The sequence below is a fragment of the Lissotriton helveticus genome, chromosome 7 (assembly GCF_964261635.1).
Source record: "Lissotriton helveticus chromosome 7, aLisHel1.1, whole genome shotgun sequence".
NCBI lineage: Eukaryota > Metazoa > Chordata > Amphibia > Caudata > Salamandridae > Lissotriton > Lissotriton helveticus.
This window is the reverse complement of record NC_136068.1, coordinates 480,633,819-480,777,997: the sequence shown is the minus strand read 5'-3', so window position 1 is coordinate 480,777,997 and position 144,179 is coordinate 480,633,819.

The following is a 144,179-nucleotide window of genomic DNA, read 5'->3' as shown; positions in this document are numbered from 1 at the left end:
CTCTTCGTTGTCCTTGAAAGTTACCAAGTTATATGGTAAACAGAGGACAGCAGTGTGCATTTGTGTGTGTGACTTAGTCTATGCCAGTTCTCTAACAGAAGAACCTGACCCCTGGGAGTCCAATGCTTTGGCCCAGAGACCATGCAGGAAACCGTTCATATAGTGCTTGTGTTAAAGGGGGCAAAGATGATTGCTAGTCATTGGGGGGCATCGGGCGGTGAGAGCTACTGACTGGATGTGTAAGCACCTGGTTTCATGTGAGCGCTCCCACCATTATATCTGAGCAGGTTCACATGCTGTTATGTTGCATACATTTATATGGCTTTGTATTGCCATTAGTATGGCCTCACAGTGCTGCCCTGGTCTTGGGTATTTCGGCGCTTTTCTTATTGTTTGAATTGGATCATGGATAGTTCAGTGTTTTAAAATGTATGCGTGGTTGTCTGGTGTACTATTTATTTTAATGTGTTTATGAGTGTACAGGTGTAGCTGGCTATTCAGTACTTGGCATTTAGGAAAACTGGTCTGTCAACTGGCCAGCTTGAAACATCCGTCTGGGGGGAACCAAGAAAATAACCACTTGTTAGGATCCACTGCATCCTTTACAACCACAGTAGCTGTGGCAGTATGGGTTGGTGAAGTGTGTAAATTGTTGTCTGGAAGTGGCATATTGTCTTTTGAAGTGGGAGAGCTGTTGGGAGCTCTTTGGCGATGTCTCTCGAATGTATTGCATTTGTGTGTATTTTTCAGACTAATATGTTTATTATATTTACCAAAGCAGCTGCATACTCTAGAAACAGTAAAGACTGTATGTTCTTTGTAGGTCCTTTATTAGATAAAGAAGTGACACTTTAAGTAGTACATATTCAAGTAGAAAGGAATATATAGCCGTACAGGGATCAGAAGCACACACACAATGCTTGACCAGGTCTTTCACTTGCTCTGCCAACTGTCCTGGTCGTGCTCACGTTGGCAAGAGTACTTTCCAGATGACACTATTCTCAAACATGTGTGAATGCAAGGGGATGAGTCCTTGCTCTGACTCCGCCCCAATGCCAAGTACATACAGCAGTATTTGGGACTCGCCTTCCAGGGGGGAGGGTGTGTGTGTGTGTGTGTGCACGTGTGTGTAGGTAGAGACAGCAACTTCCTGCTTGTTTGATGAATGCTATCTCTGTGTTAACCAACAATTCATTAATATTCCTAACAAAGCCAGATGTAAAATCAGCTATTTCATTGGCTTATATTTTTAGTGATAGTGTGAGGTAGGGATGCAGCCTCCACTACAAATAGGCTAATAATGCTATGTTAGGTTTTTTCTACCCTATAGGCTCCAATGGGACACGTGTTGTACAGACCACACAACCACAGCCAACACCAGGACTGTGCAAGTCAGATACAAACTCATAACTACTCAAGTGAGTGATGCGCCGGTCTGAGACATGCATATCACAGGAGGCACAGAAAGATGCACATTCTATATATTTTCTGGTTTGATGTACTGTTATTGATCTGACCCGATATGGAAAGCAAGAAGCCAGGCTCTGGTGTATGGAGACCAGGAAATAAATAATCAGTTCCAGAAGAGTTTACGGACCACATCTGTCAAAGAGCACCCCGGTCTCTGCCTATAAATCGCTCACAGGCTCTGGAGTCATTTGCTTGCTTTCCTGGCATTCTCTCCTGGGACTAACCTAAATTCATAGGGATATGTGCTATGAATCTTGGCCCCGTAACAAGATGCCTCCTTCTCACCAGGCCCACACAACCAGGTTCTGCGGCAAAACCGGTGATATTTCTCGGAATGTCCCACGAGGAGTAAAAGCGATTCAGGTTCTAAAGATGACACGATTGGAGAATCCATCATAAATAAATCATGACAGCAAAGAGATTGTACCTGCTGTGCGCCATCAATGTGCCTAAGACCTTCTCCAAGGAGCCTAGCGGTGCAGTGCAAGCAGAGGATGCTGATGGACACAACAAGAGCACACAGGCTGAGAATGCTGCACCTAGGTCTTTCCTGGGCCCTGTGATCTAGGTTGGGTGCCATCAAAGACCCAAATCTGATAGCAATACTCCCAAACCCTTGTGAAAGTCTGGAAAATATTTCTAAAGCGAGACTCCTTTGTGCTGCAAGTATTCTTTCGCGCAATTCAAATTAACACCTTAATTTTTGGGCACCTTTTCACTTGACCCTTGCCTAGCACATGTGTGGCAGAGGGGAACCAATTCAGATGCCCTTGGTCACTCTGAAGCAAATACACCATGTTTGTAGGAGGCAGATCCTACAGTGGTGGTTCTGATTGTTTGAGGTCAGCAGCCTTTCATTTATGATGTCACTGGCCTTGCCGTCTCTTCGTTACCTGGTCCTTCACTTTACCATTGATGAGTCCAGGTATCATTGCTTCAATGAAGAGGAACCGGCTCTCATTTTTTTCCTCAGTGTGGAGTTGTTTGGTTGAGGAAAAGCTATAAGTAGAGAGATGGAGCATCATCTCTCTTGGATTCTAGTCCTGTTGCCTGGTGAGAGCTCAAGGAACCAATATATATCAATTAACCTCTTGGTTTTGTTGTGTGTAAGACTCTGATTGATACCATAGCACAACATTCATTTACTTAACTGTCATTATTAAGGTTATATCACTCTGTTTTATGTCCCCATCGTTAATGCAGATGTATGGACCAAATTGAACTATATGGGTAAATGAAAAATTGGAAAAAAGGAGAATGAAGAAATTTAGCCCATACTCCCTTGAATATTATTTTAGGTGCTTTAATAATTAATTTAGAATATATATTGTAACTGCAGTCTCTTTGAACTAGGACAAGTAGTTGTGACTTCTTGATAAAGATTTAAATTATTTGTAAGGTTTACTTGATTTACGTTTTGGCTTGCTTTCAGAATACTGTATACTGGTGTGTTGCAAAGTGGGTTTTTTTAAGTATCAAAAGCTTTTTGGTATGTTAAATTAACTATTATCTTGTGTTATTTTCTGTATATTTTATAGTCAGAATAAAAGTATTTACCACTATTAGATACATCTTTACAAGTCAAATCACCAGCCACAGCATCAACACACCCAGGGATCTACAAACCTACTGGGATCTAACTTCAACATCCCCACACAATCATAGAAAATAGTTCAGATGGTCTCCATAGTCAAAAGACCTCTGGGAATCACTCCAACAGCTCCTACACCACCATTTTAATCAACGATATATAAGGCACACACATCTGGCAGTGCTTAATTTGAGCTGCCAGCTGCAGGTGAGGGCCATATCACTCCTTTTTGGTGACCATCGCTTATTTATCCTAATCAAACTCTGACCCACAACAAGAGAGAGAAAAAACGTACAAGGGGAAAGAACGAGTAAGAGAAAGACAGAAACCTGTGACAAAGGAAACAAGCATTGGCATAGCCAATAGGTCTCGCTTTTGGGACCATATAAGTATTTAGATATGCAGCATAATATTCTTGGGGCAACAACATCAACTGTTGCATGGCTAAACACTTATAAGGTCCCAAAGGCGAGACCTATTGGCTATGCCAATGCTTGTTTTAATAATAACTTTTTATTTTTTATTTTGGTCCCTATGTGAAAATAATATACATTACAAAATAATCATATACTTGATAGGTAATATGTCTTCTGTCCCTCCGGACAGGATTTATTTAGCAATAAGTGCAGAGATAAGGTATTTTTAGAAAGAATGTCAAGTGGGCACAGCCGTGACCCTCAACATACAAGACAAAACAACAAGAAAGCAATGTAAACAAGGCAAAAGAATAAGTCTGCGTACTTGTACTTCAGTAAGGCAGGCAAAATTGTAGAAAAAACACTCCATTGCATTTTGTGAATTTGACTTAAATAATTCGCATATGGGGTTTAAAAGTCGACGACGTTTCGATGCCTATAAGGGTGGAGGCATCATCATCAGGACAAGAGTTGACACTATTGTTGTCTTGAACAAGAGCAATATATAATGCCTTTCAATTACATTTACTTTTACATACATAATTACAGTGGAAACAAGCATTTACAATGCAACGGTTTCGCCTTTGTAAAAGTTAGAGCTATTGGCATTGTAAATGACAATTTTTTTATTTATGTGTTGGTTTTGAAAACAGATAAATAAATGGCATTGCCATTTACAATGCCAATAGCTTAATCTCTCGCAAACAGTAAAAATTATTAATAATAACTAACCTCCTTCTTGTCAAAGGACCAAAAACCCTGCCTTAGGTTGCAGTCATTAAAGAGCTTGCTGACAATTAGGAGCTCCCTGAGTGATGGTGTGTGTTTTGTAGGTGTGTGTGTGTGTGTGTGCACATGTGTATTGCTGACATGCAATGCTCACATTCAATTAGAGCTCCCTGAGTGATGGTGTGTGTGTTTGTAGGTGTGTGTGCGCGGAGCGGCACAGCTGAGGCGATGACGCAAGCAGCACATCTGCTTGGGGGTGGACCCGCATCCACCCAGTACAGTAGTGTCGCGGCGGGACACGCCACTGAGCAGCACATCTGGGGCAGGCGGGACTTCACTCACAGGCATATGGGGAGCCCGCTAGTAATGCAGGCAGGAGGGCGTGAAGCAGACAGGGGTGTAAAGCACAGCTGTGGGAGCACTAGTAATGCGCACAGCGGGGCGTCCATCACTCTTGTGGGAATCACACAGAGGAGTGCACTAGTAATGTACCAGTGAGTGCTCTCTTGTGAGAAGCGCATCTCGGGAGGGGAAAGATCAAGAACGACAGCTGGGGTCGGGGTGGAGGGGCCGAAGCACAGCTGGGGATGGGTGGAGGGGCTCCTGCGGGAACACAGCTGGAAGGGGCGGTGCTGGTGATAGGCAAAGCTGGATATGGGTGGAGGTAACTCCAATGAGCAGTACATCAGAGGGTGGAGGAGGGCGAGAATCATGCTGGGGTTGATGGGGGCATAGCGGTTGAGACGTGGTGATGCTGCAGCGAGGCGCTCACTACACAAATCACTTCATGTGCTGCGACGCCATAAATATGGTAGTAAGCGCTACAAGTGCCAATAACTAACTCTAGAAAGCAGAAAGGGGTGTGTGAGACAATGTGGTTGGGGCGGGTAGAGTAGAGAGGGCAGTGCACTGTTAGGGTGGGCGGGCTAGGAGCCAGGCCCACGATTGGACACAGCGGCAGAGCCCTGGGTGCGAGGGAAGGAAGAGGCTGGAACTAGAGTCGAGGGAGTAAGGGGTTCACACTATGGGCAGTAAGGTTTAGGACTGCAGAACGCAGAGTCGATTATGCACAGTGGATAAGGGGGTTCAGGGCTACAGGCAGCAGAGCAGGGTGTGCACAGGCAGAGGAGAGGCCAAAGCTACAGAGTGCAGTGTCGAGTGTGCAAGGGCAGGAGAGGGGGGTCAAAGGCTACAGAGTGCAGAGCCGAGAATGCACAGACAGGAGAGGGGTCAAAGGCTATAGACTGTGGAGCCGGGAGTACGCAGGCGGGAGGGGGGCAAGGGCTACAGGCTGCAGAGGAGTGCACCGGCAGGGGGGGGGGGTCAAAGGCTACATACAGAGTGTGCAGCCAAGTGTCCACAGTCAGGGAAGGGGTGAAGGCTACAGAGTGCGGAGCCGGGTGAGGGGCAGGAGAGGGGTTAAAACTAGAGATTGCAGAGTCGGGTGTGCACAGGGCGGTAAATGTTAGGCGTTCACACGGAGGCAAGGGGACTGCAGGCAGCAGGGCCTAGTGTCCACTAGGAGTAGGGGGATTAGAGCTTCAGGCATCAGAGCGCAGGAACGATTTAGGGACATCTCAGCGACTGGCAGTGAACGAAGGGTGGCACAGCGGGCGCTAAGGGGCACAGCGGGCGCTAAGGGGCACAGCAGGCGCTAAGGGGCACAGCGGGCGCTAAAGGGCACAACTCAGGGGGCATAGTTGCGTGTGCCCAGGGTTGTAAGGGGGTACAACCAAAGGTGGCAGAGCCGAGGAGTGTGCGCAGGGCGGTAAAGAGGGCTCAACTAAACGTGGTAAAGCCGGGTGCCCGCAGGGCGGTCAGGGGGTCCTGGCAGTGCTTCGGGGGTGGTTAGGTATGCAATATATGAGGAGCCCGTACCTGTTTTCCGCAGCCCCTCCGGTCGGTCCCCGCCGGGCGGCCCGTCCAGCCCCACAGAAGCTCCCCGGCAGCTCTCTCGCATGCTTCCCGGGGCCGCGGCGGTGCCGTGCCTGCAGAGGTACCTCCCCGGTCCTGCGGGCCTCAGAGCCTCTCCCTCGGTGCGACACTTGGCCTCTTTGTGCCGGAGGCTCCGTCGTCCCCCTCTCCTCGTGGTCACTGGTCGCTCCAGCCTCTTCCAGCACCGGCTCCGTCCTCGTTCCAGCGCTGCTTTCCAAGCAGACGGGCGGGCTCGCTCCCTCCCACACACCGCCCTCCCCTCCCGGCTCGGAATGCTCATGCAGGCCCCTCCTCCCAGGGAGCGTCTCCAAAGAGCCTGCATATGCACAGCTCGCCCGGACACTGCCCCAGCCTTCTCACACGCAGGCACCTGGGGCAAGCACATGGACTGACCCTCGGGGTCAAATAAAGGGGTGGAAGCAAAATCACCCATTACACTGTGAAGCATGATCTGTCCCTAGCGGGAGGGGGGCGGGAAACGGACAGGGGGAGACATAGACAGCGAAAATACACGGAGAGCGGGAGGGGGGCGGGAAACGGACAGGGGGAGACACGGACAGCGAAAATACACGGAGAGCGGGAGGGGGGCGGGAAACAGACAGGGGGAGACACGGACAGCGAAAATACACGGAGAGCGGGAGGGGGGTGGGAAACGGACAGGGGGAGACACGGACAGCGAAAATACACGGAGAGCGGGAGGGGGGCGGGAAACAGACAGGGGGAGACACAGCGCACGGAGGGAAACAAAATACACGGAGAGCGGGAGGGGGGCGGGAAACGGACAGGGGGAAGAAGGCACGGAGGGAAACAAACACGGGCTTACCTTCACTGCAAGGAGAGAAAATGGCGGACACAAGCTTCCGGATTTTGAGGATTTGTGGGCGTGGAGGGGGGCGGGAGAGGACACGAACGGCGGGAGGGGGGCGGGAGAGGACAGGGGGGGCGGGAGAGGACACGGACGGCGGGAGGGAGGCGGGAAACGTGCACAGGACAGCGAGGGGGGGGCGGGGCGAGGAGGCACACGGAGGGGGGCGGGAATGGACAGCGCATCTGAAATCACTTTCAGTGAAAGGGGAGGGAACGGGAAAAAACGAAACTCCGCCCAGGGAAAAAATCTCGGGAACGCCCCCGAATCTGGTCCGGCCTTGACGGACAGATCTCTGTTCCAATGGCTAGCCTCCATTTATGGAGCTAGCCAATGGGACAGGGGGGCGTATTCCATTTTCCTTACTGGAAATCAAGAGATTTCTCTGGAGGCGGAGCTAAGAGCTCCGCCCTCCAGCGAAACCTAAAAAGGGGGGAAAAAACAGAGAAACCGAAAGTTAGGGTAAATACAATGAATAAGGGCATGTCTCAATGATCCTTTAGTTGTGATAAGTGAAAGTGCTTATTGGTGAAGCATTCGATCAGTGGCACGTGGAATAAAGACAGGTTACCGACGCAGTGACTTTTTTTCGGCGCAGTGACCCTGAAGATTTTATAATAGAATAAAAATTTCTACCTATTCGTGGTATTCCTTAAAATCAGGCAGATGCAACCAAGTGATCGTGAAATTGCAATTGTGGCTGTGACCAGGCACTACTCTCAGTGATGCCGGACGGTTCAGGGTGCGGTGAAAAGTGGAATTGCGGTAGTCATGCATGGTAGTACTCTCGGGAATTACGGTATTTATGCATGACAGTACATTATGGAATTAAGGGCAGTAGAAGTGCGCGATAACGCCAAGGTGGACGGATGCATATTAACATGCTAACAAAGGTGATCAAATGGTGAACCTGAGTAATATTGCACATACTTCATAAAAATGAATTGCTGGCCGTGAGGAGTTCACTTCTAGGATTGCTAGATCGATAGATCTGAAAATTGCACGGTTGCTAGATCGGTAGATCTGTGAATAGCAAGTATGGCATTATAAAACCATTCAGATGCGCGTGCTTGGCATCTACTGAACAGAAATCGATTGCTGTTTACCTGGTATGCCGGGTGATTCAAACAATGTTGAAAATTAAGAAAATTATGCCGGGACTCTGATGCTGCAATGGCGGAGGAGCGCAATGGCTACCTAGCAAATGCAAAACGAAGGTGTGGATTACGCAATGGCATATCTATTTATATTCAAACCAGTAGCGAGAAGCGGCTGCTTACTTACTCTAAGAGTGCGACGGCACCGTTGCGAGTGTGGCAATCCGGTAGTCAGTGAGCTCAGATTCCCGGGCTTTGACTAGAACTGGAAAGAGGTAAACAGCGTGGAAGGACTTTCCAAAGCCGCGATGGCGATGGTGGTGAAATCGGCGGCCATTTTAAAGTGGTGATAATAAAGTGTAGTGAGCATGCAGAATATTAAAATCATGGCAAGGAAATTTTTAGCATCAGTGTATTCCAGTAATACATAAAACATGAAAGGATTTTTACAATTTACAACAGGGACGTCCAGTCCTCAATCCGATTTAACCCATTACGGATGCTGTTGGAGCGCAAGATCCATTGCAGTTCTTCTTTATTTAGCAATTGAGTCATGTCTGCTTCCCGGGGGGGCGGTTTAATAACTGTAATCACTGTCCATTGTAGGTCATTTTCGCTGTGTCCTTTGGCAGAGTAATGTTCCACGAGGGGTGCATTTGCTGTCTTGCATTTGATCCTGCTCCGGTGTTGGCCAATGCGGAGTTTGACTTTTTGGCTGGTTTGTCCAATGTAAATAAGCCCACACGGGCAAAAGATGGCATAAACTAGATTTGCAGAATTACAATTAGAAAAAGATTTACGTTCAAATTTGATGTTACCATGTGTAAACGTTTTACCTTCAATCGTGGTATCACAGTAAATACACCCTCCACATTTATTGTGACCTGTAACTGGCGGGAGCCCCCAAACATCATTTATGGTAGTTTTCAATGTTGGTGATGGAAGTGCTGCCCTTACTAGGTGATCTTTGATATTTTTCGCACGTTTAAAGGCAAACATGGGCTTATCTAATGTTAGTTGTCCTGCATTCAATACTGGCCAATGCTTCAAAACACTTTTTCTTATGGCATTGGAAACAGGTGAGAACGTGGTGACACATATGAGTCTGTCCTGTTCAATCTTTTGCTTGGGCTCTAAAAGGGTTTCTCTTGGGCAGTACCAAGCTCTTTTGAGGGATCTGCGCACCAGTTTCCGTGGGTACCCTCTGTTTCTCAGCTTTTTGCTAAGAGTCTTTGCTTCAGAGAAATAGTCATCCCTAAAGTAACAGTTATGCCTAATGCGGAGGAACTGGGAGAAGGGTAGGGAATCCCGTAGGTGGTGATCCCGATGGTGGGAATCCCGATGGTAGGGAATCCCGATGGTGGTGAAATCGGCGGCCATTTTAAAGTGGTGATAATAAAGTGTAGTGAGCATGCAGAATATTAAAATCATGGCAAGGAAATTTTTAGCATCAGTGTATTCCAGTAATACATAAAGTAATACATGAGAAAAAAGCAATTTCATCCTTGAAAAATAACCAGGCCCTGGTAATAAAACCTGCTGATAAAGGGGGAGGCATAGTTATTCAAGACAACGAATCCTACAAAACTGAAGTGCTACGACAACTTAACAACACCGAGCACTATTGCAAACTTCCCCGGAATCCCACCAGTGAAATTCAAGACCTTATTACAACTGCACTTGACTCGGGATTCCTGACCAAAAAAGAATATGACTTTTTGAATACCAAATCCCCCCGTATCCCTGTGATATATTGTTTGCCTAAGATTCACAAAAACCCTCAATCACCACCTGGCCGCCCAATTGTTTCAGGCTGTGGATCGATCCTCGAGCCCCTAGGTCATTACATAGATTATTTCATCAAGCCCTTCGTTCCTGAAACCATTTGCTACATCAGAGATAGCATGGCCATGATAAATTTCATTGAAGAATACCCCTTTGATCCCACATCCAGTACTATGTGCACGCTGGATGTGGAATCATTGTATACCAATATCCCACAATTTGAATCCTTGAGAGTGATTGAGCAGGTTCTCGAATCAAGAGCACGCCCACACAATGTACCCTCGTTATTTATCCTTGAACTACTCGAAATTTGTCTTACCAGAAACTTTTTCTTGTTTGAGGGACAATTCTATGGTCAAGTCAAGGGGACCTCCATGGGAGCCATTTTTGTTCCGAACCTAGCCATTTTGTACATGGACCATCTGGAAACTAGTACCATCCTTCACACGTCTAATCCTTTCCACGAAGGAATTTCCTTGTGGAAAAGATATATTGACGATGATGAAAACTTCCTAGCATTCCAACATTGGCTTGACAATAATAGTGGAGTCCTCCGTTTCACTACAGCTACCAGTAAGGACTCAATTCCATTTCTGGACTTGCAAATAAAACATACTGAAGGCCGTCTAACCACCACACTACATCGTAAGCCTACTGAGCGGAACACTTTGCTCCAGTATACCAGTCATCATCCCAGGGCCCTACGGGATTCCCTACCCTTCTCCCAGTTCCTCCGCATTAGGCGTAACTGTTACTTTAGGGATGACTATTTCTCTGAAGCAAAGACTCTTAGCAAAAAGCTGAGAAACAGAGGGTACCCACGGAAACTGGTGCGCAGATCCCTCAAAAGAGCTTGGTACTGCCCAAGAGAAACCCTTTTAGAGCCCAAGCAAAAGACTGAACAGGACACACTCATATGTGTCACCATGTTCTCACCTGTTTCCAATGCCATAAGAAAAAGTGTTTTGAAGCATTGGCCAGTATTGAATGCAGGACAACTAACATTAGATAAGCCCATGTTTGCCTTTAAACGTGCGAAAAATATCAAAGATCACCTAGTAAGGGCAGCACTTCCATCACCAACATTGAAAACTACCATAAATGATGTTTGGGGGCTCCCGCCAGTTACAGGTCACAATAAATGTGGAGGGTGTATTTACTGTGATACCACGATTGAAGGTAAAACGTTTACACATGGTAACATCAAATTTGAACGTAAATCTTTTTCTAATTGTAATTCTGCAAATCTAGTTTATGCCATCTTTTGCCCATGTGGGCTTATTTACATTGGACAAACCAGCCAAAAAGTCAAACTCCGCATTGGCCAACACCGGAGCAGGATCAAATGCAAGACAGCAAATGCACCCCTCGTGGAACATTACTCTGCCAAAGGACACAGCGAAAATGACCTACAATGGACAGTGATTACAGTTATTAAACCGCCCCCCAGGGGAGCAGACATGACTCAATTGCTAAATAAAGAAGAACTGCAATGGATCTTGCGCTCCAACAGCATCCGTAATGGGTTAAATCGGATTGAGGACTGGACGTCCCTGTTGTAAATTGTAAAAATTCTTTCATGTTTTATGTATTACTGGAATACACTGATGCTAAAAATTTCCTTGCCATGATTTTAATATTCTGCATGCTCACTACACTTTATTATCACCACTTTAAAATGGCCGCCGATTTCACCACCATCGCCATCGCGGCTTTGGAAAGTCCTTCCACGCTGTTTACCTGTTTCCAGTTCTATTCAAAGCCCGGGAATCTGAGCTCACTGACTACCGGATTGCCACACTCGCAACGGTGCCGTCGCACTCTTAGAGTAAGTAAGCAGCCGCTTCTCGCTACTGGTTTGAATATAAATAGATATGCCATTGCGTAATCCACACCTTCGTTTTGCATTTGCTAGGTAGCCATCGCGCTCCTCCGCCATTGCAGCATCAGAGTCCCGGCATAATTTTCTTAATTTTCAACATTGTTTGAATCACCCGGCATACCAGGTAAACAGCAATCGATTTCTGTTCAGTAGATGCCAAGCACGCGCATCTGAATGGTTTTATAATGCCATACTTGCTATTCACAGATCTACCGATCTAGCAACCGTGCAATTTTCAGATCTATCGATCTAGCAATCCTAGAAGTGAACTCCTCACGGCCAGCAATTCATTTTTATGAAGTATGTGCAATATTACTCAGGTTCACCATTTGATCACCTTTGTTAGCATGTTAATATGCATCCGTCCACCTTGGCGTTATCGCGCACTTCTACTGCCCTGAATTCCATAATGTACTGTCATGCATAAATACCGTAATTCCCGAGAGTACTACCATGCATGACTACCGCAATTCCACTTTTCACCGCACCCTGAACCGTCCGGCATCACTGAGAGTAGTGCCTGGTCACAGCCGCAATTGCAATTTCACGATCACTTGGTTGCATCTGCCTGATTTTAAGGAATACCACGAATAGGTAGAAATTTTTATTCTATTATAAAATCTTCAGGGTCTCTGCGCCGAAAAAAAGTCACTGCGTCGGTAACCTGTCTTTATTCCACGTGCCACTGATCGAATGCTTCACCAATAAGCACTTTCACTTATCACAACTAAAGGATTATTGAGACATGCCCTTATTCATTGTATTTACCCTAACTTTCGGTTTCTCTGTTTTTTCCCCCCTTTTTTCCACTGTAATTATGTATGTAAAAGTAAATGTAATTGAAAGGCATTATATATTGCTCTTGTTCAAGACAACAATAGTGTCAACTCTTTTCCTGATGATGATGCCTCCACCCTTATAGGCATCGAAACGTCGTCGACTTTTAAACCCCATATGCGAATTATTTATGTCAAATTCACAAAATGCAATGGAGTGTTTTTTCTACAATTTATGCCTGCCTTACTGAAGTACAAGTACGCAGACTTATTCTTTTGCCTTTTTTACATTGCTTTCTTGTTGTTTTGTCTTGTATGTTGAGGGTCACGGCTGTGCCCACTTGACATTCTTTCTAAAAATACCTTATCTCTGCACTTATTGCTAAATAAATCCTGTCCGGAGGGACAGAAGACATATTACCTATCAAGTATATGATTATTTTGTAATGTATATTATTTTCACATAGGGACCACTGTTCTTTATAATATGTAATGCCCAAGGTCCCTACACTATACCTTAAGGGTTCCCTTGTTCTGTTGAAACATGTTTTAATAATAACGTCATGCCATTTGCATAAATTTTGCCCAGCTATCTCCTTTCATTAAGATTATTTAGATTCAACTACCTGCTACAAATGGCGGGGCTCTCTTGGGGGACAGGAGGGCCCGTCAGTGGTTTTGTCTCCACCCCCCCCACACACACACACAACACGGCGGCCGGCGAGGGGCAAAACGTTTAGGTAAGAATCTCGATTCTGGGTGCGTGGGGGGGGTCGTGACTATTTATTCGATTAACTGTGCATAATGGCTGACCTGCAAATACCACATTTGAGTACAGGGAAAAAAGTTGATTCACGCAGCGGCCATGAACTCAAAGGTGGAAATTTTACAACTTTTACTTCCGATTTTGCCCTTGATTTGGTTCTGTAAAATAGTGCGGGTGTGTCATTTAAATATAAAAAGTATTAACGCATTTATGGATCATATCCAAAGGAAGATGCTGATGACCCTGTATTTGGTTTGTTGTCATTTTAACACAAACCTGAAAGAAAAACAAAGGGCAGATTATTGGTCTGTGGATGGATATGGTTTGAAAATATAGTTTATATTCTCGCGGCCACTGGCTGTCGCATGCGTGCGCTCACTGCCACCACACCCCCCCCTTCCTTTCTCTCTCTCACACACACACAGACCCACCTTTTGGCTAAAGAGGCAGAATTTGCTAAATGTACTTTGGCATTGGGTCATCACTTGTCAGCTATTTTTACCCAGCGGACAAACAACATAACTTTCGGTTGACCCGCCAACTTAAATGACCAATTAAAAGGAGCTAACACAGTTAGACAACATGCAGATTCCAAAATTCCAATATAATGTGTTCCTTGATAATGCGGTACAGACCTTGTGCAACCGGCATTTCTGCCAAGGCACAGCAGATGTGTGCCAGCCTGCCTGCACACATTTGCTTACTTCCAGTCCAGAGGCCCCTCACCGCCCCCACCAGAGTTAATCAGATTGGATTTAGGGGTCCTACCATTATGGGATGCGGGCACTTTCTTTTCAGATCAGACTTGGCCACAATTCAAGAGTTTTCGTGTGCGGAGCGCTTTTCAATGCGAATGTGAAAGATGCGAAGCGGCGAAAACAATTAAAAGTGCCTCCTTGAAATCTAGCGCGCCCGTTGTACAGTACTTTTTTTGTCTTTAGTCACAATTCAGCGAACTTTTAACCCTCTCTGCAAACACTGTCATCTGTGCGCTCAAACTCCACAACACCGATTCTGGGTTCACATAGTGGCAAACATAATAATCTGCACCTCTATCAGATCAAAATATTCAAACTACGAGGTAGGCCTTGCGGATTAGCCCCCAAAATATGAATTACACAGATTGTAAGGACCATGCTTTTTTCGTTCCGAAAACTTATTCTGAAATAAAAATGAAAATGCAGCCGCCCTACGCAGCCAGTCATTAAAATGCCTTTTTATCTATGTGCTCAAACATAGCTCTGTGGCTAGTTCTACGGCTGGCAATATTTGAGTGCGGCGCCAGCGAGCAAATCTTGAATGTCGGATCTGGGGAGTGCTAATTTAGCCCTTTAGTCTACAGATATTGATTAAAAAAAGAGCTGTAGTAAATGATGGGGAGGAGAGAGGACATGTTTTCTTTCCAGGGCCTTTCTTTTAGAATTCATTGTCAAATTGCTTCAATCCAAACACACTAGGACAGCAAATCACACAATGCCCCGCGTAGCATTCATTTTAATAGAGACATGCTCTGCTGTGGCACAGGGTCATCTAGTAAACTGGGTAAAAGTAACAGCTGCTGGTGGTCAATATTATGTACGTTGTTGCTATAGTCTTAAAATGCGCATAACCCATGCCGGGGCTACGTGAACCGTGATCTTTCCTTTTAACAAGTTGGAATGCGTGAACAGTCGCTATGACGAATGCGAGTAAACACAAGCTGTTTGTAGACGCCTTGGAAATGCAAATTGCGTAAACAATCCTAGCGTGTTTTTTTACAGTGGTTGGCAGTGGAGGAAGGGTGCGGGTGGCTCCCAACTCCGTGTTTTGTTGTAAATGCCGTAGTCTAGCACACAGTACATGATTGACACCCCCCTCCCTCGTCGTGGCATTTCTCATTTCTGGCCCAGCAGCACTCCGGTGCTCAAATTAAATCAGCAGGTACAAGTCTTAGCAAACAGAGCAACAACCTTGAAAAGGGATATCCTTTACAAGTAGAACAAGTGCGCTCCTCACGCGGCAGCTGGGGAGGGGGCCTGCGCGATTCCCTTGAGGGAGCGTGCGACCATATGGCGCCACCACTCCCGCAAGGAAATCGCAAAAATGTGCACGCGTTGCATTGGAAGCAATGCAACGCGTGCACTTCTTTGCCCCCAAAGCTGTGACGCTGGTTACAGGTCTCTCTCCTATGCAGCGCATGCGAGCTGCATAGGCGAGTCCTAAAAAGCAGGAACCTGCAAGAGTAAGCTAAAGGAGCAGGGCATGTCTGATTCTAGATTAAAGAGGCATGAGGTGAAATCAAGGAAAGAGGCATGAGGTGAAATAAAGGCTGGACAGCCTTGGGATTTGGTCCAGTGACATCCAGTAGTGCCAGCCGCGGGCTACTGTGGAAAGCATTGGAGCCCCACTTATTGTTCTACAAATTAAGTATTTACCTCCTGACTGCAGATCGACAACCCTTCAGCACCTAAAAAAAAAGGCTTTGAATTTACATCAGGGACATATTCCTTGGAGCCACTTAACCACCCCCTGAAATCTTCATAATACTTTTAGCATTGTACCACACACAACGTGCTATGATGAGGAAAAGCAGGATATGAAATACATAGGAGTGAATACTCTATCTGCTAGATCTAATGCTCGTATATCTGAACCATGTCTGCAGGATAATAGACATAACAACAGTGTAAGTTTCGCTGGCAATTGTTAGTAAGATAATCCGTCATTTGCTGGCCAATTCCTGAGGAATCGCAGTACCACGTCAACATCCCACAGTCTGGAATATCTGTGTTTTGGAGGATTCACCAATCTGACACCCCTCACAATTTTACATACCAGGGGATTTTTCCCACCTGTTTACCATTCACATTGAGATGTCCTGCTGAAATTGCAGATCGGAAATTATTAACCGTCCGATAGGCCCTACCTGACCTCGCCATCTCTAAAACGATCATATGAATTTCGGATCCCACCGGATCCCCCTGCCGTTCAGAACACCAACTAACCCATCTAGGCCAAGCTGATTCATATCGTTTGTGCGTAGGGGGTGCCCAAGACTGTGACAGGAAGAACATTGCTTCCTGCGTAACTCCTGCCATCTGCCAGCGTCAACTGAAATTCTCCATGCCATGAGGGACAACTGTTCCTGTACTGCTAGTGGATGAGGTTGACCCAGAGGGTCCAAAAGTATATCTGGGAACGAGATTAGACATACTGGTGGAGAAGACCCATGAAAAGCTGTTGAGTGGGTAGGCACGTAGTGCCTGCCGGGGTTGGTGGCTGCCCAAATGAGTCTGCACCGCACGTATATTCATCTCCGATGTCAAGCAATGACATCTCCAGTCACGTTCTTGGGACAGCTATTATTCCTGTGCTCCACCTCAGCTTGCGGGGTCAGGTCCCAGCCTTCGAGGGCAGGTAGCCTTCCCAAGCACAAGCCAGTATGTCTGCTGGGTCATGCAGGTGCGCTGCCTCAATTCAGTGAGTTAGCCTAGTGTCAAGCGTTAGGCCGCCCGCCACTCCTAGTATCCTCCGTGGGCTACGACCCCAATGGAATGGAAGAACAGGAGAGACGCAGTTTTTGTAAAACCCAGGTACCAGGCAGGGGCACGCATCTCTCCTCACCTCGGCTCAGTGCATTCATCAGCCTCCTCAAGGCCCACACATATGTGGCTGCCACATTCCCAGTGTCTCACTGTTCAGGGCGGGCCGCAGCCATAAAATGACCACTGCCACAGCCAGTCCCACGGGGACACTGACCGCCATAATGTTGGTGGGGTTGACACACCGCACCTGATTACAGCCGCCTGAATTCTTGTGTGGTTCCAGTCGGTGCGTCCGCCCACCCCCTCCGCTTGTGTTCCCAACAGACCTAGGTTCAGTCTGACCTCTGGATGCCGTCAGGGCCTCAGCACAAGCTGGATCAGGGAGCCAGGCAGGGTTGCAGAGCTGCCCTGCAACCAGTGCTCAATGATTTGGTCCAGCCACACCACGATGCTGGCCGCCTCCATCACAGGCTGCAGCAGTTGGGCACCGACCGCAGCCCTCTTCGCTTTTGACCTTGCTGAAATCTCGGCAGCGCCTGCCTCCCCTCGATCTCTGCCACAGCTCATCTCTGCGAGGAGAGCAGGAACAATTCCCTGATATATTTGTAGCAGTTGTCACAATATAATCAAGGGAAACATCATAAGATATCCGATGCGAGGCACGCCAATCAAATTAAAAGTCACAGCCAACTGTGACACAGCTAATGTCATATACTTAATAAAATGCCCATGTGGGTTGGCATACGTCGGCAAAACCATCAGGAAGATAAAAACTCGGATACTCGAGCACAAGAGTAACATCAGGACAACAAGCCTAAAGTCAACCCTAGCAGTTCACTTCAATGAACGACAACACAACATAGCTCAATTTAAATTCATGGTCCTGGAGACTGTAGAAAATAAAGCTGGAAGAGACAACAATAAGATACTGTTACAAAGAGAGAACAGTTGGATTTATCTATTAAATTCCATGAAACCAAACGGACTCAACGACCGGCTGGAATTCGCCTGTTATCTATGATTCACGCATAATACCATTATGATACCTTCATTTTCATGATTTTCCCATGTTGTTTTTAAATTCTCATCACTTTCATTTTTAACGCTAATTTAAAATGTATATGCATGGTGTTACTTTTTAGTAAGTTATTTTGCACTTCCCGTGACCATATTATTGAGATCTAGCTCTTATCCACACACTTATTATCGTTTGAACATTAATTCACTATTTTTCGAACACGGCACAGCCCATTCAGGACACTACAACCTTTTTCTTGGTAGAGATATATATACTGAATACCCATTAAAAGATGGCCGCCAAAGGCACATGCCTGTAAATAGTCCAACCAAGAGCACAATTCAAATCGATTCACAGCATTTTTTAACTTAACTTTCCGACATAATTTGCACGAAAACGTCTTTTTAAATTCGAGCACCTCATGGAGAATCTTTGAGCACGTTGGGAATAAACCATAGATATGGCAACTTGGATTTTATTTACCACACCCAGCGACTAATACACAACGAGCATCACTCGTTCCGGCAACTAAAAACACTTTGTGATACAATGCTATGTATGATACGCACATCTGAAGGGTGGCCCCTCATTTCATTTAATGTTTACTTCTAGATATCCCCTGACGAAGTGCACGATGTTGCACGAAATACATTGGGAATAATCTCTCTGTAAGAAGTCGCTTTTATTACAGCAAAACAAATGTGAAAAGCTTGACAAATTTTGACATGCTAAAGAATATTCATGAATTGAATGAATAAATTAACATACGATTCTTTCACCTTGGATAACCTGCAATTTATTTTTGGATAATTTTGAAAAACATTTAATCGCATTACTGCATTCTCACGCTGCGCCCAGAGGGTCATCCTTTGAGTCCAAGGGATGCTTCTTTACAAGTGATAGTCTAACACTGCATGGTCTAGTGAGTGAAACCTCTGTGGCACGCTACAAACCTTATTCTTTTTCTTCAACTTAACTGCTTGTGCACAACCATCATAGTACCTATATACTTTCTTACCAGACCACATAAGGTTTGTTGCATGGCAATCACCAACATCATACAAGATGTCTTCCTATGACGAAATAACCAGACTAACAGAAACACGAGCAGAAACTTTCGCATTTGCAGAAGAAGATGTTTCTAAAATCTACGCTCTAATTGATGAGGTAACCACCCCGATTCAGAACAAATGTAACAAAGAAAATAATATCAGACAACTATTATATCTTACAAAATGGGAAATCAACCAACGGCTACATGCCAGCACCCTCATAAGATATCACCGAGCTCAGCGAATCCCAAGAGGCCTAAGAGTCCCTTTAAAACCTCTACTTTGCAAAAACAATGCCAAATTTGTGGAACGTTGGTACAACATCTTGAACAAGTGTTCACTAGACTTAATTCTGTTAATTATTGAGGAACTTTCGAAAGTACTAGATGACCTTCAAAAGGACATAATCTAAACCAAGACAGAATTACAAGACATGATGGATAAAGAAGATTGGCAAAAAGCCCGAGACGATATTCAAATCCAATTAGATAAATACACTGAAGAAATCAATGAGCGGAAAATCCGCAAATACAAAAGAGATACTATTGATTACAAAATGGGGGAAGTATACTCATGGGCTGAAGTGTACGACCGGAAACGTCAAAATAGACCTCAAACCAATACCACAGAGACAGACACATCATCCTCAGAAGGAGAAGCTAGAAGAACAACACCTACTAACATCATAGCACAACCCTCTACATCTCTTGCATCCGCACCAGCTACAGAGATTCCTTTTTTAGGGATCGGCCAAAGAGAAAGCGAAGACCTAGGAGGGGTAAAAGACACAGATCAACAAGTAGCCAAATCAACCACATCAGTGAGCAAACGCAACAGGGGGAAAAAACAATAAACAAACAACAACTGGTCATTAACATATCCAAATACAATTTATCTCAATTGGAAATCAATACTTTACAAAAAGGGACCTCATTTCTCCCCACACATCACACCAACAAATTGGAAATTGACATTAGTTTTTCAAACTGATGCGCAACTTGAGATTGCGACACTTCTTTACCAACATTGTTCAAACACAAGAATCAGATAAAGATGAACAACTCAAAAACTTAAGACCAACAAGCACTTACCAAACACCAATTAGCCACAAAATTCTTGATTCCTTTGAAAACTTGGTTAAAAACGACATCATGAAGTTGGATTTTAAAAAACGTTCGAAATTTCAAAATCTTTCCAAGAAAGAAATTAATGCATTGAAAAACCTGGCAAACAACGAAGAAATCATTTGCCAGCGAGCAGATAAAGGGGGTGCCTTGATCATTATGGACGCCAGCTTTTATACAACCCAATTGAATGAACATGTAAAGGATAGAGAAATGTATTTACCATTGGGATATGATCCCACAGAAAAATTTCAAGCAATTCTGCATCAAACTTTTAAGGAAAGCGCTTGAAGCAGGAATCATCACAGAAAAAAACAAAAGATATTTAACATCGGAACACCCCAGAACACCTACCTTATACATGCTTCCGAAGATTCATAAAGACCTGACAAACCCACCACTGAGACCCATTGTTACAACCAAGGGCAGCATCAATGAATCAATTGGAAAAATGTTAGACATACATTTACAAAATCTAGTAGTCAAGATGAACACTTATGTCAAGGACACAACCGATTTTCTCAAGAAAATTGAACAAATACAATTACCGGATGATGAAGATATATGGCTTTGTACAATTGACATCAAATCCCTCTACACCTCTATCCCCCATAACCTGGGAATTGAAGCAGTGGAAGAGATTTTGTTAACATCAGAACTGGATTTCAATTTTCAAGTCTTCCTCATGGAATTGTTGACGTTCACACTATACCAGAGCTATTTTCTCTGGGACAGCGAGCATTATCTTCAACTAACGGGCACATCGATGGGCAATTGTGCCGCCCCAGTATATGCCAATACCTTTATGAATGCCTTTGAAACAAAATACATCTTAAACCAAGAATCCTGGAAACAACATGCATTATTATTCTTACGGTATATAGATGACATCTTTGTCCGATGGAAAGAAACCCACCAAGAACTCTTAATGGCCCTGGATGATCTTAACACCATAAATGATTGAATTCAGTTCACTTTTCCTACAGACAACACCTCAATAGCTTATTTAGATGTTTGGGTGACACGTAAAGACAACCACATTGAAACCACATTGTACAAGAAAAACACAGACCGAACAACTTGCTTCACTATAAGAGTTTTCACCAAATGTCATTAAAGAACAATTTACCTCTGTCACAATTGTATCGCGTGAGAAGGATCGTATCAAATCCAGAAGAATCACAGATTCAAATATCTAACATGATTAGTCATTTCAATGCACAAGGATACCCTCGAACAATATTGACACAAGCTCAAGAGAAAAGCCTACTCAAAAGTAGAGCAGAATTACTAAGACCCACATGCAGAACTCAAGAATCCAAAATAGTGGTTTTATCCAAATTTTCAACAATGAGCCAACAATACAAAAAGATTATCCGATCAAACTGGCCACTATTACAGGGTGAGCCTGATTTCAATGGCATCTTCTCATCTGAACCAACTTTCGGGTATACCAGGAGCAAAAACATTCAAGACTTACTGAAACCCCCTAACACAACAGAAGTGATACAGCATAAAGGAACAATTCCCTCCTATAATTGTAGCAGTTGTCACAATATAATCAAGAGAAACATCATAAGACATCCGATGGGTCAGTGCATTCATCAGCCTCCTCAAGGCCCACACATATGTGGCTGCCACATTCCCAGTGTCTCACTGTTCAGGGCGGGCCGCAGCCATAAAATGTCCACTGCGCAGCCAGTCCCCCGGGGACACTGACTGGCATGTTGGTGGGGTTGACACACCGCACCTGATTACAGCCTCCTGAATTCTTGTGTGGGTCCAGTCGGTGCGGTCGCCCACCCCCTCCGCTTGTGTTCCCAACAAACCTAGGTTCAGTCTGACCTCTGGATTCCGTCAGGGCCTCAGCACAAGCTGGATCAGGGAGCCAGGCAGGGTTGCACAGCTGCCCTGCAACCAGTGCTCAATGATTTGGTCCAGCCACACCACGATGCTGGCCGCCTCCATCACAGGCCGCAGCAGTTGGGCACCGACCGCAGCCCTCTTCGCTTTTGACCTTGCTGAAATCCCGGCAGCGCCTGCCTCCCCTCGATCTCTGCCACAGCTCATCTCTGCGAGGAGAGCAGGAACAATTCCCTGCTATAATTTTAGCAGTTGTCACAATATAATCAAGGGAAACATCATAAGACATCCGATGCGAGGCACGCCGATCAAATTGAAAGTCACAGCCACCTGTGACACAGCTAATGTCATATACTTAATAAAATGCCCATGTGGGTTAGCATACGTCGGCAAAACCATCAGGAAGATAAAAACTTGGATACTCGAGCACAAGAGTAACATCAGGACAACAAACCTAAAGTCAACCCTAGCAGTTCACTTCAACGAACGACAACACAACATAGCTCAATTGAGATTCATGGTCCTGGAGACTGTAGAAAATAAAGCTGGAAGAGACAACAATAAGATACTGTTACAAAGAGAGAACAGTTGGATTTATCTATTAAATTCCATGAAGCCAAACGGACTCAACGACTGGCTGGAATTCTCCTGTTATCTATGATTCACGCATAATACCATTATGATACCTTCATTTTCATGATTTTCCCATGTTGTTTTTAAATTCTCATCACTTTCATTTTTAACGCCAATTTAAAATGTATATGCATGGTGTTACTTTTTAGTAAGTTATTTTGCACTTCCCGTGACCATATTATTGAGATCTAGCTCTTATCCACACACTTATTATCATTTGAACATTAATTCACTATTTTTCGAACATGGCACTGCCCATTCAGGACACTACAACCATTTTCTTGGTAGAGATATATATACTGAATACCCATTCAAAGATGGCCGCCAAAGGCACACGTCTGTAAATAGTCCTCTTTTAATCTCCAAACTGATAGTCACTAGCTGGCCGTTCACTCGTGAACCAACCGAGCATGCACAGAGATTGAATCTCGAGCACAGCACAACGTTAGAGGTAAGAGCACTTTGACACACAGACTTATAATATTTTAAAGATTACACCAACACGATAGCCCTGTAACATCATCACAATCATATCACATGGTTAAATGCACAGCCCCGCAACCAAGAGCACAATTCAAATCGACTCACAGCATTTTTTAACTTAACTTTCCGGCATAATTTGCACGAAAACGTCTTTTTAAATTCTAGCACCTCCTGGAGAATCTTTGAGCACATTGGGAATAAACCATAGATGTGGCAACTCGGATTTTATTTACCACACCCAGCGACTAATACACAAGAGCATCACTCGTTCCGGCAACTAAAAACACTTTGTGATACAATGCTATGTATGATACGGAAATCTGAAGGGTGGCCCCTCATTTCATTTAATGTTTACTTCTAGATATCCCCTGACGAAGTGCACGATGTTGCACGAAATGCATTGGGAATAATCGCTCAGTAAGAAGTCGCCTTTATTACAGCAAAACAAATGTGAAAAGCTTGACCAATTTTGACATGCTAAAGAATATTCATGAATTGAATGAATAAATTAACATACAATTCTTTACCTTGGATAACCTGCAATTTATTTTTGGATAATTTTGAAAAGCAATTAATTGCATTACTGCATTCTCACGCTGCGCCCAGAGGGTCATCCTTTGGGTCCAAGGGATGCTTGTTTACAAGAAATCCCGGCAGCGCCTCCCTCCCCTTGATCTCTTCCACAGCTCATCTCTGCGAGGAGAGCAGTGCGACTGTCCTCCGCTCACCACAGCCTCCCGGTTTCTCAGCGCAAGCCCTGGCCGTTATATCCGGCTTCTCCTCTGGTGCCCGCATTACCAGCACACAATCGTTGTATCGCTGGGTACTAGTGCTCGGGAGTCCCCTCACTTATGGTGGTATAGCTCCCAAAAGTTGACTCCTTTAGCCGATTAAATCTTGTGTGCTAAATAACTTATCCTGTGGACAGATAATGTCCATTCAGTTTTTGTTGGCGGAGTATGCAATACCCAATTTATACATTTCTCCCTTCTTGCCAGTAATAATAACACATACTATTAAAAACATTGTTTCTTGACTAACTTCACAGGTTTATGGCTCCCCTCAACAAACCCAAATATTACCATTGCTAGGCTTACCTTAATGTCTTTGTCTATAACCTTGTTGATCATCTTGCCTACAGCTTGCCAGAAGGTCTCTATCATAGGGCACTGCCACAACATGGGGATATCATCCGCCTTCTCTTCTCCACATGTTGGGCATTTTCTCACCTCCTGTCTCCCCAACTTGGACAACTTCTTCCGTATCCAGTATGTCCTGTGTACTGTGAATAGATGATTTTTTGGAGGGGTGCAGACTTTGTAGAATCCAACCATCTGGAAAGTTTAATTTTAAAGAGGCTGTACAGCGGCTAGTTATGATTCCCTGATTGACTCACATAATGCAGCGAAAGAACTAATAATCTCAACTGGACTACCGCCCCTTGTCCAGACATCTAGAGAGTTTAGTCTTGTTTTTAGACATCAACTTTGATAGTAATCTTTCCTTATCGACTCTGTCTTATCTCTTCAAAAAACCCTTATTATTAGCCACACTAAGTGGAAGATGATTTAGTGAACACTTTGCAGCCACCACATTTCAACAATAAGAGATTGATAAAATGTTATGTCACTGTGTAAATTTCAGTGGACAGAGTAGTCAGACAAAAAATCCTAGCAGATTCATCTAGAGCATGATCCAGTCAATTTGACTGCACTTGTTCCTCCCAGTAAACGTGGGTTTTAGAACCACGGTACTAAAAAGCGAATCAAAAGCAAAGTGCAAAGAAAACTTGATAATAAACAAATTAAAAGCCTCGCCACAAGATGTATGCAAGAAGTGTGTTAGAACCCCACCATTTGGATCAGCAAACCCACAGAACACAGGGCAAGACAGATCACAGTTTAAAAACAGACACAGAACTCCTGTGTCTGCTTGCAAAGCCCTCACCTTCTGTTGTTGGTCTGCAATCACATCACAAAACTTTAAAGTTAGGAAAGCCCAGTAAGACCAAATAACTGTACCAGGTAACAGAACAAAAACCAGGGTCCGAAGCCCTCTCTTGCCTCAAGCTGGGCAGGCTTGGACTGCAGATGCAAAGCAAAAAACAAACCCATCAATATGCTCTTGATCGAGGGACCATGTTTTCAGGCAGCTGACAATATCAAAGCCTCTAATGAAAGCCAACCATTCTCAGAGATTTAATTTTGTGCTCAGACCCACAATTTTCCATGAAGCAAAAGTATAGAAAAATGTGTTGGTTAAAGTGTTTCTATCTGTTGATGTCAAAGGACAGTTAACATTGTCAGAAATGGCAGCTAAAATAGAGCAAAGCTCATTAGAGTGTAAAGGACCATTATTGACACAGGAGATGTTGTGATTCAAGCCCAGTCTCCACAAAGTGGCTCATATGTTGGACGTAGTTGTCATTCTACAGACCCATGCTGTCCTAATGCTGAAAATCTATTAGCTGCTATGATTGGGAAGCGTGGTAACAGATTTTCACCACCCCAAGTATCCGCTGCATTAATAGGCCTCCTATCTTTGAAACTAGGTAGATGAAAATACCTGTGTGGAAGTGCCTCAATCATGCTTAAGCCAAGGATGGGGAGTTGAGTCTAGGAATCAGATTTGGCACAACAAACTAATTCTTGAAATTGATCAAAATATAGTCATTAGGATCAGTTTTTTGTGTATTCCCTATCCAAGAAATTCTCTGCACCATATTTATCCCGCTGGGTAATGGGTATATGTCCCATGATCTCCCGTTTAGCCAATGGGCAACCTTATTAACTAATTGCTCATAGCCCTCAGGCTGATGGGACCCAAGTATGGGAACCTCTTTTAAGACATCAGTATGCTGAGTAGCTTCTGGTGGGAATTGTAGAACTGGGAGTAACTCATCTGCTGTTAGTTTAGTGTTTGCAGGTGCATAGTTTCCCTCTAATGCTCTGGCTGCTGTTAATGCAGCATGGCAATTGACACCCGACACAGGCTAGAATGATTGTGAGGCCTGTGGAAAGAAGAGACGCCAGTGCCAGGGCGATGATCTAGAATGTCCAAGTCTGGGGGTCGAAGTACATGTTTCCGCCTTATGGGTGATAACTTGACAAGTGGAATTGGCTTTTAAGCCAGGCATGTGTCTTGTCTATTGATCCCAGTAGGCTATTGACGCGATCCATGAAAGCAATAATTTGATCCTCTTTACTCTGTGGTTGACAGGAGATAAAAGATTCTTCGTAATCCCCCCACCACCTTCTTCCTTTCAAGCATTGGTGAAGAGATTGTGCTTATAACAATGCGGGATTGAATGAATGTGTCCCTTACCCAAGTGGGCCCTCCTGACATCCTTCTTGGCTGAAGGTAGAGAGTAGGTAGAGAGCAGACAAAATATGCAAAAATTCCTGTTCTGGGGGCCTTTTGACGATAATCTCTGTGATAATAATTGTATGCCTTATTGAGATTGGTTGTTCTAATTCAGTTAACCAGGATATATTAATATCTGCTAAAATGAATTACTCTTCAAAAAAATCAATGTGACACCTTAGTACCAACACTTTAGGTACATAGACAGTCAAGCAGTCTGCTCAGGGATGAAGCACATGCATTTCTTGCACTTAATAACAGAACAGCTACAGGGAGCTACTTAAACATTTAAGCCTTGAAAATGTCTGTTTAATACCAACACAATAGGGCAAAACATGTCACATGTGTTAATCTGTTGTACATGATTCTATATATGAATCTATGCCTTCATTGTTAAAGCCCAGGGAAGAAAGAGTTAGAGAAAGAACGAGTGACAAAGGGAGAAAGCAGGGATGGAAAAGAACCTGCAAAACTAAGTTAAAGAGCAAGGGTTTGCAGGTCTTGTATTGTATTGTAATTGCATTTATATAGCTGAGTTAAAGTGCAAGGGTCTGTGGGTATTGTATTGTATTGTATTGCATTGTATTGTTTTGTATTGCATTTATATAGCTCTTAATACCCCCGGCAAGGTGTTGAAGTGCTTTGAAAGAGGCAAGAGGTGGAATCAAGGAAACTGAGCAAAACGGTGTGCCCCAGCACTTGTCCTTTTATGAATTAAGCACTGGAATGGGAAGATTTGGAACTGGGAGAGCTGCATGTTGCTCTCAGCTCCACCGCTCGAACAAATTGTGTAACCCTGACCAAATTTCTTTGTCTCCCAATTCCCCTTTGTGATTGTATGTTCCTCGAATTTCTACCATTTGCAGTGTGCACTACCTAAGAACATTGGTTAAGAAGGATCAACCTTTTTGCCAAGCAGCTGGCAGAAAAACATGTGTAATAAGTACACCATACATTAGCCAATGGTTTGTTTTGCCTTGCAGCAATAATGATACAGTTTTGACAGTTATACTTCGTTATGTGTATTAATAATTTTCCATTTAAGTGAGAGTAACAATGAGCCTGACATAACTATGTCTTACATTTTTTTGTGAAGAACAAAGAATTGTGTAGATTGCTGAATTAATCTCAGTTACTGGTTATCATGTGGGCCACATTCCAGTCCATAGGCAAATCAGCCTATCTCTGGCCCCAATAGGAACACTCCTTTGAATGAGAACAGAATAGACTCCAGACTAGTTGTGGCCTATTAGAACATCTTCAGTATGGTGCAGCTTCTGTCCTGTGACGCAGTGGTCATGGCACCCACATCTTGATATATCTGTCGCATTTTGGGCATAACACTGAGAACATATGTACGGGATGGGTGAATTACTTGAATTAATCTCAGACATTGGTAATTAGTTTCTATGAGAAGCATGGACAGCACTAATTTGCATAAATTGGGCTTCTGTCTAGAGTAGACTCTTAAGTGAAAAATTATAGGCTGGAATGCAACCCAGAGTGATTGCCAGTGGTTTAAATTATTTGCAACCATGTCTTCCATCACCTTTTGCGGGATTTCTTTCTGCATTTTTGTAATATTTAAACTTTGCTTAGAATGTCATTTGCCAATATCATGGTTGCATTGGTTGATTTCTGGGGAAGGAATTTGTATTTTCCTTCCTATTTTGAAGTTTAAATAAAATTATTCACTTCATTCTATTCCTGTCTATAGACAGCTTCAGCAGATACTTATCATAGGGTTTGGGTTGGCCATTGTGTATCATTTGTTGGCTTTCTTATCAATCTCATTTACTTGTGTCTATTCTTGTGTTTGTCCCTCCTCTGGAGTCAGCTTATTTACCATCCTTTTGACTGGATTGCTTGTACCCTTCCACTGCTGTTATTCAGTGAAATACTTTTAAGGTCTTGCCTACCAGACAATGCACACTGTTTGTTTGCAAAAATACCTATTGTCAGCGTACAGTGGGCTTACGGTCCACCCACTGGGAACTTTTGGTCAGCTTGATTGCCACTCTTATTTGCTTGCTTCTTACTCATTAGCTTGTGTGATCCTTCCTATCTCTTTTTGAGAGTGTGCTTCCCATGAGCATGACCTCTTTACATGTGTCCTTCGCTGCTTAAGTTTCAGGCACTACCTTTTTCTTTTTGGTTATGCACTTCTTGAGATTGCATGTGTTTTTCAGGGTTCTATGATGTTACAACACATGCTTTTACCCCGCATGCAGTTACAGCGCAAGTTTTTACGACGACTTGCTGTCGGGTGCACTGGAGTTTGGAATAGCATAATTTACTATTCCAACTTCAGTCTGTGCACAAGTAGGGAAGGTGTTGGAGTTAAATCCAACACCTTATACCCCCTACAGCAAGCCATTTCGTTGTAATCGCATGTGGGGTAAAAACATGTGTTGTAACAGTTGTTTCCCGTTGTTCAGCTGTCTGTCTCTCTCGTGCACTTTGCTTTCCTTGTTTCGTGTTGCTCTCGCTCACGAGTGTGTTTCTCACCATGCTCCACTTTGCCCTGCCCCGCCATCTCTGTTGCCTCATCCACCTGCACCCTCCAAGTTGCTTCCCCAATCGTGCCCTCCATATTGCTCCCCATGCCCTCTCTGTTTTTCTCCTGTGTTGCTTCCCCCTACCCACACTCTCCATGTTAATTCCCCATCTGCATAAAGTATTTTGTGCTACTCCTTTTTAGAATTTTCCGATCCAATTTGTATTGGTAAATAAAATGAAAAAAAGTACCTGTGTGACTTTGTAGGGGCGTGCATGCATAATATACATGCCTATAAAATAACACAGGATGCCACATCATAGGCTTCTTTCACTTACTGTTTTTAGCCATGTCTCACAGCATGGTTAAAACCACTGGCAAAACCTGTAAATACCAAAAAGCGAGACCTGTTGGTTTTGCCAATACTTGTTTCTTTTGCTTTTAGCACTTCATGGAAACGCATATGTTTTCTAGTTGTCCCATTTTGCCATTGTGCTGCTTCCCCTTTGACAACTCTAACCCTCACTCAACTTTATAGGTGGTCTGGCAGGTACACTTTGCTCTTGAAGACGCTGCTTTTTTAAAATATAATGCTTTGCACAAATTAAAATGCGAACTCTGCCTAACTTAGATAATTAAGGCCTCAGACGCCATCTTGGTGTGACGTTTCAGTGCAACACATGGATAAACTCGAATTTCTTTCTCTTTAGAATAAATCTTGAACGTGCTTAAAATAATGTTTGTACTGATTGAAGGTTGCATGTAATTGTCTTGGTAGAAAGACACACAGTGTAACAATATTTATTCCAGGTCAGGTTGTTGTATATTATGAGAGACTTTCCAAATGTATTAGTCTGCAACTGTTTCTCTTTGCTTAATTCTGATTGGTTTAGGCTCTGAGAACCAGACAAAACTGTGGTAGATGTATGAAATCCTGTGTTTAGAACCGTTTATAAGTGTGCAGTATTGCACGTGTAGTAGAGCCCCCTTTTACTGACACTAGGAGACAAATCCATACTGCATTGCTCTCCCATTTTATACTCTATATTTTGAAGACCTGAACTTTATTGAATTCCTAATTGATTTCTGTTTTTTAACTGAGCTATTGATATCGTTTTTCTCCAGTGTTTATTCCCCCTACCCACACTCTCCATGTTAATTCCTCATCTGCATAAAGTATTTTGTGCTACTCCTTTTTAACATTTTCAAACCCAACTTGTATTGGTAAATAAAATGAAAAGAAGTACCTGTGTCACTTTGTAGGCGCGTGCATGCATGGTATACATGCCTATAAAATAACACAGGATGCCACATCATAGGCTTACTGTTTTTAGGCAGAGTGCTTGTTTTTTGTAAGAGGGTGCCCAAGCATGAGCTGAGCCCCTCTGCAGCTTTCGGAATCCCTTCCTTATAACTGTTCTATGATACAGCCATACCATATACTCTTAAGTGCATTATAACCTTGTGGTTAATGCCAACTTTGGAATGGCTGCATCAAAACATGTTGTGTTTGGTGTCAAACACTTTGGAATACTACCCCCCTCCTGCCAGTTCTGGTGGCGGGGTAGCATTCCACCTTTCTAGAGGGAGAAGACATGTACAGACAGGTATATCCGGTAGAAGTTAAATAGAGCCCAAGAATCACAAAATGGATGCTGCTGCCACAGACACGAGTCTGACCTCCTGCTGCTGGACAAAACTCCAGCAGGGGAGGCTTGGACAATAGGTTTCCTGTCCAGGGAGATGCCAGCACCTCCCCAGACAGACTTTAATGTATTGGGGCAGGGTGGGTGCATTCAGTGAATGCTTTTCAGACAGTGCCTGGGGCACACAAGGTGTTCCCGTGCATTTCCCAGTTCAAAAAGGTTGCCGAGGCACTCAGCCCCAGCTCTGGCGGGAAACTGGACAAAGGTGGGACCTTATAGTTAGTCCAACCCTTAAACTTAGTATAAGTATGGGGACCCAGTCCCTAGGACTTTAGATTACCCTGGACGAAACTCTGAAACATATATCTTGGGCCATCAACATTCCATTTCGACTGGAAGACAGAAGAAATCTCCCTTGGGGTCAAGGAGTGACTCCGCTGTATAAACAGGCACCAAAGAAGCATCTTGCCGGTCTGCATTTTCGAGGCTCCTGCCGGATCCCGAAGAATCTGCAACACAGACATGTACTTCCAGACATCTCCGAGGCCGACGCGAGTCCCTAGCAAATCTGCGACTTGTAGCCATCACAAGAGATGTGGGACCGCAACTCCTGGATATCCAGCACATTTGCTAGTGCATCAATTTCTCAAGCTTTCCCGAAGTTGTGCATTTGGTCTACTTGTAGTCCAATCCCTGAGCACCTTTTGCACCAAAGCTTAGAGGCCTAAACTCCTTGAGTGTTCCGTGGGCCCGCTTCCTGCATTTCTGCTCTAGGCCCCTTTGTGATCCCTGGCCCGTTGACTGTTGGGTCCCCACGAAGGAATCTACTTTGTTTCTTGGGCTTCCCGGTTTGCTCCAGATGTGCCCTGACTCCCCTCCAAAGGGTGAGTCCCTCCGACCTTACCGGTCTGCTCCGAAGCCAATCTTGTAATCTTGCATGCGTTGCTGTTGCCAAGGCTTGTTGGGTCCAATCCGGATACAGACACTGCAGCACTTGATATCTGACATAGAACAGCTCGAATCCAGCTCCTAGTTGTCATCAACGCCTCTTGGACCTCATGGCTGAAGAGTCAAGCTTCACCTACATCACATGAAATCACCCAACATCGGCTGGCAACTTCTTGTCGCCTTCCTGGTCACTGGCTAGTGACCCAGACTCTGTCCCCTCTGGTTTCAGGTTCTTCAGATCTCTGATCCACCCTTGGATCCATCCGGACACTCTTCTTCTGTTCGCCTGCAGCACTTCTTTGCAGCTCTCCATTGGAAACGACGACGAAATCCGACACAAAAAGACACCTATGCACCCTGCTTCTCTGGGTGAGGTAACACGAGTACTTCGGTGCTCCTGTGGGTCTTGACTCTCAAAGTATCCAGTACTGAAAGGGTTTTACCGTAGTCCACTCCTACGTGTCCTTATTCTTTAAAATTCTAACTTAAACTTCCTCTGTAGAAGTCAATGGTGATTCGCGGCTGTGTTTAGACACTGCACGCGTCCCCCGTGGGTCTTCTGCGTCCCTACCTTGGGTGGTTCGTGGTTGCCCCAGCGGTTCTACAGGCCCTAGGCCTTGTCTCTATGATGAGAACGGTACTTATACCACTTTCTTAGTATATGGTTTGCGAGGCCCTTAGGGAAAAACGTATAGTGTGCTAATTTACTGAGTGCTACTTAAATTCTTGTATTGTACTTTTGCCTCTAGCCTCGTAAAGAGTCTAGAGGGGTGTGTTTAGAATAAATACATATATTTTATATATATATATATATGTATTACTTTGTGCTTGATTATTCCTGCTTGCTAAAGTTATCGTATTTTGAATGTAGTACCTCTTCTATGTTCACGATGTGAGGGGTTTTTAAACAGTTGGTAATTATGTTAATTTACTGATTGAGGAAGGCTGAGTGCAGCCGAAACGCGTCTCAGTGAACTTTTACCTGGACTAGAGACAGCACGCTTGAATAAAACAGCCAATGTGCGAATCTTCGTGTGCGTGCCCCTTTTTCGAGTGTGAATTTGGGATTGGAGATGATTAATCAGTGGCAGCGGCGCCACTTTGCACGTGACACCAGCGTACTTTGGGCTTGCTTAGTTGACCGCATCTCAGGAGTTTAACGAGGTATCGTATTCAAGCAAGTCCCCAGAGTTTTACCAGACAGAGTAAGATGAGATGGAGGCCCATGTGGAAGGCGGGACGGAGCGCGAGGAAATCCTGGAGATTTTCAGCGTGGTATTCCGCTTTTCTCTACGAGCTTGCTGTCTCCCTCGGAAGTTCCGCAGTAAACCCTGGTGCTGGGCACCGTGCAACGTTGTTTGCTATACGGTGAGGATTCGTGGCTACATTTCACGGTGTGGAAGTTTCCATTCCTGGTTAATGACTAACTTTGAACGATTTCCCTTTGGGCAAACTACACTCCTAGTAAAACCATCTAGTTTTTATTTCATGATGAACGTGCAAGTGTTCCTCGTTACTCCGACAAATTCCATGTGGAGTAATTAAGACAATGGGACTCTTGCAATGACGCTTTTGTTATATCATGTGTGGTGATGCTACATGTAAATTTAACGTGCATGATTGTCGCACGTCATTGTCATGGATATTTGGGAAAGTACTATTTCGTTCCAAGTATAACGTTTAAATAAGGTTTTAAATGCCCCGACTTGACACACTTTCTAAAGTAAAGGTTTTTCTAAAAATTACACAATTATTTCGATAGCATAACCAATGTTTAGCAGGTTTAATGTTCAACGTGCAGCGCTAGCAGTGCAAGTGTTGTAACATATATCATTTTGGTCATGACAATTCCACGAAATGTTTGCACAGTGCCACAACAGGTTTAGCGCGCCCAGTTGCATTACTTTGTGCTTGATTACTCCTGCTTGCTAAAGTTATCGTATTTTGAATGTAGTACCTTTTCTATGTTCACGATGTGAGGGGTTTTTAAACAGTTGGTAATTATGTTAATTTACTGATTGAGGAAGGCTGAGTGCAGCCGAAACGCGTCTCAGTGAACTTTTACCTGGACTAGAGACAGCACGCTTGAATAAAACAGCCAATGTGCGAATCTTCGTGTGCGTGCCCCTTTTTCGAGTGTGAATTTGGGATTGGAGATGATATATATATATATATATATACCTGGTGTGGTTCTGCTTTCTCTGCACACCCTTGCCACAACTCAAGAAGAGAGGTGTAGTAGGAAACAAATAGTGTAGCTAGGTAAACACACCACACCTCAGTAGTCATGTCTTTAAAAGCAGGACCTAGTGTGTCTCTGCCAGATGTCTGTCAAGTACAGACATCTAAGTATGACACAATCCCTTTCCAAGAGTTAAGGGCTCTGTGTGCCATGAGAAAATTAAAGACAGGACAGAACCCCAATACCAGACGCCTCATAGAGGCATTATTGCTTGATGACTTTAGGTAAGCTACAGAGCGTGCAAGGGTTGGCAATGGGGTTGACAGATCTGAGAAGGAGAATCCTGGTGGGTTGCCCCACCAGGATTCTGACTCTGATGCTGACCAGGCAGGTAAAAATGACCTAGACCTGGAGAACCCAGCTCCAACTGGAGATGTAGAAGGCCAAGGTGGCCCTATCTTTGTCCTCCCAGGAAGAGTTGGTGGTGTACCCAAAGGGAAAGATCTCCTTCACAGGAGTCTGTCCATTCTGACACATATGTATGGTCCTCTGTCTCTGCTCATAGGAGGGGTACCTCCCTGGAGCAGAGAGAGCATCAGGTGAGGATGAAAGAAGCCCAGCTGAGAATAAGGAGACAAAAAGTAGCCTTAGAGAAGGAGACCCTAGAGCTTGAAAGAGCAAGAACAAAGATGGGACTAGAGCCCCATGGTGGCAGCAATATCCCTAGTGGTAGGGATAGGTCTTATGACCATAGAAACCTTAACAAGATTGTCCCTCCCTATCAGAATGGGGATGACATCCACAAATGGATTACTGCACTGGAGAGGGCCTGCAAAGTACAGAAGGTACCCCATGAGCAGTGGGCAGCAATCTTGTGGCTCTCCTTTGAAGACAAAGGTAGAGACAAGCTTCTCACTGTCAGAGAAGAGGATGCTGATGGTTACAAGGTCCTGAAGAGTGCTCTAATAGATGGGGTTGGCTTAACCACTGAGCAGTATAGAATACAGTTCAGAGACAGCCAGAAGACACAGACTCAGGACTGGGTTGACTTTGTAGAATGTGCTACTAAGGCTCTGGAGGGCTGGGTATTGGGCAGTAAAATGTGTGACTATACAGGATTGTATAATCTGATCATGCGGGAGCAGATCGTTAATAACTGTCAAAATCAGCTGTTGCATCAGCACCTGGTAGACTCTGATCTGACCTCTCTCCAAGAAAAGGGAAAGAAGGCAGACAAATGGGTCAGAACCAGGGTGAAGCAGAAGGTACAGAACCAAGGTGGCGACCAAAAGAAGCAAGATCAAAAAGGTGGGGAGAAGGGTAAAGACCAGAAGTCTTCACAAGGTCCCCAAAAAGCTTCTAATGGTGGGAATTCCCAATCTTCCAAAAAAAAAAGAAGGTCAAAGAAAACCATGGTGCGAAGCCTGTAAGAAGAATAGTCATTGGACCAGTGACTGCACCAAAAAGGAGACAACTCCAGCCACCATTGCCCCTAAGGCAACTGTTCCCCCTAGTTCAGTTACAAGGGGTGGTTCTCAGCATAAGGGTGTAGTAGGGTTAACCCTGGGAACTGAGATAGACAGTGGCCTAGTCAGAGTACCAACTAAGGCTGTGTTAGTCTGTGATGGAGGATTGGATTTGACCTCCTCTGTGAGTCCCAATAACTTGGGCAAGTACAGACAACAGCCTTTGATAAATGAGAAAAAGGCAGCGGCCTACATGGACACAGGGGAAAGTTTATAATGGTGACACCAGACTTTGTGAACCCTGAACAAGTCATACTTGGCGAGACTTACCAAGTGATCAATGCTAGCAATGTCAGGACCATTCATGCCCTGGCAGTTGTTAATTTCTCCTGGGGAGGGGTAACTGGCCGTAAGAAGGTTGTGATAAGTGCAGACTTCCCTGTAGAATGCTTGCTTGGAAATGACTTAGAGACTTCAGCCTCGTCTGAAGTGGAGTTAAGGACCCATGCAGCAATGCTGGGCATCCCTGCACATGTGTTCGCTGTGACTAGGTCACAGGTCGGAAAGTCTAACACTGGACAGGCCCTGTATTCTGGAATAATGGACCAGGTGCCTTCCCAGAAAAGGAGCACTAGGGTTAAGGCAGTGCCTTCCCCCCCTGACTCAGAGTGAGGATCAGTCTTTTGGGGAAGATGATTGTGAGCCTGAAGAAGGAACTGTCCCAGATGAGCTTGAGCCTGATCAGGTTGAGTTCTTGGGGGCAGAGGGCCCTTCCAGGGCAGATCTGAGTCAGGAGCAGCTGAGCTGCCCTTCTCTTGCACCCGTCAGCCAGCAGGCTGCTGCTGGGGCTGCTGAGAATGCTAGTGTCATCCATATGACTTATTGGGATGATGGACTCCTGTATTCAGAGAGTAGAGACCCCAAGCCTGATGCAGCCAGGAGGTTGGTAATACCTCTGAAATTCAGGGGCTTCCTATTGACACTAGCCCATGATATTCCCCTAGCAGGACACCTAGGCCAGAACAAAACTTAGGACAGAATTGTCCCTCACTTTCACTGGCCCCACATGTCTGAAGACACAAAGGAGTTTTGTCGCTCCTGCGTAACCTGTCAAGCCAGTGGTAAGGCAGGTGGCACTACAAAGGCCCTCTGATACCACTACCTGTGGTGGGGGTTCCCTTTGAAAGAGTGGGAATTGACATTGTTGGACCAATGGATCCTCAGACAGCATCTGGGCACAGGTTTATCCTAGTGGTAGTGGATCACGCCACTAGGTACCCAGAAGCTATTCCACTTAAGACCACAACAGCACTTGTTGTGGCAAGAGCCCTCTCGGGAGTGTTCTCAAGAGTGGGGTTTCCTAAGGAGGTAGTATCTGACAGAGGTGCAAACTGTATGTCCAGCTAGTTGACTGCAATGTGGAAGGAGTGTGGAGTGAAGTATAGGTTCACCACACCCTATAATCCACAGTGCAATGGTTTGGTTGAAAGGTTCAACAAAACCTTAAAGGGTATGATCAAGGGTCTCCTAGAAATGCTCAGGCGGAGATGGGATATCCTGCTACCCTGCCTTTTGTTTGCATACAGGGAGGTTCCTCAGAAGGGGGTTGGAATACATGAAAAAGGCAACCAAAAACCTCAAGGCTAGTCAGGAATTACAAAAAGCCTGGCATGACCAAAAGGCAGTACTGACTGTTTACCAGCCAGGACAGAAAGTGTGGGTGTTGGAGCCTGTGGCCCCAGCAGCTCTCTAAGACAAGTGGAGTGGACCCCATGCTATTGTTGAGCAAAAGGGAGAGTTCACCTATTTGGTAGATCTTGGAACTCCCAGGAACCCCTATAGGGTGCTTCATGTCAACAGATTGAAACCATATGTTGACAGGGCAGACATGGGCTTGCTCATGGCTACTGATGAAGGACAGGAGAGGAGGAATAGAATGACCCTCTCCCAGACCTGCTCTCTCAGAACCCAAGTGATGGATCAGTTGATGGAGTAGCCTTGGCAGGCAGCCTCACTGATCAGCAACGAACTGATTGCGGACAAGTTCTACGCAGTTTAGACATATGTTTTCACTGACTTCAAGTCACACTAACTGGTGCACTCACGAAGTGGACCCTGGGGACAGTCTGCCAGTGAAAAATAAGATTTACAGGCAACCTGATCATGTCAGAGACTGTATCAGGACAGAAGTCCAGAAAATGTTGGATCTCGGAGTGATTGAACCCTCAGATAGCCCTTGGGCTAGTCCAGTAGTCCTGGTACCCAAACCTCACACCCAGGATGGTAACACAGAGATGAGGTTTTGTATAGACTACAGGGCTCTCAATGCAGTCACTAGGACTGATGCCCATCCAATACTCAGAGCAGATGAGCTCATAGATATGTTGGCCTCTGCCAAATTTCTGAGCACATTTGATCTAACATCTGGCTACTCGCAGATCAGACTAGCTGACTAGCTGATGATGCAAAGCCCAAAACAGAATTTTCAACCCCTAGTGGACATTATCAATTTATGGTAATGCCCTTTGGTCTGGAAAATGCACCTGCCACATTTCAAAGGTTGGTGAACAAAGTCTTAACAGGCCTGGAAGACTATAGTGCAGCTTATCCAGATGATATTGCTGTCTTTAGCTCCACCTGAGAAGATCACCTGATCCACCTGAAACATGTTTTGGAGGCCCTGCAAAAGGTAGGCCTAACTATCAAGGCTAATAAGTGCCAGATAGGGCAGAGTCAGGTTGTGTACCTGGGCCACCTTGTAGGTGGAGGCCAGGTTCAACCACTGCAGAGCAAAAGGGTATGGATCCATTGTGACACCCCTGAATGACCTAACTTCTAAAAGAATGCCCAAGAAAGTTCAGTGTACAGTCACCTGTCAAAAGGCTTTGGTGACATGAAGCAGGTCATGTGCACTGCACCAGTTCTGCAAAGTCCTAACTACTCCAAAGAATTCATTGTCCAAACAGATGCATCTGAGTTGGGGGTAGGGGCTGTGCTGTCACAATTGAATGATGAAGGTCAGGACCATCCAGTATCTTTTATTAGCAGAAGGCTGACCCCTAGAGAGAAACGTTGGTCAGCTATTGAGAGGGAGGCCTTTGCTGTGGTTTGGGCTCTGAAGAAGCTGAGGCCATACTTGTTTGGCACTCACTTCACTGTTCAGACAGTCCATAAGCCCCTCTTATGGCTAAAACGGATAAAGGGTGAAAACCCCAAACTTTTGAGGTGGTCCATTTCCCTACAGGGATTGGACTATACAGTGGAACATAGACCTGGGAGTAACCATGCCAATGCAGATGGACTCTCCAGATATTTCCACTTAGAACATGAAGACTCAACTGGTCAATGTTAGTTTAATGTCCCTGCGTTTGGGGGGGAGGTTGTGTAGGAGAGTAGGATCTGCTTACTATGGTTATCCCCACTTTAGGCTGTGTTTCACTGATTTATCGACTTTATTCTGACAGTGGCCCTGCTAACCTATCTAAATTGATTGCATGTACATTAGGTACACTCCAGATTGGTTACTGGGTTACCCTTGTGAGTCCCTAGTATATGGTACCTTAGGTACCAAGGGCATAGGTACCCCAGAGGCCTACCAGGGACTGAAACATGTATTATGCCACCCCTGGGAAGCCTTCCAAAATGGCACCACAGGTCTGCTACTGAAGCCTGGGTAAGGTGGTACTTGTACCCTTTACTTAGATATAGTATACCTATTTCTACCTATATATATTGACACATATAAACCTATAAGTTACTCCTATGGCAGGCCTTGACAATCCTGAAGGCAGAGTGCTTGGTTTTGAGTGAGAGGGTGCCAAAGCATGAGCTGAGCCCCTCTGCAGCTTTCAGAAGCCCTTCCTTATAGCTGTTCTATGATACAGTCATACCATATACTCTTAAGTGCATTATAACCTCGCGGTTAATGCCAACATTGAAATGGCTGCATCAAAACATGCCGTGTTTGGTGTCAAACACTTTGGAATACTACCCCCCTCTCGCCAGTTCTGGTGGCGGGGGTAGCATTCCACCTTTCTAGAGGGAGAAGACATGTACACACTGGTATACCTGGCAGAAGTTAAATAGAGCCCCAGAATCACAAAATGGATGCTGCTGCCACAGACACGAGTCTGACCTCCTGCTGCTGGACAAAACTCCGGCAGGGGAGTCTTAGACAATAGGTTTCCTGTCCAGGGAGGTGCCAGCACCTCCCCAGACAGACTTTAATGTATTGGGGCAGGGTGGGTGCATTCAGTGAATGCTTTTCAGACAGTGCCTGGGCACACAAGGCGTCCCCGTGCATTTCCCAGTTCAAACCGATTGCCGGGGCACTCAGCCCCAGCTCTGGCGGGAAACAGGACAAAGGTGGGACCTTATAGTTAGTCCAACCCCTAAACCTAGTATAAGTATAGGAACCCAGTTCCTAGGACTTTAGATTACCCTAGACGAAACTCTGAAACATATATCTTGGACCATCAACATTCCATTTCGACTGGAAGACAGAAGAAATCTCCCTTGGGGTCAAGGAGTGACTCCGCTGTATAAACAGGCACCAAAGAAGCATCTTGCCGGTCTGCATTTTCGAGGCGCCTGCCGGATCCCGAAGAATCTGCGACACAGACATGGACTTCCAGACATTTCCGAGGCCGACACGAGTCCCTAGCAAATTTGCGACTTGTAACTATCACAAGAGATGTGGGACCGGAACTCCTGGATATCCAGCACATTTGCTACTGCATCAACTTCTCAAGCTTTCCCGAAGTTGTGCATTCGGTCTACTTGTAGTCTTGAGCACCTTTTTCACCAAAGCTTAGAGGCCTACACTCCATGAGTGTTCTGTGGGCCCGCTTCCTGCATTGCTGCTCGAGGCCCCTTTGTGATCCCTGGTCGGTTGACCGGTGGCTCCCCACGAAGGAATCTACTTTGTTTCTTGTGCTTCCCTGTTTGCTCCAGATGTGCCCTGACTCCCCTCCAAAGGGTGAGTCCCACCAACCTTGCTGGTCTGCTCCGAAGCCAATCTTGTAATTTTGCGTGGTTAGCTATTTCCAAGGATTGTTGGGTCCAATCCGGATACAGACACTGCAGCACTTGATATCCGACATGGAACAGCTCGAATCCAGCTCCTGGTTGTCATCAACGCCTCTTGGACCTCGTGGCTGAAGAGTCAAGCTTCACCTACATCACATGAAATCACCCAACATCGGCTGGCAACTTCTTGTCGCCTTCCTTGTCACTGGCTAGTGACCCAGACTCTGTCCCCTCTGGTTTCAGGTTCTTCAGATCTCTGATCCACCCTTGGATCCATCCGGACACTCTTCTTCTGGTCGTCTGCAGCACTTCTTTGCAGCTCTCCATTGGAAACGACGACGAAACCCGACACGAAAAGACACCTATGCACCTGGCTTCTCTGGGTGAGGTAACACGAGTACTTCAGTGCTCCTGTGGGTCTTGACTCTCAAAGTATCCAGTACTGAAAGGGTTTTACCATAGTCCACTCCTACGTGTCCTTATTCTTTAAAATTCTAACTTAAACTTCCTCCGTAGAAGTTAAGGGATATTCGTGGCTGTGTTTAGACACTGTACGCGTCCCCTGTGGGTCTTCTGCGTCCCTACCTTGGGTGGTTCGTGGTTGCCCCAGCGCTTCTACAGGCCCTAGGCCTTGTCTCTATGCAGAGAACGGTACTCATACCACTTTCTTAGTATATGGTTTGTGAGGCCCCTAGGGCAAAACGTATAGTGTGTTAATGTACTGTGTGCTACTTGAATTCTTGTATTGTACTCTTGCCTCTAGCCTCATAAAGAGACTAGAGGGGTGTGTTTAGAATAAATACATATATCTCTTGAATGGCCAAATGAAATCAGAACCACACCAAGTATATATATATTTATTGCTTTTCAGAAATGTATTCTGTAATTTGTTAAATGATTAATGTGGAAACGAGTTATATCAATTTGCAAGTACAAATGACTTTTTTTCAATATTTATGTGGGGAACCATGTTGACCCTGTATTATGTTGTCTATTTTCACTACTCACATGGTGTATTCCACAACGTATAGGAATCAGGCTTACAAAACTGCATTTCATTGTGATCAAGGGCATCCGCCCGAAACGCGTCAGTCCGCTGCGTGCTTTGATAATTGGTGCATTAAAATAAACATCTTGCCTTACTTTGGGATTCACTGGTCTCTGTTAGCCACTGGCTGGAGGTTCGGGATCGTTTCTTGGATAATATATATATATATATATATATATATATATATATATATATATATATATATATATATATATATATATTATATGTATTTATTCTAAACACACCCCTCTAGTCTCTTTATGAGGCTATAATATATATAATTCAAGAAACGATCCCGAACCTCCAGCCAGTGGCTAACAGAGACCAGTGAATCCCAAAGTAAGGCAAGATGTTTATTTTAATGCACCAATTATCAAAGCACGCAGCGGACTGACGCGTTTCGGGCGGATGCCCTTGATCACAATGAAAAGCAGTTTTGTAAGCCTGATTCTTATACGTTGTGGAATACACCATGTGAGTAGTGAAAATAGACAACATAATACAGGGTCAACATGGTTCCCCACATAAATATTGAAAAAAAGTCATTTGTACTTGCAAATTGATATAACTCGTTTCCACATTAATCATTTAACAAATTACAGAATACATTTCTGAAAAGCAATAAATATATATATACTTGGTGTGGTTCTGATTTCATTTGGCCATTCAAGAGATTATATACTGGTAAAACAAGCTGCTTTACATTCCTTCAAGACTTAGCCTGAAGGCTACTCTCCACAGCTACCACCAGGATAGCTTTCTATAAAGGTTGTCTAAACCTCCCATCAATAATGGTCGTTTGGACTGGTGCAAGATGCCCACTAGAGTAGTGGACATCATATGCAAGGCCAACTTCTCACATTGGTGTGCAGCGTGTGCGATTCCAGCTTGCATTGTTTTACCAGATAATCTTGAGTGTTGATCATTTGAAAAACCACTAAAGGTACCATAGGTACATATAATACAAGCTTATAATACAGTAAGTTCTACTGAACTTAGAGTTGTGTGTGTTAATAGCAAAGCACACCCTTGCCACAACTCAGGAAGAGAGGTTTAGTAGGAAACAAATAGTGTAGCTAGGTGCACACACCACACCTCACTAGTCATGTCTTTAAAAGCAGGACCTAGTGTGTGTCTGCCAGATGTCAGTCAAGTACAGACATCTAAGTATGACACAGTCCCTTTCCAAGAGTTAAGGGCTCTGTGTGCCATGAGAAAATTAAAGACAGGACCGAACCCCAATACCAGACGCCACATAGAGGCATTATTGCTTGATGACTTTAGGTAAGCTACAGAGCATGCAAGGGTAGGCTCTGGGGTGGATACATCTGAGGAGGAGAATCCTAGTGGGTTGCACCGCCAGGACTCTGACTCTGATGCTGACCAGGCAGGTAAAAAGGACCTAGACCTGGAGAACCCAGCTCCTACTGGAGATGTAGAGGCCAAGGTGGCCCTATCTTTGTCCTCTCAGGAAGAGTTGGTGGTGTACCCAGAAGGGAAAGATCTCCTTCACAGGAGTCAGTCCATTCTGACACACGTGTAGGGTCCTCTGTCTCTGCTCATAGGAGGGGTACCTCCCTGGAGCAGAGAGAGCATCAGGTGAGGATGAAAGAAGCCCAGCTGAGAATAAGGAGACAACAAGTAGCTTTAGAGAAGGAGCCCCTAGAGCTTGAAAGAGCAAGAAAAAAGATGGGGCTAGAACCCCATAATGGCAGCAATATCCCTAGTGGTAGGGATAGGTCTTATGACCATAGAAACCTTAACAAGATTGACCCTCCCTATCAGAATGGGGATGACATCCACAAATGGATTACTGCACTGGAGAGGGCCTGCAAAGTACAGAAGGTACCCCAGGAGTAGTGGGCAGCAATCTTGTGGCTCTCCTTTGCAGACAAAGGTAGAGACAAGCTTCTCACTGTCAGAGAAGAGGATGCTGATGATTACAAGGTCCTGAAGAGTGCTCTAATAGACGGGGTTGACTTAACCACTGAGCAGTATAGAATACATTTCAGAGACACCCAGAAGACACAGACTCAGGACTGGGTTGACTTTGTAGAATGTGCTACTAAGGCTCTGGAGGGCTGGGTATTGGGCAGTAAAGTGTGTGACTATACAGGATTGTATAATCCGATCATGAGGGAGTAGATCCTTAATAACTGTCAAACTCAAATGTTGCATCAGCACATGGTAGACTCTGATCTGACCTCTCTCCAAGAATTGGGAAAGAAGGCAGACAAATGGGTCAGAACCAGGGTGAAGCAGAAGGTACAGAACCAAGGTGGCGACCATTCATTCATTATCAACTTTATTTTGGCAACATATTGCCATAAAAGGTACAAAGAAGCATTACATTTAAAACAGCTAAAAATTTGAGGAATAAAACATTATAATACCAATTAATAGAACGAGGACCAGCCTCATACATACAAACATTATTACTGTAGTAAATTGCAATTTAGCAGTTGTCATACATCCCCAATTAATAGGTGACTTCTCTTATGCCAGACTATTCCCAGATATTTGGCTATTGCAAAAACGGCCCAGATAGATCAGTTTTGAAGACCCTATATGCATGCAGACAATGGAAGAACCCCAGGTTTTTACACACCGGGACAATCCATTGCCTCCTGGCCTGCGCATAAGCATTGCAAAAAAACAGTATGTGCAACTCAGTTTTCTGCTCTAGTTTACACCCTGGGCAATGGCTCGGCAAAGACTCGGACCATTTGCTGGTATAAGCTCGAATCGGCAAACAGCCGCACATCCATTGAAGATACAATTTCCTGAGAATGATTGAAAGTATAACATCTAGGACGGGTTCAAACCTGTAGATGTCCTTAGCCAATAAAAATAATTCTGTTAAGGTGCCCAAGCCTGTTCTTTGTGAGTGTGCAGCAAGTTTGCTTTCCTAATACAATGTAACAAGCTGCCTCAGTGTGACCCTAGAGCATGATGACAATGGATCGGACCATAGGGTAACTAGTCCTAATCGCCCTAGTGCGTTCTTTATATAATTTAACCAGGGGATTTTCCCGACCTTTGGAGGGTAAGGATTTCCTGCAGTTCTTTCCTATAGTTAAGTAACTCTGGTACAGACCATAGCCTACGCCAAAAAATAAAGGCCTTAGGCCCAGATCTTCATCAAGGGGTCTCAAACCGAAGTCAAGCCTCATCGGCAACAAAGGGGTACTAGGAGGAAGTGATAGAAGCTGTCTAATAAATTGGTTCTCTGTTGCTACAATGTCGCGTTTACACGCATAGCCCCAGAGTTCGCTTCCGTACATAACCGCACCCCTGGCCTGTGCTCTATAGATCTCTAATGGGGGACCGACCGGCTTGGAGGAAGATTTGTTTTTGCTGACAAGCTTAATAATTCCACCTGCAGTTTGGGCCAGCTTTAGTTGGGATTTCTCCTGGTGGTGCCCCCACGACACCTTTTCATTTAGGGTGATCCCCAGGTACTCAAAGGTTCGGACCCTTTCTAGCCTGTTAGCACCAATATACGGATTAGGGCGAGTTTTAGATGGTGGGTTGAAAACCATATATTTGGTTTTCAATGCGTTGATTTCAAGGCCATGGTCTTGACAAAATGCCTCGAAACCATTGAGTACTCGCTGTATCCCCTTTGGCGACTTGGACAGCAGCAGGGTGTCGTCTGCGAACATAATCGCCGGCACCCTGCTACCTGCAAGTTTGGGGGCATCGCTGTTGGTCAGGGTCGGTGCGAGCACACAACCCTGTCTAACCCCCCTGTCAACAGGGAATCTATTGGATAGAGTTCCCTCCCTGCCACATCTGACCTGAGCGTAGTTATCTGTGTGTAATCTAATAACTACATTTAGGAGATGTTGCGGGACCCCCAGGTTAGAAAGCACGGACCAGAGTTTCCTATGGGGTACAAGATCAAAGGCCGCTCGTAGGTCAACGAATACAGTATAGAGGCTGCCACCCTCCAACTGTACCGTTTTCCAATATAAAAGGGCGAGACGGAAAACTTGATCTATAATGGATACCTTATTCCTGAAGCCGGCTTGGTAAGGGCTCAGGACAGAGTGGTCTAGCATTGATTCTAGTAGGCGATCCAAGATCAGCCTCGCAAAAATCTTTTGTGGGACGTCGATTAAGCTAATGGGCCTATAATATGCTGGGAGCAGAGGAGAACCCTTCTTGAAGATGGGGACGATCTCCGCCCCAGCCAAGTAGTAGGCACCGACATCCCTCCTAGAATTGCATTGAATACCACCTGTAGGTAAGGAACCCACACCGTAGGTTCGTGTTTAAATAAATCACCAGGGAGTTTATCCAACCCTGGGGCTTTTTCTGCGGAGAGTCTAGAAATAGCTGCCCTTACCTCCGCCATAGTGAATTTATCCGACTCCAAAAATGGCATGAGGGTTGAACCTGCCACTAGATCTGCTTGGTCCCCGGGCTGATCTATGTCTGCCTGGACATACAAGGATCGAAAATGGGCCTCCAACACACTGGGTGCAATGTTAGCCTCAACTGCTGGAGTGGGATCAGCAGAGCCGTTTTTGACAATCTGCCAGAATTTCCGGGCGTCTCTGGATTTGAGAGCACCCATCATGTCCGTCCAGTTGTCGTTGTCCCATTCGATCGTGGCATTATGGATAAGGTGTTTGTACTCCTTCCTCTTGGACCTAATCAGTACAATGTTATCATGTTGCTTCATGGCCTCTAGTAGGTCAGCTTTGGCCTTCCTGCAGGCAGCGTTATACCACGAAGCGCACGGCCCCTTCCCTTTCTTTGCCCTCTGAACTGGGTTCAGCACCTTGGCTAGGGTACCACACAGCTCCAGATGAATGTCCCCCAGTTCTCTGTAGCTCTCTACAGACAGGAGTTGCTGGATAAGATTTTCAACTTTTTGTAAAACTAGGATGGTCTTGGCGTACAACCTCTGAATGTCTTTAGGGTTGCCTATAATTTTGGGCCATCTAACTCTGCGCCGATTGCTAGATAGGATCATACTCAACTCCACGAGATCATCGCCCCCCTGAGTGGAAAGAGTAACACCCGGCACTGCAAATTTTAAAATCAGCGCATTATGGTCACTTTCATCTCGGGGGATTACATTGAAGTCCACAACTCCGACCCAATCACACGTTTCCACAAATATATAGTCCAGGCGAGAATTGTGCCCCAGTTTGTTAAAAGTCGGTTTAGGAGGGATATCTCCGCTTGCCCGGCCATTATAGGCCCTTAGAGAGTTTACTAGTGTCAAACACATGATTTGAGTGGCTAATGGTGTCCAGGACTTCACTGGAGGGCCTACCAGAGGGGGTATCCCCCATTGGTCATCCTCCTCCATGGTTGCGCCTTCCAGAAATGATTGGAGTGGTTCGAATTGTCAATTGAAGTCTCCCCCAACCACGTACGGGGTGCCTTGCGGGATGGAACTCAGAAACAGTGCTAATTCCTCAATTGTGCCAGAGACATTTGCTATACCCACTGGTCTTGAATAGACATTGACCAATGCCAGTTTTACGGCATTTGGCCACTCCAGAAGTACACATTGAACGTCCACAGAGTTGGTTTCGAGGGACCTCGCCTTACACCCCAAGTGGGAGCCCACCCAGATGAGTAGTCCGCCAGACGGGCGTCCCTTCCCCCCCCCCCATTTCGCCAAGATTGAAAATGTGGCAAACCCCGCATGCCAATGGTCTTCCCTAGCCCATGTCTCCTGGAAAAGGCAAACATCTTGTGCATCTATAAATGACCCCAATCCGGGGAGTCAAATTTGTTAGCCAGTCCCGCCAAGTTCCAGGAAACAATGGAGATGTGACCCATATCACCCAAGTCTTTGTTAATGCAAATATTTGGCCCATTTACAACTGGATCAGGTGAATCCCGAGTTGCCTGTAGACAAATCCGGTCACAAGGGATAGAACTCCTATGCTTGGAACTGGGAGAGGATTTCTCACATGCCCCGGGTGAGATAAATGGTCCGTTGTCAACATCTCGGCCCCCATCTTTACTCAAAACACTGGTAGTAAGCGCCCTTACACCTCGAGTGCAACTAGACCCAACTAGGCTAGAGCGCCGCTGCTGGTTAGCCCCACCCCTGATGCCATGTCAGTCAACCATATCCAGCCAACTGAATCTGTTGGGATGCAAAAATTGACTATATGGGCCCTGATGATGGGGCGCGATCCAGTCACCTCTTCCGCGGACTCTTGGTGGCGGCCTTGACCAGTCACCCCTACGGGGTCTTCTGGGTGTTGCCCATGACCAGCCCTCATCCATCACATCCCCAAACCGCTCAGATTTGTCAGGATAGAAGGAAGACAGTGGCAGGGTTTGTATTGAGGTGTCTGGTGAAGCCAGAGGCCAGTTGCAGATATGGGCCACCGTCCTCGAGTCCCTGAAATTTATCAGGACACAATCACCAGTGATATTTTTCCTTGTCGAACCCACCCATGGTACTCGTCTGACTAACATAATTTCACTATTGACCCCAAGGGGGAGAGGTCTTTATTTATTTAGCCAACTAAGGACCTTATTTTTCAGAGATGTATAAGTTTCGTTAACAGAAGTAGAAAGCTCGGGAACTCCGCTTAGGATAACCACAAACGGGGCTGCCTCAGGGGGAAGGTGGATAGCTCGCTTATTGCTATGGATTTTGCCCTCCGGGGCAATTTGCCCCTCAGGCACCTTGGACCTAGTTGTGCTCAGAGATGGATTATTAGAAGGGATAAGAGGAGGGGGGATGGGAAGATGGAGGTGGGATACTCGGGGTAGGGAGGACTACAGAAATAACTGGTCCCACTATGATATCAGCCACAAGATTGTTAGCCGACTTCCCCTGTTGGTAATTAGCTACCTTAAGATAATCTGCAGTAGCCCCTGTTGCTTCTTCTATTCTTGTAAGCCTAGCCTCCATTTGCGAGAGTCTATCCTCCAGCAGGTGAATTAAAGACTCAAGCAAACTGGCCAAGTTGTTATGCTCAGCTAAGTCTACATCCACCCCTCGTAGACCATCTGCTGATGTTAAGCTAACTGAGAGTACTGGGTGGTTATGAACCTGTGTGTTATCTTGGATATTGGTATCTAAAGGTATGGGCTCGCCATCAATTCTCCCTTTCTTATTATCTGTAGGATTGTGGTGTTTAGGGACCTTCGCCTTTTTACCCCCTGATATATGTGGCCCACGTTTCCTTTTGGGGATTGCTCCTTCCCTAAGCCCTTGTTGGGAATGGTTATGTAACCCAACATTCTCATTTACAGATGGTATGGCTACAGTGCTTGTTGATGGGACGACCTCCGAAATAACGGAAGTGTTAAAAGGGGAGTCCCTCGGTTGGACCGCAGTACTTCCTGGATTCGATGGAGTAATAATTAATACGTTAGCCTCCACTGGAAGTTCCTGTCTAACGGGGATTAGGGCTTTGGCTATATGGCCTAGGGAGGACCGCTTAGCGTTCTCAATTCCCTGAGAAAGTCTGCGCTCCAGAGTGGCAATTTCATGTGTCAAGAGGGAATTAGCTCTAATAATAAAATTGTCCATTGCGCCAACTGTGTGTGCAGCCGAGTTTGCCGCTTTGCTCCTAGTTTCTCGACCCGCCATCTTGACTTCAGGTGGTCACAATTCTTGTGCAGAATCAAAGTCAAATCTTACCCCTGTGGAATGGCTGGATCAGTATCCTGGTGTAACAGCCAAGAGGGGGGGCCCGGTCCGGTATCAATCGGTCTTTAACGGGCTACAACGGGCCCGCCCTTGGCCCGGGCTTCGCCCAGCGTGCGTCCGCGCGCGTTCCGCGTACGCGGGTATGGCCAGACCTATATAGGAGGAGGTGGGGCGGGAAGAGGCTCCAGCTGCGGCGAGTGTCAAGCCGCTTGGAATGCTGGGCCTCGCAGTCCCACACCCGTAGGCTTACTCCTGCAGCCTGCTCCCCAAAGTGCGCTCTCCGGTAGGTGCGGGCAAATCCAAGTCCAAAGTCAGCTCCCAGCAATTGTAACAACACGGGGATTCCGATGTCAACCCCAGGCAGCAAATACAGGAAGAGTCACGGCTGGCGAACGGCACCCCAGACCAGAAGTCTTCACAAGGTCCCCAAAAAGCTTCTAATGGTGGGAATTCCCAATCTTCCAAAAAGAAAGAAGGTCAAAGAAAACCATAGTGCAAAGTCTGTACAAAGCTTAGTCACTGGACCAGTGACTGCACCAAAAAGGAGACAACTCCAGCCACCATTGCCTCTAAGGCAACTGTTCCCCCTAGTTCAGCTACAAGTGGTGGTTCTCAGCATAAGGGTGCAGTAGGGTTAACCCTGGGAACTGAGATGGACACTGGCCTAGTCAGAGTACCAACTCAGGCTGTGTTAGTCTGTGATGGAGGCATGGATACGACCACCTCTGTGAGTCCCAATAACTTGGGCAAGTACAGACAACAGCCTTTGATAAATGAGAAAAAGGCAGAGGCCTACAGGGACACAGGGGAAAGTGTTACAATGGTGACACCAGACTTTGTGAACCCATGACAAGTCATACTTGGTGAGACTTACCAAGAGATCAATGCTAGCAATGTCAGGACCACTCATGCCCTGGCAGTTGTTAATTTCTCCGGGGGAGGGGTAACTGGCCTTAAGAAGGTTGTGATAAGTGCAGACCTCCCTGTAGAATGCTTGCTTGGAAATGACTTAGAGACTTCAGCTTCGTCTGAAGTGGAGTTGAGGACCCATGCAGCAATGCTGGGGATCCCTGCACATGTGTTCGCTGTGACTAGGTCACAGGTTGGAAAGTCTAACACTGGACAGGCCCTGGATTCTGGAATAATGGACCAGGTGCCTTCCCAGAAAAGGAGCAGTATGGTTAAGGCAGTGCCTTCCCTCCCTGACTCGGAGTGATGATCAGTCTTTTGAGGAAGATGATTGTGAGCCTGAAGAAGGAACTGTCCCAGATGAGCTTGAGCCTGATCAGGTTGAGTTCTTGGGGGCAGAGGGCCCTTCCAGGGCAGATCTGAGTCAGGAGCAGCTGAGCGGCCCCTCTCTTGCACCCCTCAGCCAGCAGGCTGCTGCTGAGGCATCTGGGAATGCTGGTGTCATCCATATGACTTATTGGGATGATGGACTCCTGTATTCAGAGAGTAGAGACCCCAAGCCTGATGCAGCCAGGAGGTTGGTAATACCTTTGAAATTCAGGGGCTTCCTATTGACACTAGCCCATGATATTCCCTTAGCAGGACACCTAGGCCAGAACAAGACTTGGGACAGAAATGTCCCTCACTTTCACTGGCCCCACATGTCTGAAGACACAAAGGAGTTTTATCGCTCCTGTGTAACCTGTCAAGCCAGTGGTAAGGCAGGTGGCACTACAAAGGCCCTCTGATACCACTACCTGTGGTGGGGGTTCCCTTTAAAAGTGTGGGAATTGACATTGTTGGACCAATGGATCCTCAGACAGCATCTGGGCACAGGTTTATCCTAGTGGTAGTGGATCATGCCACTAGGTACCCAGAAGCTATTCCACTTAAGACCGCAACAGCACCTGTTGTGGCAAGAGCCCTCTTGGGAGTGTTCTCAAGAGTGGGGTTTCCTAAGGAGGTAGTATCTGACAAAGGTGCAAACTTTATGTCCCGCTACTTGACTGCAATGTGGAAGGAGTGTGGAGTGAAGTATAGGTTCACCACACCCTATCATCCACTGTGCAATGGTTTGGTTGAAAGGTTCAACAAAACCTTAAAGAGTATGACCAAGGGTCTCCCAGAAAAGCTCAGGCGGAGATGGGATATCCTGCTACCCTGCCTTTTGTTTGCATACAGGGAGGTTCCTCAGAAGGGGGTTTGCTACAGTCCATTTGAACGTCTGTTTGGACACCCTGTCAGAGGACCACTTTGTCTGGTGAAGGAGGGATGGGAGTTACCTCTCAAACCCCCTAAACAGGATATTGTGGACTATGTACTTGGTCTCTGCTCCAGGATGACTGCGTACATGAAAAAAGCAACCAAAAACCGCAAGGCTAGCCAGGAACTACAAAAAGCCTGACATGACCAAAAGGCTGTACTGACTGTTTATCAGCCAGGACAGAAAGTGTGGGTGTTGGAGCCTGTGGGCCCGGCAGCTCTCTAAGACAAGTGGAGTGGACCCCATGCTATTGTTGAGCAAAAGGGAGAGGTCACCTATTTGGTAGATCTTGGTACTCCCAGGAACCCCTATAGGGTGCTTCAGGTCAACAGATTGAAACCATATGTTGACAGGGCAGACATGGGCTTGCTCATGGCTACTGATGAAGGACAGCAGGAATAGAGTGACCCTCTCCCAGACCTGCTCTCCCAGAACCCTGATGATGGATCAGTTAATGGAGTAGCCTTGGTAGGCAGCCTCACTGATCAGCAGCGAACTGATTGCGGACAAGTTCTACAACAGTTTAGACATATGTTTTCACTGACTCCAAGTTAGACTACCTGGTGCACTCACGAAGTGGACACTGGGGACAGTCTGCCAGTTAAAAATAAGATTTACATTCAACCTGATCATGTCAAGTACTGTATCAGGACAGAAGTCCAGAAAATGTTGGATCTGGGAGTGATTGAACCCTCAGATAGCCCTTGGGCTAGTCCAGTAGTCCTGGTACCCAAACCTCACACCCAGGGTGGTAACAGAGAGATGAGGTTTTGTGTAGACTACAGGGCTCTCAATGCAGTCACTAGGACTGATGCCCATCCAATACCCAGAGCAGATGAGCTCATAGATATGTTGGCCTCTGCCAAATTTCTGAGCACATTTGATCTAACAGCTGGCTACTGGCAAATCAGACTAGCTGACTAGCCGATGATGCAAAGCCCAAAACAGAATTTTCAACCCCTAGTGGACATTATCAATTTGTGGTAATGCCCTTTGGTCTGAAAAATTACACCTGCCACATTTCAAAGGTTGGTGAACAAAGTCTTAACAGGCCTGGAAGACGATAGTGCAGCTTATCTAGATGATATTGCTGTCTTTAGCTCCACCTGGGAAGATCACCTGATCCACCTGAAACATGTTTTGGAGGCCCTGCAAAAAGGCAGGCCTAACTATAAAGGCTAATAAGTGCCAGATAGGGCAGAGTCAGGTTGTATACCTGGGCCACCTTGTAGGTGGAGGCCAGGTTCAACCACTGCAGAGCAAAAGGGGTATGGATCCATTGTGACACCCCTGAATGACCTAACTTCTAAAAGAATGCCCAAGAAAGTTCAGTGTACAGTCATCTGTCAAAAGGCTTTGATGACCTGAAGCAGGCCATGTACACTGCACCAGTTCTGCAAAGTCCTAACTACTCCAAAGAATTCATTGTCCAAACAGATGCATCTGAGTTGGGGGTAGGGGCTGTGCTGTCACAATTGAATGATGAAGGTCAGGACCAGCCAGTATCTTTTATTAGCAGAAGGCTGACCCCTAGAGAGAAACGTTGGTCAGCTATTGAGAGGGAGGCCTTTGCTGTGGTTTGGGCTCTGAAGAAGCTGAGGCCATACTTTTTTGGCACTCACTTCACTGTTCAGACAGGCCATAAGCCCCTCTTATGGCTAAAACAGATAAAGGGTGAAGACCCCAAACTTTTGAGGTGGTCCATTTCCCTACAGGGGATGGACTATACAGTGGAACATACACATGGGAGTAACCATGCCAATGCAGATGGTCTCTCCAGATATTTCCACTTAGAACATGAAGACTCAACTGGTCAGGGTTAGTTTAATGTCCCTGCGTTTGGGGGGGGGAGGTTGTGTAGGAGAGTAGGATCTGCTTGCCATGGTTACCCCCACTTTTTGCTGTGTTTCACTGATTTATCGACTTTATTCTGACAGTGGCCCTGCTAACCTATCTAAATTGATTGCATGTACATTAGGTACACTCCAGATTGGTTACTGGGCTACCCTTGTGAGTCCCTAGTATATGGTACCTTAGTTACCAAGGGCATAGGTACCCCAGAGGCCTAACAGGGACTGAAGCATGTATTATGCCACCCCTGGGAAGCCTTCCAAAATGGCACCACAGGTCTGCTACTGAAGCCTGGGTAAGGTGGTACTTGTACCCTTTACTTAGATATAGTATACCTATATCTACCTATATATATAGACACATATAAACCTATAAGTCACTCCTATGGCAGGCCTTGACAATCCTGAAGGCAGAGTGCTTGGTTTTGTGTGGGAGGGTGCCCAAGCATGAGCTGAGCCCCTCTGCAGCTTTCGGAATCCCTTCCTTATAGCTGTTCTAAGATACAGTCATACCATATACTCTTAAGTGCATTATAACCTCGCGGTTAATGCCAACGTTGAAATGGCTGAATCAAAACATGTCGTGTTTGGTGTCAAACACTCTGGAATACTACCCCCCTCTCGCCAGTTCTGGTGGCGGGGGTAGCATTCCACCTTTCTAGAGGGAGAAGACATGTACACACTGGTATACCCGGTAGAAGCTAAATAGAGCCCCAGAATCACAAAATGGATGCTGCTGCCACAGACACGAGTCTGACCTCCTGCTGCTGGACAAAACTCCGGCAGGTGAGGCTTGGACAATAGGTTTCCTGTCCAGGGAGGTGCCAGCACCTCCCCAGACAGACTTTAATGTATTGGGGTAGGGTGGGTGCATTCAGTGAATGCTTTTCAGACAGTGCCTGGGGCACACAAGGTGTCCCCGTGCATTTCCCAGTTCAAACCGGTTGCCGGGGCACTCAGCCCCAGCTCTGCCGGGAAACTGGACAAAGGTGGGACCTTATAGTTAGTCCAACCCCTAAACTTAGTATAAGTATAGGAACCCAGTCCCTAGGACTTTAGATTACCCTGGACGAAACTCTGAAATATATATCTTGGACCATCAACATTCCATTTCGACTGGAAGACAGAAGAAATCTCCCTTGGGGTCAAAGAGTGACTCCCCTGTATGAACAGGCACCAAAGAAGCATCTTGCCGTTCTGCATTTTAGAGGCTCCTGACGGATCCCGAAGAATCTGCGACACGGACATGGACTTCCAGACATTTCCGAGGCCGACACGAGTCCCTAGCAAATCTGCGACTTGTAGCCATCACAAGAGATGTGGGACCGGAACACCTGGATATCCAGCACATTTGCTAGTGCATCAACTTCTCAAGCTTTCCCGAAGTTGTGCATTCAGTCTACTTGTAGTCCAATCCCTGAGCACCTTTTGCACCAAAGCTTAGAGGCCTTCACTCCATGAGTGTTCTGTGGGACCGCTTCCTGCATTGCTGCTCGAGGCCCCTTTGTGATCCCTGGTCCCTTGACTGGTGGGTACCCACGAAGGAATCTACTTTGTTTCTTGGGCTTCCCTGTTTGCTCCAGATGTGCACTGACTCCCCTCCAAAGGGTGAGTCCCGCCGACCTTGCTAGTGTGCTTTGAAGCCAATCTTGTAATCTTGCGTGGTTAGCTGTTGCCAAGGCTTGTTGGGTCCAATCCGGATATCGACACTGCAGCACTTGATATCCGACATGGAACAGCTCGAATCCAGCTCCTGGTTGTCATCAACGCCTCTTGGACCTCGTGGCTGAAGAGTCAAGCTTCACCTACATCACATGAAATCACCCAACATCGGCTGGCAACTTCTTGTCACCTTCCTGGTCACTGGCTAGTGACCCAGACTCTGTCCCCTCTGCTTTCAGGTTCTTCAGATCTCTGATCCACACTTGGATCCATCCGAACACCTTCTTCTGGTCGCCTGCACCACTTCATTGCAGCTCTCCATTGGAAACGACGCCGAAACCCGACACGAAAAGACACCTATGCACCCGGCATCTCTGGGTGAGGTAACACGAGTACTTCGGTGCTCCTGTGGTTCTTGACTTTCAAAGTATCCAGTACTGAAAGGGTTTTACCATAGTCCACTCCTACGTGTCCTTATTCTTTAAAATTCTAACTTAAACTTCCTCCGTAGAAGTCAATGGTGATTCGTGGCTGAGTTTAGACACTGCACGCGTCCACCATGGGTCTTATGCGTCCCTACCTAACTATCAAGGCTACTAAGTGCCAGATAGGGCAGAGTCAGGTTGTGTACCTGGGCCACCTTGTAGGTGGAGGCCAGCTTCAACCACTACAGAGCAAAAGGGGTATGGATCCATTGTGATACCCCTGAATGACTTAACTTCTAAAAGAATGCCTAAGAAAGTTCAGTAAACAGTCATCTGTCAAAAGGCTTTGATGACCTGAAGCAGGCCATGTGCACTGCACCAGTTCTGAAAAGTCCTAACTACTCCAAAGAATTCATTGTCCAAACAGATGCATCTGAGTTTGGGGTAGGGGCTGTGCTGTCACAATTGAATGATGAAGGTCAGGACCAGCCAGTATCTTTTATTAGCAGAAGGCTGACCCATAGAGAGAAACGTTGGTCAGCTATTGAGAGGGAGGCCTTTGCTGTGGCTTGGGCTCTGAAGAAACTGAGGGCCATACTTGTTTGGCACTCACTTCACTGTTCAGACAGGCCATAAGCCCCTCTTATGGCTAAAACAGATAAAGGGTGAAAACCCCAAACTTTTGAGGTGGTCCATTACCCTACAGGGGATGGACTATACAGTGAAACATAGACCTGGTAGTAACCATGCCAATGCAGGTGGACTCTCCAGATATTTCCACTTAGAACATGAAGACTCAACTGGTCATGGTTAGTTTAATGTCCCTGCGTTTGGGGCAGAGGTTGTGTAGGAGAGTAGGATCTGCTTACTGTGGTTACCCCCACTTTTTGCTGTGTTTCACTGATTTATCGACTTAATTCTGACAGTGGCCCTGCTAACCTATCTAAATTGATTGCATGTACATTAGGTACACTCCAGATTGGTTACTGGGTTACCCTTGTGAGTCCCTAGTATATGGTACCTTAGGTACCAAGGGCATAGGTACCCCAGAGGCCTACCAGGGACTGAAGCATGTATTATGCCACCCCTGGGAAGCCTTCCAAAATGGCACCACAGGTCTGCTACTGAAGCCTGGGTAAGGTGATACTTGTACTCTTTACATAGATGTAGTATACCTATATCTACCTATATATATAGACACATATAAGCCTATAAGTCACTCCTATGGCAGGCCTTGACAATCCTGAAGGCAGAGTGCTTTGTTTGTGTGAGAGCGTGCCCAAGCATGAGCTGAGCCCCTCTGCAGCTTTCGGAATCCCTTCCTTATAGCTGTTCTAGGATACAGTCATACCATATACTCTTAAGTGTATTATAACCTCGCGGTTAATGCCAACGTTGAAATGGCTGCATCAAAACATGTCGTGTTTGGTGTCAAATACTTTGGAATACTACCCCCTCCCGCCAGTTCTGGTGGCGGGGGTAGCATTCCACCTTTCTAGAGGGAGAAGACATGTTCACACTAGTATACCTGGTAGAAGTTAAATAGAGCCCCAGAATCACAAAATGGATGCTGATGCCACAGACACGAGTCTGACCTCCTGCTGCTGGACAAAACTCTGGCAGGGGAGGCTTGGACAATAGGTTTCCTGTCCAGGGTGGTGCCAGCACCTCCCCAGACAGACTTTAATGTATTGGGGCAGGGTGGGTGCATTCAGAGAATGCTTTTCAGACAGTGCCTGGGGCACACAAGGTGTCCCCGTGCATTTTCGAGTTCAAACCGGTTGCTGGGGCACTCAGCCCCAGCTCTGGTGTGAAACTGGACAAAGGGGAGGGGTGTTGCCAAGGCTTGTTGGGTCCAATCCAGATACCGATACTGCAGCACTCGACATCCGACGTGGGACAGCTCGAATCCAGCTCCTGGTTGTCGTTGACGCCTCCAGGACCTTGTGGCTAAAGAGTCAAGCTTCACCTACATCACCTGAAATCACCCGACATCGGCTGGCATCTTCTTGTCGCCTTCCTGGTCACTGGCTAGTGACCCAGCCTATGTCCCCTCTTCTTTCAGGTTCTTCAGATCTCCGATCCACTCTTGGATCCATCCGGATAACTCTTCTTCTGGTCACCTGCAGCTCTTCTTTGCAGCTCTCCATTGGAAACGGCGAAGAAACCCGACACGAAAAGACATCTATGCACCCACTTCCCTGGGTGAGGTAACACGAGTACTACGGTGCTCCCGTGGGTCATGGCTCTTGAAGTGTCCAGTACTGAAAGGGTTTTACTGTAGTCCACTCCTAAGTGTCATTATTCTTTAAAATTCTAACTTAAACTTCCTCCATAGAAGTCAATGGTGATTCATGGCTGTGTTTAGACACTGCATGTGTCTCCCTTGGGTCTCCTGTGTCCCTACCTTGGGTGGTTCCTGGTTGCCCCAGCAGCTCTACAGGCCCTATGCCTTGTCTCTATGCTGAGAGCGGTACTTATACCACTTTCTTAGTATATGGTTTTTGAGGCCCCTATGGCAAAACGTATCCTATGCTAATTTACTGTGTGCTTTTTTAAGTTCTTGTATTGTACTTTTGCCTCTAGCCTCATAAAGAGACTAGAGAGGTGTGTTTAGAATAAATACATATATTTTATATATATACCTGGTGTGGTTCTGCTTTCATTTGTTCATTCAAGAGATTATAGACTGGTAAAACAAGCTGCTTTACATTCCTTCAAAACTTAGCCTGAAGGCTGCTCTCCACAGGTACCACTAGGATAGCTTTTTATAAAGGTTGCCTAAACCTACCATCAATAAGGGTTGTTTGGACTGGTGCAAGGAGCCCACTAGAATGGTGGACATTATATGCCAGGCAAACTTCTCACATCTGGGAACCAAGCTTGTGCTTTCCAACATGGGGAAATCAATATCACCTCCGCTGTTTGCATGCGGATTTGTGGCAATACTCTATGAATCATAGCAAACAGGGGAAAGGAATAATGCTTACCCGTCGTCCACGATTGAAGGAATGCATCCAAGTTGATTTTCAGAGGACCTGGTTGCCAACTGTGAGGGAGTTTCCTGTTTAGTCTGGATGCAAACAGGTCTATTGAGCGCTGCCCCCAGAAGTTTACCAAGATATGGTCCAAATGGAGTGATGTCCAAGGCGATGATTTGGGAATCTGAGGTGGGGAGTGGGGAAGAGAAGAATGGATGGGTAATGGGAGGGACATGAAGAAAACGAGAACACCACGGGCATGGCATAATGCAAATAACACGGCTGGGCGGTGTCCCTTGGTCAACCAAATGTAATAGCAATAGGCGGGTGATGACTAACCCCTGTAAATATGGAAATATAGTGTACCGAAAATTGTCATATATGATGTCATTTGCTGGTGGTCTAGTTGTGATGTTGTTGGGAAAAAACAATAAAAAGAGTTAAAAAATATATAATAATCCTACACAAAAATGGCCTTTCTGTTGAATGGGCATATTATTTGACACATGATAGCCAGAAGTCAGGCTACCGCAAGCTAAGCTGGATTCATCTTGTGAGGCAGTCAGATCTGCCTTTGGGGTGATAAGTAGAGCATGATGCAATCCCAGTCTCGGTGGGTTATTGGATGTGGTATCAATACCAATGGTAATCGCTCTGGAACTGAAGGACATCACGAGACAAAGGGCCTTAAACAAAATATGCACGGCTTCACTTGACAAAAGTGCTGAAGTTGATGCCTGAAAGATTTCAACAAAGTTTAGTTTGAAGAAAGGGCAAGAGAAGATTTCTATATGATGGAGTGGCCAGCACATTTTACGGGGTTATCTTGGGAAACCTGCAGCGCAATGCAGTGCCCATGAAGCAGCCATCAGTGTAAAGTTGAATCAGTGTTATTCCATGGACAGCCAAGTGTCACACAAGTTAAGCCATGCCTCAAAGCCACTTAATACCTAGAAATAAATACCTCCTGGTAATGACTGGAATTATGAGCATGGACTTCATGGAGATAAGATATAGACCAATGACAATATGTGTTAATGAGGTAATCTCGAGCCATGGTACATAAAAGTCACTCATTTATCTTTCATTCAATTCTTATTATGGCTTCTGGTCCAAAAGCCCCGCAGTCAGGTCCTCTGATTTGTTACCGAAGTGTGATGTGATTTCCTGTGAATTCATGTTTGGAAATAAGGCTGTGTGATGTCATTTTTGGTGACTGCTCCACTATCCTAATTTGAGTTCTTGAAGACCAAAAATTCCTATCTCTTCGTGGTCCTTGAAAGTTACCAAGTTATATGGTAAACAGAGGACAGCAGTGTGCATTTGTATGTGTGCCTTAGTCTATGCCAGTTCTCTAACAGAAGAACCTGACCCCTGAGAGTCCAATGCTTTGGCCCAGGGACCATGCAGGAAGCGGTTCATATAGTGCTTGTGTTAAAGGGTGCAAAGATGTTTGCTAGTCATTGGGGGGCATCGGGGCGGTGAGAGCTACAGATTGGATGTGTAAGCACCTGGTTTCATGTGAGCGCCCCCACCATTATATCTGAGCAGGTTCACATGATGTTATGTTGCATACATTTATATGGCTCTGTATTGCATTTAGTATGGCCTCACAGTGCTGCCCTGGTCTTTGGGATTTCAGCTTTTTTCTTATTGTTTGAATTGGATCATCGATAGTTCAGTGTTTTCGAATGTACGCATGGTTGCCTGGTGTAATGTTTATTTTAATGTGTTTATGAGTGTACAGGTGTAGCTGGCTATTCAGTACTTGGCATCTAGGAAAACTGGTCTGTCAACTGGCCAGCTTGAAGCATCCGTCTGGGTGGAACGAAGAAAATAACCTCTTGTTAGGATCCACTGCGTCCTTTACAACCACAGTAGCTGTGGCAGTATGGGTTGGTGAAGTGTGTGAATTGTTGTCTGGAAGTGGCATATTGTCTTTTGAAGTGGGAGAGCTGTTGGGAGCTCTTTGGCGATGTCTCTCGAATGTATTGCATTTGTGTGTATTTTTCAGAATAATATGTTTATTATATTTACCAAAGCAGCTGCATACTCTAGAAACAGTAAAGACTGTATGTTGTTTGTAGGTTCTTTATTAGATAAAGAAGTGACACTTTAAGTAGTACATATTCAAGTAGAAAGGAATATAAAGCCGTACAGGGATATGAAGCACACACACAATGCTTGACCAGGTCTTTCACTTGCTCTGCCAACTGTCCTGGCCGTGCTCACCTTGGCAAGAGTACTTTCCACGTGACACTATTCTCAAACATGTATGAATGCGAGGGGCTGATCTAAGAATCCTAGTCCACAGACCGAAAAACAACATACCACTGTGTTCTATAGAGGTTGAGGTGGGACCAAAACCCTTGAATAGGTCCTGTATCCAATCCAATGAGACCTTGCTTTGACTCCACCCCCATGCCAAGTACATACAGCAGTATTTGGGACTCGCCTTATAGGGGGGTGTGTGTGTGTGTGTGTGTGCTTGTGTGTGTAGGTAGGACAGCAACTTCCTGCTCGTTTGATGAATGCTATCTCTGTGTTAACCAACAATTCATTAATATTCCTAACAAAGCCAGATGTAAAATCAGCTATTTCGTTGGCTTATAATTATAGTGATAGTGTGAGGTAGGGATGCAGCCTCCATTACAAATAGGCTAATAATGCTATGTGAGGTTTTTTCTACCCTATGGGCTCCAATGGGACACATGGTGTACAGACCACACAACCACAGCCAACACCAGGACTGTGTAAGTCAGATACAAACACATAACTACTCAAGTGAGTGATGCGCTGGTCTGAGACATGCGTATCACAGGAGGCACAGAAAGATGCACATTCTATATATTTTCTGGTTTGATGTACTGTTATTGATCTGACCCGATATGGAAAGCAAGAAGCCAGGCTCTGGTGTATGGAGACCAGGAAAGAATTAATCAGTTCCAGAAGAGTTTGCGGACCAAGTCTGTCAAAGAGTACCCCGGTCTCTGCATATAAATCGCTCACAGGCTCTGGTGTCATTTGCTCACTTTCCTGGCATTCTCTCCTGGGTTTAACCTAAATTCATAGGGGTATGTGCTATGAATCTTGGCCCATAACAAGATGCCTCCTTCTCACCAGGCCCACACAACCAGGTTCTGCGGCAAAACTGGTGATATTTCTCAGAATGTCCCACTAGGAGTAAAAGTGCTTCAGGTTCTAAAGATGACACGATTGGAAAATCCATCATAAATAAATCATGACAGCAAAGAGATTGGACCTGCTGTGCGCCATCAATGTGCCTAAGACCTTCTCCAAGGAGCCTAGTGGTGCAGTGCAAGCAGAGGATGCTGATGGACACATCAAGAGCATACAGGCTGGGAATGCTGCACCTAGGTCTTTCCTAGGCCCTGTGATCTAGGTTGGGTGCCATCAAAAACCCAAATCTGATAGCACTACTCCCAAACCCTTGTGAAAGTCTGGAAAATATTCCTAAAGCGAGACTCCTTTGTGCTGCAAGTATTCTTTCTTGCAATTCAAATGAACACCTTCATTTTTGGGCACCTTTTCACTTGACCCTTGCCTCACACATGTGTGGCAGAGGGGAACCAATTGAGGTGCCCCTGGTCACTCTGAAGCAAACACACCATGTTTGTATGAGGCAGATCCTACAGTGGTGGTTCTGATTGTTTGAGGTCAGCAGCCTTTCGTCTATGATGTCACTGGCCTTGCCATCTCTTAGTTACCTGGCCCTTCACTTTACCATTGATGAGTCCAGGTATCATTGCTTCGATGCAGAGGAACCGGCTCTCATTTTTTTCCTCAATGTGGAGTTGTTTGGTTGAGGAAAAGCTATAAGGAGAGAGATGGAGCATCATCTCTCTTGGATTCTAGTCCTGTTGCCAGGTGAGAGCTCAAGGAACCAATATATATCAATGAACCTCTTGGTTTTGTTGTGTGTAAGACTCTGATTGCTATCAAAGCACAACATTGATTTATGTAACTGGCATTATTAAGGTTATATCACTCTGTTGTATGTCCCCATCGTTAATGCAGATGTATCGACCCAATTGAACTATATGGGTAAATGTAAAATTGGAAAAAAGTAGAATGAAGAAATGTAGCCCATACTCCCTTGAATATTTTTTTAAGTGCTTTAATAATAAATTTAGAATATATATTGTAACTGCAGTCTCTTTGAACTAGGACTTAATAAAATACCAACTTCAAAAAGTAGTTGTGACTTCTTGATAAAGTTTGAAGTTATTTTTAAGATTTACATGATTTACGTTTTGGCTTGCTTTCAGAATACTGTATACTGGTGTGTTGCAAAGTGGTTTTTTTAAGTGTCAAAAGCTTTGTGGTATGTTAAATTAGCTATCATCTTGTGTAATTTTCTGTATAATTTATAGTCAGAATAAAAGTATTTACCACTATTAGATACATATTTACAAGTCAAATCACCAGCCACAGCATCAACACGCACATGGATCAATAACAGGACTGTGCAAGTCAGATACAAACACATAACTACTCAAGTGAGTGATGCGCTAGTCTGAGACATGCATATCACAGGAGGCACAAAGATGCACATTCTATATATTTTCTGGTTTGATGTACTGTTATTGATCTGACCCGATATGAAAAGCAAGAAGCCAGGCTCTGGTGTATGGAGACCAGGAAAGAAATAATTAGTTCCAGAAGAGTTTGTGGACCACGTCTGTCAAAGAGCACCCCAGTCTCTGCCTATAAATCGCTCACAGGCTCTGGGGTCATTTGCTCACTTTCCTGGCATTCTCTCCTGGGTCTAACCTAAATTCATAGGGATATGTGCTATGAATCTAGGCCCGTAACAAGATGCCTCCTTCTCACCAGGATGACACAACCAGGTTCTGCGGCAAAATTGGTGATATTTCTCAGAATGTCCCACGAGGAGTAAAAGTGCTTCAGGTTTTAAAGATGACACGATTGGAGAATCCATCATGAATAAATCATGACAGCAAAGAGATCGAACCTGCTGTGCGCCATCAATGTGCCTAAGACCTTCTCCAAGGAGCCTAGCGGTGCAGTGCAAGCAGAGGATGCTGATGGACACAACAGGAATGCTGCACCTATTTCTTTCCTGGGCCCTGTGATCTAGTTTGGGTGCCATCAAAGACCCAAATCTGATAGAAATACTCCCAAACCCTTGTGAAAGTCAGGAAAATATTCCTAAGCGAGACTCCTTTGTGCTGCAAGTATTCTTTCTTGCAATTCAAATCAACACCTTCAGTTTTGGGCACCTTTTCACTTGACCCTTGCCTAGCACATGTGTGGCAGAGGGGAACCAATTCAGGTGCCCCTGGTCACTCTGAAGCAAACACACCATGTTTGTATGAGGCAGATCCTACAGTGGTGGTTCTGATTGTTTGAGGTCAGCAGCCTTTCATTTATGATGTCACTGGCCTTGCCGTCTCTTAGTTACCTGGTCCTTCACTTTAACATTGATGAGTCCAGGTCTCATTGCTTCGATGAAGAGGAACCGGCTCTCATTTTTTTCCTCAATGTGGAGTTGTTTGGTTGAGGAAAAGCTATAAGGAGAGAGATGGAGCATAATCTCTCTTGGATTCTAGTCCTGTTGCCAGGTGAGAGCTCAAGGAACCAATATATATCAATGAACCTCTTAGTTTTGTTGTGTGTAAGACTCAGATTGCTACCAAAGCACAACATTCATTTATGTAACTGGCATTATTACGGTTATATCACTCTGTTGTATGTCCCCATCGTTAATGCAGATGTATGGACCCAATTGAACTATATGGGTAAATGTAAAATTGGAAAAAAGTAGAATGAAGAAATTTAGCCCATACTCCCTTGAATATTATTTTAGGTCCTTTAATAATTAATTTAGAATATATATTGTAGCTGCAGTCTCTTTGAACTAGGACTTAATAAAATACCAACTTCAAAAAGTAGTTGTGACTTCTTGATAAAGTTTAAAATTATTTTTAAGGTTTACTTGATTTACGTTTTGGCTTGCTTTCAGAATACTGTATACTGGTGTGTTGCAAAGTGGGTTTTTTTAAGTATCAAAAGCTTTTTGGTATGTTAAATTTACTATTATCTTGTGTTATTTTCTGTATATTTTATAGTCAGAATAAAAGTATTTACCACTATTAGATACATCTTTACAAGTCAAATCACCAGCCACAGCATCAACACACACAGGGGTCTACAGACCTACTGGGATCTAACTTCAACATCCCCACACAATCATAGAAAATAGTTTAGATGGTCTCCATAGTCAAAAGACCTCTGGGAATCACTCCAACAGCTCCTACACCACCATTTTAGTCAACAATATATAAGGCACACACATCTGGCAGTGCTTAATTTGAGCTGCCAGCTGCAGGTGAGGGCCACAGCACTCCTTTTTGATGACCATCGCTTATTTATCCAAATCAAACTCTGACCCACAACAAGAGAGAGAAAAAAGTAGAAGGGGAAAGAAGGAGTAAGAGAGACAGAAATCTGTGACAAAGGAAACAAGCATTGGCATAGCCAATAGGTCTCGCTTTTGGGACCTTATAAGTACTTAGTTATGCAGCATAATATTCTTGGGGAAACAACATCAACTGTTGCATGGCTAAACACTTATAAGGTCCCAAAGGCGAGACCTATTGGCTATGCCAATGCTTGTTTTAATAATAACGTCATGCCATTTGTATACATTTTGCCCAGCTATCTCCTTTCATCAAGAATATTTAGATTCAACTACCTGCTACTAATTGGGGGGCTCTCCTGGGGGAAAGGAGGGCCCGTCAGTGGTTTTGTCTCCACACCCCCCCTCCCCACACACACAACACGGCGGCGGGGAACGGGCAAAACGTTTAGGAAATAATCCCGATTCTGGGCGCGAGGGGGGGGGGGGGGTGTGACTATTTATTCGATTAACTGTGTATAATGGCTGACCTGCAAATACCACATTTGAGTACAGTGAAAAAAGGGGATTCACGCAGCCGCCATAAACTCAAAGGTGGACATTTTTCCAACTTTTACTTCCAATTTTGCCCTTGATTTGGTTCTGTAAAATAGTGCAGGTGTGTCATTTAAATATAAAAAGTATTTACGCATTTATGGATCCTATCCAAAGGAAGATGCTGATGACCCTGTATTTGGTTTGTTGTCATTTTAACACAAACCTGAAAGAAAAACAAAGGGCAGATTATTGGTCTGCGGATGCATATGGTTTGAAAATATAGTTTATATTCTCGCGGCCACTTGCTGTCGCATGCGTGCGCTCACTGCCCCCCCCCCTTTCTCTCTCTCACACACACACACACAGACTCACCTTTTGGCTAAAGAGGCAGAATTTGCTAAATGTACTTTGGCATTGGGTCATCACTTGTCAGCTATTTTTACCCAGCGGACAAACAACATAACTTTCGGTCGACCCGCCAACTTAAATGGCCAATTAAAAGGAGCTAACACAGTTAGACAACATGCAGATTCCAGAATTCCCATCTAATGTGTTCCTTGATAATGCAGTACAGACCTTCTGTAACAGCCATTTCTGCCAAGGCACAGCAGATTTGTGCCAGCCTGCCTGCACACATTTGTTTACTTCCAGTCCAGAGGCCCCTCACCACCCCCACCAGAGTTAATCAGATTGAATTTAGGGGTCCTACCATTATGGGATGCGGGCACTTTCTTTTCGGATCAGACTTGGCCACAATTCAAGAGTTTTTGTGTGCGGAGTGGTTTCAATGCTAATGTGAGTGATGCGAAGCGGCGAAAAAAAAAAAGTGCCTCCTTGAAATCTAGTGCGCCCGCTGTACAGTACTTTTTTTGTCTTTAGTCACAATTCAGCAAACTTTGAACCCTCTCTGCAAACACTGTCATCTGTGCGCTCAAACTCCACAACACCGATCCTGATGTAATAAAGTTAGCAGTTCAGTAGTTGGGGTGGGCGGAGCTAGGTGGGCAGAAGGGAAGAGGAGGGGACAGAATAGGAAGGGGCAGTGAGAGTAGGGACGGGGTCGGAGTAGGAGGTTGATAATAAAGCTCCTTAACTAACACACACTGTGTCCGTGTGATTCAGTAGCGGGACGCTACAGCTGGCGACGAGGGTGGGATCGGGTAATCCACCAGTGACCTCGGGGAGCGAGAAGAGAAGCTGACCCGTCCAGAACCCCGGCTGAAAGTGACCGCCACCTGCGGCGCCAGTGCCCCGTAATTGCCGCCGTTTCCAGCCTGAGACCAGCGGTAGAGAACCTGTCCACGACCAGGAGATCGTGTGTGGCCGCGCTAGAGCAGCGGGAGACGAGACGCTGCTCATCTGATGTCCGGCGCATTGCTCGCGCCAAGAATCTGAGGAGTGTGCCCCAAAGCGAAGACCAACGAAAGAGGGATCTGGGAGCCTACCCCAGCCCTCCTGAAGCGTCCTGCGCGAGCGGGGAGTGCAGCGAGAGGTGAGGGAACCCGCGGAGGCGCCTAGACGAAGCGCTGATGCCGCCGACACCGGGTCTCACCCCCGATGCGTGAGGAACGGCACGCTGCGGCAAGCAAGACGCGGGAAGTCGCATTGGCCTACCTACACGGTGGAAAGTGGCCAGAAAGTGAAGAGGAACTGCCCAAAGCCTGGCTGCCGGGAGAAAGAGCCCTCGGTGAGTGCCAAGAGTGACCAAGTGTGGCTGAGTGCAGAGGAGTCCAGACCTCGTGTGTGACTGGGGGCGGCCATCTTTGAGTCAGGCACCCTCAAGGACACCCTCCCTGTGCAGAATACAGGCGGCCATCTTGAAGTCAGGCATTCAATAGAAAACAAGCATTGGCCATAGAACACCAAACAAGCCCTGACAGAGGAACAAGCATTGGAACACAGACAAGCACTGGCAGCCCCAAGAGACAAACAAGCATTGATAGCCACAAGAGTGCGGACCTGAGAAACGCACACCGGCTACTGACGCAGGAAGCGGACTCGGACGCCGAAATCCACGGTCACGATGTCTAACCCTCCCGCGCAGAAGGACGTCAAGGGAGGCACCCACCTGCGAGCCCCAGAGCCATTGTCCGTCACAACAGGAAGCAGCATGGGACTAAAATGGCAAGAATGGCTAGAGGATTTTGAGGACTATATTGAAGGGTCCAAAATTGAACCAGACAAAGACAAGATTATAGCCCTTCGCAATCTAGGGGGGCGTGAAATAAGCAAGATTGTTCGGGAGATCCCAGCCACAGATGGTGACACCTATGATAAAGTAAGAACTATTCTAAATAACCGTTTTCTGCATAAGAGAAACGTCGACTATGAGAGACACAAGTTTCACCAGCAGCGTCAGGGTAAGGAAGAACCACTGAGCTCCTTCATACATCGGCTGCGGAGGCAGTCCCAACATTGTGACTTTACCAATTTCTCGCCGGATGCAGCCATCAAATCTCAGATAATCACAGGGTGTCACTCTGAGTCGCTGAGAAGGCGCCTGCTGAAAAAACCTCAAGAACTTGCAGAAATCGAAGAAAACTCCCGACTGTATGACCAAGCTGAAGAGAATGCGGCGGAAATTGAAACAGGGCCCAGTACCAGCCGGGAGCACGCCAACCGCATCACTGAGAGACGGCATGGACGTCAGGATCGGCGCGACAGTGGAAGACGCCACCCGCGAGACAGATCGAGGCGCTCCAAGTACTCACCCCGACGTCGACCGGACTACAGACCAAAAAATTCTGAGAGGAGAGATCGACGGCCTGAACGCACGAGGCGGTGCTTCAGATGCGGATACGACTACCCTCACATTGACTCTTGCCCTGCTATGGGCCAACGCTGCCGGAAATGTGGGCGGTCCAACCACTTTGAGGCCATGTGTGGGGATTACCACAAAGAAAAACGCAGTGATGGTGACAGACAGTATGGGTCGCAGCGACCCTCACGACCGGAGGCCAAGCGTCATCACATCAGGGCAGTTCAGGAAGATCCTCCTAGATCTCCCACGTCCTCACATTCTAGTCGTGACTCTCGGCGCTCCCGATGGGACCGTCGTTCTCCATCGAGGGACTCAAGATCTTCTTCATCTAGACATTCCTCCTACACCACTGAATACGTCAACTTTGCTGACCACGATCAGTTCAAACGCTATCCGCGCCTCAACATCAAAGTGGGCAACCATGCCGCCAAGTTCATGATGGACAGCGGAGCATCACTTAACTACATATCTGTTGCTGAACACGACCGTATGGACCCCAAACCACGTCTGCACTTCGCACCTGTCCGCGTCTACACCTGGATGGCAAAGAAACCTCTCCAATGTTTGGGCAAATTTGACACCACCCTAACACACGGCGACCTCTCCATCCCAGCAGTTATCCACGTGATCAAGGGTCCTGAAGCTGACTGTCTGTTGAGCCTCCCCACGGCGGAACGTCTTCAACTGGTACACATCCTTTTCAATGTCCATGACATCTCGGACTGCGCTGGAAAGTTCCCTTCCCTCTTCCGAGGTCTGGGGAAGCTGAAAGGCCGTCAGATCCACCTGCATATTAACGAAAACATCAAACCAGTGGCCCAACACCCGAGAAGAGTGCCATTCCACTTGCAATCAGCTGTCGAGCGTGAACTGCAAGACCTCTTGGACGCTGATATCATTGAGCGCACGGCGGGCCCCACCCCATGGGTGTCCCCGGTGGTTATTGTCCCCAAGAAAGGCTCGCAGAACAAAGTCCGTCTCTGCGTGGACATGCGCCTGCCAAACCAAGCAATTGAGCGGGAGCGGCACCCAGGCCCGCTCCTGAGCGACATGATCACGGCCCTTAACGGGGCGACCGTGTTCTCAAAACTGGACCTGAACAAGGGCTACCATCAGCTCGAGCTTGATGACAGCTCCCGCCCCATCACGACCTTTGCCACTCACCTTGGTCTCTTCCGCTACAAACGCCTCAGCTTTGGCGTCTCGTCGGCCGCCGAGATCTTCCAGGAGGCCATACGTCTTGTCATCCACCACATCCCCAACGCGCTTAACTACAGCGACGACATCCTGGTCCACGGCTCAGACACGCAGGAGCATGACACCACCCTTGATCGTGTCTGCCTCGCTCTGATGGAGGCTGGGTTGACTCTCAACCGAGAGAAGTGTGAGTTTCATCAGTCGACCCTGAAGTTTTTCGGACACATCTTCTCTGCGAGTGGCATGAAACCGGACCCAGACAAAATCGCCACACTCAACAACACCAAGAGTCCGACAGACGTCAACGACTTGCGTTCATTTCTTGGAATGGCCAGCTACTGCGCCCGCTACATTCGTGACTACGCCACTGTGAGTCACCCTCTGAGGCTCCTCACGAAAGCTGGTGCAAATTTTGTGTGGACTCCGGAGTGCGAGCGTGCCTTCAAGGACATCAAACACGCTGTGGAATCAGCCAAATGCCTCTCCTACTTCAATCCGGGGAGAAAGACAGAGATCACCGTGGACGCAAGCCCGGTGGGCTTAGGGGCCATCCTGGCACAATACGACCATGAGTCGGATCAGAGAAGAATCATTGCCTATGCCAGCAGGAGCTTAACAGACCCCGAGAAGCGGTACTCCCAACCGGAAAAGGAGAGCCTAGCCGTCGTGTGGGCGTGCGAACATTTCCACATTTTCATTTATGGGAAACATTTCACGCTCATAACTGACCATCAAGCACTCGTCACGATTTACGGCAATCCCAAGTGCAAAATGCCTCCCAGGATTGAGAGATGGGGCTTGCGGCTGCAAGAGTACACATTCTCAATTATTCACAAACCGGGGAAGGATGAGAATCCGGCCGATTATATGTCTCGCCACCCCCGAGACTCATCAGAGACTGTGCCTTCCATTGCGGAAGAATACATTCATTTTGTGACCAACCATGCTCGTCCACCAGCCATCCCCATGCACGCCATTCGGGAAGCGACCAGCCAAGACAGCACCTTACAAACGGTGATTGAGCGCACCCGAACCAACAGGTGGAGATATCACCCGCAGGAGGAAAAGGAAAGTCCTGCTGTCAGGAAAGAACTACAAGCCTTCCGGCATGTCTCCGATGAACTATCTGTAACCAGTGACGACCTCCTCCTTAGAGATCACAGACTAGTCATACCAATGACCCTGAGACAAGGAGTAATTGATTTAGCCCACGAAGGCCATCGAGGAGTCGTCTCCACCAAGAGAGCGCTGAGAGAACGTGTCTGGTTCCCAGCCCTCGACCAGATGGTTGAGGACACACTGAAAGACTGCCACCCATGTCAACTGACCAGTCGCAGCAATCCACCTGCACCCCTACAGATGACTCCATTGCCTAATGGAGTATGGCAAGAAGTTGCCATGGACTTTTATGGCCCCCTGCACTCTGGGAAATATGTGGTCGTCATCCTGGACGAATACTCCAGATTCCCAGTGGCCCAGTTCATATCATCCACCAGTGCCGCCTGCACCCTCAAAGTGCTCGAAGAAGTCTTCGCAACTTGGGGTGTCCCCCGGATCATCAAGACAGACAACGGGCCCCCATTCAACAGCCATGAGTTCAGCGACTTTGCGAAACACATGGACTTTCAACATCGCAAAGTCACGCCACTCTGGCCTCAGGCCAACGGCACCGTGGAAAGATTCATGTCCACCATTAAGAGAACATTCCAGCAAGCCACGGCCGAAAAGAAAGATCTTCAGTCTGCACTAAATGAGGTCCTTAGTGCCTATAGAACCACTCCACATTCCACAACAGGCCAATGCCCCGCGACCCTCATGCTGGGGAGGACAATGAGGAATCGAATCCCCACATGGGACGGAGCCTTGGGAAAACCTCCGTCCGACCAACAACACAGAGACATGGCCATAACCGATCGACACCGCAAGGATAAAATGAAAGAGTATGCGGACCGCAGGCGAAGGGCCCGGTCCCCCTCCTTGGAGGAAGGCGACAGAGTTGTTGTCAAGCAAGAGCAACGCCACAAGACTGATTGTCGTTTCAAAGATGAGCCCCTAACAATCACCCGGCAAAAGGGCACCATGGTGACGGCCGAATCACAGACACGAAGAGTCACTCGCAACGCCTCTCATTTCAAGAAGTGCTCTTCTGAGATCGCTGAAAATGCACCTATAGTCCCCACATCTGAAAGCAGGGGCGACCCTGGGACTGTCACACCTGACACTGAACCTTCACATGCAGAAGAACTCTCGCCTGCAGTTGTCGTGTCCGCACCGACGAGACCCCGCCGTCACGTGCAGCCTCCTAAGAGACTGATTGCAGAGATGGACTAATCTCTATTTCTTTCATTTGTTGTTTCATTAAGAAAGGGGGAGATGTAATAAAGTTAGCAGTTCAGTAGTTGGGGTGGGCGGAGCTAGGTGGGCAGAAGGGAAGAGGAGGGGACAGAATAGGAAGGGGCAGTGAGAGTAGGGACGGGGTCGGAGTAGGAGGTTGATAATAAAGCTCCTTAACTAACACACACTGTGTCCGTGTGATTCAGTAGCGGGACGCTACACCTGGGTTCACATAGTGGCAAACGTAATAACAGGCACTTAAATCCGCACCTCTATCAGATCAAAATATTCAAACTACGAGGTAGGCATGGCGGATTAGCACCCAAAATATGAATTACAAAGATTGTAAGGACCATGTTTTTTTCGTTCCGAAAACGTATTCTGAAATATAAATGAACATGCTGTCGTCCTACGCAGCCAGTCATTAAAATGCCTTTTTATCTATGTGCTCAAACACAGCTTGGTGGGTTGCTCTATGGCTGGCAATATTTGAGTGCGACGCCAGTGAGCAAATCGACTGCGAGAAAACACAAGCTGTTTGTAGACGCCTTGGAAATGCAAATCGCGTAAGCAATCCCAGCGTGTTTTTTTACAGTGGTTGGCAGTGGAGGAAGGGTGCGGGTGGCTCCCAACCCCGTGTTTTGTTGTAAACGCTGTAGTCTAGCACACAGTACATGATTGACACCCGCCTCCCTCCTCGTGGCATTTCTCATTTCTGGCCCAGCAGCACTCCGGTGCTCAAATTAAATCAGCAGGTACAAGTCTTAGGAAACAGAGCAACAACGTTGAAAAGGGATATCCTTTACAAGTAGAACAAGCGCGCTCCTCACGTGGCAGCAGGGGAGGGGTCCTGCGCGATACCCTTGAGGGAGCGTGCGACTATATGGCGCCACCATATGGCTCCCGCAAGGAAATCAGCAAAATGTGCACGCGTTGCATTGGAAGCAATGCAACTCGTGCACGTTTTTGCCCCCAAAGCTGTGACGCTGGCTACAGGTCTCTCTCCTAGGCAGCGCATGCGAGCTGCATAGGCGAGTCCTAAAAAGCAGGAACCTGCAAGAGTAAGCTAAAGGAGCAGGGCATGTCTGGTTCTAGATTAAAGAGGCATGAGGTGAAATCAAGGAAAGAGGCATGAGGTGAAATAAAGGCTGGACAGCCTTGGGATTTGGTCCACTGACATCCAGTAGTGCCAGCCGCCGGCTACTGAGGAAAGCATTGGAGCCACACTTATTGTTCTACAAATTAAGCATTAACCTCCTGACTGCAGATCGACAACCCTTCAGCACCTAAAAAAAGAAGGCTTTGAATTTACATCATGGACCTATTCCTTGGAGCCACTTAACCACCCCCTGCAATCTTCATAATCCTTTTAGCATTGTACCACATACAATTTGCTACGATGAGGAAACGCAGGATATGAAATACATAGGAGTGAATACTCTATCTGCTAGATCTAATGCTCGTTTATCTGAAACTTGTCTTCAGGATAATAGACATAACAACAGTGTAACTTTCGCTGGCAATTGTTAGCAAGATAATCCGTCATTTGCTGGCCAATTCCTGAGGAATCGCAGTACCACGTCAACATCCCACAGTGCGGAATATCTGTGTTTTGAAGGATTCACCAATCTGACACCCCTTACAACTTTATATACCAGGGGATTTTTCCCACCTGTTTACCATCCATATGGGGATGTTCTGCTGAAATTGCGGATTGGAAATTCTTAACCGTCCGATAGGCCCTACCTGACCTCGCCATCTCTGAAAGGAAATTAACGATCATATGAATTTCGGGTCTCACGGGATCACCCTGCCATTCAGAACACCACCTAACCCATCTACGCCAAGCTGATTCATATTGTTTGTGCGTAGGGGGTGCCCAAGACTGTGACAGGAAGAACATTGCTTCCTGCGAAACTCCTGTCATCTGCCAGCGTCGACTAAAAGTCCCCATCCCATGAGGGACAACTGTTCCTGTACTGCTAGTGGATGAGGTTGACCCAGAGGGTCCAAAAGTATATCTGGGAACGAGATTAGACATACTGGTGGAGAAGACACATGAACAGCTGTTGAGCGGGTAGGCACGTAGTGCCTGCCGGGGTTGGAGGCTGCCCAATTGAGTCTGCACCGCATGTTTATTCATCTCCGATGTCAGGCAATGACATCTCCAGTCACGTTCTCGGGGCAGCTATTATTCCTGTGCTCCACCTCAGCTCGCGGGGTCAGGTCCCAGCCTTCGAGGGCAGGTGGCCTTCCCAAGCACCAGCCAGTATGTCTGCCGGGTCATGCGGGTGTGCTGCTTCAATTCAGTGAGTTAGCCTAGTGTCAAGAGTTAGGCCGCCCGCCACTCCTAGTATCCTCCATGGGCTATGACCCCAATGGAAAGGGAAAACAGGGGAGACGCCGTTTTTGTAAAACCCAGGTACCAGACAGGGGAACGCATCTCTCCTCACCTCGGGTCAGTGCATTCATCAGCCTCCTCAAGGCCCACACATATGTGGCTGCCACATTCCCAGTGTCTCACTGTTCAGGGCGGGCCGCAGCCATAAAATGTCCACTGCCGCAGCCAGTCCCCCAGGGACACTGACCGCCATAATGTTGGTGGGGTTGACACACCGCACCTGATTACAGCCTCCTGAATTCTTGTGTGGGTCCAGTCGGTGCGGTCGCCCACCCCCTCCGCTTGTGTTCCCAACAAACCTAGGTTCAGTCTGACCTCTGGATTCCGTCAGGGCCTGACCACAAGCCAGATCAAGGAGCCAGGCAGGGTTGCACAGCTGCCCTGCAACCAGTGCTCAATGATTTAGTCCAGCCACACCACGATGCTGGCCACCTCCAGCACATGCCGCAGCAGTTGGGGCACCGACAGCAGCCCTCTTCGCTTCTGACCAAGCTGAAATCCCGGCAGCGCCTGCCTCCCCTCGATCTCTGCCACAGCTCATCTCTGCGAGGAGAGCGGTGCGACTGTCCTCCGCTCACCACAGGCTTCCCGGTTCCTCAGTGCAAGCCCTGGCCGTTATATCCGGCTTCTCCTCTGGCGCCCGCATTACCAGCACACAATCATCGCATCGCTGGGTACTAATGCTCGGGAGTCCCCTCACTTATGGTGGTATAGCTCCCAAAAGTTGACTTTTTTAGCCGATTAAATCTTGTGTGCTAAATAACTTATCTGTGGACAGATAATGTCCATTCAGTTCTTGTTGGCGGAGTACGCAATACCCAATTCATACATTTCTCTCTGCTTGCCAGTAATAATAACACAGACAATTAAAAAAATTGTTTCTTGACTAACTTCACAGGTTTATGGCTCCCCTCAACAACCCCAAATATTACCATTGCTAGGCTTACCTTAATGTCTTTGTCTATAACCTTGTTGATCAGCTTGCGCACATCTTGCCAGAAGGTCTCTATCAGAGGGCACCGCCACAACATGGGGATATCCTCTGCCTTCTCTTCTCCACATGTTGGGCATTTTCTCACCTCCTGTCTCCCCAACTTGGAAAACTTCTTTGGTATCCAGTATGTCCTGTATACTGTGAATAGATGATTTTTTTGAGGGGTGCAGACTTTGTAGAATCCAACCATCTAGAAAGTTTAATTTTAAAGAGGCTGTACAGAGGCTAGTTATGATTCCCTGACTGACTCACATAATGCAGCGAAAGAACTAATAATCTTGATTGGACTACCGCCCCTTGTCCAGACATCTAGAGAGTTTAGTCTTGTTTTTAGAGATCAAATTTGATAGTAATCTTTCCTTATCGACTCTGTCTTATCTCTTCAAAAAACCCTTATTATTAGCCACACTAAGTGGAAGATGATTTAGTGAACACTTTGCAGCCACCACATTTCAACAATAAGAGATTGATAAGAAGGTATGTCACTGTGTAAATTTCAGTGGACAGAGTAGTCAGACAAAAAATCCTAGCAGATTCATCTAGAACATGATCCAGTCAATTGGACTGCACTTGTTCCTCCAGTAAACGTGGGTTTTAGAACCACGGTACTAAAAAGCGAATCAAAAGCAAAGTGCAAAGAAAAACTTGATAATAAACAAATTAAAAACCTCGCCACAAGAAGTATGCAAGAAGTGTGTTAGAACCCCACCATTTGGATCAGCAAACCCACAGATCACAGGGCAAGACAGATCACAGTTTATCAACAGACACAGAACTCCTGTGTCTGTTTGCAAAGCCCTAACCTTCTGTTGTTGGTCTGCAATCACACCACAAAACTTTAAAGTTAGGAGAGCCCAGTAAGACCAAATAACTGTACCAGGGAACAGAGCAGAAACCAGGGTCCGAAGCCCTCTCTTGCCTCAAGCTGAGCAGGCTTGGACTGCAGATGCAAAGAAAAAAACAAACCCATCAATATGCTGTTGATCGAGGGACCATGTTTTCAGGAAGCTGACAATATCAAAGCCTCTAATGAAAGCCAGCCATTCTCAGAGATTTAATTTTGTGCTCACACCCACAATGTTCCATGAAGCAGAAGTATAGAAAAATGTGTTGGGTAAAGTGCTTCTATCTGTTGATGTCAAAGGACAGTTAACATTGTCAGAAATGGCGACTAAAATAGAGCAAAGCTCATTAGAGTGTAAAGGACCATTATTGACACAGGAGATGTTGTGATTCAAGCCCAGTCTCCACAAAGTGGCTCATCTGTTGGATGTAATTGTCATTCTACAGACCCATGCTGCCCTAATGCTGAAAATCTATTAGCTGCTATGGTTGGGAAGCGTGGTAACAGATTTTCACCACCCCATGTATCTTTGAATTGTTTGGCCTCCTCTTTGAAACTAGTAGATAAAAATAACTGTGTGGAAATGCCTCAATCACGCTTAAGCCAAGGATGGGGAGTTGAGTTTAGGAAACAGATTTGGCACAATAAAATCATTCTTGAAATTGATCAAAATAATGTCATTAGATCAGTTTTTGCTGTATTCCCTATCCAAGAAATTCTCTGCACCATATATATCCCGCTGTGTAATGGGTATCTGTCCCATGATCTCCCTTTTAGCCAATGGGCAACCTTATTAACTAATTGCTCATAGCCCTCAGGCTGCTGGGACCCAAGTATGGGAACCCCTTTTAAGACATCAGTATGCTGAGTAGCTTCTGGTGGGAATTGTAAAACTGGGAGTAACTCAGCGGCTGATAGTTTAGTGTTTGCGGGTGCATAGTTCCCCTCTAATGCTCTGGCTGCTGTAGATGCAGCATGGCAATTGACACCCGACACAGACTAGAATGATTGTGAGGCCTGTGGAAAGAGGAAACGCCAGTGCCAGGGCGATGATCTAGAATGTCCAAGTCTCGGGGTCGAAGTACATGTTTCCGCCTTATGGGTGATAACTTGACAAGTTTAATTGGCTTTTAAGCCATGCATGTGTCTTGTCTATTGATCCCAGTAGGATATTGACTTGATCCATGAAAGCAATAATTTGATCCTCTTTTCTCTGTGGTTGACAGGAGATAAAAGATTCTTCGTAATCCCCCCACCACCTTCCTCCTTTCAAGCATTGCTGAAGAGCTTGTGCTTATAACAATGCAGGATTGAATGAATGTTTCCCTTACCCAAGTGGGGGCATTCTGACATCCTTCTTGGCTGAAGGTAGAGAGCAGGTAGAGAGCAGAAAAAATCTGCAAAAATTCCTGTTCTGGGGGCCTTTTGACGATAATAATTGTATGCCTTATTGATTTAAGGTTCTATTCTAGATTGGTTGTTCTAATTGAGTTAAGCAGGGTATATTAATAGCTGCTAAAATGAATTACTCTTCAAAAAAGATCAATGTGACAACTTAGCACCAACACTTTAGGTACATAGACAGTCGAGCAGACTGCTCACGGATGAAACACATGTACTTCTTGCACTTAATAACGGAACAGCTGCAGGGAGCTACTTAAACATTTAAGCCTTGAAAATGTCTGTTTAATACCAACACAATAGGGCAAAACATGTCACATGTTGTAATCTGTTGTACATGATTCTATATATGAATCTATGCCTTCATTGTTAAAGCACGGGGAAGAAAGAGTTAGAGAAATAAAGAGTGACAAAGGGAGAAAGCAGGGATAGAAGAGAACCTGCAAAACTAAGTTAGAGTGCAAGAGTTTGTAGGTCTTGTATTGCATTGTAATTGCATTTATATAGCTGAGTTAAAGTGCAAGGGGTCTGTAGGTATTGTATTGTATTGTATTGTATTGTATTGTATTGTTTTGTATTGCATTTATATAGCTCTTACTACCCCTGACAAGGTGTCAAAGTGCTTTGAAAGACGCAAGAGGTGGAATCAAGGAAACTGAGCAAACGTTGTGTCCCAGCACTTGTCCTTTTATGAATTAAGCACTGGAATGGGAAGATTTGGAACTGGGAGAGCTGCATGTTGCTCTCAGCTCCACCGCTCAAACAAATTGTGTAACCCTGACCAAAGTTCTTTGTTTCCCAATTCCCCTTTGTGATTGTATGTTCCTCGAATTTCTAGCATTTGCAGTGTGCACTCACTAAGAACATTGGTTAAGAAGGAGCAACCTTTTTGCCAAGCAGCTGGCAAAAAAACATGTGTAATAAGTACACCATACATTAGACAATGGTTTGTTTTGCCTTGCAGCAATAATGATACAGTTTTGACAGTTATACTTTGTTATGTGTATTAATAATTTTCAATTTAAGTGAGAGTAACAATGAGCCTGACATAACTATGTCTTAAATTTTTTTGGTGAAGAACAAAGAATTGTGTAGATTGCTGAATTAATCTCAGTTACTGGTTATCATGTGGGCCACATTCCAGTCCATAGGCAAATCAGCCTTTCTCAGGCTCCAATAGGAATACTCCTTTGAATGAGAACAGACCCTGAGGGGACCCTTATGTAGTTATTTTGTAGTTATTTGGCTGACCGTACCTGGTGTTTGGAGGAGCGCGGCGGACTTGCTGCCTTAGCAGAGCTGACCCTTGCCACCACTGTCTTCGCGACTCGCCGGACCCGCTTCGCGGGTCCCGCAGCGCGTCGTCTGTTCCTGGAGGCTGCAGTGAATCTAACAGGAGGAGTGCGGGGAAAGGCGCTTTCACCAGCGGGGCTGCGAGCATAGGCAGGGACTCCAGCGTCCAGGAGCCCCTGCGCGCCCAACTTGCAACACCTGGGCTGCTCTCCCCGCTGGCCACGCCCCCCGCCGACGGAGTGAAAAGCGGGCTTTGCCTCTGAGCCTGTGGGACCCTTTTGTAGTTATTTGGCTGACCGTACCTGGTGTTTGGAGGAGCGCAGCGGACTTGCTGCCTTAGCAGAGCTGACCCTTGCCACCACTGTCTTCGCGACTCGCCGGACCCGCTTCGCGGGTCCCGCAGCGCGTCGTCTGTTCCTGGAGGCTGCAGTGAATCTAACAGGAGGAGTGCGGGGAAAGGCGCTTTCACCAGCGGGGCTGCGAGCATAGGCAGGGACTCCAGCGTCCAGGAGCCCCTGCGCGCCCAACTTGCAACACCTGGGCTGCTCTCCCCGCTGGCCACGCCCCCCGCCGACGGAGTGAAAAGCGGGCTTTGCCTCTGAGCCTGTGGGACCCTTTTGTAGTTATTTGGCTGACCGTACCTGGTGTTTGGAGGAGCGCAGCGGACTTGCTGCCTTAGCAGAGCTGACCCTTGCCACCACTGTCTTCACGACTCGCCGGACCCGCTTCGCGGGTCCCGCAGCGCGTCGTCTGTTCCTGGAGGCTGCAGTGAATCTAACAGGAGGAGTGCGGGGAAAGGCGCTTTCACCAGCGGGGCTGCGAGCATAGGCAGGGACTCCAGCGTCCAGGAGCCCCTGCACGCCCAACTTGCAACACCTGGGCTGCTCTCCCCGCTGGCCACGCCCCCCCGCCTATCAGCCCATGAACACACAGTTGTAGAGATATAAGGAGCGCAGTGTCTCCGCTTCGCGGGAGCGACCGGGAGAAGCCCGGGACAAGGGCGGGACCGTCTGTGGCCGTCCGTGGTCGGACAAGGTTGGGTTGGGCCCAGAGTCCTGGGAAAAATAATATTCTGTCTCATACTATTTATATTTTACCTTTATTTATTCCCCCACTCAGCTCCCAAATATGGCATTAAGATCTGGGAAACAACGCCTAGTTCATATACAAACCTCTAAGGGTGTTGTTTCTGGTCCCCTCGATGCTTTTATCACCAGAGCGACGGGAATTCTGGAAAAGGAAATTGAAATGGTAGAACATAGACTGTCCCTAGATTTAGTTACCGGGAAGCGTTCTTCAATTGGTGCCCTAGCCCATGTTAAAAGCCCTGTCTCTCATGCAGCTTTTAATTGTATGTCTACCACAGAGACAGATGCGATAGTCCATGTAGATGGAGATGGGGTTACTATATCCCCACCCCACGATAACAGGGAACAGAACCCTTATGCTAACCAGACAAGCGATGGGGATGATAGTCAGTATCTTGAGGATGACGAACGCAGCCTGTTCGACGCATCCCAACCTTATGTTCCTACCCCCCCCAGCATGTCCAACCTGCCTCAAAATAGCACAAACCCAATATCTCGGAAAAGAAAACATGTATCTAGTCCACAGGGGGAAATGGCCCAAAAACAACCCAAAATTTATCTTATTAATAGTGTGAGCTTACCTCCTTCCCAGCCCATCAAGGTTTTCCAACGGTATATTGTCCCTCACTAGCTACTTCTGGGTCATCAAATCCTTGCCCAACCTGTCTTAACAGCGATGATATCTTATTGGCGAAGATGGAAGCAATACTAAAAACTATACTGCTCCCGGTCTTAGAGAGAACAAGGTTGATGACCGCTAAAATAGATGTATTGGAATTAGCTGTAAACACCAACTTGGGTCTTTTGCAAAAACTAATAATGCCCGTTACTGGGATAGGGGCCTGTAATTCAACTCTGGGCACAAACCAACGAACGGGAAAACCCACAGCGATCCCTGCAAATAAGTCTGCACCTGCAGGGATTTCCGCTGCCAATAATAAACCCTTATCAGGGGCAAAACCCGCTGCCTCCTTGACTACTGTCAGTAGAGTTCCCGTAAAGGATACTTCAAGGGATAAACGCCCACCAACTACTAATAAAGCCCCAGCGAAATATCTCCTCCCGAAAGGCTTGACAAACCAACCAAATAATACCCCAGTACAATTACCAACAATGGGTAAAGACCAAACAAATTCCCAATCATCAAGGTCTCAGATGTTGGATAACCGAAAAATACGACCAACACCCCGAGTTAATTTACCCCCAGAAGCGTCCCAATATACCATCGTTTTAACTGGGGTGGCCCCTCTAAAAGATGGCACTAAAGAGACCCAAGGGGACTTACGGAATAAAGTTATATTTTGGTTAAACAAACACCGCCCCCTCCCACCCTCATCCCCCACCGAAATCCTCTATGTAAGGAGAGTTGATTGGGTGGGTAAGGGCTCTAAAGATCTAGAAGGGGACTGTATCTTGATTTCTTTCAAAGATCCCTGGGTGGTGGACAGAATCCGACGGAAAGCAAGATTTGCCCGTCTAGGTGACGTTCAGACCCTGGACCTTGCCTATTTCTACCCCCACACTCACATTAACTACCCCATGGGCTCTAACCAGTGGAAAACCAGAGGGGGGAGGTTCCAAGGGCCGATAACACCTTACCCTCAACAGTACCCCCCGCTCTTTAATCATTTTGAGGTGCTGTCAGACTTAGAATGGATAGATTGACTGTGTTCACCCAGCCTGTTATCTAACCTGTCTGATGAGAACAGGGAAGTAGCACAATACCCACCCAACCCTGTTATGGAATTAAACTTGGACAACCAACCCACGTCCCACTTGGAAGCTAGTATACCGGCTGCGCCAGTTGGGGAAAGGGTGCCAATCCCCAAAAATGAAGAAAATAGAGCCAGAAATAGGCCATCAAGTGTTAGTTTATCCAACGTCCACCCCTCTCCCAATGTAAGTAATAACCCTGTAGAACACGACACATTGATATCTAACATTGTATCCTGGAATGTAGCTGGAGTAAAGACCCGTCTGGACTCTGAGGATTGGTTAGAGTTCATTGATAAATATGATGTCGTGTTACTACAAGAAACTTGGGCTATCGCACCGATATACAAAGCTGGGTTTATAAACTTCTTCAAACCCGCTATAAAGAGTAACAAAGGGCGTGCTTCTGGGGGTCTGACAACGTGGGTAAAACAGGCATGGGGTTATTCAGTTACTGAACTGTATGTGGACAATCCTGATATTTTGGTGATTAGGTTGTGCAAGGTAGGGGGCCAGGATATACTTATTATTAATATTTATTCTCGAGGTCTTCCTGGCGGTCGATGCTCCCAGCTGGTAGGTGTTCTGGACAATCTTTTGGCTGGCTGGAATAAGGGAACATTTATCCTGTTAGCTGGTGATATAAATTGCACCATCGAGCCGCTATATCTGCCTGAGGATAACTGGGGGTTTGTAGAGGATGCAACATGGAAAATCCCGGAACTAATGAATAAAAAACCTGTTAAAGCAACGGAGGCCGCCCTGAGCTGGACTGCTTTTTGTCTTACCTGGGGCCTAAGGGCCGCGAATGGTCGTACCGAATCGGACATTGATGCCAACTTCACATTTGATAATGGTCTGAGAAAAAGTCGCATAGATTACATTTTTTTAAAAATGGAATTTTGGAGCCTTATGGTTGATATGAAAATTGTTATGTGTCCTGAAAGTGACCATAATCCCCTGTCTTTGAAACTTAAATTGCATGATTTGACAAGATTGGCGGGACCAGTTCCTAGGGGGCAGGGGGTTATCACCTTATCAAATGATCGGAGAAGACTGAAATCGTCCACAATTTCATGTGATGCAACTATAATGGCCAGTATAGAAAATGTGGTGAAGTTTGCACTAAATAACATGATGACAGATGTTGTTGGGAGGGGTTATACTGAACAAGATAAGATTATGGACATACATGATAAATGTTTTATCAAGCTCAAACAACTTCTCTCGAAACCCTGCAAGAAAGGTATTGGGCATCCTCAAGCCTCAAGAGCAAAATGGTACAACAAAGAGTGTAGGGAGGCCCATAGTTTACTAATTGAGAAAGTCAAATCTAGAAACATGAGCTCAGTAAAGGCAGCTAGGCAATGGTACAAATGAGTACAGTGGGAAGCAAAGAGGGTGTGGGAGGATGATTATTGGGCGGATCTTTTGGATGCCAGCAAGTCTAACAACCAGACTAAATTCTGGGATATTGTTAAATGTGGTAAGGATGGTGACTTCCGTACTCCATCCAATCATGTATCCTCTGAAGCTTGGATAAACTATTATTCTTCCCAATTTTGCTCAGAAGCCATTGATCCTCCGCCCATTTTGAACCTGTTACATGTAATGCCCCCATGTGATATGATCATGACTTTCACTGAAACAGAAACGGAGCTAGCCCTAGGCCTGACAAACCGGGGGAAAGCCCCTGGGTTGGATCAAATCCCAGCCGATCTGTTTAAAGCCAATACAGCCCTTTGGGTACCATATTTAACAAATATAGCTAATGCTATAGCGAGGGGTGCCTGTATCCCCAAAACATGGAAGGGGGCTGAGATTCTCCCTATACATAAAAAGGGAGACAGATCAAACCCAGGCAACTATCGCCCGATTAGTTTAATCGATTGTTTCCAAAAAGTCTTCGCTCGCATGATCCTGGCGAGAGTGCAGGGGTGGATGGATCTTGAAAACATACTGTCCCCTATGCAGGCGGGCTTTAGATCTGGAACAAGTACCATTGATCAGGTGCTATGTTTTTGTATGATCTTTTGGAAGGTTGTCACGCTTGGCGGCGGTACTATCTTTGCCGCCTTCATAGATCTGAAGTCAGCCTTCGATCTGGTGCCAAGGGGCAAATTATGGCAGGTACTGAGGGACTTGGGTATGCCGGGTGAATTGGTGGAGATGATTATTAGACTACATGAGGAGAACTACGCCAGGGTAAGGTGGGGAGCACAAGGTCAATACACAGACTCCTTTCCAGTAACACGAGGAGTCCGTCAGGGGTGCGTTCTCGCTCCCACCCTCTTTTTACTCTTTATTGACCAAGTAGCCAAATTTTTCATGTCCACCAACACCGATGCTCCATCTTTGGCGGGGACTAAATTCCCAATGTTGATCTTCGCCGACGACACCCTACTCCTATCAAAGACCCGGGGAGGCCTACAGCGGGCTTTAAACCGCTTTGAGGAGTTTTGTAAAATAAATGACCTCCAGATAAATGTGGGTAAAACCAAGTTTATGGTTTTATCCAGGAAAAACCTAATACGTAGTAGCGTGCAAATGAGTGGGGTCAACTTGGAACAAGTTGAAACCATGACGTATCTGGGGGTCACTTTGGACCGTCGTCTGTCTTGGAAAGATCAAATAGCGACTCAGCAGCTAAAACTCGCCCAACTGACTGGATGTCTTCTGCGCGAGCAGAAGAAATCCATCACAAAGCGGGTCATTCCTGCTCTGAGAATATATGACACCAAAATAAATACAGCCACACTTTACGGGGCAGAGTTATGGGGGTTTATGGACCTTTCGAGTTTATATAGAATCCAGTGTAGATTTCTTCGGAACCTGGTAGGGTTACCCCAATCCACTCCATTGACCCCCCTCTGCCATGATATGGGTTGTCTGCCAATCACGGACATGGCCAGATTTAGAGTAGTGTCTACTTGGAGGCGCTTATGGACCTCTGAGGATCTTGTACTTTTTGCAAAGGAGCTAGCAGAAGTGAAGTCCATGGGGGGTTCTGAGCGAATCCCATGGCTTCGCTCGGTAAAAAAGAGTCTGTGTGATATGGGCTTAACTCATCTGTGGGTGTCCCCAGGTACCAATACCTTTCCATCGAAAAAAGAATTTAAGGATCTATTTTGGGCCTCAACCCGTCTTTCCCTGGTACATGCCTCCAGTTCTGGGGGTCTAACGGGGCGTTTTCTAAGTTTTAAACTGGATCCTGCCCGCGAGACTTATTGGGATTCTATTACCAGGCCATTGGACAAAAAACTGTATCATCAATTTCGGGTGGGCTCATTACCCCTGGATTCTTTTACTTCATCCTGGGGTAAAACCTCTTCTAGCTTCTGTAGCTGCTGCCCAGATCATAAAGAAACCGAGGGTCATTTACTGTTTGCCTGTCCCCAGTATTCAGAACCCCGTTCCAAGTGGTTAAAACCCATATTCAAACGATTACCCTGCAGAAAATCCTCGGATGCAATATGGGCCCTGAAAACAAACACTTCTGAAATTATTGTGATATGCTTGGCCAAATTTTTAGGCTGGGCTTGGGCAATCAGAGCCAGAAGGAACCCATCTTTTTCCTAACTATATCTTGAAATGTTATTTGTGACTATTGTATTTTTAGATTCAGGTTTATTTATGTCTTGTGGAATTGACAAATGTTTAATAACTTTTTAATTGTGATTTTAGTCCTAGCGTAAATTTAATAATATGTTTAAATTCGTCTTTACATAATTGTGTATATGTAGTGGTGGTTTTGATTTGTTTATGAATGTTTTCATTTTGTCTTTTATGATTTTATTATCGAAATAAAGACACTAAAACCTGAACCTGAGAACAGAATAGACTCTAGACTAGTTGTGGCCTATTACAACATCTTCAGTATGGTGCAGCTTCTGTCCTGTGGCGCAGTGGTCATGGCACCCACATCTTGACATATCTGTCGCATTTTGGGCATAACACTGAGAACATATGTACAGGATGGGGTGAATTACTTGAATTAATCTCAGACATTGGTAATTAGTTTCTATGAGAAGCATGGACAGCACTAATTTGCATAAGTTGGGCTTCTGTCTAGAGCAGCCTCTTAAGTGAAAAATTATAGGCTGGAATGCAACCCAGAGGGATTGCCAGTGGTTTAAACTATTTGCAACCATGTCTTCCATCACCTTTTGCGGGATTTCTTTCTGCATTTTTGTAATATTTAAACTTTGCTTAGAATGTCATTTGCCAATATCATGATTGCATTGGTTGGTTTCTGGGGAAGGAATTTGTATTTTCCTTCCCATTTTGAAGTTTAAATATAATTATACACTTCATTTTTTTCCCGTCTATAGACAGCTTCAGCTATCTCTTGTTGAAGGATCTATACTAGACAATGCAGATACTTATCATAGGGTTTGGGTTGGCCATTGTGTATCATTTGTTGGCTTTCTTATCAATCTCATTTACTTGTGTCTATTCTTGTGTTTGTCCCTCCTTTGGAGTCAGCTTATTTACCATCCTTTTGACTGGATTGCTTGTACCATTCCACTGCTGTTATTCAGTGAAATACTTTTAAGGTCTCGCCTACCAGACAATGCACACTGTTTGTTTGCAAAAATACCTATTGTCAGCGTAGTGGGCCCATGGTCCACCCACTGGCAACCTTTGGTCAGCTTGATTGCCACTCTTATTTGCTTGCTTCTTACTCATTAGCTTGTGTGGTCCTTCCTTTCTCTTTTTGAGAGTGTGCTTCCCATGAGCATGACCTCTTTACATGTGTCCTTCGCTGCTTACGTTTCAGGCACTACCTTTTTCTTTTTGGTTAAGCACTTCTTGAGATTGCATATGTTTTTCAGGGTTGTATGATGTTACAACGCATGCTTTTACCCCGCATGCAGTTACAGCGCAAGTTTTTACGACGACTTGCTGTCGGGGTGCGCTGGAGTTTGAAATAGCATCATTTACTATTCCAACTTCAGTCTGTGCACAAGTAGGGAAGGTGTTGGAGTTAAATCCAACACCTTATACCCCCTACAGAAAGCCATTTCGTTGAAATCGCATGCGGGGTAAAAGCATGCGTTGTAACAGTTGTTTCCCGTTGTTCAGCTGTCTGTCTCTCTCGTTCACTTTGCTTTCCTTGTTTCGTGTTGCTCTCTCTCACGAGTGTGTTTCTCACCATGCTCCACTTTGCCCTGCCCGGCCGTCTCTGTTGCCTCACCCACCTGCACCCTCCTAGTTGCTTCCCCAATCGTGCCCTCCATATTGCTCCCCCATGCCCTCTCTGTTTTTCTCCAGTGTTGCTGCCCCTACCCACACTCTCCATGTTAATTCCCCATCTGCATAAAGTATTTTGTGCTACTCCTTTTTAGAATTTTCCGATCCAATTTGTATTGGTAAATAAAATGAAAAAAAGTACCTGTGTGACTTTGTAGGGGCGTGCATGCATAGTATACATGCCTATAAAATAACACAGGATGCCACATCATAGGCTTCTTTCCCTTACTGTTTTTAGCCATGTCTCACAGCATGGTTAAAACCACTGGCAAAACCTGTAAATACCAAAAAGCGAGACCTGTTGGTTTTGCCAATACTTGTTCCTTTTGCTTTTAGCACTCCATGGAAACGCATATGTTTTCTAGCTGTCCCATTTTGCCATTGTGCTGCTTCCCCTTTGACAACTCTAACCCTCACTCAACTTTATAGGTGGTCTGGCAGGTACACTTTGCTCTTGAAGACGCTGCTTTTTTAAAATATAATGTTTTGCACAAATTAAAATGCAAACTCTGCCTAATTTAGATAATTTAGGCCTCAGACGCCATCTTGGTGTGACGTTTCAGGGCAACACGTGGATAAACTCGTATTTCTTTCTCTTTAGAATAAATCTTGAACGTGCTTAAAATAATGTTTGTACTGATTGAAGGTTACATGTAATTGTCTTGGTAGAAAGACACACAGTGTAACAATATTTATTCCATGTCAGGTTGTTGTATATTATGAGAGACTTTCCAAATGTATTAGTCTGCAACTGTTTCTCTTTGCTTAATCCTGATTGGTTTAGGCTCTGAGAACCAGACAAAACTGTGGTAGATGTATGCAATCCTGTGTTTAGAACCGTTTATAAGTGTGCAGTATTGCACGTGTAGTAGAGCCTAACCCTGGGCGAAGTACTACGCTACGCTCGCGTAGTTTGCGAAGTTTGCGCAACTTCGCACTACGCGAGCTGCACGTAGAACAGTGCGAACACGCGCAGCGTAGCGTAGTGCAGCGGTCATTTTTTGCTTGTTCGCGGTCCTCAACATCATGTTCGCGACCGCGAGCAAGCAAAATGACATCCCAGCGAGACTCTCAACGCAGGGAGGTCAGGTCTCTCATTGCGAGTGGTCGTGCATGCTCGCGACCGCTCGCGATGAGAAACTACCAGTACGCGTTGAGAAGGCTGCCGCTCGAGTAAAAATCTACTCGAGCGGCAGAAAAATACAGCTCGCACTGTGCAAGATGCCGTTCTCAATGATTGCACAGTGCCAGATGCTTGTTCGCACTGTGCAATCATTGAAAATGCATCTTGCACAGTGCGAACATGCTACTACGCAGCTCGCGTAGTGCTACGTGAAGTTCGCGTAGTGCGAAGTGCACTTCGCGTAGCGCTACTTCCCGAACTACGCCCACCCTTAGTAGAGCCCCCTTTTACTGACACTAGGAGACAAATCCATACTGCATTGCTCTCCCATTTTATACTCTATATTTTGAAGACCTGAACTTTATTGAAATCCTAATTGATTTCTGTTTTTTAACTTAACTATTGATATATTGATGTTGTATTTTCAAATGGATGTCTGTATGATTAAATTCTGAAAATAAAACCTTTAAGGTTTAGGACAACTCTATCTGTTATTTGTGTAGGACCAAATGGGTTCTACTTGCTGAGTCGAAATTGTCATTTCAAATGCTCTAACAGAGACACGCGTACAGCGGGGAGCACCAAAATCCGTACAAGGATTATGCTGCTCCTGGTCCATCAATCTTGCAAAGGTTAAGGGCTGTAATTAGACATCACTACCAGGAGACTCCTTTCTAAAAATGCAGTTTTTCACATTGTTAATTTAATTCCCCACAAAAGCAGTAATGCACCACAAAAGCAGTACATTTTAAAACATGGCCGCTGCGGCGACATGGTATACACATGTCTGTGTGTGATGACCCCGGCATGCGCATCACATCATGCTTTTCACATTACTGTGTATCACATGTCTCTGTTCTGTGGTTGGGCCTGAATATGGTTCAGTGGTGTTGAGGAGGTGGTTGTCATTGAAGTGGGTGGTTAGTCATTTGTTTTATAATTTTTTCTTTGACTTTTACTGAGTAGAGTAGCAGGGAGATAGCCGATAGTTGGCTAGCGTCTTCAGGTCAGCTGAGGATTTCTTGTTGAGGGGGAGTTCTATGACGTGTTTCCAGGCTTCAGGGCTATGATGATTGAGTTATTTGGGATCGGAATGAGGGCTGTATTGATGAGGTCCTGTCCTTTGATGATGACATGGCGAGGGCAGGGTTCCACGGGTGCTCAGGAGTGTATGGACTGCATGGTTGTTGCACTTTCTTGAGTGGTGATGGTGGGTGTTGGTTGAGATGAGCTGAGGGGCTACGAGGGTCGAAAAGTCCAGCTGGGGCTGGAATTTGTCTTAAATGCTTGTGAACTTGTTGCTGAAGAAAAGGGACGGCTGGGTGCTGAGGTCCTGAGAAGTGATGACACTGGATAAGCTTGCTTCCGGAGAGGTGAAGTCGTTCACGATAGAGAAGGTTTCCTTGGAGCTGTTGATGCTGCTTTTGATGCGGTTGGTGAGCGCTGGGCATTTGGTGGCTCTGATTTGCTGATGGCAGTGCCCGTAGGTGGATTGGTCGATGCCCTTGGCATCATCCTGACTTTGCCTCTATCTGCGTTGAAGTTGCTTCCAGTGGCATTTGGTGAGCCTGAACTCTCCCATGTACCAGCTTGCTTGCAGCCTGGTTTTTGTGGCTTGATTGGCTTTGAGAGGAGCCAGGTTGTCTGCGCAGGTAGTGCTCCAGGTGTTGAAGTTAGAGATGGATTTGAGGTGGTTATTGTTTTGCTGAGGCTAGTGGTGTAGTAGTTTGTCAAACAATATATATTGCAAGTGTTGTAGTCACCTTGTTCTTTCCATTGTTGTTGGTGATCCTCATCAGTGCTACTTCCAAATAGCTCACTTGTCAAGTACCCACTAACTTCCTTGCAACCTCTTCCCAAGACATTTCACTTGTGAAGGTAACTCTGTTTTTGAGTGAATAAGACACTGACCTCATAGAACAGGGTTATACTCCTGGCTTTGGCAACTGACCAACACATTGTTTTAATTTGTGCAAATTAAATTAATCATGTACCTCAAATTGTAAATATGCATATTGTAACTATGTAAAAGCCAATCTGCACTTGTCTAAACCCACTCACCTCTCCCTCACAACTAGACCATTCTATGTCCAGATTCTCATGTTCAAGGCACTATAATAAAGTTCTCTGAAAAATTGTATGCTCTTCCTTGAAGCGATATATAAACATCTAAAATAAAAACCGTATTCCTTTCTACTAAGAATGAGACAGATATGAGCTATGCAAAGCTGTCACCAGCCACATCATTTGCATTAAGCATGATGTAAAAACACAGACATAAGAGTCTAGATGTCTTCAAAAACATCTAACACCATCTTATTCTATCTGCTTGTTCACTAATTATACTGTGGCATTGTTGTCCAAAATGAAGTTCACCATTTTAATTTTCAATTTGTAATCCACAGAGTGAGGTATGATGGGAAAACTCTCAAAAAAGCATTAATTGCCCATCTCTTGCTCATAGTGTGATTTATTGTGGGTCACAAATCCCCAGAAACATTAATTGGCAAAACACAGTTCACTTATCATGGGGACAAACAGCAAGAAAGAGTTATTTTGCCAATCTGCTGTCCACAGCGTGACCTATGGAGGGTAAAACCCCCAAGAAAACATTGCTGTATATTTTCTCCATCCACGAAGCAAACAATCCTTTTGCATACTAATCCCCATCACCATAGATGTCTCAACTGCTTTCTCAGAAACATTCCACTCATTTCGGTGTAATGAGCCTTTCAGGCTGCATTCTCCTGTGAAAAGCACCACTTGGGAAATCACTCTACAAAAGGTTCATTCATCTCTTCAGAGGCATCATCGGTACTCGAAGAATAGCATCTAAGATATATGTCACCTTGGCAATTTTTCCTTCCTCTACTTTAATACTGCCTTGTCGGAGAATCTAAATCAATTACCAAAAAATAATAGCTACTGGACTCTCTTGTTTTCTTAGTGATAGATGCATTCATATCATTTGTCAAAGATCCTATAACAGCCAGATACCCCCCTTAATTCTCTGCTTTCTCCACGCATAGGAAATTACCCAGATATTGTTGCAGGTTCTAGACTCCTTCAGTATTTTAGACTTTTTTTGTACTTTTAGACTCTTTCTATTTTTTCACAAAAATGTAATAGCTTTATTAAAGTTCAAATGACCACAAATATCTCATACAACATAGTTCTAATCTTAGAAATCTTTAAAACCACAAAAAACAAAGCAGGACTACTCCTGCCTAGACCCTTGATTGTGGAAGTCTGTCCCAGACTCTAACTTCTTCCTAAGTGGAAAGACTTAAAAGCACAGCTCTTCAGTCTTTATATTTTTTTACAACTGTCCATAATACACAGCTTACGTGTTACTTATAAATGCCTGTAGTTTTCTTTTTACCTGTAAATTGCTCCGTTGCTACTAGCAAGTCCAAGCTATATAAATTTTTTAAATCAGCCTAAGACAGCATCAAAAACAAAATGCAGATTTTATATAGAGTGTTGACATTTTCGCTTTCTGGATGCACCTTATTACTGGTTACACTACTTCTTCCACACTCGCACAGGAAGCTGAGCAATCCCACTCAGATATCCACTGCAGACATCCCATGTTTCTAAGTACCTCACCCAATGTAGTCAACACTACAAATAGAGATACTACCCATCCGAAGGGGAAGAGAGGATGGGCCCTTCAATGCACCCCTTGGCGGTGGAAATATTGGCACTGGAATAGGAGACAATGACTGGGGCGGGACCGTCGCAGAATGAAGCCCCGGACTCGAATTCTTGAACAAGGGTCTGCTGGGATGACCATGGTTAAATACTAACTCTGCCAGAGCGGGCAGGCTGGACACGCGCACCCCCTCTTTCTCTCTTTTTTCTCACCTTCCTCACTTTTCCCTGCTGATTTCGACTCTTTTTTTTAAATCTATATCTATTCTTGTCTTCTTCGCACTGTAGTCTCTGTTCTACTATTAGGTGGACTCTTTTTTGATGGTGTTGGGAAACCTGCAGAAGTTCGAACCTGTGGAGTGAGTTTTACAGGGGAGGGCGAAGGACCTCTGCTTGCCCTAAAAGGCTACTTCCTGTCGTGATGGGCAGAAGGACCACAGCGGGAGGGGGAGGTGGGGTGGGGGGAGAGGGGGGATCATGATTGTTGTTTGGTAGGGAATGTTTTGGGTTCCATGTTGTTTCACTAGTTGGCACACTGCTCACGGGGCGAAACTGCGAGGCGCGCTCACTGCCCACCCCCTGCCAGAGATACATTTGCACTACGTACCTGCATGGCTTCTCTGATTGACGATAGCCCCAGAGAAGGGAGTCTGGCAACGGGCCCCTATAAGGTTCTCACTTGGAATGCGAATGTACTGGGGGACAAGGTTAAAAGAGGGTTGGTGATGGCATATGTTAACAGGGAGTGCGAGCATGGCACACAGGTTCCCCGCAGGTCCTGACTGAGAGTCTTAGTCATACGCCTTGCCGCTACACTCCTGGAAGCATTGTGGGCCAATTGCTAGCGTATGCTTGAGGTGGGAATCCCCTCCTTTAACACGTAGAGCACCATAGTGAGTGCAACACTTAGTCAATTAACACTCACTACTTTAAAATACATTTTTAACATGCACCCGCACTTATAAAACGGTCCTGAGGAAAGCCAGCATACAGAAGGCACTGGCTGAAACATGTCGACCCACACAGGATGCTGGAGGTCGTAATCCGCCACCAATGCATCCACACTGCCTTGTTTTTAACCGCTGACAGGGGCCCATTCATTAAAGTCTAATTCAACCCTCGGGTATTGGGACCCCTGCCAAGCCGTTTTAATCTCACTTCACTCTTTCACAACACTGCACTTTCAGCGATATACCTGCTCCGCTGTAATCAGGCATCGAAGCACACCCGGGACATACTAGGTGTCACTGTGGTGGGCCCGATGATGAAGCATGCCACCAACTAGGTTGGTGGGTGAGGGCTTTATAAAGACACCCAACAGGTGCCAACTGACAAGACATATCAGAGAATAACCCTACAAGTCACTTTTAGCTAGTCCTTTTTGATACATATAAATATATGTTAAGAGGGTACACCCTGCTATAGCCCTACTTCAGGACACCCACCTGAAAGGTATGAAATGTGGGTTTCTGGCGAGAGGACCCTACAAGGTTCTGGCACACGTGGGATACATGATGGGCTCCTGGGGGGTGGCCATCTTGATGAAAAGATCCCCTCCCTTTGTGATGAACCGGACCTGGATGGACCCTCAGGGGTATGTATGTAGCAGTATCAGGGATGTGGAGGCATCGGAGGGTCACGGTAGTATCGATTTACGCTCCTACGAAACTCCAGGACAAGACTCTCTCCAGGCTGGCTGAGATCCGACTGGACACATCAGACACAACGCACATTGTAGGTGGGGACTTTAATGACGTAATGTCCAGCCCCTTGGACCGCAGGGGACACTGGACTACATCACTGGCTAGGGTCACAGAGACATTGGGTTTGACAGACGTCTGGCGGTGGCTGCATCCAGGCAGCAGGAGCTACTCATACTACTCAGGGGCACATAGGGTACACTCGAGACTCAACTATGTCTTCCTCCCCCGACATGCTTTTGGGGCGGATGTTGAAGCTGAATACCTAGCAAGGGGAATCTCGGACCACTCGCCCCTCTTGGTCAGGTTAGGTGGGATTGCCGGGGCCAGGGGTGGGGGATGGAGACTGGCGACATGGGACATACAGAACACAGAGCTCATGTGGGGCCTTAGAGCGGATACAAAAGTGTTTTGCTGAAAATGTAGGTTTGGTGCAATCAGGTGTGGAGTGTGGGAGGCATATAAAACAGTGCTCTGAGATAGGGCCCAAAATCAAATGTCATGGGAGAAACGGAAAGCGCAGGCGGAACTTACCTCCCTGGAATCCCAAATACTAACTTTAGAACGGCAGTACCTGTCCGACAGAGACTCACAAGTGCTTTGGCAACTGACTGATGTCCAGCAGCAGTATACAAGTCTGGTGACGGACGAGGCAAAAGCCCAGGCACTAGCGACCTTACACAGATTGTATGACATGGGGGATAAGTCCAGGAAGCTCCTAGCGTGGCTGAGCCGTGAAGAAAGGGACGCCAGGTGGATAGAGGGCGTGATAGATAAGCAGGGACAGCTGCAGAGGGGGGACGCCCAGATTGTGCGGCCTTTCGCCTCGTACTTTGGTGACTCTATAAGGCCAGAGACCTGGGTGAGTCGGCAGAGATCACAGACTACCTGACTACTATTTCAACCTTGGCCTTAGCTGATGAGGACAAGGAGGCCCTAGAAGCGGATACCTCGACCATTGACATTGGGGAGGCCATAGCCAGACTGCGCCCCGGGAAAGTCCCTGGGCCCAAACGGGCTACCAGCGGAACTTTTAAAAAATGGATCCGACTTATTGATGGCCCATCGATTAAGCGCTGTTCAAAGATGCAGCCCAGGAGGGCATTCTCCCACTCGATCTGCGGATGGCCATGATTGTACCCATATATAAACAAGGTAGACCTCCAGAGGAATGTACGTCCTATCGCCCAGTTTCCCTCCTGAACATGGAGGTTAAGCTCCAGGTGACGATCTTGGCTATCCGCCTGCACCAGGTGATTTCGGCCCTGGTACATCAGGACCAGACAGGATTCCTACCGGACAGAGTGACTCTGCAAAATTTGAGGCGGACCCATAATTGGCTCGTGGAGGTAGAGGGACGTGATGAGCCACATCTGTTCCTCTCCCTGGATGCTGAAAAAGCGTTTGGCGCGGAACAGTGGCCCTTCCTGGAGGCGGCCTTGATAAAGTTTGGCGTAGGCCCTAACTTCCGTAAGTGGGTGGGCCTCCTGTACACTGACCCTAGAGCCCGGGTTAAGGTGAACGGGGTCCTGTCTGACGACTTCCCCACAAGGAGGGGAACACGGCAGGGATGCCTCCTGTCCCCACTGCTCTTCGCCCTCACCATTGAAATAGTGGCCTGTGCAGTTAGGCAGAAGGCGGAGGTGCAGGGATTTCGGATATCCCAAACAGATACCCAGGAAGAGAAAATCTCGCTATACGCGGATGATATACTATTCTACATCACCCAACCAGACATTACAGTCCCTGCTTTGTTTAGACTCTTGGATCAGTATGGCTCCTTCTTGGGGTATACGATAAACTGGCATAAATCAATCCTGTATAGCCCGCGAAAGGAAGTAGCATGGCCCCCCCTGCCTTGGGCCCTCCAGGTTACTCAGGTGGGGTTTACGTACCTGGGTGTATATTTGACAGAACTGTGTCCTATCAAAAAAAGTCTTGCAAGTGATTACAAACTTTGCGGAAGACGCTGTTAGGTGGAAAGCTCTTCCTCTCACGATACTGGGCAGAGCCGCAATGTTTAAAATGATCACGCTGCCTCGCTTCCTGTATGCCCTACAAAATGAATATTTCCTGCTCCCCAGACAGACGTTCACAATGATACATGCAGAATTGTGCTCCCTGCTGTTGCTGGGGAAACAACCCAGAATAGCTCTTGCCACGCTCCAGAGGAACCAGTTTAATGGAGGGATCTCTTTACCAGATATGGAGGCTTACTATTGGGCCGAGCATCTGGCGCCGATCAATGACTGTCTCTATGCCTCGGCTGACCACCCCACATACCACTTGGAAAGGAACGCCATGGCATGACGTACTAGTTTGCACTATTTATACGGGGGCACTGGAAGGAGACGACTTCTCCCGGCCACGCAAATAACCATAGAGGTCTGGGATAGGGCAACGAAGATGATGAGATGGGCGCATAAACCTACAAAACAGACACCTATATGGTCCTGCTCCCGGCTGAGGGAGCTCCACAAACTCAGAGAGTTCAAGGGCTGGGATGATATTGGAATCTCAACGCTAGGGGACCTGGTGGCGCGCGGGGAACTTAAATCCTACCAAACCCTAAAGATGGAGTATGGACTCTGTACCACACAGTTCCTTAAATATGCGCAATTGCGTCATGAGTGGCGGGCTGAACCGGCGCTCTCCTCTCCCTTACTGGAGTATGCCCCGTTAGAAGGACATCTGTCACAGGACCAGGTATCTAACAAGCTGGTATCCCTGATGTACAAGACCCTGATTAATAACACACCTGATGGGCTGGGGAAACTGAGAGCAGCCTGGGAACAAGACGTGAGCGAGATGGACATGGTGGACTGGGAAGCAGCCCTAATGCACCACAGGGAGGTGGCGATAAAGTCACGGCTACGACTTATCCAATACAAGATACTACATAGGGCTTACTACGATAGGGTCAGGTTACATCTCATGGGACGAGCCAGTGATTCTTGTTGCCTTAGATGTGGACACTGAGATTCCGTGAATTCTGAACCCATGTTTCAAATGTCATGGTTCCGTTACGATTTGGGTAACAAGGAACCGTAACCGATGAGTTCGGCAAGTACGAGTGATTTCGCTACGTCACACACAAGGATTCACAGTGTATTTGAAGATTCCGTTCTAAACCTTGGGTTCCATTTTGTGCATGGCAGCCATTTTGTGGTTGCCCTCACATAGGCCGATGACTGCGGCCGAACCAGTCTTTAGTACACCTACACTTTAGCTGACTTCTGAATGACCTGAGTGAATTGACCTCGTTGCCTGAAGCTGACCTTGTTAGGCCAGTTCCTTGCCCAGTAGCTGATCAAGATTGAGGATCAGAGCACAGGACATCGTAAAGTTTTACTACACACAAATATGTCTTATCCTTCTCCCACCTGTTTCTGTTTCTTCCTTTATGGTCTATTTATGATATGGGCTGTGGCCTTTTTATTATGGGTTCGTTCGGCCTGTCTTAAGAAGAAGGTTGGGTTTGTCCGATGATTGATCATGGGCCGGGTAATTGAAAAGTGGGTTTTACCGTCATGCGATACTTTTGGTGTGGGTACATGTGATTGGACAGTTCGTAAATGTAAGGTATTTGCCTGGAATGTGATTTTTGGCATAAAAAGGGATGGCTTGCTTTGTAAAATGGAGCAGCCTCCTGAGAACTCATACCGTGATGATTTCTAGGACTTCTGTTACTGGCTGCAGTCAATAAATTAGATCTTTGACGTCACCACGAAGAGTCCCGTGTCTCTGTACTCTAAGACAGGTGAACCCGAAGACTTTGGGCGTGCCCCTGGCGCCGCCGGGTCTTAAATAACCCGGTTCTTCAACACCCGCAGGGGGGCTTTTATCATGTCCTATGAGAGTGCCCTATTATCCACACTTACTGGACAGAGATACTAGGAGAGTTGAGTGAAGTGCTGGAGACTGAGCTTATTATGGAACCTAAGTTTGCTTGTTAGGGATAACCAACGATGTGGATTTGAGTCGCCTGCACCTGATCTTTACTATGCTAGCCCTGGTGGTGGTAAAGAGGGACGTAGCGAGGCGGTGGGGAGTGATGTCACTGCCCCGGGTGGAGGAATGGAGGCGGGGTATGGATCTGTACATTATGGCGGAAAGGGTCACCTATAGGCTAGAGGCTGTCCCCGAAAATTCCGAAGAGTATGGGGAAAGTGGATGGGGGTTGGGCTCGGATTGATAAGGGTCCTACTGGATTGGGTAGGGTTCCAGGGTGTTGAGGGGTGGCCCAGGGGCCCCGGACTTTAAGGGGGCTGCTGGCTGTTTAATGGACTATGCGAACAGATATAGTGTGGGCAGGTGTTTGGTCTTGCTATACTGATGATTATGGTATTGTTGCTATGGAGGGAGGGTGGGGGGTCAGGGGAGCGCAGAGGAGTATGGTTTATCGCTTGTGAAGTGCCAGCTATGTTTTTATTGGTTAAAAATGCAAATAAAAAAATATATTTTTTAAAACATTATACCAAGGCTAGCCCCACAAAAGACTACTCCAATGTCATTGTCTGGTTGAACCCTCTTAATATTTGTTTTATTAAACAAACATTGCCATTGTGGTTTTAGGCTGATTGGACATGTTCTGCATTTAAGGATGGAGTCTGCCTTTTTTGTCTCCTCTCCTGGTTAATAATATATAGTTGCCACTCCGCCTTGCTTGTTGGAAGGCAAGGTAGATAATGGGTATCACTAAAAGAAATAGAAACACGATTTCCTTCTTTGGGTATTCTCAAAGCAAAAAATCACACTGAATTACTTTCTATGTCCAACAAGTAGCAATTTTAAAAATGAAAACCTAATTTGTTTTAATACCTTGTTTAATCAGTGCACTCACTGCCTAATATTTAGCACCCATTGAAACACTATGTTTTGATCACAAGTTAGCACAATGCATTGAACATTAAACTATAATATCACAAGGAAATGTTATGTGCCCTTTTAGTTTGAATCAAGTTTTTTCTATCAAATTTGGTTGGTTTAAATATTCTAGGAAGGATTATACAATATATATGTGATGCTATGATTACATTTGTGGGGATGATAACATTGATTCAGAATGCTTCCTTCCACTGAAAATCTTCTGTAGCTGGTATTTTTCCAAATGTTTGGGGTCGGCGTTGAAAATAAAGACGTATACTTTAAAAAAAAAAACACTACAAATAGAGCAATTCCAATTGAGAGGTGACAGCCTCCTGATGAAGAACCCCACCAGGTGCTCCAAACAATTTATGTAAAGATTCAACTCTGCTCATGACTAGCGGCCTCCCATGGATACTGGGCTGCATCTCGCTCCCCAGCCCTATCTGCTGGTGTTGTGATCAATTGATCACTGCCTCCGGCAAGCAGCCATATATGGCTCTGCCTTGGTAAGGCCCCATGTGATCTACCCTCCAAGAGAGCTCAGTCTGACGACAACGCTACTTTATCGCATTGGAGAGGTCCTTCTGTAGATGATGTATGTTTAGTCCCAGGAGGGCTCCGTAATACAGAGATGATCTTGGGCGACAATAATCAATTCATGTAGGTAAACAAACTTAATCTGTGAGGTCTGTTGTACCTGCTTAGCTGTGGCTCTTTCTGTCTGCTCTGGCCTTTCCTTGTCATTTTCTTTTTTCCATCTGAAATAATGTATTATATTGGCTTGTATTTTTGGCCATGGTTTAGCCTCTATTCCCACTACTCCATCTAGGCTTGCTTGTATATCCATGGAAAAGCCTTGTTTCCGTACATTCTAAAATAACATTACTTTTCCTCTCGTATTTTCGCAGTTACATCCTACTTCCTGAACCCATCGGGGCATATTACCAAGCAATAGCGATAATTATCGCTATTGCTTGGTTAGAGACAAAATTTTACTGCTGAACTGCGGCGATTTTTATCGCAGATAAACCTTGGTATTAGCAAGGTTTATCGCAAATGCGATAAAAAACGGCCGCAATGCATGAATATCGCTGAAAAGTCCGCGATATTCATGCTTTACCGAGCTAATGCTCTTAGCCATGTTATCCACCTCCCATTGGATAACATGGCTAAGAACTGCTCAGGGCAGGTGTTAGCTTTTGGAGATATTCGCGCTTAGCGCGAATATCTCCAAAAGTTGGTAATAGGAGATAGCGATGTTAGCGACTGTTTCCAGTCGCTAACATCTTGGCACGCCCACTTTGCATGTCATTAGTTATAAATATCACTGACATGCAAAGTGGGGCCCAAGATGGTCGCTATCTCCTACTAGCTGTCGCTAACTAGCGTTAGCGACAGCTAGGTAATAGGGAGATAATTTTATCTCCGCTTTCTTGGCTTTTAAAGCCAAAAAAGCGGAGAAAACCCCCTTGATAATATGCCCCACCGTTCTTTCATTCTGGTGATAAATTCAGCAATGTCTGCAGTCGGTTTTATACCTTCTGCCATAAGGGTTCCTATGTCTGGCCTTTTTGCCGAAGTGCATTCCAAAAAACGTTGATGGATATTATTAAAGGAGGACCAATCAAACTGTGTGTTTATCAATTGTGGCGCTTCGGGTTCGCACTTACTGGCTGGCGCTGGTGTAGGCGAGGTCCTCCCCGTTACATCAATGTTATTTGAGGAAAGCCTGCTCTGGTAAAGAGGGTATTTACTTCATCTCTCACCAAATAACCTAACAAGCTTACAACATGGCTCAATGCAAGATTCACCCCAGGAGTATGCTTTTCAAAGCATCCTATCCATTTTCCCGCTCCTTCAGACTGCGGAGGTGATGCTCTCTTCAAATTCTCTTTATCCATTTGTTGACATGGTGCGTATGTGGGCAGTTGTCCACTGTTGATAATGAGGGGTAACTGATTTATTGGTCTAGGATTTACGGGTCTTGTACCTAACCTCAGATCTGGTCTATTACTTTGAATCATTTCAGTTGGTTTGTCTATAGCAAACACCTCCCAGACCTCAAGGCATTCTTGCATATTGGCTTAGCTCCTCTGGATTGCCCTGTGCCTGATGTATACAATCTTTGGCTGCTGCTAAGTCGATGGGTTGAAACGATCCTTCTCAGGGCTATTGCTTCCTCCCCTGTTTTTTAGGCCCCTTTGACAATTCACCTGAAAAGGTCTGACAATAATAACTGCCCTCCTTATATTCTACCTCTATAGGCGTTAGATCTGATCTACTCTTTCTCAAAATTGATTTTTTTAATGCTTCTGAAGTGTCTCTTACTGGCATAAATGACCTCAGTGGAGATTTGGGTGGAAATGATATGGTCTCCAGTTAATGTCCTGTTCATTTGCATCCCTGTCATGTCTGTCTTCCCACTCTATCTTCCTCTGCAGCTCATTTGGAGGTTCATGATATTGGGGATTTCAAAATGTCACTCTCCCATCCTTCTTCAAATCTTATTCACTCCTCAATCTCTTCGTACCGGTTGTAGACCAGCCCGATCAGTTGTAGGGGTGGGGTCTGAAAACGCCATACTTCCCTGCAATCTTTATCTCTTCTCTTTAAATGGAAATCTAACAAAGTCTGCCATAATATAAAATGTACCTGCCACAATATTACTGCGCAACCTGTTCTGTGTCACTGCTGGAGACAGTGCTGTGTCACAATCTGTAACCTCACAGAGTCTCCAGCAGCAAAGCACCTCGTATTGGAGGATGTCTGATGCCACAGAGTGAAGATTACAGTGTGAAATCTGCTCTATTCAGCATCAGACAGCCTGTGTCCTTCGGGGGTTGTGCGCATAGGAGCTGGGGGGCATACGAGTCTGGGTTACCAGATAAGTGATGGGAGGAGGGAGGCAAGAGAGGAGTCACAGCACAGCAAGGGAATGGGGGATGGCAGAGGAGAAAGGATATGGCTTTATGCCCTTGAAGCATGTTCTCCATATACAAAATTAAAAAAAGAGACATGGGGTGGTTTGAGGGAACAGTAGTTAGGTCCAAGCGCCTGCAGAGCAGGGGACAGGCTGAAGGCTAATTTTGCACAGGAGGACGCTCTGTACATTTCAGAGGTAGGCCGTGCAGAGCCAGTAAGGAAAGGCTCAGGTTTTTTTATCCAACATTGTGGACACATTTCTAAAAAAACAGGTTGCAGCCCATAGGTATGAATGGGCATTACCGATTCGGTATTTACCGAATCGGTAAATACCGATTTCCACAAGGGTGCAGGGGGTGTCACTTTGACACCCTCTGGCACCCCCAAAACAGGCTCGGGTGCCATGTGGCAGGCATACATGCCCTAAGGGCAGGTCTGCCTGTCACATGGCATAGGTGTGCATGCACACATGTGCATGCACACCGGAATCGGTATTTTACCATCAAATTTATTTGATGGTAAAATACCGATTTGGTAAGGCTCCTGGGATTCTGAAGAGTCCCACCTACATATGGGTGGCTCAGATTCGGTAAATTTACCGATTTTTTATTTTACCGAATCGGTAATGTTACCGATTCGGTAAAATAAAGCCCCCTACATGCCAATCACCTATTTACCGATCGGTAACGGCCGAAAATACCGATTTTCGGCCGTTACCGACCGACCTACATCGGGCCCCAATACATTAATGCAAATTCATTAGAATCTCACACATTAAACCAATTAGGTTAGAGAATGAACAATACAGTTTTTAAAGTCATATTATTCAACATGGTCCAATAGAAGCTCATAATACAGTTCTCATCCCCGGTCCTTCTCAGAAACCTTAATAAAAGGTTCAAATATTGCTACAATTCAAGATTAAGTTCTTGTGGGAATCACATCATGGACCAATAGGTGAGGCCTTGGGAAAACATTCCCTATGCAAACACCGCATAAAATTGAAGCTTGAGAATGAAGCATCATGTTGTACATGAGAGAATGACATTGTGATTCAAAACATTGTTTATAATATAACTATTGTGCTCTGCGTGCATGATGAAGAATGACAGACTGATGACTGTGCAAAAAAATAAGAAGGATGCACACAGCGACACACATTTTCAAATCAAGGCCTACATTATCTAAAGTTAAAACCAACTTCACTAAAATATATATTTGATCATTCTGAGTTCAGGCATACTAAATGTGTTTCTCCACCATGTTCCCTGGGTCAGTTAGAATTATAAGATGTTATACTCAAACTGGCCATTCTGGCCTACGGGGACAGGTAGCCTTGCAATAGTGAAAAATGAAATTGGCTGTAATTCACTATCAGGGCAGCCACACATACCAGGGCATGTCCTACCTTTCACATACAATGCACCCTGCCCTAGAAGCCACCTTGGGGGTGGCTAAAATGTAGAAAAGGGAAGGTTTAGGGACTGGTAAGTGGGTACACTTACCAAGTCGACCTAGCAGTACTAGGTTGCACACAGGCTCTGCAATGGCAGGCCTGAGACGCACTTTACAAGCTGCTTCTGTGGGTGGCACAACCAATGTTGCAAGCCCACTAGCAGCATTTGATCTGGACACACATGGTGCACTATTCTGGGGTCTGACAAGTAAATCAAATAAGCCAATCATGGAGTCACTAATCCATTACATCAATTTAACATAGGAAGCACTTGCACTGTGGCACTGAATAGCAGTGGCACAGTGCCCGGAGCATATAACCAGCAAAAACATATAAAAAATAGAGGAGACAACAGCAAAAAATGGAAGGGAGACTCACGCCAATGGTACCAGGTCTAACAGGCCGCAGAACCCAGTTGGACAAGCCACTATAGATAAATTTCCCAAATCCACCGTCAATGCTGAGTCCGTCCCTCTTCGGCCACTGTGGACAAATAGCATCAAGCAATGTTAGCCATACTGTAACCTATCATGAACTCTTGTTCCTGCCCAAAAACAAAAATTTGGGGAGGTGGGCACAAATTTCACTCTCCTACAGCATAATCTCTGCAATCTGGTTGGCAGAGTGACAGAGATGGAGAGCAAGATTACTGAAGCAGAAGCCTCTCTTAATACCTGACAGACTCAAGTGACACCATTGCTAAGCATGACGAGCAAACTCATAAACCGCACCAAAGATGCTAATGGCTGCTCCTCACTAAATAACATCTGGATAGTTGGCATACCGGAGGGAACCAAGGGATCTCAAATGGCCCAATTAATCACAATTTGGCTTCATATCTTGATCCCGTCTCAACCCCTATTGACCTGCTTTGTAGTAGAGCAGACGGGTAAGGAGTGCCTTCAAGGGATTTATTTAAAATACTTAGTTATATTTCTTTTGAACTACTTTGCACTTCTGCACCGGGTGTGTATTCTGTGGAGCAGAGGATATTCCTTTGAACTTTAGGGGTCAAGAGAAGAGGAAAACCACACTCCCCGCCATCTTTGCGCTTTTGAACTGTCACCTCTCGCGTTTCCCGCTTCGCGGGAAACACTCGCTGCTGGGGGGATTGGTGACCAAGAGGGAGCTCAAAACTTCATCGCCCACAATACATCTGGGCCAGGAAGCACCTCCCCGTCACGCCCTCCACAGGTGCTTCAAATCTGAGACCAACGTCGCGCATCGCGGGACGATCCGGGCGAAGCCTGGGCCAAGGGCGGGCCCGTCTGAGCCCGTCAGAGACAGTAAGAGACTGGGCTGGGCCACCTTATTTGTTTTTACTGGACTTTTATTTTAACTCTTTAGAGTAAGACTTTATTCTACTGTTTAATACTTATTTAAACACAGCCACATTAGGGATTTTAATTTGATATAAATATCTTGGTTTAATTAATCTTCTTAAGTCACATATAATGTCTCAAAAAAAAGAATATTGGTAAATCGCTGGGAAGCAAGGGCGGGAGCAGTGGTATGTCTGGTAGTATAACTGGCACACTAGACGCATTTATTACCAGGGCTGCTTCAGCCCTGGAGAAAGAGATAGCCCTGACAAAACGCCGTTTGTCACAGGACCCTATATTCCAGAGAAGATCCTCTCTTGGGGGGATTGCTGTAGCACCCTCTCCCGAGCATATTGTAATCACCAGGTCCCAAGGTGAAGTTATAACCGTACAACAACAAGATTTATCAGCTATCTCAGACTTGAGTGTTGTGGATGTTAGTATTGCTTCTTTTTTGCCATATCCTAGTGTGGATTCTGCTCCTAGCGAGTCTACGCATGAGGTCAAGAAGGACAATAAGCAAAATAGCGGGAAAATCACATCTATCAATAAAGTGGTAATTGCAACTAATTCAAAACGTAAGCGAGGAGGTAATCGGCAGATAGGGGGGTGGGCTAAAAAGCCTAAAGTCACACTTTTTAAACCCATTGCGAAGCTGAGGGATGCGAGGAAAGTAGGATTAGAGCATGATGGCGACACTGCTCTGAATTGTAATAATATAACTGATATTGAAGACGACTGTATGTTGATTGACGAGGGGGTGGGCGAAGTATGTACTCTAGCAAATATAGAACACCTGGTTAAATCGCTGGTGTTCCCTATATTGGAACGATTAAGGAGGATCAGCGATCAGATGGGGGAGCTCGAAAAAACTATCCAGGATAACTACGCTATGTTAAAGAAGATGTCAGGGATTAAATCACCCAATATCCCCATGAATTCAGCAGGGGTAAATGATCAGGGTATTGCTAACATGAAACTAGGATTAGTCCCCCCGAAACCAGATCTTGTCAAGAAAAATTGTAAGGCTACAGAGGGAGTAAGACACATTGTAACTAGTGCACCAAAGGGGACGCCTACTGACAAAGTCAGTGTAGAGAAGCCTATTGGAGACTCAGATAAGCGAGAAAAGACAAATGCACCAGTCAAAGATGCTCAAACAAACAGAAAAGTAAATAGGAAAAGGGTTAATCTCCCTCCGGATGCTTTTCCTTATGTGATTGTACTAGCAGGTGTGCCCTAGTGGAAGCAAGATAGAGCAGAAACATTTAGAGAGTTAAAAACAAAGTTATATTCTGGTTAGGGAAAAACAGAACTCTGAGACCTGATCTGAATGGGGATATCCTACATGTACGTAGAGTAAATTGGGTGGGACATAATAGAAAGGATATAGAATGTGACTGTATTATAGTCAACTTCAGAGACCCACGAGTGGTCGAATTTATAAGAGCCTTCCCAAAAAATGGTAACCCAGGAAGCATATTCACCTTCGACTTAACCTATTTCTACCCTCTGGTCCCTACCACCCAGAGTGGCTTTGATAGTTCAAGGCAACATAATCGACATTATGGATGTCACAACTTCACATACGGAATGATGCCTCAACCCAAACAGTTTTTTGATGGTCCAGTTCCCTTTTTTCCTAATAATTGCCACCAAAGGGGCTATTACCCCCTAGGGGAACACTTTACCGTCCCGATATATAATAGCTTTGAACCATTATCTGGGCTTGGGGGGGTTGATTGATCAATAGATGTGCAGGTAGCTGATAATTTCACTGTAAGGTTGAAAGATCACCCAGTTGAGGATAATAATGCTATAGTAAACCTAGAGGATCAACCCACAATTACGAATGCTAGTGCTCTTAGAGAGGAAAGTATCACGGAAAATAATCTATATATGATGGATCCTAATCTGAATATGGAAATGATTGATTTTAATACGGAAAATTCCCCCATAGTATTGAAAGGACAAAAACTAAAAACAAGCATACTTGGTCTATTATTTCCTGGAACATTGCAGGGCTAAGAACTAAATTAGATAGCCCCCATTGGGTAAAAATGACAGATACTTCAGACATTATATGCTTACAGGAAACGTGGACAATGGAAGTATCCCATTTAAATGGTTTTAAAACTGTATTTACTCCTGCAATAGGTTCACTGCACGGCAGAGCAAAAGGAGGCCTCTGCACATATATTTCGAATAATTTTAAGTATAAGAGCATGGAGACTTTTTATAACAATCATTTTTACCATATTGTTGGGTTGCATGTGAACAACAGATTTTGCTGGTTGATTGTAAACTTCTACAACAATGTTCCATCTTCGGATATCCTGGTCGTACTTAAAACCCTGAGATCTGAATTTAATAGTCTATTGTGTAAAAATGCTAAGGAGTTTGCTGTGGTATGGGGGGAGACTTTAATTGTGCAATTTGCAAAAGAGAGGAAATTGGGAATTGTGGCCTAATGATTGATAAGGAATCCCCATTGACAAGCTTTGATCATACGGTAGTTGGGGAAGCGTTAAATGAAATTCTGTTCATGAATGATTTAAGTTTTGCTAACAAAATGTGTACTCCTGAAGTACCCTTCTCGGCTACTTTCATAGGCAGAGCGGCTTCCACGACGATAGATTACATCGTGATTTCTACAAGACATGGTGGTTATGTTCATAACTTCCATACGCTGGAAATCCCAGTGAGTGACCACTTCCCAATTAAAGTCGAAATTCTAAGCCCCATCCATTCTCCAGATAACACACCAAGACATAAAGTACGGGATATCGACATTTCAAGACAAAATGGATATGCCTTGAAATGGACTAAAGTAATACCAGAGAAGTTTTTGCGCAATTTAATCAATGCCTGTAAAGAGAGTTTTGGTGTTTGTCTGAATCTTGAGGCGGAAAACACTGAAACGATTAACAATTTTATGCAAATAGTTAATCATATCAAAAACACTTTATGGGTGGAATTTAAGCGCCTGGGGAAACAGAGTATAACATGGTTTGACTCTACTTGCACAAAGGCGCTTAAATTACTTAAACGGGCCTTGAACAAAAACCAGAGGAATCAAATAGAGATCAGGGAACTCCGTAAAGGGTACAAGTTAGCACTTAAAACCAGGAAGGATATGTTGAAGAGGGAAGCCTGAGAGAGGTTAATGGATGCATCAGACTCAAGAGATATGACCGCTTTCTGGAAGGCTGTAAAAGCGCCTTATTTTAAGGACATATTCAAAAAAATAGTATGCGCGCAAGGGATTTTGTTTTACAAATTCAAATTCTAAGCCAAAAATGGGAAATTCTTAAATTAATTACCCATGCAAAGGTAAATTCGAGGCTCAATATAAATTGATGTTCTAGAACAAACACAATATTGTTACCACACTAACAATAAACATGAATGCAAACAATGAATGTAAAAGATACACAAAAACAGGATTTTTGGTCAAAAAGTTATTATTTTCTTTACAGTGAATAAAAAGGGTACTTATGCATGCATTGGGGATAAACGAGAAGCATACTAAATACTCCTACTGAAAATCTCCAGAAATAAGTTAATACTGCTACATAACATTGGTACAATGATTTCAAATCAAACGAATAAATGAAAATCACAGAAGATAAATAAAAATCAGGCAGAATTAGACTTAGTAGTCGACGTTTCGGTCTTTGGGAATGATTTCATAAGACCATCATCAGGACTTCATTGTTATGCAATAGAAGTGATGACCCTAAAGAAAAAAATGCATCAATAAGATCAGCTGAGGCCCTGACGCTGCCGAACGCGAGTCGTGCTGTGTTTCACAAACTTTCCAAATCGAGTTAATATTTCTAACATCGTCTGGAACCTATCCTGCAGACGAAACTCACCTGCAGTTGACATTAGGATTCTAACAATCATTCTCGAATAAAAGCCACATAAGTGCCTTAAACAACTCAAAGGTCTGGCTTCAATTGTTCCTCATTTTCGTTTCGAATTTACTTCGACCAGCATCTCTGACCATTAGGCAGTGTATTGATGCATTTTTTTCTTTAGGGGTCCACTTTTGTGGATTTAACGTCCGCCTTTGACTGTGTTACACACAGCAAATTATGGGTAATTTTAGAACAATTGGGTGTTGAGAAAAACATAATTTTATTTCTTAAAGATTTGTACAATGGTGCGAGTGCTACGGTCAGGTATGGAAACAAAGGGGAATGTACACAGTTGTTTAATATTGCCAGGGGTGTGAGGCAAGGATGTGTCCTTGCCCCATTTTTATTTTTATTTACTATTTATATTAATGGCTTAGAGAAAACCCTTCTACAAGAATGTCGGGATATGCCAACGGCAGCAACGCTTCAAATACCGGCCCTTATTTATGCAGATGATGCTGTATTGATGGCTAGGACCCAGCTAGCGATGCAATACATGATTACATCATTTACCAAATTCATGACGAATTTCGATTTGAGGGTTAACACCACAAAAACTTTCTGCATGAATTGTGGTAAAGGGGCCAACAGTAAAAGGAGAACAATGTTTATAGACTCGAATCCACTAGAGTATACCCAAACTTTTCCGTATCTGTGTGTATTGTTTGATAGCACTGGGCAATGCCGTTAGAAGTAGAAATCTGTTATATACTAAGTCTATTATGGCACTAAAGCTATTTAGTAAAAAACTGGGGAAAAACCAGTAAAGGAACGCCTATGCATATACAAAGCAAGTTGTATATGCCCACAAAAACGCCATGCACCAACACCACCACCTCATCAGATCCGCCAAAAAGACCTCCTTCAAAGACCGCCTCAACAACACACACAACAGCAAAGAGCTCTTCAACATTGTGAAAGAACTCTCCAACCCTAGCTCCAACACTAACAACATCCCACCATCGCAAGACCTGTGCAACTCCCTTGCCTCCTTCCACCGCAAGATCGCAGACATCCACGAGAGCTTCGATATCCAGACCCCCACGGCAGCCAACGACACCTCGGACCCCACGACCACCACCCACAGCGACCCCCTGCTCGCATGGACTAACATCAACAACCACGATATAATCCAAACCACTTCGGCTCCCCGTCAGACCAATGCCCTCACCACATCTTCAACAAAGCCAGCGCCACCATCGCACCCACCCACCTCCGCAAGGCCATCAACATCTCCTTCGAGACCGCGACCTTCCCAGAGAGCTGGAAGCATGCCGAAATCAATGCCTTGCTCAAGAAACCAAAGGCAGACCCAAGGGACCTCAAGAACTTCCGGCCCATCTCCCTGCTCCCGTTCCCGGCGTAGGTCATCGAGAAGACCGTCAACAAATAGCTGACCCACTAACTCGAGGAGAACAACATCCTGGACCTGTCCCAGTCTGGGTTCCGCAACAACTACAGCACCGAAACGGCCCTCATCGCCACCACCGACGACATCAGGGTCCTGCTGGACAACTGCAAGACCACGGCACTCATCCTCCTGGACCTCTCAGCTGCTTTCGACACGGTCTGCCACCGCACCCTACGCACTCACCTCCACGACGCAGGAAACCGCAGTAATGCACTAGACTGAACCACCTCTTTCCTCTCTGACAGAACACAGAGCGTCCGCCTCCCCCCTTCCGTTCCGAAGCATCAAAAATCATCTGCGGCGTACCCCAAGGATCATCCCTCAGCCCGACCCTGTTCAACATCTTCATGGCCCAGCTTGCCCGTGTTGCCAGACTGCACAACCTCAACATCATCTCCTATGCCGACGAAACACAACTGATCCTCTCCCTCACCAAAGACCCTCGCACCGCCAAAACCAACCTCTACGAAGGAATGAAAGCCGTTGCTGAATGGATGAAGAACAGCCGTCTGAAACTGAACTCAAACAAGTTTGAGTTCCTCATCCTCGGCTCCACCCTCTCAGCCTGGGATGACTCCTGGTGGCCGACTGCCCGGGGCGCAGCACCGACACCGACCGACCACGCATGCAACCTGGGATTCATCCTCAACTCAACACTCTCCATGCCCAAGCAAGTTAACGTCATCTCATGTTTCAACACCCTCCGCATGCTCCGAAAAGATCTACAGGTGGATCTCCACCGACACAAGAAGAACGTTCCCTCAGGCTCTCGTCAGCAGCAGACTGAACTACGGAAACGCCCTCTATGCAGGGGCCCCGGCCAAACTGCTGAAACGACTGCAACGCATACAGAATGCCTCTGCAACCCTGATTCTAGACATCCCTCTTCACAGCCACATCACACCCACCTGAGAGTCCTGCACTGGCTTCCGGTCAACAAAAGGATCACATTCAAGCTCCTCACCCACGCACAAAAGGCACTCCACAACACAGTACTAGCGTACCTCAACAGACGACTCACCTTCTACACCCCCAAACCGCCAGCTCCGCTCCGCAGACCTTGCCCTTGCCACGTCCCCTGCATCCGAAGAACCACCAACGGCGGCAGATCGTTCTCCTACCTCGCCTCCAAGTCATGGAACGCCCTCCCCATCCTCCTATGGAAGACCGAAAACCTTCTGACCTTCAGGAGGCTACTCAAGACCTGGTTGTTCAAGCAGTAGCAGCACCCCCCCCCCCCCACACCACACCACAGCACCTTGAGACCCTTACGGGTAAGTAGCGGGCTCTATAAATTGATTGATTGATAAAGCACAATCCCCGGTGACTCCACTTTGAGCAGCCAGTCATCCAGATAAGGGAAAACTGAGATGAGCAGTCACCACTTCCATCACCTTTGTGAAGACTCGAGGTGCAGTAGTAAGACCAAACAGTAGGACAGCAAACAGGTAGTGTTGCGACCCTACCATAAAACGGTGATACTGCCTGTGCGACTTCAGGATGGAGATTTGAAAATACGCATCCTGTAAATCGATCAACACCATCCAGTCCTCTTGCTGCAGGGCCAAAAGAACATGAGAAAGGGTTAGCATCTTGAATTCCTCCTGCTTCAGGTAAAATTCAAGACCCTAAGGTCCAGGATTAGACGTAACCTGCCATCCTTCTTGGGAATCAGAAAATACCAGGAATAGCATCCCTGACCCCTTCCCTGCTCCGGAACCACCTCTGTCGTACCTTTTTGTAATAAAGTAAGAACCTTCTTCTGTAGAAGAAGTAAATGGTCCTCCGAACAAAAACCTTGACAAGGAGGCAGAGGTGGAGGAAACTCCCAAAAGGGAAGGGCGTACCCATTCTCTACAAGGTTTAATACCCAAAGGTCTGACGTGACCGATTTCCAATCTTGTAGAAAGTGAGACAGCCGACCCTCTACAGGACCCACATGATCCAGGATGGGGGATCTAGGGCTGCTTTTCTGCGGTACCAGGGGGAGCAGGGGACGTAGAAGAGGAGGAGGAGAGATTGCGGGCAGACCCACTATCACGACCTCTGACTCTTCCTCTGTAGGACTTATAAAGTGGATTTTGCTGCTGCTGCTGAGGTTGTCGCAAGCTGCAAAAGAAGACCTTTCAAAACCACAATACTTCTTATAACCAAACCCCCTTGACTGGGTTTGCAATCCTAAGGATTTCGCCGTGGCTTTGCTATCTTTAAACCTTTGACGCGCAGAATCAGCCTTCTCTCCTAAAAGTTTTGAATCATCAAAGGGCAAATCAAGAAGGGTAGCCTGAACATACTGTGAAAATCCAGAGGATCTAAGCCAAGCCTGTCCCCTGGTAACTATGGAGGAACTCATAACTCTGCCACAGAATCAGCAGTATCCAGGCCAGATTGAATAACCTGTTGAGTAGCAGCCTGAGCATCCTACAGAACCGCCATAAAATTTCCCCGCTCTTCATCACCTTGGGCGCCAATTACTTCGCCGAATCTATCAAAGCATGTATATAATGGCCCAACAAACAGGTAGCATTGGTAGATTTTAGTGCCATGCTAGATAATGAAAAGACCTTTTTAGCCGATTGCTCCAACTCCTTAAAGTCCCTATCGGCAGGAGCCTGTGGAAATGCGCCTGAAGATTGTTTAGAGTAAGATGCCTGCACGACCAAACTTTCAGGAGACGGATGAAAAGAAAGAAAAGGAGGGTCTCCTGGAGCAGTTCTATATCTTCTTGCCACCAATTTAGATACATATATTAAATAACAAAAAATGCCAATACTGTTCCTTGATTTATAATCAAATCAATGTAGCCATATTGCAACTATCTACAACATGTGCTGAAAACTACTAGTTCTGTCTGAATAAATCTATTTTATTATTTTTTCAAATCAACATAAGAATTTTGATTTTAAACAAACAGTTACATTTTTACATCAAATTGCAACACAAATATCACATTTTGGCATCCCCATGCAAACTCTCAATCTCTCAAAATACTCTATCATTCCTCAATAATCACCAATTTTAAATTTTTAAACACAATCAAACCTTCCATTCACACCTAACATTGTCTATTTACAATATAATTACAGTTCAATCTTTTTTGGAACATTGCCATAGAAAAAACAATATCAGCACTTCAGATTTTTGTATACATAATTCAAATTCTGTTTAAATATTCTTATGGCTAGAAATAATAGTCTACGCGTTTCGAACTCTTGATGGATGTAGACTTCTCTTCAGGACCAAAAAAGCTTCTCTTGCAAAATGCTCAAGTAAAAACCGACGTTGGAACAATCATTTGTTTGGACCAACGTGCTCTTCAAACTCTTTGAATCTTGCCTGCTGCACTTGTATCTGTAAATGTTGTGCCTCGCAGGTCTTTTCTTTCTTATATTCAGTGGGCCGCTTTTTGGGCGAACCTGAGATCAAGTTCGGGAGCACCCGTCAGTCTCTTCCGGCGTGCAGCGCGTCGCAATCATCGGAATGCATACAATCGTGCATTGTACGGCACTCATGAGATTCTGGCGAGGGGTTCTGACCTGTCTTACAGAGGTGTTGGGGTAGGAGCTCCCCTCCTCCCCAAGATTAGTAATTTTACATATCATGGAGGGCATAGGAGGTAATATATACAATAAGCACCCTTTATTGCTGGGGCTGACTTTGGCTAAGAGGGATATAGGAAGGTTGTGGAAGGCATCAGCTCCACCTTCTCTCTCAGCATGGAAAAATGGGCTGGACTTTTGTATGGGATTGGAGATCTCAATATTCAAGGCCAGGGGATGTCTGCAAAAGCACCCCAAGATCGGGAAACATCTGGAAAAGATGGGAAGACTATCGGGCCTCTATCTGGATCCATTACCTCCAGTGGATGCATCCATATCAAGGTTGTTATACGGCCTCTTGGGTGAAGGACCAATTACATAGTGACGTCATTTATTTGGTGGGGTGGGTGATGTGGTAGCATCTGAAACGTAGTAGTGGAATAGTGCAACGGGGGTTCAATATGTTTATGTTGTATTGTTTTGCATAACCATGATTATGATAAAGTATAAACTGCAAGTCAATGACAATAATTTGTAATGTCTAATATGGCAGATGTTTCCTGGGGAAAGGTGCTCTGCACTGTACTTGACCTTTGACATAATAAAATTTGTCCCCCAAAAAATAAAAATATCAAAGTCCAAATAACAGTTTCACTTTGCATACTCAATGGTAGTTTCAGGAAGAGAATCCTACTATCTACGACGGGATATCTAAAGGAAAATCCTAAATCTTCAACTGAATACTTAAGAAAAACTTATATACTGGACTGGATACCTAAGGTAGAAAACAAAATGGACTTTATCTTCAAGATTTCAGTTTGGATCTCAGTTCAGTCAGGAAGCTATTCAGGAATCATTGTCTCAACGTGTAATCAGCTCATATTAATGGAAGCTCTTCAATGATGTATTGACAATTGTTGCATAATTTCTGTCAGGCACTTTAGTCACTTTGGTCTATTGATCTTTCGTTGTTCATCATCACTGTCTCCTTGATCTTCTTGCTCCATTTCTTCTTCTGTGATAGTTTCAGCTGCTCACACCCCTGTCAGTATTATTATTCCTGCACTTCCTGGCCAACTTTCTTCATGACACATTCTTCCTCTTGAAGTGCTTATGACTGCCACTGTTTTGAAGAGCTCACTTAAATGTTCAGATCTGTTTTTGACCAGTGCTGGCATCTTAACTTAATTTGTCACAAGTTGAGGACCATTTTCCCCCTGATCATCTTTGTCCCTCACAGCAATCCAATAGTAACCAGGGGTTCGGATGATACGGAGCTTGAGGCTTAATTTTTGTCACTCTCACTGGACGTGAGACTCTTGAGTGTCTTTACCCTGACCTTGCCCTTGTAGCTCTAGGGTTTGATCAGACTGTATCTGATGATTCTCATTTTGCAGAGACTCACCTGCGCTTCTTCTCCTTCAGGATACATACATCAGGCAGGGGTCTAACTTAGTGAATCAGTGGGTGTTGTCATTGCTTCTTCGTCAGCTTGTTTCCCCCTCCTCATGTGCGACACTTGAATCTATTGTGATAATCTGGAACATTTCACAACAGTGTTGGTCTCAAAGAGAACCTGGTGTGGACACTTATAACAAGGCTCCAGACAGTTCTTGTGTACATGTTATTCACCAGGATCCAGTTCTCTGGGTGAGGTATTTGCACTGTTCTTGCCCTGTTGATGGGGTTGCCAGGTCGACATGGTGAAAGGTAAACCACACCATATCAGCTAGTCCCAGTACTCAGGAACAGTGTCATCTGAGATATTTCCAAGTGCAGCTTCAGGAACGGATGGGATTCTCATGGCCCTCCCCATCAACACCGCATGGGGGGAGAGCCCCATTCTTTTGTTTGACCAGCATCTGAGACTCATCAAGACAAGTGGGAGTGCATCCGGCCATTTGAGTGCTTTGGCAATTCTGGATTTCACCGTACCGCTGACCTGCTTCACTACTCCTGATGCTTCTAGACTGTAACTACAGTGGAATTTCTGATCATTTCCCAAGGCTAGACAGAAAAACTCCATGACATGTTTGTGGGCACCTCGATCTGATTCCAAAGAAACTAGCATGCCAAAACGAGGGACCAACCCCTCAAAAATTGCTTGGCTACATTGAGACTGTAACTCCTTCTAGTCTGGAATGCCGCTACTAAACCGGAGAAAAGGCAAGTGGCGAATGAATTGTACGTTAGCCCATTGCAGACAGGCATCTCAACAAAATCAAGCTTAAGGGGACAAAAGGGACCATCAGCCTTTCCTATGTGATTCATGGTCACAACTGTATTCGTGACAGCATTTAACTGATGACAAGTTAGGTATTTCTGTCACAGGCTTTCAGGACTGCATCTGAAATGGGTATGAAACCAGTACCTCTGAAGGATGAAGATAAATCCATCCCTCCCCATTTGGGTATGGCCATGGAAGTGTGGCGCCAAGGTGGGCAATAAAAATCTGACAACACTGGCTTCCCGTTATTGAAACCCAGGTGTCACATTCGTCTTTGCTAAATCCCACTTAACTCACCTTTCCTTCTCATTGTCATGTACTTTGCTTTGGACTTCTCTGACCAAGACAACAACACCACCGCCCTACTAGAGAACCTCGCCAACCTCTGATTCAAGCAACTGGTCAACACCCCCACCCATTACGCCGGCCACACGCTCGACCCCGTCTTCTCCTCCAGCAACCACATCTCCTTCAGCCACACCACCGAGCTCCACTGGACCGACCACAGCTGTGTACACTTCAACTTCAGGAAAACAATGACCCACCACCGCCCTCAACAAACCCCCCGAAGATGCTGGAGCAAGATCACCACCGACCGACTCCCCACCTCCCTGAGCCTAAACCCTCCCACCAACACCACGGACCCCAATGAAGGAGCCCGCAACCTCACACAGTGGATCACCGACTGCGCCGACACCCTTGCTCCACTGAAAAACCCTCTCAGCAACCTCAACAGCAAGAAAGCTGTGTGGTTCACCAACGATCTCAAAGACTCCAAGAAATCCTGCCGTGACCTCGAGAAAGCCTGGCGCCACAACCAGTCAACGGATAACATGACAGCCCTCAAGAACGCCACCCGCAAACACCATCAGCTGATCCGCACCACCAAAAGGTCATCCTTCAGAGAACGACTGGACAACAACACCCACAACAGCAAGGAACTCTTCAACGTCGTGAAAGAGCTCTCCAACCCCAATGCCAGCAACAACGACATAACGCCTTCTCAAGATCTCTGCAACTCTTTGGCCACCTTTTTTCACCGTAAGATCGTCGACATACACGACAACTTCGGCGCTCAGAACTCGTACCCCACCACCGAACCTACACCCCCCACCACCACCCTGTGCGGCTGGACTCAGGTCAGCACGGAAGATATCACCCACACGATGAACACAATCCACTCGGGCTCCCCAGCTGATCCCTGCCCACACCACAACTTCAACAAAGTCGACTCCATCATCGCACCCAAACTTCGGGACATCATCAACAACTCCTTCATATCCGCCACCTTCCTGGAGAGCTGGAAGCACGCAGAGATCAGCGCCCTCCTGAAGAAACCCACCGCAGACCCCTCAGACCTCAAGAACTTCCGCCCCATCTCGCTTCTCCCCTTCCCTGCAAAAGTCATCAAGAATCCGTCAACAAACAGCTGACAGCCTTCCTGGAGACGAACGGCTCCCTCGACCCATCGCAGTCCGGATTCCGAGCGAACCACAGCACCGAGACCGCCCTCATCGCGGCCACCGAAGACATCCGGACCCTGCTGGACAACGGAGAAACCGCTGCCCTCATCCTGCTCGACCTTTCGGCTGCGTTCGACACGGTCTGCCAACGCACCCTGACAACCCGCCTCCGCCACACCGGGATCCAAGGAAAGGCCCTGGAATGGATCACCTCCTTCCTCTCCGACAGAACCCAAAGAGTCCGTCTCCCGCCGTTCCTCACAGAAGCCACCAAGATCATCTGCGGCATACCTCAAGGCTCCTCGCTCAGTCCCACCCCCTTCAACGTCTACATGAGCCCCCTTGCAGCCATCGCACGCAAGCACAACCTCAACATCATCTCCTACGTCGACGATACCCAACTGATCCTCTCCCTCACCAACGACCCCACCTCCGCCAGAGCCAGCTTCCATGACAGAATGAAAGACATCGCAGACTGGATGAAGCTCAGCCGCCTGAAACTGAACTCAGACAAGACGGAAGTCCTCATCCTCGGCCAATCCATCTCCGCCTGGGACGACTCCTGGTGGCTCCCTGCTCTGGGCCTCCCACCCAAGCCCACGGACCACGCACGCAACCTGGGATTCATCCTTGACTCCTCCCTCACGATGGCCAGGCAAGTTAACGTCGTTACCTCCTCCTGCTTCAACACACTCCGCATGCTCCGTAAGATCTTCCGCTGGATCCCCACTGGAACCAGGAAAACGGTCACCCAGGCCCTCGTCACCAGCCGTCTGGACTACGGGAACGCCCACCGCCAAACTACAGAAAAGACTCCAGCGCATCCAGAACGCCTCAGCACGACTCGTCTTGGACATCCCCCGACACAGCCACATCTCCGCCCACCTGAGGGACCTGCACTGGCTCCCCGTCAGCAAGAGGATCACGTTCAGACTCCTCACCCACCACGCACACAAGGGTGTCCACGACTTGGTCCCCGAATACCTCAACAACCACCTCACGTTCTACACGCCAACCCGCCAGCTCCGCTCCGCCAGCCTCACCCTCGCCACCGTCCCACGGATCCGCAGAACCACCACCGGAGGAATATCCTTCACCTACCTGGCGGCCAAGACCTGGAACACCCTCCCCACCCACCTACGACTCACCCAGGACCATCTCTCCTTCAGGAAGCAACTCAAGACCTGGTTTTTCGAGCAGTAGCAGCCCCCCCCAGCGCCTTGATTGATTGATTGATTGATAGTTTATATTATGCACAGTGGTCAATCGCATATTCACTACAGAGTCACTGTCAGTTTTACATGCTTCATCTAGATAGAAAGATCCGTACTCAAGAGCCCAATATTTCGCCATCTGGTCCGCATAGAGATTTACCAATGTAATCACAATGTCATACTCTAGTATGTAGCGCATTTCACTACAGCAATTTCTCTATGTAACTGCAGTGCTTTAAGGAGATTGAGAATGTGAATTTCCTTCTCGACCGAGGAACCACAGGATGTCATAAAACCCCGCTGCGACCATAATTGGCAAAAATCATGGACCACGCCAAACCCATAATGGCTGTCAGTGTAAAAGTAATATTTAAATCATAGCCACAGAATATGCTCTTGTTAATATGATTACTTCAGGTACATGTGCCAATGTACATTACTCAAGTATAACGCTTCTACAATACCAAACGTGTTGTAAACTGCATATGAGGCTCTCAAAGTTCCATAAGGGTCTCTCAAACAAAAGCCATCCACAACTGAAGTCATTTCGGCCAATACAAGTGGCACATCCAATGCATCTGGTATTGGCTTGGTACATATTAGATAATGTCCACACAGTAGTGATCAAAATCATCTTCATTGGGCTCCAAAATTGGCAAAAGTGTTGAAGGTTTCTGAACCTTGCATCTGCAAATGGAAATTTTTCAGATGCCAGGATTATTTGCTCATACCTTGTTAGGCAGCTGATGATCATGTTCTGAGTTCGGGAACGAGACAGCAAAATCTCAACCACATGAGGAACTATTACAAACAGTGGTTAACCTATAATGTTCCTTTAACTCTGCTGGATGACTGCCCAAACGGCAGCAACTGACCTGGGGAAACTAGAAGTGCCTAGATCTAGTGTGGCTGAAAAGTGAGTCACTGCCTGTTTCACTTCTCCATGGGACTGTGCCAACATAGACATTGTGCACCTGTCATGTTCGTTACAAAAGAGTAAAAAGACCTTTGAATAGGGAGGCATTCCTAGGGCTGACACGCTGCAGACATTGTCTCAGAGCTCTAGGAAGGCACTCATCATCCGAGGGACGGGCTCACTCACATCATTGCGAGTAAGCTTCTGCAAAGGCTTTGCCACTAGGGAAAACTTTGTGATCCACTGCAACAGTAGCCAACCATTCTCAGGAACCTCCTGACTTCTCTTTGTGTTGTGGGATGGTTCATTCTGAGGATTATAGTGATACGTTCTTTGGACATCTTTCTCACTTCCTTCTCAGTGTGGTGTCCCACATATGCAACTTCTCTCTGACAGTACCAGACCTTAGTGGGAGACACCTTGTAACCATTATTTGTTAGGAGATTTAACAGGGCAGTTGTGTCTAATTTGCAGCTTAGCTTTCCTTAGTTGTAGGTGCCACCAATAGGTCATCTTTGTGTTCTACCAGCACTGAACTACGGAACAACTGCAAGGTCTCCAGATCTTTCCTCAATAGCTGATTAAATATTGATGGGCTTTCTGTATACCCCTGTGGAGTTCCACCCCAAACCAGGCCTTAATACACAAATTCAAACTTGAAAAGAAACTGACTCTCCTCATTTAGGGTAATGGAAAAGAATGCTGTCAATGGTTGTGAACCTTTCCACGTCTGGCAGGATTCAAAAGAGAATTAAGGTAGGATTTGGTACTACAGGACAAAATGAGATCACAATGTTATTCTCTATTTTATTTTTGCTTTTTTGAGTCTTAGAATAGGTGAATTGCAGTTACTCCCTAGCACTTCTTTTAGAATGCCCTGTTCTAGCATCTTCTCTGTGACAGGTGTCATTTTGGCCACTGTCTCTGAGCTGAGGTTTTATTTGGACATTAGTTGATAAACCACATCTAGTTTCACTTTAATTTTCACTGGCTCTACACCTATTAGTAGTTCAATGTCCGGACATGTAAAATCCCAAACTTCCTTCATTACTGTACATTATACAAATGAGGAAGTAAGTCTTCTGTTGTCAGAACAGGGAATAAGTGGAAGTCTGACTCTTGTGATCTTATTTTAAAATCCTCATCCATATGCATTGGTCTGAATTGCCACTGCATTGGGTGTACAGAAAATTAGGCAATTTATTTTGCACAAAAGATCTGCTCCTAGTAAATTGACAGGACTTGTGCCACATATTATGAATTTGTGATTGTCTTCAATAGGATCAATTTTTACAGGGGCATTTGCTCAAACCTTTTGGGGGGAGTTTAATATAGCGTGAACTCGACTTGAAGATATCAGGTATCAGAGCGCTTTACATGATAACTACTCTAGGGTATTTTATATCTTGTTATTTCAGCCATTCATTTTCATAATGTCCTGATGGTACTTCCTACATAAACGTTATTGCATCTGCAAATAATCATGTCTACCACATATTAATGTGGGAGTCGGTCACATATACAGTAACACAATTTCTTCTGTGCGTCATCAGCCCACTTACACGTTACAATGTCCACATTAATGGAAAGCCTGAATCATGTTAGAAAGCCATGAGTTATGTACCAGTCATAGGGTAAGAAGAACTAATAATGGTATGTAATGACCTACCTTTATGATAACTAACATTAGGGCATCTTGTCGGAACGGGTTGCAATGTCTTATTCATCGTGAGTAAATACCAGCGTACTCATAATATATTGTACATTTTACCAGAAAAGATATTAAAAACAGTCACTATTCCTATCAGTCCCAACTGACAGTTGGTATCTCTTTTCTTTTTTTAAGAGCATGGGTCTACGACACAATTTACGTGCTCTTCTACTAGCCTTCATAACTACTTACCTGTAATAGCCTCTGACCAAAAATGTTGTTTCAATATCACACAATGTTTTCAAAAACTCAGATTCCTTACTATAAGTACAGCGTGTTCTCACCATCTCTCCATATGGGATGGCAATTATCTGTAACCTGGGGTGGGAACTCGAAGCATGCATTAAGTAATCAAATAATGTCTTTTACCTACTCATTCTACTATGTATTCGATCATCTCCTATTCCACATCCACAAACACTATACGTTCATAGCTGTATTCAAATGTAAACTATGTCAAAACATATTATTTTATACTGTAAGTGTCCCATTCCAATATAAAACCTATGTTTGACATCAAGCACACTTCTTTGTATTATGGTATGATACAAAAATGTGCCAGTACGGAGAGAAAGAAAAACAATGCCATAACTTAATAGATATAGTGCTGTACTGTTCTCCCTCTTTCATGCAACTGTTTCTTTGTAAATTTGCCCCTGATTTTTATTCACATTGGTGGCAACATGGAGCTGTATGAAGTTTGTAAAATGTGGTCCATATGAGACAAATAAAATATGGCAGGGCAGCTATAATACTGCATTTATACTTGTTTATGTCCCTTAAACGTTATGCTGACTGTCCTTGAGTGAACCCTTTCTGACTCTGCCCGTTTGCTGCCCTGCCCATGCACTTCTCTCTTTTATCCCGCCTCTGTAGTCTCCCTATTTGGGGGTCCCCAGGGTTATTTTTTTCTACTTCCAACAGTGCTACCCCCAAATAACTTGTAACTCTCTGCCACTTTACTGTCATACGCAAAAAGTCCCTTGAATACAGCCTTGTAATGCAGTGCCCTACCCATCTATTCACTTGTATCCAGTCTGCCATTGCAGCATCCTACTAAACACATCATTTGGTATACTACACACCTGCTTTGGGGCCTCCCCGAAGCGTCCCCAAGGACATTTCTCCTGCTGGAACTGCAGCTACACCAGCCTCCAAGCCACCACCACGCTCACCGGAGTAGGACGCATAAACCTCAGATGCATGCTACTCAAAACCCGCTCTGCCCGCAAGCACACCATCGAACCCGGGGACCTACTCAACTCCTCCTCCCCGGACGTCGCCTTCCTGACGGAGACCTAGATGAACCCCTCCTCTGCATCCGCCACAGACATTCCTGACGGCTACAAGATCACCCGCAGGGATTGCACCAACGTAGCAGGAGGAGGAATCGCCATCGTCCACAGAAACACCCTAAGAATCTCGATCAGCACCGACGACACCCTCAGCGCCACGAACACCTGCACTTTCAGATCCACATCGACCCCAATACCACCCTCAGAGGAACCCTCATCTACAGACCCCCGGCCACACTTCAGCAACTCCATCGCCGACTTCATCAGCACGCACGCCCTTGCATCCACAGACTACATCGTCCTCGGAGACCTGAACTTCCACCTCGAGAACACCAATGACAGCAACCACACCACCCTGCTCGACAACCTCAGACTCAAACAGCTCGTCATGACTCCCACCCACTCCGCTGGACACATGTTCTGCCTCATCTTCTCCGCCAGCAACCACGTCACCTTCAGCCACACCACCGAACTCCACTGGACCGACCACCTCTGCATCCACTTCACCTTCAAGAAGCCCACCGCACACCACCACAAAGAACAACCCTCCCGCCGCAGCTGGAGCAAAGTCACCGAAGACCAGCTAAATACCACCCAAGCTCGAAACTCACCAACTGACACCATCCACACTGCCACCCGCAACCTCAGGCAATGGATCGATGACTGCGCCAACAGTCTCGCCTCAATCAAGAAACCCTCAAACAGACGCACCGACAGAAAAGCCACCTGGTTCACATCCGAACTCCAGTCAGCCAAGCAGGCCTGCCGTAGGCTCGAGAAGAAGTGGCACCACGAACAGACACAGGACAGCAATGCAGCCTACAAGAGCGCTATCCGCAGACACCACCAACTCATCCGAACCGCCTAAAGGACCTCCTTCAAAGAACGCATCAACAACAATGCACACAACAGCAAAGAGCTCTTCAACATTGTGAAGGAACTTTCCAACCCCAGCTCCAACTCCAACACCATCCTGCCATCGCAAGACCTCTACGACTCCCTAGCCACCTTCTTCCACCGCAAGATCGCAGAAACCCACAACAGCTTCAACAACTAGGCCCCCTGACACCTCAGACTCACCGCCCCCCAGCCACACCGACCCCCTGCTTTCTTGGACCCACGTCAACCATGACAACACCATCAAAATCGTGAACACCATCCACTCCAGCTCACCATCAGACCCCTGCCTGCACCACATCTTCAGCAAAGCAAGCTCCACCATCGCACCCCATATCCGCAGGATCATCAACAACTCCTTCAAGACCGCCACCTTCCCAGAGAGCTGGAACCACGCAGAGATCAACGCCTTATTCAAGAAACCCAAGGCGGATGCCAAGGACCTCAAGAACTTCCGGCCCATCTCCCTACTCCCATTCAGGCGAAAGACAAATCTTGAAGATTGTCAACATGCAACTGACCTCCTTCCTCGAAGAGAACAGCATCCTGGACAAGTCCCAATCCAGATTCCGCAGCAACCACAGCACCGAAACAGCCCTCATTGCCGCCACCGACGACATCAGGGCCCTGCTGGACAACGGAAAAACCGCGGCCCTCATCCTCCTGGACCTTTCGGCCGCATTCGACACCGTCTGCCACCACACCCTACACACACGCCTCCACAACGGAGGTATCCCCAAGGCTCGTTCCTCAGTCCGATACTCTTCAACGTCTACATGGCACCGCTCACCTCCATCATCCGATCGCACGACCACAACATCATCTCATACGCCGACGACACCCAGCTGATCCTCTCCCTCACCAAGGCCCCCACCACCACCAACACCAACCTCCACGAAATAAAGAAGGCCATCGCTGAATGGATGAAAAACAGCCGCCTGAAACTGAACTCGGACAAGACGGAGGTCCTCTTCATCGGATCCACCCCCTCCGCCTGGGATGACTCATCGTGGCCAGCCGCGCTGGGAGATGCGCCGAACCCCACTGACCACACACGCAACCTGGGGGTCATCCTGGACTCATCGCTGTCAATGAACCCAGCAAGTCAATGACGTCTCTCCTCCTGCTTCAACACCCTCCGCATGCCCCGCAAGATCTACAGATGGATCCCCACTGGAACCAGAGGACGGTCACTCAGGCCCTCGTCAGCAGCAGACTGGACTACGGCAACGCCCTCTATATGGGGACCTCCACCAAACTCCAGAAACGACTACAACGCATACAGAACGCCTCTTCCTCGACATCCCCCGCCACAGCCACATCACAGCCCACCTGAGAGACCTGCACTGGCTCCCGGTCAACAAGAGGATCACCTTCAAGCTCCTCACCCACACTCACAAAGCACTCCACAACACCGGACCAGCGTACCTCAACGAACGACTCACCTTCTACACCCCGAATCACCAGCTTCGCTCCGCTGACCTCACCCGCGCCCTCGCCACCGTCACCCACATCCGACGAGCGACTGCCGGCGGCAGATCATTCTCCCACCTAGCCGCCAAGACCTGGAACACCTTCCCTATCCGCCTGCGACAGACCCAGGACCTGCTGACCTTAAGGAGACTTCTCAAGACCTGGCTGTTCGAGCAGTAGCAGCCCCCCAAACCCCCATCCACCCCCAGCGCCTTGAAACCCTCGCGGGTGAGTAGTGCGCTCTACAAATAGATTGATCGATTGATTACATGCTAATGTATTGTTCTGCCCAAAAAATCACTGGTATCCGGCCTGCTGCTCTAATGCCCTACCAATCAGATCACTTGCATCTGGCCTGCAATTGAAACATCCTGCTAAACAATTAATTTGGTATCCAGACTGCAAATGTAGATTCCTTCCCAACAAATGCCATTGTTGCGTCCTACCAAACAAATCATTTGGTATCAAGCCTGCAAATGTAGTGTTCTACCCATCAAATCACTTGTATCTGGACTGCCGCTCTAATGTCATACCCAACAAATCACTTGTATCCATTCGGCCACTTCAATGCCCTCCCCAAAAAATCACTTGCATTCAGCCAGCACTCCTATGTCCTACCCAACAACTCACTTGCATAAGGCCTGCCACTCCAATTTCCTATTCAACAAATCACTTGCATATAGCCTGCCACTCCAATGTCCTACCCAACAAATCACTTGTATCTGCTCGGTCACTCCAATGTCCTACCCAATAAATCACTTGTATCTGCCCAGTCACTCCAATGTCCTACCCAACAAATCACTTGTATCCAGCTGGTTCCTCCAGTGTCCTATCCAACAAATCACTTGTATCCGGCCTACCACTCCTGTGTCCTACCCAACACATCACTTGTATCCAGCCTCCCAGTCCAATGCCCTACCCAGCAAATCACTTGTAGAAGGGTGGCCACTCCAATGTCCTACCCAATAAATCACTTGTACCTGGCCTGTCAATGTTGTGCCTTACCCAGCAAATGCCACTGAAGTTTCCAACCAATGAAATGACGTGTTATCCATCTAGCCAATGTAGTGTCCTACCCAAAAAAATCACTTGTTGTAATCCTACCAATGTGGTGCGCTACCCAACAAATAACTTGTATCAACCCTGATACTATAGTGTCCTACTAAACAAATCAGTTTTGTCCGCGCTGGCCACTCTAGCCTAAGGACCAACACCGTACACATGGTGAATACCGCATGGGGTGTTTGGTACAATCATCTCATTCACTTTGCAAACAGGAGCCATCTCCAACCAGCAGAATATCTGCACCCTGAATCGACCTCTAGTCACCCTCCTATACATCACTGTAAATGATCAAACATACTAAACACAGAGAATCTCATTAAAGTGGCTCCAGCTCCCTGCAAGAGAGCTGCTTTTGCAGGAAGAATAAGCCATGCTAAAACATTGAAAAACATTGAACATTGAAGGTGCAGTGCAGTAATGTGGGTTAGCTGAATTCTTTAAGGAGTATACAAAATAGTGGAGCGCTTATCATGTATAAATATCTTCAACCATATCTGTTTAGGTCCATTTGATATGTGCATTAATACGTCATGGTATATACAACACTCATATCGCATATATACTGTAGGTACAACACATCTGAAATCATTAAAGCAAAATGTCAACAGTGATTCCCTAGTTGTACATCCCTCTCAATTCGAGCTTTATGCTATAAATCCAACAATAGTGCTCTAACACTATAACACACCTGTTGCCACAATGTGTAGATCTGCACCTGAGAAACTCCCATGGCCAGTTATCAAGAAAGAATACAAAATAGTGGAGCACTCATACTCATTATGTAAAAATACCTTCAACCATGTATGTTTAGGTTCATTTAATAGGTGCATTAATACGTCATGGTATATACAACACTCATGTTGCTTATATAGTATAGAGACAACGCCCTTTAAATCATTAGCAACTTCAACTATTCAAGGAATCACTGTTGAGATTTTGCTTCAAGAATTTTTTAAGGCGCTCCATCCAGGGGAGAGATATAAAAAAGTATGACTGAGTGCATCTAGTCTAATAAGACCGGACCAATAAGCATTCAGTTTCCACCCTCAGGTAAAGCGAATGAGTGGTGTAATCATGGATCCCTCGCTTCTTCGGTAGAGTATATCAGCTTCCTCTATTAACAGCACTGCATCCAGCTATTACCGGTTTACCTTTCTTTTCTGTTTTTCCTTTATCCTTCTTTCCCACCGTACATCCAGTTCTCCTGCTCTGGACCCTAATGCCCACTAAAGCAGAGATTGAACCCGGCATGCCACTCTCGGACCAAGAGTACACGTCATTCTTCGCTGCCCTGAAGCCGGATTGGAGAGCCAAACTCGCTTGCAGTATAAGGAAGGCCAGCGGATGCAAACACCATCAAATGCTTCGCTTGGACCAGTATGAGAACCATGGCGTCATACCCAGAGGTAAGGAGGAAGGTTGAGACCAAAGTTCTTGTATATCATCTCTACTATGCCTGGAACACAGGGACTAAATAAATACAGACTACGGTGTGTTTTGTTTCAGTAACTTCTGTATATAGTGCATAATGTCAGGAATCTAGCTTTAAAGTGCATAGGGCCATATGTATCAAAAAAGAGTTTTGCGATTCTCAAATTGCGATTTTTAGCAAATCGCAATTAGAGAATAGCAAAATGCAATGTATGTAGGATTTGCTAAAAAGTTTGCGAATCCTACATATTCCTTATTTGCAAATCGCAAATTGAGATTCGCAAATAAGGAATACATTCCCATTCATTCCTATGGGCTAGGAGGCCCATAGGAATGAACGGGAAGACATTCTCAATTTGCAATTACCAATTAAAGAATCGCAAATTAAGAATGCAATTTCAAGGTTGCAAGGGTGCCAAAAGGACACCCTGTTGCACTCCTGAAATATGCATGTGTGCACATTTTGCGCACATACATGCCCTAAGGGCGTGTATGTGCAACATATGGCCCTTTTAAAAAATCAAAAAAGTGTTTTTTTAAAGAAAATCGCAAATTGCCACCAACTTGAAGTTGGAGGTAATTTGCAATTCCTCAAGGCCAAATAGCAAATTTCTGGTGCTTCCAGAATGGCATTTAAGGAATTGCAATTAGCAATTCCTTAATTGCATTTGCAAAATAGAGAATCGCACATTTTGCAATTCTCTATTTTGTGATGGCCTTTTGGGATGATACATCCCAAAAAGCTTTTTCCAATTCGTAAACGGGCCAATTCTAAGAATCTGCCCGTTCGCAAATGGGAAAAAGTCTTGATACATATGGCCCATAATCTCTACAACCAATCATCATCAATATGTTACAGTTAAACCATATAGAAACAATATAGTAGAAAGATCAACCTGTGTGTGTATCTGTGTCTGTGTAGTGGAAGGGGCGCTAGTAAGCTAGACTAAGCAAAGGGCAATGTTTAAGTAAGAAATATAAATCTAAGGCCTTTTATATAAGGCATAAAAAAGAGACGTATTGCATTTATAAATTGTCTGAGCAAGATGAGGCAGCATCTTAGAAAATCATTATGTTGCAGGATTAATAAAAGACCAGGGTAAGGCTGCAGGACCACAAACACCTAGGGGAGACTTTGCTGGCTTCCCAGTGCAGCCCTCCCAGACTCAATGTAATGCACATTTCTGTACCAGAGAGGGCTTGCTGCTAAGTGTACACAGCAAGGGCATTATACTATGTTGGTGAAAAAACAGGTTGGCGTATATCAGCCTGACAGCACAGACTTGTAAATTTCCTATTTGATGAATTCCCAAATGAAGAAAAAAAAATGTGATAAACAACATACGTAGTCTGTCATTATATACAAGGTCCAGTAAGAAAGAAATAAACAACCTCTTATAATTTCCTAAACGTTAGCAACTGATAGAATAACATATTTGTAAACAAACGACGAGAAGATGGTTTCCCTTTAAAATACAAAATGAAAGCAGATGTTATACTGCTCTGTTTAGTGTCTACGGAGACCTGTAGAAGTGTAGAGATCTCTTTGAGTTTGATATTAGAGAGCATGAATAGAGTCTGCCTAGAGATTAGGTCTCATGCCTGGATGAGTTTACAGTGAATTTCAGTGCCCGAGCAAGCACTTTGCAGAGGAGCTACATGTAGTGTGTACAAGCAGCTGGGTATCAGACAAGAAAGATGAGGTTAACAGTTATGACTTGGTCAAGTCTGGATAAGTGACAGTGCCTGCAGGTGTGAGGTTGGATGTCAACATGTATGGGATTTCTCACTGAAAGAAGGGAGCATGCAAGTGCACTGGTATTAAGATAGTTCAGCGAGGCTCATGCAATTGAGCAGTCCAGCATGTAGAACAGTGGAAAAACACCTCCTTCAGACCTGCTCATATAGGGGACTTTCCTGGTAAGAAGCGAGTACCTTCGGGAACCTAAGAGTTGGGCACACAGATTTGCCAGAGTCCACAGTGTCTCCAAACAATTTCTAATTTGAGGCCACATAGCTGAAGATGGAATTGAGGGCTAAACACCACGGTGAGTGAGAAGGGACCCAATTTCTATGGCCAGAGGCTTGGCACTTCCCAATGCTTGTGCCTCAACCAACTGCAAAAAGAAAAATTGATGGACAGAATGCAGAACAATGTCATACATTCTCCCCAGTACAGATCTGGGCCTAAATCCATAATTTTTTTGCTGACCATGCCATTCCAGTTTGGACCCAGCCATATGCAAATCAGTCTTGACCCTGCGCCCAATGGGAACAGTCCAGCACTAACTGCCAAGCCGGGTCCTCCCTGGACTGGAAACAAGCAACCTAGGGCCGGCTTCAGGCTTTCAGCCCTCATAGCCAGAACAGCTTGACTCCAGTGGCATGGAGAGCACAGGACCCACGTCTGGGCATACCCGCCCCACTCGGGGCGACAAATGGAAAAAGAACAATTGATGGACAGAATGCAGAACAATGTCATACATTCTCCCCAGTAAAGAGATCTGGGCCACTGTTTTTTTTGCTCACCATGCCATTCCAAATTGGACCCAGCCAAATGCATATGTCTTGACCGTGCACCCAATAGGAACAGTCCAGCCCGAACTGCCAGGCCAGGTCCTCCCTTGGCAGTTCGGGCTGGACTATTCCCATGAGGCACAGGGTCAAGACTGATTTGTATATAGCTGTGTGTGAACTGGGGTGGCAAAGTGAGCTAAAGAATGATGATGAATTCAACCCAAATCTGTGACTGGGGGTGAGTGTCTGAAAAGTTTCAGCGCTCCATCCATCATCTCATTGTGTTTGCTTTGTTCACCCTAAGTTGGCAGGGTATGCCCAGACGTGGGTCCCTGGCTTACTCTGCAACTGAATTCAAGCTAGCCTGGCTGATATGGGCTGTTAGCCCGAAACCGGTTCCAGGATGCTTGTTTCTGGTCAAGGGAAAACATTGCTTGGCAGTTCAGGCTGGACTGTTCCCATGTAGCACAGGGTCAAGACTGATTTGCACATAGCTCGGTTTGAACTAGGGTGGCATAGTGAGCTAAAGAACTATGATGGATTCAACCCAGATCTGTGACTGGGGTGAGTGTCTGAAACGTTTTAGTGCTCCGTCCATCATCTCCTTGTGCTTGCTTTGTTTGCCCTAAGTAGGCAAGGTATGCCCAGACGTGGGTCCCTAGCTCACTTTGCCACTGGATTCAAGCTAGCCTGTCTGATAAGGGTTGTTAGCCCGAAAACTGTCCCAGGATGCTTGTTTCCGGTCCAGGGAAGACATTGCTTGGCAGTTCGGACTGGACTGTTCCTATGAGGCACAAGGTCAAGACTGATTTGCATATATAGCTGTGTCTGAACTGGGGTGGCAAAGTGAGCTTAAGAACGATGATGGATTCAACCCAGATCTGTGACTAGGGGTGATTGTCTGAAAAGTTTCAGCGCTCCGTCCATCATCTCCTTGTGTTTGCTTTGTGCCCCAACCAAGACAAAAACCACAGGTTTCCCAAACAACGCCTCTAGTCATACCTGACTTTAGGTAGACAATGATTGCACTCAGGGGAGGAGTGAAAACCTCTACTACAGAGAAAAGCATGCGTATTTGCTATCGTCCCAGTGATATTCCCAACTGAAGATTCAGTTGTCCTGAAAACAGCTCACTTGTTTAACTGCTTTGTTGTTCCCGTCTGGCTACTACTGGTAACTCAATGGCAGTAGGCTAGGAAGCTTTAAGATTATTGGAAGTATCCAGCCGGCTGCCTCCAGGCTCATGTCAGAAATTAGTCAAGCCAGCGTTTCATGATGAAAGTGGAGAGCTGTGCGACAGGGTAGTGACAACACCGCTGGGGGAAAAGGACCACACTCCCCTCAGCCCTGCAACTTCCAACGCGCTCAAAAGCGTGATGTCGACCTGCAACTTTGTAGCCACGTTTCCCGAGGAGAGGGGAGAGCTGTGCTATAGCCGAGTGACAGCACCACTGGAGGAAAGAACCACACTCCCCATCAGCCCCTGCGACTTCCAACATGCTCAAAAGCACGAGGCTGACCCGCGGCGCAGGACGCGCTTGTGTGTGCACCCGGACAAATCCCAGGCCAAGGGCAGGCCTGTCAAACACCAGAAGAGGCTGGGCCACCCCTCTAAGCTGCTGGGTACTATATCCAGCTGCGCACCCATAGGCCGCTTGTAGGCCATGAGGAAGAGGAAGGCCAACAACCCAACCCCCAGGGGAGAAATAATTAACACTTTGGATTCATTCCTGACAAGAGCAGCCAATGTTTTAACTAAAGAAATCAAACTTACCGAAAGCCATCTCTCATTAGAGTAGGCAAGGAGCGGCCTGAGGGAACTGTTATGCCTACTAATGTGCCTTCACTGATCACTGCCACACTCCAGATGTTGAGCCTTGCCCAGCTGACGTTGATCCAATTACTCCCACAGAACCCCCAGTTAAGATAAAATGGGGAAGAGCAAGGAAAGAAAGAGAGCCTCCAGCGACACAAACACTGAAAGTTTGGAGTACTCAATAAGAGATGGTACGGTTAATAGAAATGACGACCTGTGTCATTAAATGGAAAGCATAGTTTTGTCATTATTGCAGCAACTACAGGGCAAGTTAGAAAAAAATAGAAGTCTATCCTTCCTCATTGGCCGCATGGGGATAGTTAATAACAACAGGGATGAACAGGGTGTGAGAGAGTTACAACTCCCCACTCCTCTCGTTCAGCAGCATCAGAGACTAGCTCAACTAACAGAGGGCACTGGGCGAGGGGAGGGTATACCCTCACAAACTTTGCAATCTGATACCATACTAGATGCACAAAGGTCCAGGAATCCATCTCACATTCCAAAGAGACAGACCAACGTCCCTCTAAGTGGCCCTCCAGTACAAGCTGATGAGGCGCCTGGTATGCCTTGCCGGTGGGGCATTGGTTCTGCAACACAAAGGGTTATGACATGGGGATGGCAGGGTGTCAGTGAGCAGAGGGATCAAGAAGGCAACAGGGGTCAAAAGTTGGAACTCCCCCCCTGCGGTCTGCCAATACGTCCTTATATTGGTTAATACCACTGAACTGAAGACTGAACTAAAGCCTTTACAGTCAGAGACAACAGAGCAGCTTATGGCAAACGTCTTGCACTGGTTGACAAGAAACGCAGGGGTGAATTATGCACTGCATGGACATATGACCATGGCCAGGAGTCTCGTGAGTAGGTTGGGCCCCAAAAACAATAGGCGGCAAATGTATAGTCGTCAACCTTAATGATTGTAATGTGGTAGACGACCTGCTAAGAAGATTGCCACACACATACACCCTAAGTACACAAATATATGCCTTCCCCCTGGGGATCTCTTTACAAACCCTCATGCCCGGAGACCCTAGGGAATGGATGGAACAGTACTTTTAGCCGTCGATACCCCCTCCAGCTTATGTAGTTTAATATTGAATCTACCAAGTATGGGGTAAGAACAAGAAAAAGGTTTGAGCCATTGGAAGGTCTCGAGTCCTGTGACTGACAGGGTGAGCAACCAAAGTCGTAACAGCCTTTATAGGAGTTGGGTATCACTACCCCCAACCTACAGCTGTGGATAAAATTGAAGGTTGAAAGCACCTACAGGTTAAAAACAATCATAACTCTATAATAGTAATGTGGAAGTGGCTTTGGGTTTGGCAAAGTTTGAAAATTAGCATTGCTCTACATGGTTCTGGATTTCCAGATTATTGCATTGGGGCAGACAATTAGTACCAGTCAACGTTCATCTTCTGCGTGATAGCGCATCTGAAGCGGAGGTTGATGTCTACTTAGGGTCTCATTCAATGGTGGGTAGTAACAGTACACCCATCAAAAATTGGCTGATATCAGTCTGACAATATGTTTTGTTCGCCACCTCATTTAGAGGTTTTGAGAAGCACTGTGTTTCTGATAGTGAAGCCAGAGATTCAACATCCGCACCAGTACTGGACCACTAGCAGTCATTTTGTTTTCAGATTGTCCTGTGCAAGGCACAGGAGCATGCCTCCAGGCGCCATGTAGCCTTTTCCCACTGTCATGCACAACACAGACACAAAAACAAAAAATTGTTCCACAGAAGCTAAGAGAGTGCTCCTAGCATGCCAAAGACCTTATTTTTTGTGCTCTACAAACAAACCTCTGCTTGGAAAACTGAAAAGACACTAAACGGTCTGCCACGTTGATGATGATAAAAGCAGCATTGCAAAACAGTTGTAAATTCTTGATTTGTTGTACAAAATGCCTTCACCAGCCTAATTGCTGGAAGACCTGCACGACAAACAATAAATGGCGCTGTTAGTGCTGTTGGGAAGTCACAGAGTAAAGCAGTACAACTTAATTGCTGACAACCAGTGTTGCACTTGTTGCTGGCTTTTGTTGAGGATGAACACTAATTCTTGCTTTGTGTGGTTAAGCTTGAGTTATGTCTTTGACATCTACTTTTGGATTATGGCAAGATTTAATTTTAGTTGAACTATGTAATGTCCCTATAAGCCCTGAACAAACGGCTGCACGCCATGCTTTAAGCATCCTTATAAATGTCACTGCCCTTATCAGTCAAGAAGATACCAAGTGGTCAGTGAACAAGATAAAGACCACTGGCAAGAGGTTGTATCCTTGAAGGAACTCAACATGATATAGTGTTGGATTTGGATCTCAAGGAACACATCTGGGTGAAGTGAACTCTTTCTTCATGCAGGGCGTACACCATTGCAGGACAGCACACTTGAAACCCCTTCTGAAGGCAAGAGTACTGAGTAGCATTCAATGATCAACGTTGTTGGGGGTTGCACAGCGGTCGATTCAGATGAGACAGAGCTGGCTGTTACTGATGATCTGAAGTACATCGTCAACCACTTGTATGGCTTTCACCTATGCTGCCTTGGAGCCTGAGCCAAGACTAATTGTTGATTCGCAGGGACTATCACAACTTTCCCTGAGAGTTGTAAAGGTTTAGTGGACAGTAACATAGGTCCTCAGAGCCCATGTTGGACTACTCCAAGGGGGACAAAATGTGTCAAGTCTTGAGAGAGTCTGAGAGGACACCTTTGGTAAGGGACGTATTGATGATTTTGAACAGAGTTGTGACACCTTCACCAATGATGTTCTTTGTTAGCAGTGATGATAAACTGTTTCAATGAGTGAAAAATATGAGCTACCTGTTAAGTTTTTAATAGGATCAGTTGAGGGCAGAGATTGTCATAATAGTAAACACAACAAGATGAAACTGGAGTGCTATACTAGTCAAACACTCACCCCCAATTCAAGAGATCTTGGTTAAATCCGTTGTTCTTTTGCTCACCATGCCATTCCAGTTTAGACCCAGTCATATGCAAATCAGTCTTGACCCTTGCTCCCAATGGGAATAGTCCAGCCTGAACTGCCAGGCCAGGTCCTCCCTGGACCAGAAACACGCATCCAGTGACTGGTTTTGTGGTATCGCCCCATATCATCCAGGCTAGCTTTAATACAATGGCACAGCGAGCAAGGAACATAATGGTATCAGGTTCTTTTGATGTTGTTAAATCAATCTGGCTAGACCAGGTGAGTCCAGCAACCATCGAGGAAGAGTGTATCCAGCAAGGGATGGCCTCTCACTCACAGAACCTGGAAAATTACCATTGACCGACTGAGGCCATGAAGAACAAAAGGCTTCTGAAGAGGAACTCCTCGGAGGCAGTCACAAGGGGAGGATTGCTAACACAGAGTACGTCAGTTACGAAGAGAAAGTAAAAACGAATTTAATAATCCAAGATAAAATCTGATTCCCTGAAGTGGGTGCCATGATGTAGTAGTGACCAGGTGACTTGCGTGTTAGGATACCCGATAAGGGATTAGCCAGCATCTAACCATGGAAGTGCGTTGGTCAAGACAGCTCCTGGTCATGGTTAATTAAGTTTCCCGCTTTTCAAGGTGAACTTCATACACTCAAATAATGGCTATTGCTATTCTTCCAAAACTCACAAAGATCCTGCCCATGTGTTGGTTTCCAGAAATGGATCAATATGGATAATAGGCCATTTTTCCAAGAAAGAGATGTCTAGGGTTATCGCAAGGCCACACCATTGTGACTGTAGTCAAATGGCAAAGTGGAACGTTTTATGTTAAAGAAAGCTGCCTATATTGCAGAATTGCAGATGTTTGCCATGGAATGTGCAGTATTGTGGCGTCTCAGTGAATACCAGAACACCCTGATTCCTCAAGTGGGGGGATGTAGGCAACTGTTCTACGGGCTAACAACAAAATGGGACACTAGTGGCCAAATGATATGTGGCTAAGAGAGAAATAAAAGTGGCATAGGCTATGTCTTGTGTATGTGACACCACAGTGTACAGAAAACCCATCAGCCCACCCAATGGCGGAGCATCATCATCTGGGATTTTGTAAAAGAAAACTGGCATCTCATCCAGGTGTCTCACTAGTTGTTATCGTGAGACATCTTAGGAAGGATCCTCCAGTGATGTAACACGGCCAAAGATGAACAAACGGTGTTGCTGGGAAATAAATTGCAGTGTAGAATCAGTGAGAAAATGAATGTGAAGCTAAAATTAACTATTATGATGCCAAAGAACAAATTTATTAGGGGTCATCATAATGTCAAGGTTAAAAGATAGTGTTGGGATAGTATAAATAGATGGTAACTATCCTGTGATGTTTAAATAGGTCGACATGTTTCAGCCAATCACGGACGGTAGGTAGCCCAGTGGCTTTCTTCAGGACCAATATTGAAACACTACTGCAAAAAGTGCGAAAAAATAATATTAAATAATCAGAGAAACCCTACCATTTTGTGGAGTTCCAGATGCTGGAAAATGGTCTCTCCGAAATGAAGAACCGGGTTTTCTTAGAACCCAGCGGTGCCGGGGACACACCCGAAGTCTTCGGATTCTCCTGTCTTGGAATACAGAGACACGGAATACTTCTGGATGGCATCAAAGATCAAATTTATTAGCTGCAGCAAGAAACAGTAAACCAAGCAATACAACATGGTGTACAACTCAGGAAACTGCTCAATTTTCGTAGAGCAAGACATCTCTTTTTATAGACCATATTCTCATTACAAATGTACACCCACTGCGCAAAATTCTGACCAATAGGACACATTTTCTAACTGAGTATCACATTAACAAAAACCCAATTTACAGTAACCCAACCCAAAAGTTAATTATTAGGACTGTCCCAAATTCAATTTCCACAAGCCGGACAAACCCATAATTGAAAGCACTACCCATGTAATGAAAAGTCGTAAGGAAAGAAACAATTCAGATGTTGCGTAGGATAAGATATGTGCAAGAAACTAAAAGTTAACGATATCCTGAACATTGATTGGCAATTTTAGACAAGAATAAAACCAAGGGAAATTGGCCTCGCGAAGGGTCAGTTTCAGGTGAAGAGGTCAGTTTCTCTGCAATTCACTCACAAGTCAGAAAAGGGCCTGTTAATCCATACATGAACAATGAGGCCCATTCAACTTTGTTCGTTCGGGTACCTCCACGGCCTACGTGAGGGCAACACAAAAATGGCGTCTTGAACAACTCAAACAAAATGGAGTCTGGTTCGAAATCACAGAACCTCAGTCCCTCCTTTTGCCATTACGTAGGCAATAACCTAAACTCACGTCAATCTGAATCCAGGTCTATATCTATTCTCATCAGGTCGTCAAGGTATTGCTGTAACATTATCTTATTATCCTTCACTTCTCTCGGGACTGGTCTTCTCACACAGATTTTAGCACAAAGTCTACAAATGGCGGGACCACACTGGATGCATAAGCAACACGAGAAAAGGATTGCTAAAGCCATACCAAGAAACATCAGAATCTTCCATCCCCATTTGGACAGCAGTTCCCAAAACCATTCTATCAATGACCAGTTCCCTTCGTCTACATGTTTAGACTCAGCGGACTTATGTAACCTCAAGATGGCTTGGTACACTGTCGGGGCGTTATCTGGTGTGAAAACACAGCAACTAGACCCGATCAATTTACATACCCCACCTCTATCTGCAAGTATAATATCTAAAACAAAGCGGTTCTGTAATGTCATAAGGCAATCCGCTTGAAGCTCAGCTGTAATATTGCTAAGGGCACCTGCAGTCTCTTTTATAGTGGCCTCAACCACTCTCGTAAGCTGACGAATATTCCTACTATTAGCCATAGGACCCCAAAAGGGCAGAAAACCCTTAAAGAAGTCCCCAACTTCTTTTGCGACAGTATCTTTCGCATCGATAACACCTCTACCATATCTTGTCTTATGGTAATTGAAAGCAGCTGTATACGTAGGGGGAAGCAAGAATGCCACATAACATGTGCCTGAAAAATCAGGAGGCAACCATGTATATGCTCTGTCGTGACAAACAAAATACGTGCCTTTAGCTGGCACGAACGGTGGAGATTTCTGGGACGTATAGACATAGGTGTGAACGCACACACTCTTACCAAGCTGAGCTCTCGGATTCTGACCATTACCTTGCAGACAAAAATGACCTTGGTGGGGTACAATCCAAATAGGAGGAGACCTTTTCTGTCTCTCCTTTTCTGTCAGACTAATGCTATATCTCGTCTTGTTCCAACCAACATATGCTCGTACCTCATCTTTAGGGATAGCATTATACGCATCAATATCTCTGATCATATCTACTATTCCCTGTATCAAGGCATTATTACTCGCATTATCTTTGACGGAACGTACAGGAGATGCTTCATTCGCATAGATAAACATTGCTTGGAGTGCCCATACTGACCCATTAGGCGAAAAAGGCAAAACCAAATATGGCATTCCCTTATCTGTCGTATGTGGCATAAGACCACAAATCCAACAATTTGTGGTATTTACGACTAGCTGATGCTGATGCAACATCTGTATGAACGAATTGTTCACAAATTCTGATCTTCGTGTCGGTTCATGTTCAGGCAACTTATGAAACTCATGTGGGGAAACAGTAGAAAAAGAAAGAGTAGGTTGGGATGTAGATGCAAGCGTCTGTTGCGTAACATAGACAATCCAACCCACACAAGCTAACGAAATATTCAAAAGCATTAGAAAACGCAATATCAAAAAACATCTGCTACGAATCAATATACACACTTTCATTTTAGGATCAACTCTCTTAACACCCTCATCAGACCCAAAAGACTCCATCCTATAACGTGCTGCTCACGGTTATTACCTTCTTCACTTAAGTGTGCGCCAAGATCGCACTAACGACCCTGAACCACAGACCTTATGTCAATACGCGGCTCACCCCTTAAGGCTGTACCGCGACCCTGCAGCGGAGTCCGGATGGTGACTCGAAAAAGGAAAAAGGAAAAAAGTCTCTGGATCTGACAAGGTGTAATTCACTATATAAAAAAATTCAGATTTTATTTGTCCATGAGAACAGTCTTTCTTGGTCTCAAATTGTAGCGTTCTTTACCAAGCACAGTTGGGTCTTTTAAAAAGGAGCTCCGGATTCGTCGTGTCGAACTTCAGATGTGGAGGCACTGCAGCTTGCAGAACGTCATCATCCTCGCATTCTGACTGAGTCCATGTCAAATGTGCATCACTAAAAGGGACAAATCTAGGAATCCCTTCACATTCAGAATCGGCTATTCCATCCTTCACCCACTTATCATACGGTAGGGGCAAAGGAACTTTTTTAGTATGGGTGGCATGCACCCACATTTTTTTTACCAGCTACTCTAACAGCAGTTCTAGTGGCCAAAAGGACCAAATGTGGTCCAGTCCATCTTGGTTCCAAATTCTTGGTTCGTTGAAAATTCTTCGTCAAGACAAAATCACCAGGTTGAATCGTATGGCCTGGATCTGCAGTAGCTGTCGGCAAACTGTCATAGACCTGTTGGTGGAGAACACGTAATTTAGCAGTCAAGTCCTGTAAGTAATCCACCAACATAGGGTACTCGATGTCACTATACTTCTTAGGCCTTGGCACACCCCAAACATTGGCCGGACGACCAAAGACGATTTCGTATGGGCTAAGTCCCACATGAAAATGCACTGTCGTCCTTGTTGACAAAAGAGCCAACGGCAAGGCATCTGGCCATGTAAGACCAGTGCTTGCTTGTATCTTAGCTAGCTTCAGCTTCAAGGTGCCATTATAGCACTCGACAAGTCCAGCAGACTGGGGGTGATTCGCAGCATGGAATTTCTGATTAATACCCAAACCAGCACACACTTTCTTCATGATCTGGCCCACAAATTCACTCCCATTGTCGCTCCATACAATTCCTGGCAAACCATACCTAGTGAAATACTCTTTGAGCAAAACCTTGGCTGTAGACAAGGCAGTATTACCCTTTAGGGGGTAAGCCTCTATCCATCTGGAAAAGGCGCAAACAACCACAAGGACATACTTCAAATTATTGCATCTCTCCATGTGTATGTAATCTAGCTGTACCACTTCAAACGGATAAGTTGGAGGGGCAAAATGACAGGCTGGAGTTGGAGTTCCCTTTCCAGGATTGTACTTCAAACAAAGCATACAATGCTTCACCACATTCTCAGCACATTTAGGAATTCCAGCATTCTGCTATACCGGGCCAACAACTTGCATATTCCTTTCAAGCTAATGTGAGCCATTCCATGAGCCATAGTAACCACTGGGAACACATACGCATCTGGCAACAACCATCGCTGGTGTTCTGACAACTCAACCCAACACCCCGTCGGATCTAACATACCCGTAGTTTCTCTCCACACACTCACTTCTTTTTCCGTAGCTTCAGCCTGAATCATCTTCACACTTTCTATTGTGTCTTCACACATTCCACCGGCCATAACCCAATTAGCAGGGCCTGCAACATACGGCTCATCATGTCTTTCGCCGTTTCCTTCGCAACTTCATCCGCAAACCACATTTCCTCGACCTACAACATCCACAACCTTCTTATGGGCACTACACTTCACAATTGCAATCTGCTTTGGGAGAGTAAGTGACTCCAAAAGTTCATTCACCAACTGCCCATGCTGTATTTTCGTTCCATGGGAAGTAAAACATCCTCTTTCTCTCCACAAACGCCCAAAACTGTGGGCAACACCAAACGCATACTGGCTTTCCCTCTGACAACACACACGCTCTAGTCAATGCAATCAACTCTGCTGCTTGCGCAGAATTCTGTGCTATATGTGCTGTCGCAACAACTGTATGTAAAGTTGTGACAGCATATGCCGCAGTCGTTTCACCATTCGGAAGCTTGAAACACGAACCATCTACCCATAGGGTACCATCAACATTCGTAACAGGAGTGTCTTTTAAATCAACTCTAGCCTTCGTTTCTTCCTCTGTCCGAAGAAAGCAATCATGCTGTTCTTGAGCATCTGTCTCTACAGAAATCGGCAACAACGTAGCTGGATTCAACACATTACATCTCTTAATGTGAACATGGCTAGCCAAAAGAGTCCACTCATATCCTGACAGACGTGCACTAGTAAGATGCTGAGTCTTAGTCCTATTCAATAAAGTATCCACTGCATGTGGGACCATCACAATCAACGTATTATCCAATACCAAACCAGCAGACTGTCGGATAGAAACAGCCGCTGCCGCTGTAGCTCTCAAACAGCTCGGCAACGCTTTAGCTACCGGATCTAACGTCGCTGAAAAATACGCACATGGACACTGCTTGTTTCCAAATTGTTGAGTCAACACTGACAATGCACAACCTTCTCTCTCGTGAACATACAATGTGAAAGGTTTAGTCCGGAGTGCCCAATACCGGAGCCGAACACAATGCATCACGTAATTCAGAAAAACTTTTCTGACAATCATCAGACCAAGGGAGAGGATACGGAGTATCTTTAGGAGTCAATGCCAACAAAGGTTTCGCTAGCAAGGAAAAGTTGGGGATCCACTGCCTACAATACGAGGTGATACCTAAGAAGGCACGCACTTCTCTCTGTGTGGATGGCTCACTCATTTGCGCAATCGCTTGAATTCATTCTGGGGTCAACCTTCTTCCCTCCTTCGACAAGAGATGACCTAAGTAGGTTACTTCTTGTCGGCAATACTGTAACTTGGAAGGTGACACTTTATGATGAAGGTCAGACAAATGTCGTAACAACGAAAGAGTAGCTTCTTTACAAATCTCTTCGTTATCAGCAGCGACCAGCAAATCATCAACATACTGGATAAGAGTAGCACCAGTAGGCAACACAAAATCATCAAGCTGAGTTTTCAACGCCTGACTATAGATGGAGGGACTTTCACAATAACCTTGGGGAGCTCTCTTAAACCGGAAGCTGCGGCCTCCTAAAGAGAAGCCGAAAATATCTCTACTCTCCTCGGCAATTGGAATACTGAAGAAAGCATTCTTCAAGTCGTTAACAGAAAACCAGGCTGCCGAAGCAAGAATCAGAGTCAACAAAGCAGTGATATCAGGGACAACAGGAAACTGTGGCACCACTATCTTATTCACTTCTCGAAGATCGATCACAAACCGATACACTGGTGGCTGAGAAACATCAGTACGCTTAAGGACAGGCAGAACAGGACTGTTATACACGTTACCTCTCGTTTCTTCAATTACACCCTTCTCAACCAAATCATAAATAATTGCTAGAAGAGCTCTCTCGCCATCGCTGGATATTTTATATTGGGGAATACGAGGTAGCCTAGCATTCGATTTAAGGGTAAAAACATAGGGTGGAATCTGCAAGAGACCAACATCATTGGGACCTGTAGCCCAAAGTGTATCGGGAAGAGAACGCAATTCCAGTGGAAGACAATCTTTAGACAAATACATCGGAGAAATCACTTTCTTACCCAAGGTAAGATGTACTCCCGAAGGAGAGCAAGGTAATGTCGCATGCAGTCTTTTCAGCAAGTCCAAACCCAACAGATTCTCACCACAACCAGTCGTTAGAATAAGTGGAGCTTCCAATTCACAAGGACCAATAGAAAGGGACAAAGGACTAGAAACCGGATTACAAACTGGGGCGCCTGAAATTCCTACGGAAACATTGGTCAAGCCAGACAAAGGTGCGCCAGGAAGTTTAGAGTGCATAATAGAACTCTTCGTCGCACCAGTATCCAAAAGAAAAGGTTCTGCCACACCTGATGTATTCACTTTAACATAAAGTCCACTCTGGTCTACTGGAACTGACACTACTCCCTCTCTTTGCCCATGGCTGTCCTAACTATCATTATAACCAGCACTCTCACTCTCGACATAATAGTCATCAACATAGTACTGGGAAGACTGAACACTCGGAACATTCTGTCTGTCAAAATAATTTGCAGAATTCTGAAGCGAAGAGGAACGCTCATTCTGGGGAAACACACCATGTCCCCTACCCCTAGGAGCTTGCTGGAAACCACCACGACCTCTCTGACCAGATACACCATTCGCACGTTGTAACAAAGCCGGGCAACTATTCTTAAAATGACCTTCCTCTCTACAGTAAGCACACTGATTAGGTCCAGGAAAAAATCGAGGAGCATAAGGCTCAGGCTTCTGTAATAATCTCTGGAACTGTGGAGGTTGCTGAAACTGAGGCTGATTCTGACGGGGCGGATAAGCTTGCTGCAAAAGAACTTTCGTGTTTAATTCTTTAGTTTTCTTCTCTGCTTTATCCTTCTCATCTTTATCCCTATTCTCATAATATTGTGCAGTAGCCAATATCTGGGCCGACGAAGAAACAGCCCATGAACTCTCAGAGTCCTTTAACTTATGAGAAAGTTCGGGAAGCAAATTAAAGACAAATTTGTCCACGAGCAACCTTGGACCACCTTCAGTGCTCATGTTCTGACCTCTATGATCAATAAACGTCTCTTCAAACCTAGTGAAGAAATCCGACACACTCTCGTCTTTCTTTTGTTTGCATGCTGCTAACTTGTCCCAATTCACTCGTAAAGGAGGCATCATAGTTTTCATTAAATTAATAATCCTACCAGGTAATTCTGCAACTAAGGGCTCAGGTTTGGCACCTCCTACCTGCCGACATCTGCAGCAAAAATATTAGCCCACGTATCTCCTAATTCTGCCGCATGATTCTCATGACGAATCTTCGCCCACAAAGGTTGAGGAACTACATTACCCATTAACATATCTATGTCAGCTAAATTCATAATACACGCTTCAACTGTCTGAGACAACTCCTTATAATATCCGGCAGGATTCTTACGGGGGTCAGGCAAGGTCTGCTTAAGAGCCAAGACCTCTGCTCTTTTCCAAGGAACATGTACTCATACTCGCTGAAAAATGAGCTGGTACACCCTGAATACCCTGATTAACATTAGCAACAGCTTCCTCTCTCCATACAGGAGGAACCTCTCTCATAGGATACTGCTTCACTTTCCTCTGAACACTTTCCTCAGGTTCGTACAATGTCTGAAGCCGTAATCTAGACCTAAAAACAAGTATCGTCTCCACGGCATCTGTAACATCAGATTCCACTATCGTCCCTTTAGCAAATTCGGACTGAACATCAAGCACTTCCTGCGGAATCGGACCCAACTCATTATCTTCCCATTCCTGACGCAAAAAGGTACACATTACATCAAAAACATACCTTTGCTTAGGCGGCTCCCATTGAAAGAAAACATCCATAACCGCTGGCAATTCATACCTAGAAGCATTTAAAATCCATCTACGAGCCAACAAATCCAACACTGTCCGTTCCTCAGAACTAGGAAGCTGACTACGACTCTGCTTTCGTTCCGAAACAGGGGTCATATTAAGTGACCCAAACAATGGAGACAACAGATTAACAACAGTCTCAGTCATTCGTTTTCGAGCAGAAGGAGAAGAAGCAGACATAAGAACAGGAGAATAAGTATTTGGAGGCAAAAGAGGTGTAGGAACAAGAACAGTAGGAGTCGAAGATGCAGAAGTAGAAGGCAAAGGAGTTCGAGGCAAAACTGGTAGCAAAGCTGGCGACCCTAGAGTGGGTTGCGCAGTAGGAGGCAAAACCATCTGTGGAGCACCGGATGGCTGAACAACAGCAGGAGGTTGAACAACAAAGGGTGGAACAACCGGGGGTAATGGAGGCACAGTAGCACCCTGCACATAAGGGGGTGGCAATCTCAGTAGATGAGAGATCAAAGGATCTTTTTCAAGATCTTCAATTACTTTCGGAGGAGAAGACGGCAAGGCCGGATAAAATGTATCTATGGCCATGCAACCCAGTCTATCTCAAACTTCACTGACACGCTCTTCTCCATCTTCCTTAAACTGCCTAGCAGCTTGTAGTACTGACATATTCTTATCTTTCCTATCTCTTTTTGCTTGCTTAATTTCTCGCTGTTTGGCTTCCTTACGCCCAAGGCGGAAAGAGTCAAACATTGCCGGCCGGGCTTTCTTCTTAAATAGCGCAACTTCCAAATTTTCTAAAATATTTAATTCGAAACTACCATGTTGGGGCCATCGTAAAACACCATCTTTCTTCGTATAGCGAACCCATACTTCTTTATAAGTAATAGGACCCACTCCGTGTTTTGAATAGAGCTCATAAGTTGGAGTTCCAACCGGAGGTATCGGACACGAATCCTCCAATCAGGAATCCCTGTTGCAACCACAACTAAACCATTTCCTAATTTTGCTAAGACCAGGCATCTTATAGCTCACTAATCTAGCTTCAAACTTCAAGGGGTTATCAATTATCGATACACTCGTAAATATAGAGCCCCTCGGCTTCGGCTATTGCAATAACCGAATCAAAACCAAGAACCAAACAAAGGTCATGGGCAGCGACCCACTTATACTTAACCAAAGTATCTGTCACGCAACCAGAAGACCGTCTATCGTCTCGCTTTACAAAGGATCAATCAAGGGTCCAAGACAGGGCAACAGTCAGGGCAGCAGTCCTTCGTAGCCGTCGGAAAGCGGGAAGCCTCGCAGAAAAAACCTTCGGTCCACGTTGACATGCAGGGGTCAATGAAGTGGCGGCCTTCCTCCAGAATTTCCTCACGTGGCTCCTCACGATCCTCAGGCTTGGACCGGTACCGCTGAAGTCGCCCCACCGTTGGGCGCCAACTGAAGAACCGGGTTTTCTTAGAACCCAGCGGTGCCAGGGACACACCCGAAGTCTTCAGATTCTCCTGTCTTGGAATACAGAGAAATGGAATACTTCTGGATGGCGTCAAAGATCAAATTTATTAGCTGCAGCTAGTAACAGTAAACCAAGCAATACAACACGGTGTACAACTCAGGAAACTGCTCGATTTTCGTAGAGCAAGACATCTCTTTTTATACACCATATTCTCATTACAAATGTACACCCACTGTGCAAAATTCTGACCAATAGGACACATTTTCTAACTGAGTATCACATTAACAAAAACCCAATTTACAGTAACCCAACCCAAAAGTTAATTATTAGGACTGTCCCAAATTTAATTTCCACAAGCCGGACAAACCCATAAATGAAAAGTCGTAAGGAAAGAAACAATTCAGA